Below are 144179 nucleotides of genomic sequence, written 5' to 3' on the forward strand. Positions count from 1 at the left end.
AGAGTTAATGAAAGCATGTATCGATGCAAAGCTCGTATGTATCGATACATAGAGCATTTCAACTAAGCTTGTATCGATACAAGCCACGTATGGATCGATCCATAGAGCATTTTGCCTGTCCATGTATCGATATATGACTCGTATGGATCGATGCATACTGAAGCAAAAGCATTTTGTGGTTTACAACACATTTTATGGATCGATGCATAAGATCATGTATTGATACATACTGACACAAAATAGTTTTTATGAGTTCTTTTAAGAGATGTATCAATGTGGATCTTTATGTATAGACATGAGACAATAGTATGAGATAAAAACACAAATGAATCATGCAAAATAATGCACATGCCAACAATTGGTCAATGATCACACAATTTGCTATCATTCAAAACTTATTCAAGGTAAGGACTTTGCTCACACCTTTGTAAGTCGATTTCTTTTAGCATCGTCATTAACATCTCATAGCTTACTCTTGGACTTTCTTACAATGAGACTTGTGATACACGTATACCTACTTGTTTGCATTTGTTCGATCGATCTTAGCTTTATATATTTCGTTATCTCATACCTCTATTAGACGGTTAATTCACCAAACATACCTTTAATTCATTCTCAAACGCAAATTCAAACCTCGATTCAACATCGAGTATTTTATTAAATAAAAGTAAACACGCTTTAATTATACTTGAATACCATTTAGAAATGAAAAAGGGGATGATTTTGAGCCTTCAACTCCTCTCCTCGATGTTTGAGTAAAAGTTCCCTTACCCAGTTAGTCAAACGATTGTCATTTCTCTTAAAAAACTTCTAACTCGATTAAATCAAATCATTTTCATAATAAACTAAACAAAAAGGGAGATGGTTTAGATCCTTCGATTCCTCTCCTCAAATGCTTGGATATGAGCTCCCTTACTCAGTCATTCAAGCATTTGCAATTTATCTAAAATACATCAATCATACACAAACTTATTTTCATAATCATTTAGATGAAAAAGAAAGCGGTCTAGAGCCTTCTATTCCCTTTCCTAAATACTTGGATACGAGTTTCCTTACTCGATCATTTGAGTATTCATCATCCATTTAAAACACCTTTACATTATTAAATCCTTTTTTAGTTAAAGATGAAAAGGGAGATGGCTTAGAGACTTTGTTTCCTCTCCTCAATTGTTTGGATACGAGTTCCCTTACTTGACCGTTCGAGCAATCGTCATTCAACAAAACATCTTAATACATCAAACCTATATTTTTCTCTCCCTCGTGCGGTCGAAAACCTTTTCAAAAAGAACATTTTTAAATCCCTTCTAACGCGCATAAAAAACTAGTGCTTAAGCATTCTCCGAGAGTAGGCAAGCCAATGTTTAGCCTTTAGAACATGGTCTAAACAGTTGTTCATTAAAAGACACTAACAAACTAGAGTTCTCAAAACTATATATGCTCTGATTTCCTTATTGCACTATAATGATATGTAGGCACGAGATTGTGAGATCTTGGCGAGCACACTAATAAAAAAAACTCGATTTCCCCTTTTGAGGTTTCCTTTCATTTCTCTTTTCAATCTTTTTATCTCTCAAGGAAAATAATTAATATTAGCTAACATTCAAATCGCAAATTAAACTAAAAGGTTCACGTTGACTACAACGGACGTGAGATGTGCTAATACCTCCCCCTTGCGTAATCGACTCCCGAACCTAAATATGGTTGCGACGACCACTATTCTATTATCTAAAGGTTTTATCGATATTTTCCTATTCCTTCATTAGAATAAATAAAGTTCGGTGGCGACTTTGTTCAAACACATTTTTTCGGGACCATTGCGAATGATCGTATTTTTCAAGATGCGACACCTTTTCAAAACAATTTCTTAATAAAATGGAATGCAAAAGTGGGGTGTAAGCACTTGTGCATTATAGTCAATTACTTGGGTTATCGGTCATACCTAGCTTGTGGATCGATTGCTTGACTTCCTCCTCAAAACACTTAACACTAAAATGTGTTTAATCTGGTGCTCTAAGAGAGAAACAAAATGGTTAGGATGCCACTGGCCTCTCAACTCCCAAGTATTATGATTGTTGGTCGTACTTAGCCAAGTGTTAGATATCTGTCTCCCTCTAAGTACCAATGATTAAACTCGTCAAACCATTTCATAATCAAAAACTCTTTGGATGAAAAAGAGGGGTTAGAATGCAATTGTCCTCTCAACTCCCAAGTATTCAGATTCTCGGTCGTACCTAGCTTGTGGTATGATACTTGTCTTCGTACTAAAATCAACCACAACCAATCAAATCCAATTTTCCGCCTCAGGGATTTCAAAACCTTCTCACGAAGGACATGTTACTTCCGTTTCAGATAACAACATCCATATGCACGAAGAACAAGCATAATGGTTCTGGTTGAGTACAACGGATGTGAGGGGTGCTAATACTTTCCCAATGCATGAATGACTTCCAATCCACTTTTGGTTGCGAAGACCATTGTTTTGGAGTTTTATCGTTATTTTCCCTTTCCTTTGGAATAAATAAAATTTGGTGCGACTTTGTATTTTTCACAGTGCGATACACATGTGTCATACCCTAATTTTCAACCCTAATATTCCATCATAATTTGTATCATTTGCATGACATCTAGAATCTTTGCATTACTAACCTATTGAAAATACAAAAAGATTTTCTACTTAAGCTAGGTTTTTGCACCAAGAGCTTTCAAATATTGATCAATCAAGACTTGGCATGAGTTTCAATATTTTAAACTTCTAATCCTTACCAAGTTATCAAGTGACTTCCATCAACAAGAATCAAGTTCAAGATCATTCCATCTCAAATTCATCAAGGCCAAAATTCATCTGATACCCTCAACTAAGATTTTGACCCAAAGTTAACTAGTTGACTTTTTAGCCAAGGCATGATCCCAAAGCTTGAAGTATGGTCCAAATACTTCAAATACATCATAAGTGATCCATTCATATCATCTAATGTTCCCAAGAGACCATGTTCATTAAAGATTGCAAGAATTGGATTCATCTGATACAAAGTCAACTGAGGCAAAGTCAATGTTTGACTTTTGACATTTTTGGTCAACCATGGACTTATCAACTCAAGGATCATGAAAATATGGTTGATGGATGCATTTGATCAAGATAAAACAAGAAATTGGAGGTTACTTGCAAAAAGGACAACATTTGGTTTTGTAATTTTTTCTAAGTTATGAAAAAAATACATGTTCAAGTACCCAACTTTCCAAAGCCATAACTTGTGATCTAAGCCACGATTTTATTTGATCCAATGATCATATTAAAGGTCTTACTTCATACTTCAACTTTTTCCTTGATGATTGATTCCTAAAAATGCAAGAATTTCAAGTTATGAAGCCATGAAGTTGGTACCATAAAATTGAAACACTTAGAGAAAAAAATTCAACCAAATTTGTCTTCAAAAAGTAACTTACTTGATCATCATTTTTCATCATGATCCAAATTGACTCAAGGAAAACTCCCAACATGAAAGTTGTATAGTATGGTCTTATCTTTTCAAGAAGTCCAAGAGCATGGAATTATCATATTTGAGCTAGGAGTTTCGAAGATATGAAGTTGGCTCTCTAAATCTGGATTTTGGGTCATTTTCATGGCAAGTTCATCATGCAACCTTGAGCCAAAGCTACATAATCTTACTTTGCAGGCTATCTTACTTCTAAATCTCACTCTAATCATAAGATCACACACACTTTTGAGCCACTATCCAAGCAACCAAGCCATTACACAATGAATCATTCCATTTTTGGCATAAAGGTTAAACTTCCATTTGTGTAAAGTGGCTTTAACCCAACATTAAGTACCATTGAGCTCCCAAATGTCTTTGTTTCTCAGACATACCAACTCTAAACCTCAAGTTAACTTCTACACTTAAGACAAAGCTCAACAAAACACTTCATGCACCCCATGCTTTTTCCATGCTTCCCACTTAGTGTTTTGTGCAAGAACCAACCAAGCAAGCAAACCAATACAAGCCACAATTATTTTATGATATCTGAAGCTTCTTGAACCCTTAAGGATCACTATAAATAGTGGACAAATCCTCAGTTATCCACACACACCAAGCTCACCAAGCAAAACTTCATTTTTGCAAGCTTTTGACCTTAACATCCATTTCTCTCATCTTGCTCGTGCATTCTACCAACCAAGGGTTCCAATCACCTTTTGGGAGTTCATAAGAATTAGGAGAAGCATCAAACAGTAAATGGAAGTGGTATTGAAGAGGAATTAGACCTTGCTCCAATAGGTATATTCTTGCAGTTCAAAACCCACTATACTTGCATCATTTACATGTGATTTCTGAAGCAAATATGTAGCATTTATTGTATTAAGGTTGATCATTAACTCACATGCCATTTATCTTCCTGTTTATGTGAATTTAAGTTGCATGAAACTTAAAGTTTCAGTTTTGGTTTTGGCCTTCATGCATCTTCATCTTTGAGTCTTAGCTAAAACCTATTGTACCATTGTGTTTCTTACATTTTTCTAATCAATTTTGATCTTTATTTCATGAAAAATGGTTCAGAAATGAGAGAGATGTGATTGATGGAAGATTTGAAAAATAATGAAAGAAAAAAAATGAAAATAAGAAGCTAGAGGTTGAGGAAGATACTGACATGGCATGGAAAAGTCAAACCAAACACGTTTTTATAATATATACAATTTCTTGTGTTATAACGAATGGATGTATAGCCACCCCAGTGGTAGAAGCGTGCGCCCTAAGTCACTTACAACCAAATGTCTGGGGTTCAAATCCCCTCGCCCCAGACTTTGGTGTTTTTAATTTTCCAAACAGTGTATGAAACCCCAAGGACGTGGGTTGAACCTGTAATTTTCCAAATAGTGTATCAAACCCAAAGGACGTGGATTCGAACCTGGCCAATGTAATGTTTATTTTTTCTCACTTGTTAAATGTTCATTTTTCTCCATAACTTCAAATATCAATAACTTCATGATCCCTTAATATTTTTGACCAATTATTTTTGCCATGTGTTCATGAGAATGTCTATTTTATGAATCAACACAAAAATCCCAAAAAATAATATTTATTGTGACCATTTTTATTAAGTAGAAAACTAGTGCATTTTATGTTGCTTTTAGGCCTTTTAATGGATTTTCTTTTATTGTTTCTTTGTTCTAAGTGATCATAGATGTCTGTGTGGCCAATGTATATTTGTTTAGGTCTTGTTTGATGTTGTTAGCATTTTGTTTTCTTAAACATGATCATATTTTAGGCATTATACCATGATTAAATATGGCCTTATTTTAAAATATTAGTGATTGATTATTTAGATGAAACTTAGGGTTTTGTTTAGATGAATCTTTTAAAGCATCTTGATGCATGATTAGGGTTTCCACTTAAGCTTTGTCTTATCATGAACTTTGATTCAAGTTTAATGTTTATTTTGTGAAGACTTATGATGTGATACATGTTTGACCTAAATTGGTTCATGTTGTGTTTACCATGTACAAAGGAATGCCTTTACCATGTCAAATATGAGTCCGTCTTCACCATCAATGCGTTGTATCTTGTGATGTTATGTGAAACTTCGTCATGTCTTGTTTATGTTTATCTCAATGCCTAAAAAACATGATCAATATTGTCATCCATACCTCACTCACCTTGTGATTATCATTGTATTTAGCCATATTTTGTGCCTTAATGTTAATGCATGTTCAACCTTGTTATTGTTTATATCCAAGGGAAAGGAATTATGGAATTCTTGTCATTTTGCATGTGTGTGTTCATCTGCATCCTATACAACTTTGCTTCCCCTTAATCCAAAACTTTTTAGATACAATCTTAGGTTCCCCTCAATGTAAACCTTAGGATTATATATATCTCTCTCTCTCCTTCTTATAACCACTTTCATAATAAACTTTGACTTAGGTCATTGGTTCCCCTTTTATTTCTTAATCAAATGCTTCAAAACACTTAAGCATATTCAAAGATCTTTTATAAGACCTAAAAAACATAAACTTAATTCAAACCCTTTTGCCCCTTTGGCTTTTCCATGTTTAAAACTTTTTCATAAAAGGATTAGACATGAGTCATCCCTAGTTGATATTTAAATCTCCTACCCCATAACATTGCTGAGATTGATATTGATTCTTTTCCATTTGGAAGAGGTATGTGGCATACTTGTTGATTCTATATCCAAGTGAGAGCCCTTCTTTTAATTTGATGCAAAGATCTATCTTCCACATGTTTGTGGTGGTTTAAAAATGAGTTTTCTCCTTAAGATGAATATTTATCTCTTTCTCATAAAATCAACCCCAACAAATCCCTTCTTACTTTTGAACCCGAACTACGAGGTTTTGATCCTTCACGGGTACGTAGGCATAAGACTCAGTGTCTTTTCAAATCATCAAACAATAAAAAGATGTTCTTTTTCTCATCTCCCCAATAAAATAACAAACAATTTTAAACCAAACACATATACTTAAAAGGTTCATGTAGAGTACTACAGATGATTGGGGTGCTAATACCTTCCCTTTTCATAACACACCCCCGTGCCTTAGAATCTCCCCCCCCCTTTTGCTTAGCTTAAGTTTAATCTTCTAGCTTTGCATATACATATTGGGTTATTTTTGAACCCTTTCCCCTTCCCTTGGATAAATTGAAGTTCGGTAGTGATATTTTGATTCATGAGTCAAGTCTAATCAATAGCTTGGTCTCCGATTCTTCACCGCAACAAAAATGGCGACTTCATTGAGGAAAGAATATTAAGTGGGTGATATCTAACTTGTTTATATGTTTTTTATTATTATTATTATTATTATTATTATTATTATTATTATTATTATTATTTGTTGATATGTTTTCTTGAGTTTCATTATAGAGGTCTATAAGTTGTGAGGAAATCCTAACCCGGATTAGAGAATACAAATAAGATAGGATGGTGATATAATCAAAGTTACATGTCTGGAGTAATCCTAAGCATGATTAACATATGATATAACCCCGCTCAGTGGAGACCCCTTTGATGGTAATATTTTTTGTTGAGAGTAAATTATAGTGGCATGAAAAGTAATTTGCTCAGCATATGGCAGTTGGTCGAAAAGAACTACAAAGTGTTGATCAAAGTCAAGATGATGAGAGTTCTCAACTCAGATGGAAGGTTAATCTTGAAGGCACCTATGTCTCAGAATAAAACCTTTAGGATTGAACTTAATATGATGAAGCACAAGTGCCTTGTACATGAAGCTAGTAAGGATGAATGGATATGGCACTATATACTTAACCATCTCAATTTCAAAGACATCAGAGATCCGAAGAGAATGAATATGGTTTTAGGGTTACCAGAAATCGGCATTCTAAATGAAGTGTGTGAAGAATGTGTGCAGGAAAAGCATCACAAGAACAACTTTAGCAAGGATGCAGGAAGTAAGTTGAAGGCAATTCTTGAAATCATATACTCTGATGTGTGTGTTCTTATCCAGGTGGATTCGGCTGGAGGTAACAAATACTTTGTCACATTCATAGATGATTTCAGTCGAAAATTATGGACTTACCTGATCAAGAATAAAAGTGAAGTAACCGAGGTATTTTCCAAGTTTAAATATATGGTCGAAAGATAAAGTAGTTAAAATCTCAAGATTTGGAGGACTGATGGTGGTGGAGAGTATGTGTCGAAAGACTTCGACAAGTTATGTGATAAATAAGAGATTATGCATGAGGTGGTGCCACCTTACACTCCACAATAGAATGGAATGACATAAAGGAACAATAGAACCATCATGAATATGGTGAGAAGTATGTTTAAAGGCAAGCATCTACCCAAATAATTATGGGGAGAAGTTGTGTCGACAACAACATATATTTTGAACAAATGCCCGATGAAGAAGCTAAAAGGAATTACGCTAGAAGAATGTTGGTTTGGTGTCAAGCCTAACTTAAGTCTTATGAAGGTATTTGGATCTATAACACACATACATGTGCTAGATCAGTTGAAAAGAAAACTTGATGACAAATCGAGTCAGATGATCCTAATAGGATATCATTCAACTGAAGGTTATAAGTTGCTCGACCGAGTAAACAAGCAAGTAGTGATCAACAGGGACGTGATCATAGATGAGCTTAAAGAATGAGATTGTGCTGAAAATGTCAAGAAGGATTCAATGAGAATTTTATGTGAATAACTACCAATTGAAGTCAAAGGAGAAGTTCGATAGGAAGAAGTCAGAGGTTAAGTAAGCACAAGCATACCTCAAAGAACAAGACACATGCCTGCAAAGTTGCAAGGATGTGTGATTACATTAGATGATGTAGTTGATGATGAAGGTGAGCTGGTATATTATGCTTTATATGCAAATTTCAAATCGGTCAATGCAACTGCGTCATTGAAGGATTCGAAGTGGGTGAAAGCAATGAATGAGGAACTGAAGCCCATCGAAGACAACAACACCTGGTCACTTGTCGAATTTCCTCAAGACAAGGAGGAAATCGATGTGAAGTGGGTATACAAGGTGAATTTGAATCCCAAAGGAGAAGTAACTCGACACAAGGCGATACTTGTGGCGAAAGGATTTCTTCAGAAGGAAGGAATCGATGAAGTTTTTGCACCTGTCGCTAGGATCTAAACAATCAGGTTGGTTATTGGTCTAGCAAACATGAACAATTGGCACATATGTCAGATAGATGTGAAATGTGCATTCCTGAATGACCCCTTAGATAAAGAAGTTTATGTTGCCCAACGAGTTGAGTTTGTGAAACATGGCGAAGAAAGCAAGGTATACATGTTGCATAAAGCCTTGTATGGACTTAAGCAAGCTTCAAAAGCTTGGAATAAGAAGATAGACAGTTTCCTAAGGGAGAAGGAATTTGTGAAGTGCACAACTGAGTATGAAGTATATGTAAGAATAAGCAATAGTGAATTGCTTATACTATGTTTTTATGTCGATGACTTGTTAATAACAGGAAGTTGCGAGAAGGAGAACGAAGATTTCAAAAATGACCTAAGTGAGGAGTTTGAAATTTAAGACTTGGGAAATCTCTCATATATCCTTGGCATTGAATTCTACAAGAGTGGTAGAGGCTTGATGATATGCATGTGAAATACTTAAAATATTTGATATGCAAGATTGTAACCCAACTTTGAATTCAACTAAGTCCAGATTACAATAGTCGAAAGACACAAATGAAGATGATGTCAATCCAACATAGTATATAAGACTCATTGGATCACTTCGATACCTTTATTTACAAGGCCTGATCTAGCATACAATGTAGGTACAATGAGTAGATTCATGCAGAAGTCAAAAGTATCACACCTAGTAGCGACAAAGAGGATACTAAGGTATCTGAAAGGAACTCTCGATTATGGAATTTTATTTCCTGCAGCTGATGAAGGAAAATAATGCAAGTTAGCGGGATACACTGACTCAAGTTAGTATAGTGATGCTGAGGATAGAAAATCCTCAACTGGTTATGTGTTTATGCTAAATGGTGCACCGGTTGCTTGGAGTTCGAGAAAGGAACCATTAGTAGAATTGTCGTCGTGTGAATCAGAGTACATAATTGATTCTTTTTGTGCATATCAAGCAACATGGATGGTGAATCTGGTCGAAGATATTATATGGAAGAATCATGGAGCGATTACCATGAAGATCGACAACATGTCTACTATCAATCTGGAGAAGAATCCGATAGCGCGTGAATGAAGCAAGCACATCAAAATGAGGTTCCATTATCTTCGAGATCAGGTAGCAAAAGCGAAGCTGAACTTGGAACACTGCAAAACTGAGAATCAGATTACAGACATCATTACGAAGGGGGTGCATGTTGAAGTGTTTAAGAAGTTAAGGTCTATGGTGAATGTTGATATCTTAAACACAATGAATTAGGTGGTGTGTTGAATTGTAATTTGTGGTGTCGAAGAATGTTATTGTAAACCACCTAGTTGTCGAAGTGTCGAAGAGTTAGCCTCGACATGGATTTCTACTAAAGATCCAAATTTGTAGTGTTAGAAGAATTAGGTATTTTGGGCTATAATTGAGGAGCAAGCAAGCCTACAATCTATAAATAGGGAGTAACCCTTATTGATTGTAATATAACACAACAGAAGTGCAGTTGCAAAAGTTGAATAAATCTCAGTTTAAGAGCAGAGAGTTACTCTGCATGAATCTTCTTCTTCTTCCCCTAGTTCAATAAAACCCTAATTCCCTTTCTTCCCCAATTTTCTTTTCTTGTTTTCATCATCATTGTACTAATCTTGCAACCAAGGTTGGTTGATTCACTCGAGTGAAGAGCAATAGAGAATTTGATCGGTTGATTGAATCTTGTTCATCAAGATTTTCTCGAAATGACTCAAAGTTTTGAGTTTAATTCCAATAAAGGGAGGGGGGTCATTGATTTCTTGCAAATTAAGTTAATAAGTGCTCACATATTTTTGACACTTATCAACTTTCTCCAACTTATCTTTTTGTTTGTCTTAAAATAATTATAATACAAATGAGTCAGAAAAAATCAATATGCATAGTTCATACGAGGTTTCAAAACTTGATTAAGAACTAAAAGAGCTTTGAAGTATGATAGGATTTTCTTAAAATGAAAATTCACAATCAACACTATAATCATCCATAAACTATAACACAAAGATGAAAAACATGCTTTTATCTAAATTATGATTTTAAAATATGTTTATATCAACAATTAATTATTGGTTAGAATCATTATCTCACTAAGTATTACTCAAATGATTAGTGTTTCCCTCAATATCAGACAATGCATCAACTATAAAAATCTTTTGCACTTCATTTAAGCAATATCACAAGTTACATAATCAGTTATGAATCACTAATATCTTTATTTTGGTTGTAACATGGTTGAACTATAAAAAATCTTGATTTTTCTGAGATTCAAAAATGCCTAGCAGATAAGAGAGCGAAATTCATATATCACTTTTTTTTCAAAAGGTCTTTTTATATTCTACTTTACAACTTCTTCTTTTGGTGACTTTTCTTTGTTTTGTAAAATATTGACAATCTTGATTTTTTTTATTGTCAAAGCACATTTTTTTTCTTTTCTTTTCACCATTTTGTTCATGATTTAACCACTTGATTTTTCATTTTTCCCTTCAAAATACTTCATTCTCTTCAAATTTATCATTTGTAATATCCTTGAATTTTAATGCTCTCCTATTTTGGGGAAAAGATATGGACATTATTTTTCTTTTAAAACTTGCTAAGGGTTGTATCTTTTTTTTATGTTTAGACTTAAAGGGGTTTACAGAGGATCACACCCTCACAAAATAGATTTTATGGTCAATTAATTTTTCACTAATAAGTAAACAATGCATGGATCATATCCATGACATCATATATATACAAATTTATAGTAAAAATGATGCAAAATCATCATAGTTAGAATGCGTATCTACTTTTATTTATATATGTAAAATATGAGGTTACACACATCTCACAAGTTATTGATATGTGTGATTTTTTACTTACATTAACATGTTTTCACCAAATAAGTAGTAAAGTCAAACTTTAAACAAGCAATCATTTTATAATTTGAACATAATCACAATATTAATAATAAATGTTTGAATGAACCTTTTATCATGTCATTTTTGATGACTTTGAATTTTTGATAACTTTGATGATACACATGTACCACGTCATATTTCATGTCTTGTAACACAAACGTCATTTGTGACAATTAGACGGAAAAAACTTAAATGATATTATTTGAAGATATAAGAGACTAAATTGATCCTTTAAAAATTTAAGGATAAAAATAAGAGACTAAAAAAAAGTATTTTAAAAAAATAAAATATTAAAATTAGGTAGTTTTATATATACCGGTTCTACCGTCCCGACCCGATTTCATGAAAACCGAAGGTTAAAAAAACTATAAAATAAAACCCTAAAACAACATTTGTTCGTTTGGAAGTTGCCTGCACTGAACTACATCGGAGAAACCCGCTGCCGGAATTGGTCGTTCACCGCCGCGGAACAGTGAGAAAGTTCAGCTTTTCCTTTCACTTTTAATACACGATTACAGCTCAGTAGGTATGCAAAAGTATATCACTCCATTGTTCAATTGTTTTTGGTGCTTTCTTTACTTTTCCCACATATAAGTCATTTGTTAAATTTAAGTTGAAATTTATTCATTCATAGGTTAGAAACTGAGAATGGAGGAAGAGAATAAAGAAATTAAATCATTTAAGGATTTGGGCTTAAATGAGTCATTGGTGGAAGCTTGTGAAAAGCTAGGTTGGAAGAATCCGCTTAAGATTCAAATAGAAGCAATTCCTCAAGCTCTACAAGGTTAGATGTAATCTTTGCTTCTATATTGGTCTTTAACTGTTTGTGGCATTGACACCATAGTTTCTAGTTGTATTAAATTTATAGTAACATTCTAGAATTGATCTTTAGTTAGTCATTTTAGTTCTCTGATTCGTCTATCGAGTTAGTTAATTTGGCCCTTGTTCTGTGCTGGAACTAGAGTCTAGAGTTGATCAGAAATTATGAATTTAGAGTTTGTTAGAGTAGTTATGAGCTTCCGATGCGGTGAAAAGTGGGTTGACCTGCAAGGTTAGCACTCCAACGCTCAACTCAGTATGAGATTGAAAAAGTGGTGTTTGAATGAAAAAGAATTTTGGAATACATGTGAAGTGGCGCACTTTCCTCTTTAAATAGGAAAAATGATTGGGAATTGTACGCTTGTGGAGCAGCGTGGGATGCGGTCAATTGTTGGATTGATCTGGGCGGTTAGCATGATATCAGTGTGAGGGATTGCCTGCTCCGTGGAGAGAAAGGCTCTACCTGTTCTGTGTTCAATAACTCGCTGCTTCATTATTGGGCATTTGTCTTCTGGGTCTTGCGAACGGTCCAGAACAGTCTTCAAATATATTATCAGTTTATACATTAGTATTATAGTTTTTTATATTTTCAATTTTATTGCATTACTGTGAGTCTGTGTTCAAAAGTGTTCTATTTCAACCTTTATATTTTCCCCATTTTAGTTCTAGAGGTCTGGCATTTTTAATGATAGTTAAACTATATTAACTTTCTGGCTATTCTTTATATTTTGTGTTTCTCAGGGAAAGATGTGATTGGAATTTCCCAAACAGGTTCCGGTAAGACTGGAGCTTTTGTTCTTCCTATATTGCATGCCCTATTAGAAACACCATTTTCTCTCCAGAACAATTTCTTTGCTTGTGTAATGTCTCCCACAAGGTTTGATGATTAGATACCTGATCATGGATTTAATATTCATATAATTCAGATTTATTTGATGTAATTATTCTTACTGATATTTAACTAGTATATTTCTTCTGTTCTAACCTTTTTCTTAATCTAGGGAGCTTGCTTTTCAAATTGCTGAACAATTTCAAGCTCTAGGTTCTGAAATAGGTGTCAAGTGTGCTGTGGTGAGATTCTAATGCTTTTTTCTTACATCATTTGTTATGCATGAATTTCATGTCATCTAGTTCATTACATGTTTGTTTTGTTTTGTTTTGCCCAATCATGTGGTGGTTATTGACATGCATTACTAAATAATCTCATTTGATTGGTATTTTTTTCTTTTTCTATAGCTTGTTGGACAGATTGACATGGTAAGACAGGCCATCGAGATTGCAAAGCGGCCTCATATTATTGTAAGTGTTACTGTTTCTGTAGGCATGCCTGATTTCATTTGTTTCTTCTCTACGTCAAGAGCATTAGGGTAATGTGAGTGATATCCAAAATACACTAGGGCATATGTACCAATGGTACACAGGGATGACGCAAAATATAATTGATACGGTTGAAAGAGATAACTAAACTTATGCAGGTTCTAGATGTACAAGATTAAGATTGTATTTTTTATTTATCAGCCCTGTAGTTTTATTTATTTATTTATTTATGATGATGTTTTATTCTTGAAGGTTGGGACACCTGGACGAGTCTTGGATCACCTAAAAAACACCAGAGGATTTTCTCTTGATAAATTGAAATACCTGGTATGATTTCAACGATATTTTGATTTAAGCTTGAACTTTATTTTGGATATTGAATGCTTGAGTATCAGTAAGTACATGTCTAGAGTTTCAGTAAGTATATGTCTAGTGTGAAGTGAACCAAATTTAATGTTCATATATGTTGACATTATTTTCTGCATCATAAGCAGATGTTAATTAATATGTGTTTCCTCTGAACAATGCTTGACACAATGTTTTTTTCCTTGATGCATTTTGATGAATCTTTTTGGTGGTCATTGAAAAACCCAAAACAATACTGGCCGCAATCTCGGCCGATACGGCATGTTTAGATAAAATTTGCAGCTGATTTGCAAACGTGCCATATATATAGATATAGGGTGTTTTGTGTTTACATAGTTGCATCTTGGACCTATTTGCGACTTTACAAAATGAAATATTTAAGTAATATGTTTTCTTTTCTACCATATCATATTCTAGTCCACCTTTCTATATATCCAGTGTTAGGTGGCCTAGTTTGATTGTTCTGCATTTTGAGCAGATCTTAGATGAGGCAGACAGGCTGTTGGATGAGGACTTTGAGAAAACAATTACTGAGTTTTTAGAATTTATCCCTCGTGAGCGGAGAACGTTTCTTTTTTCAGCCACGATGACAAAGAAGGTAAATATGTAGGTTTATTAGTTATGGGGCACTTAATATATTATTTATTGTTAACCCTTTTTTCCCTTAGCATTAACCAGATATGATATCTAAATATTCAAATGAAACCATTTCCTTTAAATATTCTGAGATATGGAACCCATTAAATATGAGCCCTTTCGAAAAGCTTTTGCGTTTCTAACATTATTCAAGTTAACAACTTTTGTATAACAGTAATGTAGTTTATGTGTATGCGTAGCTGCATAGTTGGTTATAACAATTGTTGTTTGTTACAATTGCTGACTCAGTAGATTCTGTTATAACAGAATCTGACAAAGCCTCTGAAGCTCTTTTTCTTTCATATTCACCAACACTAACAGACAAGATTATCATTTTTCTCCCTGATTCGATATTTTCCTTTACTTTCTCTTTGATTTTTTACAACTATCTAATCATATTACTCTAGATCAGATCTCTTATACTCCCTCCGTTATTTTATTATAAGTCGTTTTGACATGTTCACATGTATTAAGAAATGTAATTATTGTTGTATGAAAAAGAGAAATTATGAAGGATTTAACAAAGTTGTCCTTTATTAATGGTATGAAAAAGATAAATTTGAAGAATTGAAAGAAGAGAGAATAATAAACATTTAAGGGCATAATAGGAAAAACAACATTAATCATTTATTTGTAATGCAAAACGACTTATAATTTGATACAATTTTTTCCCCAAAACAATTTATAATAAAAATGGATGGAGTATCATTTTATAATGACACATTTTCTCTTATAAGGATGTTATGGTGCATATGATATTGAATTTATGCACCGCTTATACACTACAGATGCTTATAATAGAAACTCAGAGCACTGCATTGTTGAATGAGAAGATGAGAGAAAGTAAAAAAAATCTATGTTGAATCTTTCTGTAATGTGTATTCAGTTTACAATAGAATTAGTAACAAGTATTTATACCTGTTTTCAACTGATTCTAATTTAATTAGGGATTGTGCTGACTCAGCATAATTAGTTACAAGGCTAAGACCTTGTTTGGCTACTTACACCTCTAGGTAGTTACAAGATTAGAGCTTTACTCCCTCCATCTCTTTCATAAGCAAATTTTACTTTTTAGTTAGGTTCATTGAATAAATAATGTATTTGGACTATATATAGATTAGATACATCAATTATTTAATGAATCTAAAAGGTAAAAGTTGCTTATAAAAAAGAGTGGAGGGGGTATTTGGCTATCTATCTATCTATCTATTGTTTACTCTGTTAGCGATTGTGTAATTTATTCATTTGTAAACTTATAGTTGTAATAATAGAGAAATTGCACTCTTGCTATTTCAGGTCCAGAAGCTCCAAAAGGCTTGCTTAAGGAAGCCCGTGAAGGTACAACCATAAGATTTACAAATATCTTTATACATGGCAGTTTCGGGTGAAATTCCGTAACTAATAATTGAAAATTCATTTCATCTTTCAAAGTCTTAAAATTAATGAGTGTTCAAAGTGAGTTCTTGATGACAATGAAAATTTGAAAGAAAGGAAAAATTCCCTTAGGTCATTTGCTCACCAGGACTACCGTTAATATGGACGGTAGTGTATCGTATTATTTCATCTGGAGGGAAATGTAATTGTTAAATTTGGGCATTGTAATTTAAAGCGTCTTTCGAGGGAAGGAGCTGTGTTTTACTATTATGTACACAGGTGTTATTCACAAGTTTTTATTCTATTCAGATTGAAGTATCATCCAAATATTCTACTGTGGACACACTGAAGCAGCAGTATCTCCTTGTGCCAGCAAAACATAAGGTTTTTCTTCTTCCTTGTCCAAAAATGTTGTATCTCAAATATTCGGACTATCAATTGCACTTTGAATTTCTTTCCAAAAAATGTATCTCAAATTCTTACTATGGTATCTCAAATATCTCATACTTCTAGCAAATTGGCTATTTGGAGTGAAGCTATTATCTTCTATGATTGTTTTTATTCATAGGATTGCTACCTTGTATACATTCTCACTGAAATGGCTGGAAGTACATCAATGGTGTTCGCCGAGAAATGTGAGACAACATGGCTTCTGGCTTTGATTCTTAAAAATCTTGGTTTGAAAGCCATCTCAATTAACGGTCATATGAGTCAGGTATATATACTACAATTCATTTATTATAAATTGTAATTTGCTCGAAACTGCTGAGGAATATGCCTAATTTTTATCATAATATTTTTTATACAGCCGAAAAGACTTGAAGCCTTGGAGAAGTTCAAGTCTAGGGAGTGCAATATTCTTGTTTGTTCTGATGTAGCCAGTAGGGGACTTGATATTCCAGCAGTAGATATGGTGATTAACTATACCATTCCCAAAAGCAAAGTTTATGTACATCGTGTGGGAAGAACTGCTCGTGCAGGTCGATCTGGTTTTGCCATTTCCCTCGTGAACCAATACGAAGTGGCATCGTACATGAAGATAGAGAAGTTTATAGGTGAGAGGAGCATATGCTCTTTGCCTTTGCTTTCGCATTTTAAGGAGTGAACCTTATACAAGTTTGTTTTTCAGGCAAAAAGCTACCTGAGTATCCTGCAGAGGAAGCGGAAGTTTTGTTTTTGAAAGAGCGCGTTAGTGAGGCCAAAAGATCAGCAGACAAGGTGAACTTTTGCATTGACCTTATGTTTTAAGCTAACTTTTATTCTTTGTCCATTTCTTTTTTTCATTATAAAAGTTAAGTTAGGAATGCATGAAAAGATGTATGAACTGTGGTTATTATTGGATACTATTCTATTCTCATGTGATTTAATAATTGATTTTCTACATACGTGATTGGTTGTATTTTGATTTGTGTAGGAAATGAAGGAATCTGCGGAGAAGAAGAAAAGGAGGAGTGAAGGAGATTTTAGTGAAGAGGAGGAGGATGACATTGACAAATACTTGGGTGTCAAAAATAAAAAATCGTCCAAGAAGTTCAGAAGATAATAAATTAATAGTTAAATATATTTTTGTACCACATTTTAAGTTTTGTCCCTGTTATCTTTAATAGGTAATTTAGTCCCTCAAAAATTGGCAGTTAACAAAACTGGTCCCTAGTGTTAAAATTGTACTTAAAAAAAAAACAAGAGAAAAATCCTCTCCACGTGAAGACACTTTTAAATGACCAGTGGTTAATCAAATTTATTATTTTTAACGTATTAAACAAAATATCTCCAATTATTTAAATTTATAAGCAATCAATAAAAAAAATACAACCCTTACAGGAAGCTCAATCCCATTCTCTTTGGAAGACACCTTATAGAAAATCCAAAATGCTCGTCAGATTTTGGAGATGAATTTTCCAACCTACATTGTCTTAAATTAAAATGTTATAATTGGTTTGGAGATATATCTTCAAAATATTTTAAAACACACTTTATGGATCATTATCTGAAAGACTCATTTTAAATATTTATTGATTCGGGGATGTATCTTCATTTAGGATTTACATAAATGCTTCTCTTCAACTAATCAAAACAATACAAGTTAAGTTAGTTTTATAAATGTTTGGACCCTTGTTATGTGATGAGTATTAAGCCATATAATTGATATGCAAAAAATAACATATATAAATCTAGATGGTCAAAGTAAGTCATCAACTGATACATAATGAAGTCGAAATACAAAACAAAGTCAAAATAAAATACAATCAATGATAAATCCAAAGTACAAATACTATTAAGTACTATGTATGCCGAACTAGAGCTCCTCGGCCTCCCCTGCCCCCGTTCTTCGATGTTGTTTCCGATACATCAGTGTCTCCGTCATAATGACATCTAGAGCATCCCTCGCCTTAGAACCATCAAGAAAGATACTTTTGTCAATGATCTAACTGTGTCTGCTCCTCCTCTAATAACTTCTGATGAGCTGACATTAGTGGATCTCCTAGAGCAGCCTGCACCATATATGGATGGGACACCCTAAAGAACCATTTGAGATACACGTCTATATAGCTCCAATCACTTTCAACTATGGCACTCAGTACCTCATCCATTATTAGATGACTAAGATAATCATCAAACATGAGATTCATATCTCTATATGTCATAGCAGGAGGAGCAGAGACAACAAGGTGTCTGGAAATAGTTTGAGTGTAGTTGAACTGCCGCATGACGCGCTCAGGCAGATGAAGAAATGTCAAACGTGAACCGCAGGCCAACCATACAGAGTATAATATTATGTTGTTAAATGGTCGTGTCTCACGGTGATCAACATAGTTGTTAAAGTGCATATCCTCGGCTACAAAGTAGTCAATATACACTTGAAATAACTCTATCATCTGGTTCCCTATGAGCGGGGAAAATGCATAAGCACGTGGCATGTCCTCAATATAGGTCGGTACACACGACCATCCGAAGATGCGTGGAAAGTGCTGGAAAATCCAAGTCTGAAAAGTGCTGGAAAATCCAAGTCTGAAAAGTGTTGGAACACACGAATCATTAGTAAGGATGTTGCAAAAATGTAATGAAAATGACACACGAACACTAAAAGACTAATAAATATTACCGTAAAAAATGTGATGCTGTTTGTCATTTGATTTGTCTTCCACCTACAACCCTTAGATAACTTAGAGTACAAGTAGAACAAACAAGCGGTCCCCAGTTGTACACATGAATTCGCTTAAAGTCCTCAAAATATCGTAGGTAGAAGACATCCACATAAGTGACACTCTTGTCCACAAATATGGTAGTGTCAACCAAATATAATAGGTATACTCTTATAGCATACACTCTATGCAACCCCATCTGTTCGTCATCACCTATAGCCTAATGTGCTATAAGCACCTCTCTTGTATATACCTTTTTCAAGAATTCAAACCTAGCATGAGCCGCTCTGATTTTTCCATCTCCCTCAAGGCAGCCTATGGGTCAAATCCCAGATAGTCTACCATTAACTCAAGTGTCTCATCTTTGTTAATCCTCTCATGATTAAAAAGTTTTCCCTAATCGAAAGATACAGCAAGCACGGCACATCACCGAGTGTGATAGACATCTCACCAAGTGGTAGATGAAATGATGAAGTCTTAATATGTCATCTCTCCATAAATGCATTAAGCATCCCGTGGTTCACCGTAACATAACCGATCTTGCATAAGTCCTTCATCCCAGATAGGGACAAAGCAGCCTGAAACCACTGATCATTAGGTTGATACAAGCCATTAATCTTTTGCTAATGGTTAATAAATTTTAGCGGATCACGGTACTGCAGAAAAAAAAATCATCGTCAGAAACTTGTAATATAATAATAAACATAATTCAAAAAGAATGAATACAACTAATCTTACCTCTTCGTCCCAGATATGTCTGGCAGTATGGTTAGGATAAAGACGTAACAGTGACAACTCTAACAGGTCTCCTCCAAATACCTAAGGTAGCATTGGCTCATCAGCCTGAGGTCCCTCCGATGCCTGGGGTGACATTGGTGCCTCAGGTACCTCAGGTGACCTGGGTACCTATGGTGCATGAATAAGTGAAACCTGTCACCTACAGGAAGATGTAGGCAGTGATATGTCACTATGTGACACCTGTCTCCTACGAGAAGAAGAAGATGGAGACATATGATCCGCAGAAGTCGACGCCTCCGCATGAACCGGGCTAGAGAGAACAAGAGCCTCAGAAACCTGAATCTTTTCGCTCTTGACAAATGCATGTTGTGCAATCCTCCCGTGTCTCAGTCTGTAGTCTCTATCAACCATAATTCCTGTAAGTAAATCAGACAAGCATCACATAATTACTACAAGCAAGAAAAAACAAGCAGACGTATAAATTAAGGAGATGCATCTCCGGTTCCCGGGAATCCAAACGTTAAAAAATTACGGAGATGTGTCTCCGAAATTTCCTGCAACTTTCAGCTTCGTCAATGGCGCTAATGCAGACCACCAAACCCACAAAAATAATGCATTGATATTTACTTTTAACTATCAAACACATTTCTCATATGTACAACTATCAAACATACATAGACTATGTATTTCAATACCTAATCATCAATTTATACAAATTTATACAAAAACTCAAAAGTTTACAAAAATAAAAAACTTACAAATTGTGAGTTTACTTCAGTCTTGAATGAGATCTTTGATGTATTTGATGTGGATGAATGAAGTTTTGAACTTGGTTGATTGATTTTGAGAGAATGTGAGTTGAGAGAGTTTGAGAAAGATTTACAATTCTTTTTTTAGAAGTGAGGAAGGAGAATGGGTTCTAGCGCATTTTAAAACAAATACCGCCTGAAGATGAATCTCCGCAATGTACACGAAGATGCATCTCTGTAGTTTTTCACATTAAGTTAGAGTTCTATTGACTCGGGATGCATTCGGAGATGCATCTCCGAAATCTGGAAACATTTTTGTATTTTCATGTGGTGTCATAGTAATACATAGGGTGCATTAAGAAATTCTCTTCTATTTATAAATTATGTTTGTGTTTATGATGACTATAAATGAAATCCCATTCTCTTTATAATGAGTCTTTCACAATATTTTCTTCATTGTATCAACTTCCTTTTATGTTTGGCAAAATCACGGCTAAAGGTCACATTTAGAGTGAAAATACTACTTCTAACATCTCAACTTCATGTCAAAAAAGTCTTTAGATGCGTGAGGAAATATATCTTTGAAGGATTTATAATTAATTTTGAATGTGTAGAATTGATTATGATATTGCTTACTTTTTAGGATTGATTCTACTTAAAGTTAAGATTTGTAGTTTTTGATTGCAAATCTGATTTTTACATTGAAATTTACTGTTCAACTCACTTTTATAAGAATTTACTCAAACATAAATTATTTTACCTCCAACTTATTTTTAATAAAAATTAATTTTATAAAATTAATTAATTAATAATCAATTTTTTAACGCGAAACTAAACACACACAAAAATAAACACAAAAAATTGCAGTTTAGAAGTTGATTGCACGCTTTTGAATTTTCCATTGTGCAATCTAATTAAACTTCAGAGTTTAAACAACTCATTTTCATAAGGTGAAATCGATTTATTTTTAAATAATCACTTTTTAAAATAAAATAAAAACCTTAAATAACCAACCAAATAAAAAAATTAAATAAAGTAACCACCTTTCAAACAAAAAAAAATCACCCACAAGAGGATGTGTCACTGTCTGTGGTACATACACTCATTTTTTAGTCTAAGGTGCCAATACATGTGGTGCATGCCTTTGTGTGTAGCCAATGTCTGTGGCGCATGCATGCAACCTTTAAGAGCTATTACCATTGCATGTGGCTCATGTGTTGTTTTGGATTTTTTTAAAAATTATTTTAACAACAAAAAATTATAAATAAAATGTTTAATACAAAATAAATTATAATATTATTCCATCAAATATAATTACACAACGATTAGAGATAAATTTAATGACCCGTTCGATCGTAACGTCCACCGGTTCCACACCCCAACGCATTCACTTGCCTTCGAGGTCTCCCACATTTTCCTGAGGTGTTTGGGGTCTCATAGTATTCACCTGAGCCAAAGGTGGTTGGTGCGAAGTTCCTGGGATATAAGTGTTATCTAACAGATCTTAGATCATATCTCCCTAGTAGTCGGTGTTACCGTAATTAAGTTTGGTGTCCATGTTGTCGTAGTTGGGTCGTGTTGGTTAGGTTACATGTGGACGAACTGATTGGTTGAATTGGGACATTGAATCATTTTGGAAATAAAGCAATGGTTCTTATGGTGTTTGAAAGACATGCGTTGGTTGAGTGCTTTGGCAATGTGATGTTTGGGTGCTTTGATGGTGTGATGTTTGGATGTACATTGATTGGGTGTTATGGTATGATGAAGTGGAATCATATGACTCATCAGGCTATAGTAAGAAGTGTTAGCAACATATGGTTGTTGGTGATATGAGTCTTGCTCTTGGTTTTGTGTTTGTGTGTATGATATGAATTGGTTGTGGGGTTGGGTGTTTGTGGGTTCGTAATCATGTTCGATTGGTTGTTGGGTGTATCTGGTATGATGATGTTGTGGGGTTGGTTTTTAGGGTTGGTGGGTTGACAATGTTCTTGTGTTTAGTAATATTATGGGGTTGGTTGTTGGGCGTATGATAATGAAGCTCATTGTCGTGGGTCGATCAAATACCCCGGGTCAGACACAAACTATGTCGTTGTAACCGATATATACCAATTCATATAATTTCGAGTTGGTCTAGTATCTTGAATGATAGGTTCATTTATGATCCGTTGATGTCGGTGCTTCCATTGACAACACGTCTATCTAGAGAACTCTTTCCAATAGGAATAATTCCATTGGGCATTGACTCTTAGTTGATGCCATTGTCCCAAACTCATCAAGGGGTATGAGATTTGTTGTTGCATGCCAAACTGCAGTTTGACACAATCACTCTAGTGCATCTCCACACTAGCGAATCTGATAATTTCTGTTTTTGTAGTCCAAATTGTAGCATCCTCGGGGTTAATCTCATGGTCGAGACCCAAATACGGCCTCAAGATAAACTGTAGAGGAAAAATACATGAATGGAAGATTTGTAAATTGGTAATATTAAAACTAAATTAACAAGATGGTGAGTTGTTTAGTTGTAATACATTGTTTGGTTCAAGGTGATCTATAAGATTTTGATAGACCGTTGTAACGTGTTTGAGACATTTGTTGTAGTTCATGCCTAGAACATACCACATAATTTGAAAAGAGTGAAAATAAATTATTTACAATTAGTTGTAGTATAAATTAAGAAAGTGGATATAATGAGATAAACTTACTTTGTTACATAGGGGAATGTGAAGTTGTTCTCGTTGACGAGGGCGAGTGACTGCATTCTCAACCAACCCCACACTTGGAGCAAAAAGGCGCAAGAATAAAACAAACAAGTACCTTTTGTGAATTTTTACACAAAGAACTATATAGATGAGACAAAATAGCTGAACCCCAACTATATGTTCTTATTTTATTTATGTTTCTTAACAAAGGTAAATACATAATATTTACAAAATTACTTTACAGTATTTATCATTTCGTTGTGTTTGTCTTGGAATAACAGCTGTATTTTAGTGCAAATGTGATGGAGGATGAAGTAATGGTCCGAGTTTTAAGGAGGGGAATACAACCATATATTTTGGGCGCAAATATTCTTCCCCTTCCGGGTTTACAGGTGAATTATGACTCTTTTCGTGACCCTTCTTATGACCGTCGCAATTATCCATTTGACGATGGCTGGGCATTTTTTTTTTGCCTTTACAGGAAGTTATTACGAGAAGAGTTGTATGCTTTGGCCCGTTCTGCTAAGTGGGCCTCTGTCACTTTGTACCTAACTGAATCCGACTTCTGGGAAGCTCTTTGGTCTGAGCGAGTGCGCAGGGAGAAATTCTGGTTGGAGAGGAGTGTGGCCAGTTTGGAATCCTAACAGGATACTTATTTGAAGGAGTTGCAGAAAACTCATGTTCCGCTACAGGAGGTACGTAAAGCTTTGTCTCCTTTCAATCTTCCCGGGTCTATTGGTAGTCATACAGTCAATTTGTCAAGGGAGTTAGAGGAAATGATCATGACTCTTGAATATTCTTAGGGAGAGTTAGACCTCTTACGCGGACAAAATGCTTCTTTGCCTTGACAATTGAAAGAATTCATCTCTGTTAACCTTTGGGAGGTTGTGGAGTATTTTGTAAATGTATTGCAACAAGTGGAGCATTTTCATCATCCATTGGCTGTCTCGAAGTAGTGAATTCTCCCCGATCAAGTTGTTCAAGATGGTGTAATTGTTTCTATTCTTGAGAAGGGATCATGTGCCCCCCTCCTTTTTTACATGTATTGTGACTTCGTTGTTAATGGAGTTCTACATTGTCCTTGTTTAAAGTGCCTTTATTCTGCTTAAGATATAGTTCACTTTATACTATTGCGGTGTGATCATGTGGCTGCAATTTGTAAAAACTAATTTGCTATAAAAATTGTCATAGGAAGAATCAAATTGTACCTAAACTCGCACATTGTCAAATATTTTGTCTTTGGGTGATCAGCATTAGGCGTTGATCTATCTGCTGGAGTGTATACTTCAGATTTTGTATTTCTGTATTTAGATGCGTATGTTGTCTCGATAGGACGCAAATGTAGTAGCGCAAGGTTGTGCTTGGAATGTGCTTGCACAGAGGAAGCTTTATCAATGGTACATGTAAGTATTTTATGCCTAACCAGCTAGATGCAGATATACCTTAATCATGTTTACATGGATAAGGTTTAGTTTGGTTAGTCGTGGTGGTGTTTCGAATTAAACTTACAGGTGAAGGGCATGAAGTCGGATAGATTCAACCATGCTTTGAATTGTGCTCCATGTCATAGATGATCTTACCCTACCAAAGGTAGAGGATCCATGTCCCTACCCCCGGGGCTATGGCTTAGATTGAGGTGGACGTCTCCAGGCTTCACCCTGATCGCCCTTAAATTGGCTAGATCCGAAGGGACGGGGGGAGAAGGGGGGGGGGGGGGTAGCTACAGGTGAATGTGTGTATTTTTTTACAAGGGTTATTTGAATGATGTATTTGTACTTATAAAGCGTCTCCGATAACACCCCTATGGGAGTTGGTTGCTTTAGTCGGACGTGTAAAGCGTCTCCGACAATTCCCCTGGATTATGAAGGTGCACAAGATGCTGTAGGGAATTTATTGTTGTGTTCAGACGCTTACGCGTATCCGACGACACTCCTGACTTCTGAAGGCGCAAAATGAGCTATAGGGAATTGATTATTGTAGTCGGCTGCTCGAAGTGTATCTGATAACACCATTGACTTCTAAAGGCACACAAGGTACTGCGGGGAATTGATTGTTGAGTCGGGCACTTGAAGCATATCTGACAACACCCCTGATTTCGTGTATGGAAGGTGATGAATTGTTGTGAGGTGAATTATTTGAGGTTATAGTTATTGTTTGATGTTATGAAATTTCAAGGGGATAGTCTTTTGTGTTCTATGTCAAAGTTGGCTTTTTGGTAAGCTATTTCATGCTCTATGTCTAAACTTTACACTAATGCAATGCCTAATTCAATGTTATGCTAAACTATGTTAGAAATTATACTATGTTGATTCTAATGCAACTTTTTAGCTACTTGAAGTTGAATTTTTCGGTTTATTTAGGATATGAATAATTATGGGGCTGTTTTGGATCATGAACTATTTGTTGGTACCGAAATTCACTAATTCTCTCTATGACGCATGATTAAATTAAAGAAGGGAGAAGAAGAAAAGAACCATAATTAACACATTCATCACAAGCAAAACAAAGAAATTTGAAGAATGGTAAATATGTAACGAATTGGAAAGGGGTTTAAGGCTTACCAACATAGGGGAGGATTCCTCCGGTTATTGTTGCAAAGAATCGTCGACGAATTTATCAAAGAGAAACCCAAAAAACTTCAAAGTAAGTTCCTTTAATTCAATTCCTTTGCTTGATAATTATGGTTGAATATAAATGATGAATGTAGAAGATGAATCTTGAACAAAATATTAATGAACATTCTTGAATCTTGATGAACATTGAATGATGATTGTTGATTATAATGCTTGAATTGTTAAAACTTGATTGATGATTTGTTGAAATTGGGTTATGGCTAAGTTCCACCAAACTTAGAACATTAATGTGAAGTTCTTGACGGTGATGAATATGAACTTTGGTGATGGTGAAAGAGTGAAGAAAAGAGAGAATTATGAGAGAACTTGAGATAAAAATGGTGGAAAATGGTTAAAGGAGTTAAGTTAGTTAGTATGAGTTTTGGTGTTTTTTTGTTAGGTTAATTAACTCCAAAATTATGAGAAATGACATGTTTATATAGCTTTGTAAATGAATAAACACCTTTGGATTTTGATCAAAGTAAGGGATTTATTAATGGTTGGAAATTAATTTAGGCTTTGGTTGCGGATCACTAATCTCAACCCTTGAATTGATTGTTAAGAATGGCTATGATTGAATGGAAAAAATGGAGATTGGGATCTGTGTTAGTTTGGTAGTTAGGGTAGTAAAGATTTATTGTATAATTGAATGATTGTGGATGCATAGGTAGTTAGAGACACATGATGCTTGATTTTTGCAAAAGTACCAAGTTGGAAAGTAAGGCAAAAGGTCACTAGTGATAAACTTGAATTTAAATGCGTTTGCCTTTGATTCTTCACCATTTTTGTCTTGAATTTTTGGTGAATTACCCCATAACTTTAAATGCTTTTGAGAAGTGATTTTGTGTTGAAAATAATCACTTTTGAATGGTGTAACCATGTATCAAATTCTGAATTTTTGGGCATGACTTAATGTTGGAAAGTGTTGAAAAAACAAGTATCAAATTCACTACATAATGCATAATTTTTGTGTAGTGCATAATTTTTGTCATGACTTTTCCATAGTATTTTGATGATTTTAATCAATGATATGAATGTATAACTTGGTGTACCTTCTTCCTTGTAGAAAAGTGAACAATGTAGTGGAAGAATGAACTTGAAGCAACATTGGAAAGTGAAGAACAAGTCATGGAAGTGAAGCTTTATGGAAGATAGAATTTGTTGAAAATTAACATTTAACATAATCATGACATAAGTCACTTTTTAATGAATAATGATGAATATTTTGATCAAATGCTTGTAGAATATGTCTAGGAAAATTCAGGAGACAAAATCGAGTAAATGGTCAACAATTGATCAAAAAGTCAACTATTTGACCAAAGAGTCAACTGTAGCCAAAATATGTAGTTATTTTACCCTATTTTCTTGTACTCTATTCCTTTGATTTGTATCTCAAGCAATATGCATTGTACCATGAATTTCCAATAAATGAATGAAATCTTCTTTTTATTTCAACTTTGCCATTTTCTTTGAATTCAAGCAATCTTCTGAATTAAGTAACAATCATTCCAATCCCTCTGCTAACCATGAATCTCGGATAAAGAGATGATCCACACCATAAGTAATATGGGAAATAAATCCAAATAATCACCAAATTATATCCGCCTCAAAAACCCACTTAAATTGATTAAATCCATTATTACTGAACATTTGACTCATTGACGAGTTATGCGAAATGCGGTGAATGAAATGCTAAAACGAATGATCCATTTGGATAACTCGATAATCATGCATGCAAATGATTTAAGCATGAGTCAAATGGAAAATTGAAAAAGTGTGGGGCAAAATTGGGGTATGACTTTTGGCTGGGAATCAATGGATCAAATCCAAGACGAGGCGCATATCCAAGGGCTATGAAGGCACCATCCCGTCAAGCAAAATGAAGAACCAGAGATACTCAAGTATCCTAAGTAAGTGAATCATTTCCTGGTCACCAACATACCTAGAATGACGCGCTCGAAGTAAGAGTATTCATTGGTTCGGGTAAATCCAAATCAAACCATGGTGTTTGGGTTGGGCATTATTTTAGTTTGGACAAAAATCAAATCAAACCATTGAAATCCGATGTTAATTGGTTTGGGAAACAGATTTTCAAAACTTCTATCCACGAGCCCATCTACCCGAACCAACCATATTAATTTATATAATTTGTATCATCATTATCATGAAAACTAGTATACGATATTTGACTTCAAGAAGAAAAAAATGAAACGCCATTTGTGACATTCATAACCTATATGGAGAAACGAAAAAATTAGGAATTTTATATTATTATGAAAAATTAATCGATGTAAATTAGATATTTTAAAAAAATATTTTTGCACATTTGTTTTTAATATATCCGATCAATCCAACCCAAACCAACCCGTTGTTTTCAATTTGTTTCGGTTTGGACTTTATAACAAAAATGTACAAATCTAATCAAAACCAATCCATGTACTTTTGATCAGTTTGGACATCAGATTCTCTCGAAATCGAGCTAAACCGACCCATGAACACCCATAGCTGGAAGTAGATAAGGAACATTTCGGTGATAAGAAATCATTTAATATTTCTATCCCCCACCACTTTTTGAATTGGCCCAAAGCGTTTTAATTCTAGCTCACATTAGACAACATCTTGGAGGCCGACCAAAATCACTTAATGCTTCTCTGGCTCACTCAGCATCCGACAAAGCCTTGGGGGCAGCTGGTTTTGACAGGAGAGTTCTTAAAGAGCTGACGTCCAATTCATCTCAAATTCACTCCACTAAATCCAAAGTATAAAAGTTAGTTCACACAGAAAGCAAGATACTTCCTCTGATCTCCGTTTTTCACTATACTTATCTTAAATCTTGAACTGATTTGAACGTTGAAGTGTTAACTTTGCAGATCCACCCTACACCACCGTATCAGAGATAAACACCATCGATGACAGGAAAATTCTCAAAGAGCTGACGTCCAATTCATCTCAAATTCACTCCACTAAATCCAAAGTATAAAAGTTAGTTCACACAGAAAGCAAGATACTTCCTCTGATCTCCGTTTTTCACTATACTCATCTTGAATCTTGAACTGATTTGAATGTTGAAGTGTTAACTTTGCAGATCTACACTGCATCACCATGTCAAAGATCAACACCATCGATTCAAGAATGTAGGCTCACATCATCAATTATGTCTGTCTCGCCCTATTTTTTTTGAAGACTCTTACGGAACATACTTAAACGGGACAGACATGCCCATTTGTCACATTTAAACTGCATCTAATTTTGATTCTTGAACCGAAAATACTAAAATTTTTCAATAAATTTAAAAAGTTTTAGTTTTCACTTTCAAAATTAATAAGAGAAAAACAAAAAAAACAATACAATAATATAATTTAAAAATAAATAAATAAATAAAAATATATAAATGAATCATCTTACGGAATGAATTCAAATCACAAATATATAATATTTCCGATACATATTTTTGTTATATTTATATTTTTATTCTTTTTGATAAAGAAAAAAATCCTTAAAGTTTTATTCTTTCTTTTTATTAGTTATATTTATTTCTATTCATATTTTGTTATCTTTATATTTTTATTCGTTTTGATAAAGAAAAAAATCCTTAAAATCTTTCTTTTTATTAGTTATATTTATTTCATGTATTATTCAACTTGAATATTTTATGTTTACAATTTCTGACTTAAAATATTAAGAAAAATGTTATTTGAATTAATATAGTAAATTTACATTAGTCAACCGTTTTTTTTCACCCGGTGTTGTTTACTCTAGACTTGAAAACAAAATATCAGCGCTCAATTTCAACGCTTAAATTAAAAATTACCGCTTAAAAACGTTTTTCCACATGGAAAACGACACTGGCATAACACCACAGCATCGTAGCCACACACACTTTTTCAATTTTCTCTACACAATAAACTAACTTTACTTTCAGCTTAGTTTAGATTAATAGTAGTTAGTACTTAATAACTTAGCGTTGATTTCAATTCCACTTTCGTTGGACGAAAGGTAAAAGAAAAATGTGGAAATTCGGCGTCGTTTCAGTCTCCAAACTCGCCAGATCGCGGCGTTTCTCCACCGCGATTCCCGGTCCTTGCATTGTTCACAAACGTGGTGCCGACATTCTTCACGATCCATGGTTCAACAAGGTCTTCCTCTCTCTATCTGCAAATTTTGAATTTGGTTTTATTTGATTTGATGAGTGAGAACATAAGCGATGTTGAATCAGCTTAATTATTACTCTAGTTTACTTTTTTGTTGTGTTATTGATGGTTTCTATGGGCATGTGTTTAGAGTTTGGTTGAGTGCGTTGAGTATGTGTGACAGTGTAAGTAGCGGAATGATGCTTTTCATGGCTGTTTGTTTTGCATAATCTTGTGGAGGATGTCAATTGCTCATGAATCTTTCTTTAGTTTTCTTGAAATTAATATTTGTTTCAATTTCAAAGTTTTTTGGTTTTTAAATTCTTGGAATGCAGGATACTGGGTTTCCTTTAACTGAAAGGGATAGATTGGGGCTTCGCGGGCTTCTTCCTCCTCGCGTTATATCGTTCGAGCAGCAATATGATCGCTTTAGTAAGTTTGAGGCCAATGCTTTTGATATTGTAGTTTGTTTGGTTTTCATGTTTTTTTTATCCGTTTTGTTGAGTGTTTCGCATTGGATAGTGATATGGTTTGAAATTTTGAATAGTGGTTGTAAGTGGAGGGTAATCCTCACCCTAAGAGCTAGCTTTTTTGGGTTGAGTTAGGTCAAACCAAAATTTTAAGATAGTATTAAAGTCTATTTTAAATTTGTTGGGCCACCCACGTATGTCAAATCCTGCAAACTTTAAGTTCCATATGTTCAGTTTGGGATACAAAAAAGGCATGCTGAGAATGCCATATAGATAATGAGATGACCTTATTAGTAGCTATAAGTGAAGGACAACTCTCATCTTAAAGATAGCTTTTTGGGGTTTAATTAAGTCCAACTCGAACTTTAAGGCATTTGTAATTTTATTATTCTTCACTAATATTTGATATTATGTATTATTATTATTATTATTATTTTATTATTTTCAGTGAATTCATACCGATCTTTGGAGAAGAATACTCAGGGACAGCCAGAGAAAGTTGTTTCCCTGGCAAAATGGAGAATCTTAAATAGACTGCATGACAGGAATGAAATTTTGTACTACAGAGTGAGTTTGTTGTTGAAGTTTGCTTTTTGTTGTCGTTGATGTTGTTGTTCTTTTGAACCTAACATGGTTGGTGATTAAGAGTATAACCGATTTTTTTGTTTGATTCTTATGTTGCTATTCTTCAGGTTCTTATTGACAATATTAAAGAGTTTGCTCCAATAATATATACCCCCACAGTCGGATTAGTGTGCCAAAATTATTCAGGGTTATTTAGACGGCCACGTGGAATGTATTTTAGTGCCAAAGACAAAGGGGAGATGATGTCAATGATCTACAACTGGCCAGCGCATGAGGTATTGCATTCATTTCAGTAATACAAGATCATTTTCTTTTTGGTTTCATTGTTGAAATTGGAAATAATTCTTTAGCTTTCATTCTTCCCATCTAATCCCTGTAACAAACTGTTCAAGATTATGAACAATTGAATCATTTGAGTTTTCTAATCCTTATGCTAAATATAGTAAATTTCCACTCCCTTGAGTAATAAACATAAAATCAATTGACCTGGTATTGCAATAGTTTCTTATAAAGTAGTTCAATAAAATAAATCCTTTTGTAAACACTGTCAAATTTTTTAATCCTTTATACAATCATTTTAGTTGCAGAACAAATATGGTTTTTGTTGATATCACATATTTTGACCCAGATAAATTTATCCAATTGCTTTTTGTAATTGTTGATTTTGATTTTTACAACATAAATTGTTTCGTAGAGTTAATTTTTCACAAACAATTCTTCTCAAGGAAGGTTTTCGTAAAATTTTAAAAGGGAGATTTGTTACAAATCAGGAAAACTCAGGGGAGAGGGAGGGGGTTGGATCCTTTTACTATTTCTTTGTGTCAAAATACGTACCATGAATAAAGTTGATATTTTCAGTTTGTATAGATTTTTTTGATGACTTAGATCTCGTACTCCAATTATGGTTACTTTTTCATCACTGAGTTCATTAAGCGAAAACAGACTGTCTTACATTTATTCATATATTATGTTTCGTGTATGGCTCTTTTACAGGTAGACATGATTGTCTTGACAGATGGAAGTCGAATTCTTGGATTAGGTGATCTTGGAGTTCAAGGAATTGGAATACCCATTGGAAAACTTGACGTGTATGTTGCTGCTGCTGGTATCAACCCTCAAAGAGTATGCTTCTTATTATGTCTATCTTTTAGCAGTCTTAGTCTGTCTGTTATTGTTTTTGTGTTTTCTAAAATACATCTGGCAAGCATCAACTTAAGCATTTTTGCCAATTATTAGATGCGCTAGGATACTGGCCATATTAGTTGATGCTTTTAATTTTGTGATGTGTAGGTACGTGTCTTTTATATATGAGTTGACAACTTTTTGTGACATTTTGTCTCATGATCAGTCACGTGGAATAATATGTCAATTATGTTCCTTTTGTTTAACCACCACTATGTAAAGGCAGTAATAAATCCTGTTAGCTCAACCTATGTTGTATTTTCAATTATGGCAGATACTTCCAGTAATGCTAGATGTTGGTACCAACAACCAAAAGCTACTTGAAGACCGCCTATGTGAGTAAAACTATTCTTAGATCTTTTGTTTGCTTATTTATAGCCGTTATATGTTTCATAGTTTAATTTATTGGGGAGCATGGATGAAACCAAAAGATTCATGCCGGGCAAGTCAATTAGATCATTTAATTAATCCGTCTCTACCTTCAGCTTAAAAACTGAACCAATTAACTAAACCATCAGTAAGCTCAAGGCTTACATATTTTCCTTGTATAATTCTTTAGCTTTGATCTTTGGGAGGCCATAGCCCCTACTAGCCTTCATTGGCTCAGTCAGTCCTTGCGGTGAAGCATTTATGTTTGTAAAAGAGGAATATGTCATGCTTGTCAGTTGTTTGCCTTTGACTACTAGACTGTGTTAACAAATGATTATTGCACGTTGAGTATATCTGACTACCTTACAAACGGTATTTTAGGAGTTTTAGACTGATTATTGACATTCTTGATTTTTTGAGAAACCATTCCTAATTATTTATAGCAAGTCTTTATTTATACTAGTACTTTTTTCTCATGCAAATAAAAGTAAACCTTTAGCGAAAACAAAATAACATGAATGAATTCAAATAAGAGATTCACCATATTTAGAATTCTGACATGTTACTTTAGATATTAATTACTGCTGTATATTGTATCTTGCTTGATTTCATACAAATTCATGACTAGTTTATCATTGACATCTAATTACATTATGAAAATGCAAAGACTACCATGAAATATAGCATGCTAATTTATCTATATTTTGAAAGACATTGGATTTTTTGGTGTTGTTTTCATGTGATAGATTTAGGACTTCGGCAACCAAGACTGGAAGGTGAAGAGTATCTGTCAATTGTTGATGAATTCATGGAAGCAGTTCATGCTCGATGGCCCAAGGCCATTGTGCAGGTTTGTTTCTCTGTTTTATTTTTTCTTTTCTTTTTTCCCTGGTGACATGAAGGTTTGCATTTATTCTATCATTTTAGATTATATCAATAATTTAGTTTTGTAGCTAAGTTACTGTGCCAAATTTATCAGTTTGAAGATTTCCAAATGAAGTGGGCTTTTGAAACTCTAGAACGATATAAGAAAAGGTTTTGCATGTTTAATGATGATATACAGGTGAGAAAGTGACATTCAATATTGTTGATGTAGCATATCTTTAAGGTGTTTCCAATACTCTGTTATTGATGTTGCGGCTGAAACATAATATTATTGTGTGATATAGGGCACTGCCGGTGTTGCACTTGCTGGATTATTGGGAACAGTAAGATCTCAAGGTCGACCATTGTCTGATTTTGTGAACCAAAAGATAGTTGTGGTTGGAGCTGGGAGGTACTTTCAAAGCTGATCATAATGAGCATAATATTGAATGTCCATTTTCTTTTGTTTTATCACATCACATGCCTCATTTATGCTACTTTTGTCTCAACTTTTTTTTTTTGGCCTGGATTCAGTGCAGGGCTAGGGGTTCTAAAAATGGCCATCGAGGCAGTTGCAAGAATTTCTGGGTGCAGTGAAATAGCTGCCAAAAGTCAATTCTTTCTGATTGATAAAAATGTACGCTTTCACATTCTTTACTAGCATTTTCAGTCCATTAAGCAAGCTGCAATGCTTGAAAATCATAATTGTCTTGATTTAAGTCTGATAACAACGCCATAATTGTGTGCAATCAATTTTTGAATGCTGCTATTTCATGTTCAACTGTTGTTGATTTAAGTCTGATAACAACGCCATCTTCATATGCAGGGTCTAGTCACAACAGAAAGGAAAAATCTAGATCCAGCTGCAGCCGCATTTGCTAAAAATCCAAGAGACATAGATGGGCTTACCGAGGGTGCTAGTATAATTGAAGTGGTAAATGTTATAAGATTCATCGAGAAAACCTTTACTTTTATGATATTGAAAAGAATGATTTTGATATGAAAGGACTAAACTTCTTTTATATAGTAATGTCAGTTTTAATATTTATGCATACCATGTTTATCGTTTACTTGTTGAACCTACTGATCTTTAGGTTAAAAAGGTTAAGCCACATGTGCTCCTAGGTTTGTCCGGTGTTGGTGGTATTTTCAATGAGGAGGTAATTACTTTCTACAGTTGCACTTCAATCATGTCATTTTCCCCAGTGAAATGTATTAAATAGATAAATGTAATACATATCTTTGACATGAACTTTTTTTTAGTTGAGTTCTTAAAATTTAATGGTTGAGATTCAGCTCAGGTGCTTAAGGCAATGAAAGAATCCGTTTCAACAAAACCTGCTATCTTTGCCATGTCTAATCCCACCTTGAATGGTTTGTTTGTACCAAGCTTATTAAGCATTCACATTTCCATGATAACAATGTTTATGTTTTTTTTTTGTCTTGACATTTTTCGTGTATTACGGGGACAGCTGAGTGCACTGCTGTTGATGCTTTTAATCATGTCGGGCAACATATAGTGTTTGCAAGTGGAAGCCCTTTCGAAAATGTAGATTTTGGTAATTACCACTTTCATGGTTTTGAATTTTTGATATATTTCATAGTTCAGATTTTCGTTAGCTATTGTTTTTATGCAATTAAAATCTTGTGCAGGTGATGGGAAAGTAGGGCATGTAAATCAAGCAAACAATATGTACCTTTTCCCAGGGTAGAGCAATGTTTTTTGGATTTTATATACTTACAATTGAGTTATTGGTGTAACTTTTATTTTGAACTTTACATTTCAGAATTGGTTTGGGAACACTTCTGTCAGGTGCTCATCTTATTACAGACGGAATGTTGCAGGCAGCTTCTGAACGGTATGATGTTAATTTAAACAATTGGTCATTTCTATTTATTAAAACTTAAAAGCTATTAGAACTTAGATTCATAGAGATTTGGCAAAATATCTTTTACATTTATCAAGTCTTATCATAATAGAATTCAATAGGCTGCCATGACGTCTGAGTCAATGCGTCATTGTGAACATGATAACTCTACATGGCAGGCCCATGCATTCGTTATATGTTTTACATCTTATCATTCAATGCATTTGTTAAACAAGGCATATGATCAAAATTTCATTAATAGTTTCATTGGATTAAATTGCAAAACCTATTTTATTTTTCCATTTCTGATAAGATGTCATTGGATGCATCTTGTCATATAAATTACTAACATTACACACTGTCATTCTAACAGCCTTGCTTCGTACATGGCTGAGGAAGATGTCTTAAAAGGAATTCTATATCCATCCGTTAATAGGTACTATTCCTTTTTCCCTGTGTTATGTTTTGTTTTTTTATATGTTTGACTCTGCTTTTCCTGTCTCTATGAACAGAACAATTGAAGTTGCAATTTTTTTATGAAATTAAGATGTGGTGTTTGTTTTGAATGTTATCTAGGATTTAGAAGCTAAGTTTGATATCATAAATATAGTAGTAATAGTATAGGCATTGATTCACTCTCTTGTCAACAACTTTCTTATATGAATAAAATCAGTCTTGTTGATTTGGTTGTTTGTTGAGAAGATAAATACTACAGTAGTTGAAATTATGGCCAGTTGTGAGTAGTTGAAATTATGGTATTCTCTTATTAACACTGCTTGACCCACTGCAGCATACGAGATGTTACAGCAGAGGTTGGAGCTGCTGTGCTTCGAGCAGCCGTTGAAGAGGATCTGGCAGAGGGACATGGTGAAGTAGGAGCTAGAGAACTCTCACACATGTCAAAAGTATGCAACTTTTCCCGTTTACTTGAAATTTTGATATATATTTTTTTGGCAGGAATGGATTGTAATGACTTTTCATGCTATCAGTGTAGAATGTATTAACACGTGAATGTTGTACAAAGAAAGAGCCCCACCATTCTTCATATGATAATATTTTGCCATTGCTTACTGTTGCAGGAGGAGACTGTGGAATACGTCCGACACAATATGTGGTACCCTGTGTATGCTCCACTTGTTCATGAAAGATAGAATCACATGGTAAGGTACAACTAAAGACCTGGTGTAATCTACATTTCAAAATTTTGTGGCCAAGCTTTTTGTATTCAAGTTTTTAATCTGATGTTCTAATCAAAGTTGAGCGCTGAAGGACACTTAGAAAAAATGGAAGCTATATGTCTCCATTTGGTTTGGCCGTGAATTTTGCTTATTATCATTTGGTTCCATATTATAGTGACTATAATGGACATTTGTAAATGACTCGACGTAATGCTGATGATTGCGATCCTGGATATTTTCATTGTTAACATTATTTATATGTTACACTGTCAGCAATTGTTTTTGTAAAATGATAGCAAGGCAAGGCTATCTATGGCCATGACTCCCGCTTTTCCATCACTTGTATTGTTTTTTGTCTTTCAATTTTGCCAAATCAACAAAATATTCAAGAGTAATGCCCCTCACCGTCCATGCGGGAGGAATGGTGTTCGTGGGCCCGATAGATTGTTTTTTTTAATCTGAGGCACATATGAAATTTGATGAATTAAGATTTTTTTTATGGGGTTATTTTCACTATACTCCATGCAATGATTACACATTCAACGGAAATTCAAAAATGTCATTTGCATGGTTAGGAGATTGAACTTTAGGCACATTTATTTCATAACAAAATCAATAATAGAGATATTCTGTTTTTCTTAAAATAAATGTCTGGATTTTAATATTCGAATATACTCTATTAAAATTTGAATTTGAATTTTTGGATAAATTTCACGGTTTTGAGTTGGGTCTGTTTCATCACAATGAGGTGAATTTCATCATTACCTGAATGTTTACTTTGTGACAATCGGGTGAATTCAGAACTCAAAATCAGAACAAATCTTAAGATAATATTTGCACACCATAATAATAACTTTGAAGAAAATTTTCTTATAAGTCATTTATAAATTATATCCACAATAGATCATACATATATAATTGGTGAAATCCAATGGATCCACATTGGATCCAAAATACGATTCGACAACGAATCCAAAACATGACTCATTAACAGAATCTAAAACATGACTCATTAACAAGATGATATGTAGACCGAAACAATCAAATTAAATAGTCGTGAATCATCTGAATCAAATTTGATGTCCAAGAACCATCTACCACTGGGACCCAATCCCCATGCCACATGTAGCCAAGGCTTTATTTTTGTATAATCTCAAATACAATTTCTTTCTCTTGGTAGAAATTGAAACCAAGTATCCTTTATATACAATTGTAGAGACTAATTCTTCGAGCTAGATAGGATCATAATGGATGACAAAATTCTCAAGAGAATTTAATACCGATGCGTGCCAAAACTAAATTCGAATTCAGAACCTCTAACTAAAAGAAAAGAGATCATTTACTACCTCATCGAAATTCTCTTAGATAATTTCTCTCATTTTAACATTCTACAAAATTATTTAACCTATACTTTTACAATCCAATAGTTATAATAAGTTAGATTTAAAGAAATTTTCCATTACAAAGAGTTTGGTTTAATTCAATTTTAAACCAAAGGATGAAGAGTCCTATCTTCGACACTCATTTTAATACATTTTTTTCAAGAATTCTTTTTAATATTTATACTATTTAGGTCCTTTTATTTTAAAAATAAATTCAATACATATATAAAAGTTGTTAAGTTATTTAACAATTTTTGACTTCAAGTCAAAGGTTATATTTATAATTTTCTATTATATATATTTATTTGTTTGTTTTATTATCTTATTTTATCTTATATATAAAAATTATTAAGTCATTTAACAATTTTTGACGCCAAAACAACAAATATCTTTATAGCTTTGTATTCTACATTTATTTATTATTTACCTTATTATCTTATTTAATTATTAAATTATTATTTCTTTGATATTTATCCTACTAACTAATAGTTTTACATCTAAAAAATAATTTTTAATCATTGTCTCCAATTTTATATTCTTCTTCTTCTTCTTCTTCTTATTATTATTATTCCACTCTCATTTAATTATTAAATTATTAACTCTTTGATAATTATTCCACTAACTAATAATTTTGCATATAAAAATAATTTTTAGTTATTATCTCCAATATAATAATTATTTTATTATTATTAAATAATTTAACTCTATATTTTATGTAACCACTACTAACCACTTCTTTTTTTATTAAACATTATTTCTTTTATTCTTTTTTTATAAAATTTCCTAACTCACACTTTAAAATTAATTAATTAATTGATTAAAAAATGACTTTAAAAAGTTACATATATCTCCCTAATTTCATAGAACATGTATTGGTAATTAAAAATCAATAATAATTAATAATTAATTAAAAATAGTTAAAAAAAATACCCCTACATGTATTGCAAACCTTCCGCCACTTATTAAACGGTTGATGTTAACAACCCCACTAATTCCATTACTTAATACATAATTTTTATTTTTATTAAAGAATTTAATTGATATACACGGTCAGTGTAAATATTTTTTTAGTTAATCACAACCATTGATATATTTGAAAAATTTGACTTTTATTTTAAACATTTAAAAAGTAATACAAACGGATGATTGTGATGCATTGACAGTGTACAACTTTTTACACTGACAGTGCATAATAATTAATCTCTTTATTAAATATAAAAATAAATTAATTCCATTACTTAATACATATAACACATATTGGTATTTTTTTTCAATTTTATTAAATATACAAATGAATTATCTCCATCACTTAATACGTAGAACATGCTCAGTTTCATTTTTATTAAATATAAAAAGAAAGTTATATAGAACATGTATTGCAAACCTTCCACTATTATTGATTAAAAAGATTGCATTCTTAATTAATTCAATGAAATTATATTTTTCAATTTTAACAATTAGATTCTTTAACACAGGCTAACTACATCCTCCGCGTTTTAGTGGTTACATAAACCTTGACTTCTTTTTTAATTTATCATTGATTAATAGGTGAATTAGTATAGTTTAACTATTTATCACATGTACTTCATAAATAAACTCAAAAGTTCAAAAAATGAGAGCTAATATAATTGGCATAATTACCATCTTGAATAGTTACAAATTACTATTTCGTTCATTGTGTCATCTTTTAAATTTATGGGTTAACTAATGCATTGGGACATGTCTCACATTCTATAATCTTTTAAATTATGTATTCTCTGGAATTTATTAGCTTTTCTATTTAAGTTTTTAATTTGTAACAAATTTCTTATGAACTCTTATGAATAGATAGTTAACATGTGAACTATTAAAATTTTCAAAAATTTTATATAAATTTTTTATTATATGTAACCCTATCAAATCCTAAATTTAATTGATTTTTTCCCCTATTTTAAGTTCACATTTTTACATCTTTTGTTTTTACAATATTTTCTCAAATATTTTGACATTAAATTATAATAATTATAAATAAAAAATTATAGAGTTTATTCGTACATCGGACGGGTGAGTGTCATATATATATATATATATATATATATATATATATATATATATATATATATATATATATATATATATATATATATATATATATATATATGATTTCTTAATACGTCCCGCAAAAATTCAAAAATACTTCTGTTTTCGTAGATATATATCTGGACGCACCCATTATACACTCAACTTATTCTTAGTGACGCCCTATAAGTTGCGTTGTTTTTATTTCAGAGATGCATCTTCGGAATATTTCATGAAACATATTCATAATTCTTCAGTTCAGGGAAAATTCCAGAGATACATAGTTGGAAGTTTGAAATATTCGGTCACCTTTGCATGTCAGATACTTCCGGAGATGCATCTCCAAAATAATCTGATAATAGAATCAGTTGCATGAACACACAACAATTGTTGCCATGGTTGTTTTTCAACTCAAACCCTCATAAAAAATCCTTTCATTCTCAATCCATTTTTCACTCCAAATCTCCAATCTTTTGGTTCATCACATCAGAGGAAGCAATAGAAGATATAATTTCAGGTAAATATCATTTATTTCCCACTACATTGCTCACATTAATCATGTATTTTTTCTGAAAAAATGAGCGTTGTATCCGTATGGACGCTGCTAAACTTGGATTTGGTGTGGTTATCGAAAGGTTCAATAATGGTTCAGATAGAAGATGCGTTTTGTGACAATTCTCGTTTGCGAGATCGATTCCTTATCCCTTTTTGTATTTCCCATTCACATCTCTTTTTGAGGGTTTTATCGACTATTTTCCCTCACCTCTCCGATAGAGGCAAACCAAATAAAATTCGATGGCGACTCTTCTGATATTTCCTCTTCTCTCTTCGATTGAGAAGGTGATTCTTTTGTTCAGTCGTCCGGTTCCCTCGTTATGGGAACCCCGGTAGCGACAAATCCGAATCAAATTTGTAACATGATTTGAATCACATGACATTTGATTCGAATCATGCTTTGCCTGATCCAAATCGATTGGCATCTTTTTTAAAAAACCGTTATTTCTTTTATTCCACCTCATTTTGCTCATTTGATTCAAATCATAATTTTCTTGATTCTTTTTCAACCATTGTGTGCTTAATCTCAGGCACATATAAAAGCTTTTTGTCATCATTCTTCAAAATAGATCTATCATTTTAAACATATTTTTTAGTGTGATTTTTAGTGAAAATCAATTTTCTCTATTTTGAATGTTCAAAGTCTTGCTACAAATTTCTCACATCTTCAACTTCAATTGAGTTCAGATCTTGATAACGAGCGTTTTGATATTGATTGAAGGAGGCACATACTTGAAACTAACCGTTCTTGGAGATACTGTTGAGTTTTCAGGTTGGTAGCAAAATTGAGGGACTGTCATTGGTGGTGCCAAATTCCGTTGAAAAGAAGTAGGTTCTTTTCTTCAACATTGTCTTAGTAGTAACTGTGTGGAAGGTTACAAATAAGACGGAGTTCTTCTTGGATCTTCAGACAATTTCACCGCTCAAGAAATCGGTAGCATCAAGGGGTTGATAGCTACACACGAAGGCTTGGCGTAGAACCGGTGTTATTGGAAAATTCAAGAAAAGTATTCTAGTAAAGATTACGTAGAAGAGTTTGACAAATTTGTTATATACAAGTCAAGATTCAAATTAGGAGATTTATTTTCTCACTTGTATTGTGGATTTGTGATTGTATGAACTCTTGAAAATATTTGTCAAATAACAAGGAACTATGCAGGTTCCAATGGGAAACCATTAAAGAGTGTACGTAGGCTAAACGAGGATGAACGTCGAAACACTATAAATCCATGTGTCATCTCTCTAACTCTTACTCTTACATTTAAATTCGTAGTGATTGTATGTTTAGATTTTTCAATTCCTTTTTATTATATCGTTTATTCTTAGTAGCGATTTATAACATAAAATTTTAGATTTTTGTTGGAATTGGATAACTAGTCAAGCTAATGTTGTGATTGATAAATCGGATAAAGAATTGAATTTAGAATTCCACTAATTGAATCATTTTGTATACTTTTCTTATGACTACACAAATTTAATCAATTCATACCTATCATTTCATTATTATAATCTTGGATATTTGTGAAACGAACTGCGTTGACTTGATCATATTCAACTATATAATTTTAATTTTCGCATCAAACTTCCGCTCGCAACTCATTTTAAAAACACTCTTATTTTAGAAAACGCTAATTACATTTTTTAATTTGGATCTATTCACCCACTTAGACCGTTTTTTTACTTCCATGTTCACACAAAACAAACAAAATATTTTTAAAAATAATACACAAATAAACTCAACATATATAAAAAAATACATACGGTAATTAAACATTAAACTTTTTTATTTAATAAAAAATTTATATCAAATAAAAATATTCTTTTGAGAAAAAGTTAATTTTTATTTTATTTATATATTTTTCTTTAAAGTTACCAATTATATATATATATATATATATATATATATATATATATATATATATATATATATATATATATATATATATATATATATATATATATATAAACTTTAAAAAATAATTTTAGATCTATTTTACTCCTGAAACGAATCATGAATCTAAGATGAGACGAACTTAAATTTAAAAAATAATTTGAATCAACTTAAATGGAATTTAGAATTAAACTTATTTCCAATCATACTTTCCATATTATTTTATTTTATTAATTAAAAAAAATGATATGTCAGTAAACACGTGAGAACATTGGAGGATTGCACGTTGAATTAAGTGTGTTTCGCTTTTAAACTTTTCGTAAGAAACAGCGGTGCTGTTAAATTAACAATCCTTAATAAAGTTTCTTAAGTGCCCAGATCCATTTTCTTCTCTATAAAGAATAGATCAATATCAGAAAAAGAAAAATCCAATTTCTTCTTTTTCTGAGTTTCTATTTTTCTTTTTGAAAAGGCAAATGCCTTTCTATTGATTCTGTCGCTAAATATCTTTTCTCATCTCCTTAACAACCATATATTAATTCAAACAAACACATAACTCCAAATATCACACACCCAACTTATCCTACAAACTACTATAGCGTAAAATTTCCATTCCCCTTACTATTTATCTCCACACTCCCACCAATCTCCTCTCCCATCTCCCAAAATGCTGAAGCTCAAAATCCCGGATCACCAAGTTGCCGGTCACCAAGCCAAAACCGGAATCATCGGCCCTCTCATAGATGATTCCGGAAAATTCTACAAACCACTCCAAGACGACGGAAGAGGCTCCCACGAACTCGCTTTCTACACCTCCCTCTATTCCGATCCACGCATCCCCTCCAACATTCTCAACCTCTTCCCTAATTTCCACGGTACTCAAGTCGTCGAAGCCTCCGATGGCTCCGGTCTTCACCCCCACCTCGTCATGGAAGATATCGCCGGAAACTTCACCAACCCCGCCGTGGTAGACTTCAAGATCGGTTCTCGAACCTGGCATCCACAATCCTCCGAAGATTACATCCGCAAATGTCTCAAAAAAGATCGTGAATCTTCCTCTATCAAATTAGGGTTCAGAATCTCCGGTTTGAGATCTGTATCTCCGAGTAATCAATGCTGGCAGCCTCAGAGAAAGTTTCTCATGGATCTATCTGCTGAGGATGTGATATTGATGATGAAGAAATTTGTTTCTTCCGACGGTAATGCTGATGAGCCTGACTGTGTTTTTGCTTCTAGGGTTTATGTTCCGGTTTTGGAGGAACTGTTGGTGCTTAAGAAATGGTTTGAAGTTCAAACTATTTTTCATTTTTATTCATGCTCTGTTCTTGTGGTTTATGAGAAAGATGAAAAAGATGAGAAGAGAACTGCACGTGCTGTTGTTAAGCTGGTTGATTTTGCTCATGTGGTTGATGCTAAAGGTGCTATTGATCATAATTTCTTAGGGGGTCTTTGTTCTTTGATTAAGTTTGTTAAAGATGTTTTGGCTGGGTTAGGTGATTTTGAAATCTCAAACTCTAAACCTTAAACAGAAGTGTAAAATTCCGTTGATTTGGATCATGTTGTAATCGACTCTAATTTGATGTGGATGACTTAATCAGAGGTTTGGTCATGCTCTTTGATTAATATGATGACTGATTCTATATTCAAATGACGCGTTAGTTTCAATTTGGATTACTTTTGAGTATTTTAATTTGAATGTGGTTGCTTTTGAACTGTATTTGTTTATTGTTACTTTGGAATTATGCTTGTTAATTGTTACTTTGGAACATTCTATGTGGATAACTTGTTTTTAGCTTGTTTTCATTAGCTCTCTAGAGTAAAGAAATAGAATACAAACAAGATAGGTTGTTTTTAGCTTATAATTTTCGTGTAGGTTATAATTATAAGCTCTTTCTTCTCAATACTTGTGAAACTGATTGTGAGAGTTTATAGAAATAAAATATGACAGGTTCACCCGTCCATACTATGCATACATTATACACCAACATGTTAGAATAAGCAACTTAATTAAGTGTTTATAGTATGGATAAGTTATTTCTGTATAACCAAAGAAAAGATAAAGTCAAATTACTTTCATTTAAGGTATAAACTGTTTCTTTCCATCAGTTTATGAAGGGGGATAAGTCCTTTTATGGAAAAACTAAACTGACAGCAGAGAAGTTCATTTTGGAAAATTTCCTAAACTTGGCAATTTTGAGATAGCAGTATCATCTATGTGCAGGTTTGTTTCTTTGTTTTATTTTTTCTTTTCTTTTTTCCCTGGTGACATAAAGGTTTGCATTTATTCTATCATTTTAGATGATATCAATAATTTAGTTTTGTAGCTAAGTTACTGTGCCAAATTTATCAGTTTGAAGATTTCCAAATGAAGTGGGCTTTTGAAACTCTAGAACGATATAAGAAAAGGTTTTGCATGTTTAATGATGATATACAGGTGAGAAAGTGACATTCAATATTGTTGATGTAGCATATCTTTAAGGTGTTTCCAATACTCTGTTATTGATGTTGCTGCTGAAACATCAATATTATTGTGTGATATAGGGCACTGCCGGTGTTGCACTTGCTGGATTATTGGGAACAGTAAAATCTCAAGGTCGACCATTGTCTGATTTTGTGAACCAAAAGATAGTTGTGGTTGGAGCTGGGAGGTACTTGCAAAGCTGATCATAATGAGCATAATATTGAATGTCCATTTTCTTTTGTTTTATCACATCACATGCCTCATTTATGCTACTTTTGTCTCAACTTTTTTGTTTTTTATTTTGGCCTGGATTCAGTGCAGGGCTAGGGGTTCTAAAAATGGCCATCGAGGCAGTTGCAAGAACATATTGGTATATTGGTATTTTTAACCCAGTGAAATTTAACGAGTACAAGAAGTTATCATCAAATAAATTACCACTTTCAAATCCACATGCAGATCACATAGCTGATCAAAGATGGGAGAATCTGGACCACAGAGGTGAAGTATAGTACAAGAAGTTATCATCAAATTAATTACAGGTCGGGTATATAGTCAGAAACAATTAATAATGTGTCGGAAATGGTGAAAAACCCTCTAGTTAAATACTAGCACAACATTCAAATCAACATGCACATCACCTAACTTATCAAAGATGGGAGAATCTGCACCACAAAGGTAGTATAGCATAATAGAGTAGAAACAAACTTTCTCTGCTAAATCATAAGCTTCAATGTTGCATTCAATTTTAACCACTGCAAAATATTTTTATTTGATTTGATGTATAGGTATGCAGTGGTGACTGGATCAAACAAAGGAATTGGATTTGAGATAGTGAAGCAGTTAGCTTCATCTGGAATCAAAGTGGTGCTTACAGCAAGAGATGAACAAAGAGGTCTTCAAGCTTTGGAAACACTCAAAGCTTCTGGTTTATCTCATTCTGTTGTTTTTCATCAACTAGATGTTGCTGATGCTGCAAGTGTAGCTGCTCTTGCAGATTTTCTCAAATCACAATTTGGCAAACTTGATATTCTGGTAACTTCCAAAAATTAGCACCCTTTCTAAAATATAGTGTTTTGGCTCTTCACTCCTAATTTTTTTATTTTTGTTGGGGAGAATCCGGGGTGCGTCACGATCCAAGAGACCTTACATATCCACCCAAAGACTTTGGGTAAGTAGTGCCAAAGTCTCTTGGATCACGGACTGTTTAGTCCATTCTCCATTCCTAACACTCCCTGGACTCTTTCCAACAAGTGGTATCAAAACTCAGATTTTTGTTGTTATGAGATCGGAACTGAGATCCTAGTGTGAATCAAGACAAATGATATGAGTGAATCACACTTGTGGATAAGTCTCATGTCAATTATTATGGATGGAATGTCTGATATATTATATTGACTCATATATCAGGTACCTTAGAGTTTTGGGTGGATATGTGGTTATGGTGTCGGTCTCTTTAGTATTGAATGTGCATGAGACGGAAAAACTATACTTCCAATGTTCATTTGCAGAAAATGATAACTTGAGGTTGAGGAAGTGGTTTCAGGAGTACTCGTACTCGTCACCCCCATAGTTTTCCCTAGTCATATATACATTAACATGTTGCATTTCTAAACCTTCATATTTTAGCATATAAGCAGCCTCAGTTGCCATTTAATCAGAGCCAGATAACTTTTTTTTTTAAAGTCATTATAAATTCTTATTATAGTTGATAAATGTTGCTTGTTTTGTTTGTATATATTTCATCAACAATGTTTGTATTGTGTAGGTTAACAATGCTGGGATTGGCGGAGTTGATATTAAAGACCGTGATTTATTCACTTCAACAATCATTACGAACGGGGTTAGTTAGTATATATCAACACATCTTATGTATTAAGAATTTCTATAATGGTTTTGACTTTTGAGTATTGTGTTGTTCTTACCTTGCAGAAGGCACTATCTGATGATGAATTGAGAAGGACAATGACACAATCGTATCAGTCAGCTAAAGAATGCTTAGAGATAAATTATCTCGGTGCTAAGAAAACATTTGAATGCCTTCTTCCATTACTCCAGTTATCAATTTCTTATGGACTGATCCAACCTTCTTTGAACATATTTAAATTGTTTAGAAATTCTTTTTCAAAGCAGAATATGCAAGTTTTAAAATATATTGAGATCAACATAGACAAGGATAAGAACTTGAAGCACAAAGTACGGGTGAAAAAAGATTTTAAAAGAAAGAATGAGAATGTCAAATATTCTAATTTATCTGTATTAGAACCCATTTCTACTATGAAAGATCTGCTAAACCATGTTTAAATAAAATCAAGTAAATTTAAAATCTTGCAAAAGAAGAATACCATTTTACTTGAAAAGGAAATTGCTTTGAACAAATAAATTAAAAGTTCAAAAATCAAAAACACCATTTTATAAAGAAAAACTCAATCATCCATACAAGAAGCTCTAACTCTGAAGAGTGTGAAAATCTTTTTTAAGAGTTCTTAGCTAATTCAATAAGGAGAAACAAGAAGATTTTAATGATCTATTGTGTTAAGTAGGAACAAATAAGAGGAATTGGTTTTACAAAAGATGAACATGTTATAAATTTCATACTCTAGATGCGCTAACCTTTGCGGTTGGTTAAATAGGGGGCATGATAACACATCTTACTCAATGTTGAAAGCTTCAAAGTTTTAAAAAATTAAGAACAACAAAAATATTATAGGATGTAAATAGATATTCATTGACATAAATACTATGATGTCCTTATCTGTCTTGTTGGATAAAAATGATATCTGTATTCTCTTTATATCCGTGCGGATACCTGCTAATCGGTTATTCAACGGGTTTTAAGATATCCATAAATATTTATAGATATCCATGGATAATATTTTTTTTATAATTATTTAAAAAGAAATATTTTTAGCTTTTTTTAAAGATACAAAAAAGTTATTATCACATAACATCCATACAATTCGCTCTCAATTTAACAACAAAAATTTGTCACATTAATTATTTCTTTTTCACCAAAACATAAAAATATTCAAACATAATATCCACACATTTCAGTTTTAACAAAAACAAATAAAAGATATTGTGATTGTAAGTTATGGTGGAAGAACATACGACAAAGGAGTAGAAAGGGAGATAGTGGTTGGATAGAGGAAAGACGATATTAGTTGATTGAACGGTAGAATTGTTGAAATGATGCATGGTGTATTGAAGAAGCTTAAATATTAAATAGACACGTAAAATTTGTATGGAATGTAAAAAGTTTTCTTCAAAGAAAAAAAAAGAAATATAAGAAGATTACTTTTTAAAAAAAAAATATGAAAAGACATTGTATAATAAAGTAATAATATTTAAATAATTTTTAGAATTTATTAACGGATACGAGTATCTGTAGGCACGCGTAAAATTAAACCCGTATCAGTATCCATTAAAAAACAGTATTTAAATATCCATTTAATTTATCAGTGGATATTTATTAAGCTATCTGTTCCGTATCCGTGACAGATATTTTCTACGGATACGAGTGTTTTTGCCATCCTAGGACTAACCTTAATAGACTCAAAAATATCAATGTGCCTAAAAACAAAATTATATATTTCGTAGATTTGTTATGCAATAGATAAAAACAAAAGTCTGGTACTTGGACGATGGATACTCCAAACACATGACATGAGAAAGGTATATATTTCAAATCTTGATAGTGAAACAAGAATTAATTATAGTACAATAGTTAATTTCTCTTTCCCTTCTATTTATAATGTCTTATTTGTTCAAGAAATGAAACATAATCGATTATCAATAAATCAATTGAGCGACAACGGTTATGACTTATTCTTTAATAAAAAATCTTATAAAGTTATCACTAAAAAAGATAGCCCAATCATATTCAGAAAATTTTACCTCTTACTCCTACAATTGTATCCATACCCCTACAAATATTTTTTTGACCAAAATACCCTCATATAAATAGGGTATATTTTTAAAAAATGGAAGTTATTTTCATTTGCGCTTAAAGACTTCCAGAAGAGAAATTTTGGCATTTTTTGGCATTGTAAACCGGAACAGTAAGAGTAAGCTTCCGGTTCACAAATTGTATACCGGAACACTTATCCAAAGTCTTCCGATTCGCTGCATTTTTGGGGCATTGAACCGGAAATCTTTTAGAAAGTCTTCCGGTTTGGTTGGCTGTGTACCAGAACTCTTTATTAAAGACTTCCGGTTTGGATGAACTAAATCGGAACTCTTTTAAGAAGTGTTACGGTAGTCAACCTTGTTTTTCTACACACCGGAACTCTTCTTTGAAGTGTTCCGGTGCGTTTTTTTTAATTTTTAATTTTTTAAAATTTTAAAATTTTTAATTATTTTGTTATAATATTTTTTTGTAGTGGTTCGAAGACGAGGTGCAGATGGTAAGTACTCGATTAATCCATGCTCCAACAAATCTATGTCTATGTGGAGTCAACCATGTGTCTTTCACATAATTAATAAATCCACTATAATCAACACATGCTTGCTCAAGTTGATGCAATCGTTGACCATACTCAACCTCATCACTAGCCCAAACAACTTTGATCCATAATGTGTCTATCGTCTTTTGCAGGTCATTCACCACATGTTGTTTGTATTTGGCACTAACGTTTTTGTTAATGTGAAATCTACATAGCAAATTAATCGACCTGGAAAACACAATTTCAATTGCTTTCATCAAAGCAAGATCTCTATCTGTCAAAATCACTTGTGGACACAAATATTTCTTCACAAACAACTCTTTTAGTTTCTCCAATACCCAGCAAAAATTCTCTATCTACTCAGACTCCATATACGCAAATGCAACAACAAAAGTCAACTCAGTTGATGTCATGCCAACAATTTCAAACAAAGATTGTCTATATTTGTTTGTCTTGTAGGTGTTATCCATAACTAACACAATCGGAAAAATATTCAACAACTTAACTGAATCAGAATGGGCCTAAAATATCTCTCTCACAACTTTCCAGGCATCCTTTTTTCTACTCCAATACACATAGCCTGCATCCTCAATAAGCTTAAACAAATGTTGTATCTCACTTCTAGGACCTCTTATCTCTTTTTGTATCACACTCTTATGTTTGTATACTTGCGTAATCCGCGTGACATTCTCAGGATCTCGGTCTTGCAAGGAAAGCAATATGTGTCTAGGTGGTACATGTCTCTTTGTCAAATTAGCGACATGTTGCTTCTCAGCTGTGGTCAACCTACCAATAAAGGAATGACCTTCTAATCTATCAGGTAAACCATGATTATGTAACCTACATTTTACATGAATCTTCCAACCAGACCCATCTTTCGTCGGAGTCGACCTGATTTTAAATGGGCATCCACATTTCTTGGACACACTTTGGGTTCCACTATCAATACTCTTGTGTTTCCCACCTTTATCACAATCAAATATTAATTTGTTACTTCTCTCTCTCTCTCTCTCTCTCTCTCTCTCTCTCTCTCTCTTCCCTGTTTCAGTATCTGAACGATTGATAATAACAGTTACTTTATTATCGATTCCAATCTCTTTAATCCATCTGATCACCTATTCTCGTGCACCAAATCTTTCAGTCGTTATAAACGCATAAGAAGTATCTACACATATTTGGGGAAGATTTTTCATTCCTGCACAATAATTTTTTTAAAAAAAAAAATCAAAAAAAAAATTGCATACCGGAAGTCTTCAAAAAAGAGTTCCGGAATACATAAAACACAAACCAGAAGACTTCTTCAAAGAGTTTCGGTACATGTCACTTTGTTTACTGGAACTCTTTCAATAAGTGTTCTGGAACGTGTCTTTTTTATTAAAGAACCGGAACTCCTTCTTGAAGTCTTTCACTTTACTATTTGGTGTGTTCCGGATGTCTTTTTGAAGTCTTTCGGTTTGGAAAAAATACATATCGGAAGTCTTTTTCCAGGAGTTCCGGTGCGAGGGTGGAATGTGTAATTTTTAGAAATTTCAACTGAATGGTAAAAATAAAATGATAAATTGGTTAAAACCAGTTAAGAATAAAATTGATATTTTTAAAAAATTATAGGGATATGAAGCTTAACGTAGGGGAATGAAGTAAGTTTTTCTCATATTCGATGGGAAATGGAAAAACAATACTCCCTCCGTTCCTTTTTAAGTGTCACATTTTGATTTTTTACACATATCAAGAAAGCTAATTATTATTGTTACTTTTTAAACAATAATTCTCATTTTACCTATAATACCCTTAATTATATTCTACATTCATTTTACTTTTTCTCTCTCTATAATAATTACATAGGGGTAATTTTGACAAAAGTTCATTTAATACTACCTTGAATTCTACAAGTGACAATTAAAAAGAAACACAAATTTATCAAAAAAAGTGACACTTAAAAAGGAACGGAGGGAGTATATATAAAATAAACTTTTGTATTTTACAAGCGCATAAGGTAAAATTTTATTTGTTTTGGAATGAAAATAAATGCATCTAGCATAAAACGTTATAACATGTTAGTTGTAAATTAATCTCTAAACTTTACTAGCTGAAACTTTTCAGGGGCCTACCTAATATAAAATAAAAATCAGATTCTCTTGAGAAAATGATTATTAATTATTCTAAATCCAAAATCATTATTTCGACCTTAAGACCACTAGAATTTCTCCGTATGAACTTGTTTGGACTAGATGATACTGCATTAGCCAATTGTAAGAAATAAGGATCAGTCATAGTTGATGAATTTAATAGATTTACATGGATAAAATTACTCATAAGGAAGGACGGATCATGTTTTGTATTATGTGTTTTCTTAAAAAAAAAAATTTAAAAAGAAAAAGAAACAAAGATTTTGAAATTCAGAATTGATCACGCCGAAGAGTTTAAAAAGGAACTCTTTGTATTTTTGTGGGAATAAAGTGGTATTCTCCGTGATTTTTCTTGTCAAAGAATTCCACAACAAAATAGGATTGTAGAAATGAAAATAGATCTCTTCAAAAGATGGCTATAATCATGTTTAATGAATCAAAAGTTGCAAACCATTGTTGGGAAGCAGTAGTGACTACAACATGCTATACTCAAAATATAATCTATATTTCACTTATTTTAAACAAGAATCCTTATGAATCAAACTCAGTGGATGAAGCTCTGGGAGATGATTGCTAGATAATTGCAATGCAAGAAGAACTCATTCAATTTCAAAAGAATGAAGTTTGGGATTTCTGCCATGACCAAAAGGAAAATATGTGACTAAAACCAAACGGATTTTCAAAAATAAGTTTAATTAACAAGGGGATATTGTAAGAAACAAAGCTATATTAGTAAATTAAAGATATATTTTGCAAAATGATATAGAATGACTCAAACTTTTTCCACTTGTAGTTAGATTAGAAGCCATTGGATTGTTATTGTCATTTGTTGTTAATCATGATTTCACTATTTATCAAATGGTTATCAAAAGTGAATTTGTCAATGATTACATTAGTGATGAATTTTACATAAAAAAATATCCCGGGCATGAAGATTTCAAACAATCAGAATATATTTATAAATTTAAAACGTCCCTTTATGGTCTCAAATAAGCTCCGAGAGTTTGGTACGATATATTAGGTAACTTTCTAATTAAAAATGATTTCTCAGGAGGACAAATTCACAATAAATTATTTAGTAAGATAACAAAGAATGAAGTTTTGATTATTCAAATGTATGTTGATGATATCATTTTTGGTTCTACTAATGCTACTCTTTGTCAAGATTTTTTCAAGATAATGCAGATTAAATTTGAAATTAGCATGATGAAAAATTGAAGTTCTTTCTAAGAATTCAAATCAACTAACTTATTGATGAATTATACATTCACCAAAAACAAAATTCACAATTAAGGCTCTAAAGAAGTTTGACCTGGTGGAATGTAAGCTTATGGAAAATCATATGCATCATACGTGAACCCGAGGCAAAAATGAAAGCAACACTAAGATATACCAAATGATTTACAGAGGTATGATATGTTCGTTCCTTTATCTCATTACTTCTAGACATAATATTTATTTAGTGTATGTATGTATGCTCGTTTCCAATCAAATCTTAGAGAATATCATTTAACCATTGTTAAAAGAATCTTTAGATATTTTATAGGACTAATAACTTTGGTTTGTCTTATAAGAAAATACATGATTACAAGCTAGTTGGGTTCTGCGATGTTGACTATGGTGTGAGTGCAATATTCTCTTAGGTAGATTTTGTATGATGTCAAAACTCGACATCTTAGATCTTTGTCTATTTGGACCTTTCAATTTTTTGTCTAAAATGTCATCATCATCATAGAACATATAAGGCTAGATTACATAAGCCATCATCACATGCCAAAATATGAGTTTTTCACAAAAAGTCATGCATGGGTCGATACACCCCTCAGTATGGGTCGATGCATGTTGAGTGGATTTTCATAGAATTTTGATCTGTCTCAAATGGGTTGATACAAAGGAGCAATGAGTTGATACATCCTGCGATTCATACGTCCCAGTCGACGATATGATCCGTCCATATTTGGTAGAAGCGAGATTTGGACACATTATCAACATAACCTCATATAACATTGATCGAAAATTTATTCTCGTCTTATGCGAAAGATGGAGACCGAAAACACACACACATTTCATCTTCCAACCGGTGAATGCACAATCACACTAGAGGATGTACACATGTTGTTGGATTCATGTGTAAATAGTTTTGCGGTTAACGGAAAAATAAATGTGGCATATTCTAAAGCTCAAGATTTGTTGGGTATAGAACTAACAGACACAACTAGAAAATGCCAATTCATTGAGATGAAATGACTCATGGAGTACTACGACGCTATTATCTTAAACGAGAATTTCCCCCTCGAAACAATACTTAGGAAAACTAGAATTTATATTTTATTACTTTTCGCTAATTTATTATTTTTTGATACTAATGGTAACACAATACATATTCAGTATTTACCATTATTAAAGGACTTTACTAAAATAGGTAAATATATTTGGGGAGCTACAACCTTAACGCACCTATACATAAACCAGTGTAGATGCGCTAAAAAAAGTGCTTAAGTTTGCTGGTTGTGCAGTACTACTTCAGGCTTGAGGATGGTCCAAAATGCCTGAACTGACGCCAACGAATCCTAATCTATTCCAATTTCCATATGCGACCAAGTACGTTTAAAACATTTTTTTAATATATGTTTATTCTGCGTATTAATTAATAACTATTTCTTTTTAGGTGGTCCACATATCTGATGAATTACGATCAAACTCCTCGTCTTCATGTTCCTGCATATCAAGGTTTCATCGATAATTTCAAGGCTAATGATGTAATTTCTTAAACACTTAACTGTTACTACTTACGTTACTACTTACTGTTTATATAATTTTGTAACTAATCATCTTAATTTATATAATGGTTTGTATGAAGACCCTATCTTAACCTTCAAGATGATGATCCAACTAAAGGTGACATGTGGAGTTCAAAAACATTTTTAATTTGTTTCACTCTAGTTGAAATGCATCATTCAAATAGGGATAAACTCCAATTTGACATTCAATAGGACATATCGGGTCCTCCAAATTCCATGGAGGAGTGTCATGCAAGTCAAGTGTCTGAATAATGGAAATTCAATAATTGAAAAGATCATTACAAACAAGAGCGTCGTCAATGGCAAATCACCATCATATTGTCTTACAAGACGATATCATGCTAGACGAATCTAAACTGAGTAGGGAATACATGGATTGATATGCATCTGTATCAAATTTGTATCTGTCACCGAATTCATTCTTATTTCACCCTCGTAACCGACCCACATCTTCAAACTTCCAACGCACCAGACCGTCAGCAAGCACTTACACCCAACAACTTAGTTTTAACACCTAACAACCTAACTTAAACACCCAACAACCTTTCATCCAAACATAACCCCCTATACCCCAAGCCAACAACATCATCAACAAAATCCTTCACTTAACCTAACCCCCTACACCACCCAACAACAAAATCCAAAATTTACCCACTCAACATCATACTCCCAACCACAAACACCATTCACCACCCATAACTACCGAACACCCCAAACACAAATCTTTTTTTCCCAGTCACAATAATTTACCCCGAATACATCACAAGACTGTTACGTCCCCTTTCGACATAGCTCAATGCCTATCACTACCCAGAAAAATTAGGAGGAAACCAGATTAAGTTATGCCAGTGTGACAACGTCAGACTTTCAAAATGCAGAAATGATTGAAGAATTGATGGATCAAACAGATTACGCAGGACCTTCTACTCAACCATTAAATGATGATTTGCCTCGTAGAGTGTCTACGCGATTTGGACAATGTCCTGATTGTGGAACCGACCATCGGTTACCACGGGTCAAAACCAACATCATCACTAAATGTTATTTATTGTAATTTTATTTTTATTTATGATAATTATATAAATTATTTATATATTTTATCATCTAGACAAACAATTAATTATAAATAGTTATAATAATTTTAAACTAATTAAAATCTATATATTATTCCTTTATTTTTAGACAATTTCGCTCATTGAATGGCAGAGCCTTTGTTCTAATAACAAATTTTTTTTTTTAAATAGAACATATTGGTACTAGTATATTGGTATTTTTAACCCAATCAAATTTAACGAGTACAAGAAGTTATCATCAAATAAATTACCACTTTCAAATCCACATGCAGATCACATAGCTGATCAAAGATGGGAGAATCTGGACCACAAAGGTGAAGTATACTACAAGAAGTTATCATTAAATTAATTACAGGTCGGGTATAGAGTCAGAAACAATTAATAATGTGTTGGAAATGGCGAAACGCCTCTAGTTAAATACTAGCACAATTTTCAAATCAACATGCAAATCACATAACTTATCAAAGATGGGAGAATCTGCACCACAAAGGTAGTATAGTACTAGTAGAAACAAACTTTCTCTGCTAAATCATAAGCTTCAATGTTGCATTCAATTTTAACCACTGCAAAATATTTTTATTTGATTTCATGTATAGGTATGCAGTGGTGACTGGATCAAATAAAGGAATTGGATTTGAGATAGTGAGGCAGTTAGCTTCATCTGGAATCAAAGTGGTGCTTACAGCAAGAGATGAACAAAGAGGTCTTCAAGCTTTGGAAACACTCAAAGCTTCTGGTTTATCTCATTCTGTTGTTTTTCATCAACTAGATGTTGCTGATGCTGCTAGTGTAGCTACTCTCGCAGATTTTCTCAAATCACAATTCGGCAAACTTGATATTCTGGTAACTTCCTAAAAATAACTCTCCAAATATTTCTTATAATTACCAATTTTATTTTGTCTTAGTATAGTTTTAGTCCTCGATAAAATAAATTAGCGCCTTGTTAAAAAAAGTCAACTTCCTCTTTATTTTTTATTATCCCCATTTCTTTCATTTCTATAGTTTGGAAAACATAAATACAATAGTGTAACTTTAGATGGTTTTAATGATTTATTATACACTTTAAAATATTTAAAAACTGTAATAATGGAGAAAGGATCCTATCTCATTAAAAAATCTAGTGTCTTGGTCCTTCACTTATATATATATATATATATATATATATATATATATATATATATATATATATATATATATATATATATATATATATATATATATATATATATATATATATATATATATTGTTGGGGATAATCTATTTTCCGAATCCAAGAAACCTTATCTATCCATCCAAGACTTCGGGTATTAAGTGTCAAAATCTTTTGGATTTTTAGTTGTTTAGTGCATTAACACTTAAACTCTCCTCAATAAGTGGTATTAGAATTCAGATTTTTTTTGGTAGAAGAGCGATAGTGAAATTCTAGTATGAATCAAGGTTAATGATACGAGGAAGTCATACTTATGGGTGAAAATGTTGGATATAAGTAAGAGTCGTTAATTCTGACATCTAACTAGTTAGGGTGAAAATGTTTAATATACAAAAGAGGTGACTCATATATCAGATATTTTAAAATTTTGGTAGATATGTCCTATCTTGGATCCATAACACTTTTTTTTTTGATGTTTGGAGGAGAGGGAAAATAAGACTTTCAAAAATAATATTTTAAAAAAAAATCTTTAATATTTTTTGAATATTTGTGTGTATATATAATAATAAAAAAGTGTTTATCATTAATATATTTTTAATTTTTAAAATACCTATAGCAATATAAATTATATTTTGACAATCAGTCTGAACTTTCCGTAACACTATAAACCCCTCATTTAGAACAATTTTTTTAATTCTCCCAAATTAAGGGATATTGATCTGTGAAGAAAAATAAATCTTATAAAACTCTCTTCACTTAAATCCTTATATTATTTTTATTCAATTCTTCCTTTTTTTTCTTCTTATAAGTCTTCCACTTTCCTCTCTTCCAAACTCTCAAGCCTAAGAGTGCATTTGGATGAAGTAATTGTAATTTTTTAATAAATTTAAAATTCTAAGCAATTCAAATGATTCAATTGAAAACCACTTATTTTAAAGTTTTTGTTTGTTTTTATAGAGTATTAAAATGATTCATTGTTAAATTTTTAGGGTCATTTTCATAAATTTTAGAACTTTTTGGGATAAATTTAAAATATGAAAATTATTCATTGTTAAATGTGTCTTCATCCCCAAAACTCTCGAGGGACACCTATTTATCAGGTAAACTGTAGTCATGACCGCCTCAGCCAAAAACCTTTTTTTAATCCAGCACTAACAAACATGCATCCAACCCTTTCCAAAATGGCTCGAGTAAACCTTTAAGTCAAACCATTTTGTTTGGGAGTACCTGTAGTATTTCTGTGACTTGTAGTACTAGACGTATCACAATAGTTGTCAAAAGCCTCATTGCAAAACTCAAGACCATTATTTGTCTTCAACCTCTTGACCTTTCTGCCAGTTTAGTTTTCGACCAGGGTCTTCCAACTCCTGAAATTTTAAAAAGTTTCATCCTTAACTTTCTAGATGAATACCCATAAATTTCAGGAATAATCATCAACTATGGATAGAAAATACTTTGCATCTGAGTGTGAAGGATTTATTACAGGTCCCCAAAGATCAGCAAGAATGTAATCAATGGATCAATGTGTTATTTATTTACCTTTGTTAAACATCATTCGATAGGATTTACCAAATACACAAGGTTCACAAAACTCCAGTTTTTCGACCTTTTCACCACGCAAAAGATTTTGTTTTGACAATTCGACCAAGCCTCTTTCACTGACATGGCCAAGTCACTTGTGTCGTAGCTCAGTCTTCGACACATGTTTTGTAGATGTCACATCTGCACGACCACTTACAACCTCAGCCTCAAGGGTATACACACATTGTTTCTTCAGGCCTCTCAAGACATCCTTCGAACACATATCCTTGCTTGTCGAATTCTTCAAGAGAAATCAAATTCCTCTTAAGATCAGGTACATACCTAACCTAAGTCAATAGTTATATTTACTCATCATGGATCTTGAATCTGACAGATCCAATACCTACAATTTTGCATGTTTTGTTGTTTCCCAGCAGCATTCATCCACCATCTTGGTCACATAATTTCTAAAACACGCCCTTATTTGGAGTCATATTCCAAGTACAACTTGAATTCATATTCCACTCCTTGTTAGAGTCGCTGCTTGAAACCACCAGGACATCAGATGATTCATAACCATCTTACACAGTGGTTGCATTACCATTATCCTTTCCACCATGATTATTCAGTCGATCATGACATATTTTTCTTGTATGACCCTCTTTCTTACAATGATAACACATAATAACAAGAGCATTGCCACCATGAGAATTTTGTAGAACTTTACCCTTCTTCTCAAACCTACCATATTTCTTCAAAATTTTCCTTTAACGAAAAATCCTTAGCCAACTGTCAATGACTTATGCTCCTTTTGTTCATTCAAGTCCTTAGAGTACAAGGAAGATTGAACATCTTCAAAGTTCAACGGATCTCTTCCATACCAGAGAGTTTCTTTGAAGTGAGCATGAGACTTGGGTAAAGAACACAATAGAAGAAATGTTTAATCTTCATCATCATTCTTGACCTTAATATTTTTAAGATCAAGAATCAACTTGTTGAACGTATCCAGTTGCTCAGCCAATACTTCGTCTTCACTCATCTTGAATGAATACAAAGCTTGCTTCAAGTAGAGACGATTTACCAACGATTTCGTCATGTACAACCCCTCGAGTTTTCCCCACACAACAACTATAATTTTCTCCTTCGATACTTATCGGAGAACCTTATCACCAAGATTCAATACAATGGCGTTGTGGACTTTCTTAGTCATCGTTGTCTTCTGCTTCTCCGATAGGGCAACATCTATTTTGTCTGCTCCTTTCAACGCTTCTAACAAACCCTGTTGAACAAGAAGGGCTTGCATCTTCAAGCGCCACAAATCGAATCATTCATACCGGTGAATTTCTCAACCTCATACTCTATTGACGGCATCTTTCTTCTCCACGCTCACCGTACCAGTTTGTTGTGAAATGATATCCCCAATAACATAACAAAATTATGAAATAAAGATTGAGTTTCCTGAATAAACACAAGAAACCCTATTAGGTTTATGAAAGGGAGATAAGAGGGAAGAAGAAGAAGAATTGGTTAAAACTGTTCTATTATTCATTTACTCAATAAGGGCTAAATATTACAAGTGAATACCAACAATTAACCTCTCTCAACAACCTAAGAGAATTAGTCTATTTATAGACTACTAAACCAACTCGGGCAACAAGAAAACTTAAACAATTGGGCTTAAATTCGACATACTAACTTCAATTACAAGTTAACATAATTCGACAGTATGTTAGAATAGGCTTTGACTACAACACGCTTAACTTCGACTTCTGCATGCTTGAACATACTTCAACTACAACATACAGGACCAACATGTGAACCGACTTCGACTGCATACTAAACCTCTATCAAACCAAGAAGCTACCGTTATTGAGACTAGAATTAGATCTAAAATCTCACAAGAGTTGATAAAATTTTCTTGTTTAGTTTGTATATATTTTGTGAATAATGATTGTATTGTGCAGGTTAACAATGCTGGAATTGGCGGAGTTGAAATTAAAGACCGTGATTTATTCACTTCAACAATCATTACAAAAGGGGTTAGTTAGTATATATCAACATATCTTATGAATGAATCTAGTCAAATATATAGACACAAAAAATGTTTGAGACTTGATTCAACCTGCACTGATATGCTACTTTTCTTAATCAATTTGAACATCCATATGAACTTCTATAATGATTTTGACTTTTGAATATTGAGTTTCTCTTACCTCGCAGAAGGCACTATCTGATGATGAATTGAGAAGGACAATGACACAATCATATGAGTCAACTAAAGAATGCTTAGAGATAAATTATCATGGTGCTAAGAGAACATTTGAATGTCTTCTTCCCCTACTCCAGTTATCAGATTCACCGAGAGTAGTCAATGTTTCAGGAACACTGGGCAAGATAGAGGTAATCCAACTTTTCTTTTATGTTCTTTTCCCCTTAATTAAATTAGCATTGTCACTTATTTTGATTTATTGATATAAAATTAGTGTGTATCAAATGAATGGGCTAAAGGAGTGTTCAATGATGTTGATAACCTTACAGAAGAGAAAATAGATGAAGTGTTAAAGGAATTTATCAAGGATTTCGAACAAGGGTCTTTAGAAAGAAAAGGTTGGCCTAGGTATTTCGCTTCCTATATTGTTGCTAAAGCTTCAATGAATGCTTATACAAGAATTATTGCAAAGAAGTATCCAAATTTCTGCATCAATTGTGTTTGTCCTGGTTATGTGAAGACAGATATAACTGCTAATACTGGTTTCTTCACTACAAAAGAAGGTGCTGCTCATCCTGTTAGGCTAGCATTGCTTCCCAACGGTAGTCCATCTGGCCTCTACTATATTCGAAATGAACTATCTTCATTTTGACTGATATGCATTAATAGTGTAAGGATTTTACATCGTCAATAAATTGTAATGGTTAGAATTGTGATTGTTGGATTATAAAAAGATATTTGACTTCAAATATAATTATTTCTTAACCTATTTTTCATATTTTCTCTATCACAATTGTTTACCACACAAGTCTTTTATTTTCCTGTAAGCAATTTCTCGGGGGTTTGAGAGTTGAACTCACATACTCTCGTGTTGGATTCAATTTCTTACGAACTAATCCAACCTTCTTTGAACATATTTAAATTGTTTAGAAATTATTTCTTAAAGTAGAATATGCAAGTTTGGAAACCTTTGTGAAAATGTATTGAGATCAACAAGCACAAGGATAAGAACTTGAAGCACAAAGTACGGGTGAAAAAAGATTTCAAAAGAAAGAATGAGAATGTCAAATATTCTTTGCTATCTTTTTTTTTTGGATTTGTTGTCTTCCAAAAACTTAACAATTTATGCAATAAGGTGAGTGTAATATTTATAGTACTTTTAGAATAGCACTTTTAGAATATTTATTCCAATTTTATATATTTTGAATTATAATTTGTTTAGAAAATCAACACAAAGAATAACATGTCGATTTTAAGATAAAGGAGGACGAAGACATTAAAATCATGTTTTCAATGTTCCAAACTACAGTTTTAAAACTTCAAGTCTTAAATAAGAGTTATACTATTGCAAATCATGTATTCTAAAAAACCTGCCTTTTCCCCCAAAACTAATAAGCTCTTTCAAGAGTCATGAGTTTGAGTTAGACACATATTAACCTTAAATAAGAGTACTATAGATATTTAGGATGCTAATACCTTCCCTTTGCATAACTAACCCCCGATCCTTATCTCTTTTTATTAGTTTTGTTTTAAAACTTCTTTGGGTTTTGTTCGTACTTTTTTCCCTTTCCTTTGAAAATAATAAAAGCGCGGTGACGACTCTTGCTTTATGAGTTAAGTTAATCAATAGTTTAATCTCAAATTTTTTACCGCCACACTAGAGAAATGATGTTTGGACCAAATGATATTAATTTGATTGTTGTAATCAGTTAGAAATGTTGTGTTTAAATGTTGTGGTTAAGTATTTTTATCTGTTTTGATATTTGTTATATACGTTATTTATTTAGACTTGTTGTTCTTTGTTTTGTGATATCTGGTTTCTTACTATTTATATTTGTTACTTAATTAGTAATGGTTCAAATAATTGAGAAGCTTGATGGCAATCTGAAAATGATACTTGATAACAAAATAAAAAGTTAATTGTTACTAGTTCCAACATTGGGATACCAAGTTTAGTTGTGACCAGAAAGACAACACATGGAACATTTTATCTCCAACTTATCACCCGTGTCCATTTTCGTTCTAATACGTGTGCTCACTGGGCGACCTTTCTTGTTCCTCCGCATTCTTGGATTATGAAATTTTTTTATCTCCTTCATAAATGGGTCAATATTCATCGTATGGTAGCACTGAGAAGCTTGTGTTGTAAACCCCAAATAGGTTTGCAACCTTGTAAACGTTGGACAAAAGAGCATAAGCATTGTGGCGCACCATAGAACATGCGAATAAGGGACATAATATGCCTGAAACTTTCCATAATCACACCAACCATTTATTAGATTGACCTTGTAATGTCCCATATGCTTCCTCTCACTATGGTCCATTGTCTCCTTCACACTGAAAGTGTTTTGATTATAGTAAAAAATTCTTACCTAATGCATGCTGGATTTTTCTGTTTCTTTTTTCATCACCTTAACACAATTGTCTGTAAATATTTGTCCAGGATTCAAAACTGCGCTCCACTTTGCACCCCTTTCAACAAATAGTGATCCCAGTCTATAGTATGTTGCATTTTCCAATGATGTAATGGGCAGATTACGGGTGCATTTAAAGACTGAATTCAATTACTCAACGAGGTTCCTTGTCACGTGATCCCAGCATTGACCCCATTCAAATTCCCTTGTCCATTTTTCTAATGGAATATTATCTACCCACCTTAAAGTATCACCATTAGCCATGCCAATTTCATTCCGGTAATATTGAAATGTTGGTTGGTTTAAAGCATACCATATATGTTAAAAAAATGGGTTAATGTTGTAATATATAATTGACTAAGATATAATGTTAGAAAATAAATAGATACTTACCCATGTTAATAACTTTTTTCGGAGGTTTCTGTCCTTGATTTCTCTCATGAAATTTTGTGCAATGTGTTTGATACAGTAGACATGCACAAATAACGGATTATGCCAACCATTATTTGGATTATTGTATGCACTTTCAATCGATGCATGCCTGTCTGAAATCAAACATAGGTCAGGTTGAGGAGCAAAATGCCTTCTCAAGTTGTGTAGAAAGAACCCCCAACCTTCAGTCATCTCATATTCCACAAGGAAAAATCAAATGGGAAAATATTATTGTTGGCATCCTATGCTACCGCCTATGCAGCGTCCCTCTGTACTTACCATATAACCAGGTTCCATCAATTTGAAGTATATTGTTGAAATATATAAAGCCTCTAATGCATGGTTAGAATGCCAATAGTAGTCGGTGGAAGATGTGTTTCCCTTCAACAATAGTACTGTCATATGTATATATAAGTAGTGTTTCCATTTCCACCACTGTACCATGAACAAATTTTTTAAGTGCTAACAAGTAATGTGGAAGTTCTTTGTATGAATTCTCCTATTTATCGTATAACTGTTCAATTTCTTTATTCCTTGAAATCCATGTTTTCCTGTATGACAGGGTGAATTTGTATCCAGAAACAATTTTACTGATACAAACGCTCACCTTGATTGAAAGATCCTTGTCTACAAAAGGCATTAAATGTTAACACATCAGATGACAACTAAGTTTCCCATGGTCCTAATTTAAGATAGTTGTTGAACAACTATGTGGGGGTTCATAATGCTTATCTCCCATAAGTCACTTCTTTTGCTATAGGATGCTAATATTAAGAAACTTATACATAGTGTTTTTACAAAATATTAGATATCTTTTCTTGTCGGAATATTTTACCTTAAAATCCACACAGTGTTTCATGTGATATTTCTTTATGGCATGCACATTGTCAACTTTATTTTTAATTGGTTATCGACATCTATGTCACCCTCCACCGAAAGACGAGGAATGTGTGGTTATTCAAAGGATGGCTGATATGCACTTAAGCACATGTTTGTCATGTGGGGAGGCAGACATAATAAATTCCCAATTGGAATATGTTGTTCATCATCGTCAACTGCTTCTGGTTTAAGATGGTCACCTTCTTTAAATAAAGTTGAATAATAATGATCAGCTTGTGCCTCATTTTATTCATCATCTTCTTCTTCAACATCTTCATTTGGAATTATTGTTGGTGATGCTTCTTTTGGTGCATTGATTATCTCTGACATCTGAGATTGTTGATGAGGTTGAAATTTTATGTATAAATCAATGTAATCAAATCCAAAAAATTCATGATTCATAAACATTGTTTCAACATTATCGTCGTCTCGAACCTTCAATGGAACATATTTCACATGGTTATTCCCAAAATGAACAACATTTAGATAAATAAATTTTGAAACAAATCTAGATTGAATCTTTGTTTGTATCATATTTCTCAAGTATTCGAAATTAGAATTTCAACATAACTTGAAATGACAAATTTTGGTATTTTCGGATATCATACTCATATTATCAGATGTGAGAATCTCTCCTTTGTCATGAGTATTCACTACATATTGTTGAGGATGAGACATGATATATTTTTTTGTGAAAAAGTGTTTTTTATGAACAAATGTAATGAAAAAATTCTGAGATGTTGAAAAAAATTGGTGCAAGGGTTTCATTTAAATGGATACATTTTTTTGTCTTTTGTGACCAATTATATGGTGTAATTTTGCATGCAGATTGAACCTGAATGATCAAAGCCATTAATTACACTTTTCCGCCCATTGCAGGTGCGTATGGTAGGAAAATTTAATACATCTTCCCATTGTAGGTGTGGAAGCCCTGCATGTGTCATGTAATCTGTAACACTTGTCCGCCCATAGCAGGTGCGAATGGCAGACAAAAAAGTAACTCTTCCACCCATTTCAGGTGCGGAAGTCAGACAAAAAAGTAAAGGCTCCGTCCATTGGGGGACCGGACCTACATCACCTCGGCATGCATGTGTTCCATGTACACAATAATTTTTTACTAACATTAATTTTATCTACCAACATTAAATTCTACCAACATTAATTTTTCTTCTTCTTAAAATCTTATATAAATACCTTAACACATAACAATTTTTACTACTTACGTAAAATACCTTCCTCTAAAATCTCTTGTTTTTAATTGTAAAGTTGTTAGAATGTCTTTGTTAACTTATGGGGAAGATCATCGAGGGACACTATCAAACATTGTCGCATATGTAAGTATCCGATTACTCATAATTTTTTTTTAAAATTTAGTTATTATGTGCATTAAATTTAGTGAATCATGATATTATTTTTGATAAATTTAATTGAATCATGATATTATTTTAGGTAAATAATGACATTATTTTAAGTGAATCATGATATTATTTTAGTCTAATTTATGTGTATCATGATATTATTTTAATTTTACTTATATAAATACCTTTATTTTTTTATTAGGATAAAAGAAGCTTTAGACCTCATGCACATTCATATGTCCCAATCGGCGACATGATCCGTCCATATTTGATAGAAGCGAGATTTGGGCACATTATCAACATAACCTCATACAACATTGACAAAAAATTTATTCTCACCTTATGCGAAAGATGGAGACCGGAAACACACATGTTTCATCTTCCAACCGGTGAATGCACAATCATACTAGAGGATGTACACATGTTGTTGGGATGATGTGTACACAGTTTTGCAGTTAATTAAAAAACAAATGTGGCATATTCTAAAGCTCGAGATTTGTTGGGTATAGAACTAACCGACACAACTAGAAAAGGCCATTTCATTGAGATTAAATGGCTCAGGGAGTACTACGATGCTATTCGCCTAGACGAGAATTCCCCCGTCGAAACAATGCTTAGGAAAACTAGAATTTGTATTTTATTATTTTTCTCTAGTTTATTATTTTTTGATACTAATGGTAACACTATACATATTCAATATTTACCATTATTAAAGGACATTATTAAAATAGGTAAATATAGTTAGGGAACTACAACTTTAGCGCACCTATACAGAAACCTATGTAGATGCGTTAAAAAATGTGCATCACTTTGCTAGTTGTGCGATATTACTTCAGGCTTGAGGATGGTCCAGAATGCCAGGACTGGCGCCAACGAATCCTAATCCATTCCAATTTCCATATGCGACCAAGTACGTTTAAAACATTTCATTTTTTAATATATGTTTATTCAACGTATTTTCTAATTAATAACTATTTCTTTTTAGGTTGTCCACATATGAGATGAATTACGATCAAACTCCTCATCATTGTGGTTCTGCATACCGAGCTTCCATCGATCATTTCAAGGCAAATAATGTAATATCTTAAACACTTAATTGTTACTACTTACCGTTTATATATTTTTTTAACTAATCATCTTAATCTATGTAACAGTTTTCATGGATGATGGGAAAATAGCAAGTGTACTATTTTTCTCACTGTAGTAATAAAAGGGAAATTCCCCGTTTGTCGATCTCAAGGACTGCTTGACGATACAGAGTTTATCGATTGTTTCAATTAGACAAAAGCCTTTGGTTTTTGTGTTGTGAGTAATTATACTACCAATTGCAAATAAATAAAACAAGTAAAAAGGTTGAACGAGATACAAATGAGAGAAGATTGCTAGGGTTCGGTGAATGAAACTTCCTGTAACAAATATAATTTATGAAAGTTTAGACAATATTCCTGTCCAATTAATTCCGGTCCTCAAGGGTATCTATTCCTAATTCCTTAGTGAAAAGACCTTTGATTATGTAACCTAATTACTATGTCCATAAATAATTAAGTTCATACTCAAGCATTCAAATATCAAGAATTACCGGTCAGATAGAAAATCCCTAGTCCTAGGTTATTTTTACTATCCAAGGTTCTTATCCAGATCAATGAATAATCGCTGTCCAGCTTAAACTATTCATATTAATCATCATTTGTTGGTCCGACGAATAAAGCATAAAGAACGGTAATAAGAACAAATTAATGGAAAAGAAGAAATAGTCAATGCACTCATAAACATAAGGTCTGTCACATTCAGAATCAGGGTCACCCCCCTAGCAATGGGGGGTTTAGCTACTCATAATCGAAATAAAAACAAAGATTAACATTGTTGTCATTACAGAATTTCGTGAGGAATCAATCTTCAATCGTCGGAAAACTCTTGAACATATGAATCCTCTGATAATCGTAGAGTCTCCAGCTCTCAAAACGCGTCTTTTTTCTCTCCAAAATCGTCCAACCCTTGAAAAATCGTTTTCTCCCCTCTAAATAGCTGTTCAGTTGGGCTTTTCCTGATTCTGGGCTTGATACGCGTATTGCCCAGTCTGGTACGCGTATCGCACGTAAGACAGCCTCTGATACGCGTATTGCCCAGTCTGGTACGCGTATTGCCCAGTCTGGTACGCGTATCACCAGTTTGGTACGCGTATCAGCAGAAGCTTGTCTTTTTGCTTGATTTTCAACCCCTCTGGTCATTTGCGTATGCTACGCGTACTGGGAAGGTCCATACGCGTATCATGTAAGGCCATACGCGTATGGACAGCAAGTTCTTCAAGAATTGATTTTTTCTTCCGTTTTCTTGCTCGGGCTTAATTTCGTATCTGACGTTTGATTCCCTGAGCTTCCAGACTAGTTTTTTACCTGCTAACATACCCAAAAGTGTAAAATATCCTCCAGAAATTCATAAGTAACAACACACTTCATATTATAGAATTGAGCTTATATCTAACTAAAATGCTTCAGTTTACGCAGTTTACCTGACTTATTTACGGTTAAATAGTGAAATACCTAGCATAAATGGTGACTGATCAATGGAGATCCAATCTTAACATTCGAGATGATGATCCAACTGAAGGTGACATGTGGAGTTCAAAAACATTTTAAATTTATTTCACTACAGTTGAAATGCATCATTCAAATAGGGTAAAATTCCAATTTGGCATTTAATAGGACATACCGGGTCCTCCAAATTCCATGGAGGAGTATCATACAATTCAAGTGTCCGATCAATGGAAATTCAATAATTTGAAAGATCATTACAAACAATAGTGTCGTCAATGCCAAAACCGCCATCATACTGTCTTACACGATGATATCATGCCAGACGAATCTAAACCGAGTAGGGAATACATGGACTGCTATGCATCTGTATCAAATTTGTATTTCTCACCGAATTCATTCTTATTTGACCCTGGTAACCAACCCACATCTTCAAACTTCCAACACACCAGACCGTCAAGAACACTTACACCCAACAACCTAGCTTTAATACCCAACAACCTAACTTTAACACCGAACAACCTTTCATCCCAACACAACCTCCCTCATCCCCCTTATACCCAAATCCAACAATATCATCAACAAAACCATTCATTTAACCTAACCCCCTACAACACCCAACAACAAAATCTAAAATTTACCCACTCAACATCATACTCTCAACCACAAACACCATTCACCACCCACAATTATCAAACACCCCAAACACAAATCATTTTTCCCAGTCACAATAATTTACCCCGAATACATCACAAGACTTTACGTCCCCTTCCAACATAGATCAATGTCTACCACTATCCAACAAAATTGGGAGGTAACCAGATTAAGTTATGGCAGTGCGACAACATCAGACTTTCTAAATGCATAAATGATCGAATAATTGATGGATCAAACAGATTGCACGGGGTATTCTACTCAACCATTAAATGATGATTTTCCCCATAGAGTGTCTACACGATTTGAATAATGTCCTGATTTGGAACCGGCCATGGGTTACTGATCCGCTGTCGCGCGCGGATCAAAACGAGTAATTTTGTAAAAACGTAATACAGCGACAATTAAACTCGGATATCGTCTCAAGGATTCTTGTTTGTAATAATTAAACGTAATCAAATGGGGGGGGGGGGTGATTTGGTGTTCAATTACAAAAATGCAGAAAATAAGTGATTATGAAAAGTGATTATTTGAATAAGCTGAAACGAATCAACCCACTATATCATCTTCCGACTTATCATTGATCCCTATAAAATTCCAATTCCCTAAACGAGTCTGATCCTATTCGATTACAAAAGCTACTGACAAGCGCAATAACAATTATACGAGGTATGCCCCTGAATTCCGAGTAAAGCAAACAGATTAAAACTATTGCGAATTAAGCAAACGCAATATGATCGAACGCGATAATGCAAAAGCTACACTAATCACGAAATTGATTCAAAAGCAGACAACAATCAAATTAAAGAATTCTTTCATGTAAAAACAATTAAATTAAGCAAGTAATTGTGATTATAGATATAATTCAAAGGAACAAATTAATGGAAAATTATAAAAGAACCTCAAAGTGGCATCCGATTACAGTGAATTGATTCTTGGGAAATTAGTTCTCCATAGTCATTCCTTGCAAGCTCTCAAATTCGTGCCTCCATAGTGATTTTTCCGTTCCATTCTCAATGGTGTACGGCTGCTAGACCTAGGGGAAAACAAAGACCCGTTTTACAACTCAACTGGGTCGACCCAGCCCACTACAAATGACCCAACACTAAAATAAAATTCTAATGCTGTAACTTGAAACGAAATTCTGGAATTTTGAGCTCCGAATCTGACTTCGACTCCAACACGAAAGTCGTAGCTCTCTCTCTTAGCTTTCCGACGATTTTTAGAACGCCTCAAACGGATTCCCGGAACTCCAGTTATGATTGTTTGCGCGCAGACTGCTAAAGCTGAAAAATAAGTGCGAAAATTAAATTAAACTAAAAATAAAATAAAATATGAAAACATAATAAAATATAAAAATAAACAAAATAAAATAAATAAATGCCTAAGTAAAAAGTAGGAGAATTGTGCATAAATATGCACTTATCAAATTCCCCCGGACTTGAACTTTTGCACTCCGAGCAAAATTGAAATAAAACAAAGAAAGCACACACACATCAATAGCTACTCATTCCAGGCTACAAGTATTCTTCGGTTAAGTTTGCATTGATAGGTACTAATCTTGCACACTAAGGATATTGTAAGAACACTAATCCACAGTTATGCAGACATAAACCTCCTGAATACACAAATCAACTCGAATCATATTATTATACTAAAGCCTAACTTACTCATCCTTCTTTTGCTCTTTTTCATTCATGCGCAATCACATTAAGCCCGTTATCTCCACACACTCATAGCAAGGCGACCGGTTAGTGACTCTGATCCTTTTCTGCACGGGGTTCTGGTACTTAAGTGGCATAACCCTTTGCTTACTCACTTGTAGTTGCGGGGGATCGGACCGTAATTCGCCCTACCAAGTTCAGCACCAGAAACCGCTGAACCAACTAACAACGAGTCAAAAACTTTTTTTTTGAAGGTTCTACAACCGTTGGGTTAAGTGACCGGGTGAGGGTCACCAAACTTAGAAGGTGCATTCCTTTATTTTTTTCTCTTTTTTTTTTCTTTTTCAGAACACTCACTTATATTCATCGGCTTCCCTGCGTAGAGTGTGTGTGAGATGGTGCTGACTGCTGAAATAAACTACTCAAGAGCTGTCAGAGAATGAGAATTTAAGGCTAAAACATAATAAAAATTCAACTCAATTTCCATATGCAGGAGACTTACGGTGTTAAAACAATACCGATCTTGTGAATTTTTCTCAAGTCTCCGCAAACTCGACTCAAAGTAATCTATAGCCTAAAACTTTCAAGAAGATGCAATTTTTTTAGAAAGAAAACAAAAACAAAACAAAACAAAGAACAAAAACAAAGAAACTAAAGTATTCCCTCCCCCACACTTAAAATATGCATTGTCCTCAATGAAAGAAACAAACATAAAATAAGAGAGAGAAGAGAGAGGAAAGAACACACCCGAGTAGTCAAGGAGGATAGGTGATCACATAAGCAGCCTTTCCCAAAGAGATATATTCTACATTTTCTTCTTCCAAAGTGGGGTTGTCATGGAATAGCTTTGGGTAATGTCCATTGAACTTGAAATTTTTATTAGTATCTTCGCCTTTTATTCCAGGATCAAAGAACCTTCTAAAAGTAAAAATGTCAAATAGACACATGAAGGTGATATGACTTGGAATGTTAGCCAATGTCCAACCAAATGCCTTTTTATGCTTCCTTAAAATCTGCAAAAGCTTATTTTCTTGATCGAAATCAAGGTTAGAAGAGATAATAACAGGGAGTTTCTCATTACTCTCCAAGTAAGCATATTTCAGGTTCTCAGGGAGCTCTTTTAGCTCTAAGGACGGGGGCTGCTTGGTGGATGGAGTGCTTGGGGAAGCCGGGAATGCAAGAGCATCAACTGCAAAAACAAGTTTATTGGTAACAACTTCATCTGTCGGAAATGTATCAGCCTGTAAGGCAGCATCAATCTCAGCATAGACAACACAAACGTAAGTGTCAGTACAATCAGAACATGAATAAATATCATCAAAACCAGAGAGAGATGGAAAATCAAGCGCAAATAGTTCAGAACTAGAGTCATCAACTAATTCAGAAATCAGCTCAATATGAAAAACGGAATGCTCCTCCACATGGTGTTTCATGGCATCAAAAATGTTAAATTTTGCGACAATGTCACCAAATTCCATGGACATGGTTCCATCGTCAACATCAATTTTTGTCTTCGCCGTTTTCATGAACGGTCTGCCTAAAATGATGGGAGCTCCGCTTGCCTTGGTTTCTCCTTCCATGTCTAGAATATAGAAATCTACAGGAAAAATCAAATCGTTAACTTGAACAAGAACATCTTCGACTACCCCGGCGGGTCGAGCGTTGCTCCTGTTTGCCAATTGAATGATTAAACCTGTATGCTGCAAAGGACCAAGACAAAGGTTATTATAAACAGAAGTAGGCATAACATTAATGCCCGCTCCCAAATCAAGCATCCAATTCTCAAATTTACTATCCCCGATAGTACAAGGAATAACAAATGTTCCCGGATCCTTCTGCTTTTGTGGCAGAACCTGAGTAGTGAGGGCTGAAACATTTTGCTCGCCTACAATCTGTTTGGATGATTGTTTGGGCTGAATAAAGGCAGAAATATTTCGTCTTAAGTTTACTTTTTCGCTTCCCTTAATCCTCCTCTTGTTGGTACACAAATCTTTTAGAAACTTTGCATACTTAGGAATCTGCTTAATAACATCAAGTAGCGGAATGTTTACCGCAACCTTTCGAAAAACATCCAATATCTCTCTTTCTTTGTCTCCCTCCTCAATTCTTTTATTTTTCAGAACTCTATGTGGAAAAGGGACTGGTGGCACATACTCCTTTTCTTTAATTTTTTCAGTTTCGACCACAATAGAAGAAGGAGAAGAAAGTTCAGCTGAGTGAGGTTCAGAAGGAGAAAGTTCAGAAGTTACCTCAATGATTTTTTTATTTTTTTCAGGGGCTGGTTCTGTAAGTTTTCCGGATCTCAAAGAAATTGCGCTCACATTAGCATTAGGACCATTCGGATTGAAAACTGTTTGGGCTGGAAGTTGGTTCGAACCTTGAGCTTGCATGTTATTTATTTGAGTAACAAGTTGTCCCATCTGTGTGTTCAAGGTCTGAATGCTAGCATCGGTCCTTTGTTGGAATTGGAGGTTGTTCACGGCCATTTGCTTAACAAGATCCTCCAAGGATGGTCCGGAAGGTGCTGGGGCAGCCACTTGAGGTGAGTTCTGTTGTTGGCTGGTTTGCGGGTTTCCATATCGAAGGTTGGGATGGTTCCTCCAATTGGGATGGTATTTGTTGGTGGATAGGTCAGGAGTTTTGTTGTACCTGTTTTGATCGTAAAGGTTGGCTGCATAAGCTTGTGGCAACTCAGTAATGGACTCGTCTCTCAGAATAGGACAAGTATCGGTTGGATGCTCAGGAGAAGTACAAATGCCACACACAGTTGCTGTTTGAGGTTTTGCTACTGCCAGTTGTTTGACTAAGGTGGTGAGTTCGTCAATTCTGGTCTCTAAAGCCTTGTTGAAAGAAACTTGAATTTGACTCACGCCTTTGCTGTGAACAGAATTATCTCTAGTAGTGAACTGTTGAGAATTAAGAGACATATTTTCAATAAGTGCTTTGGCAGAAGCTGGAGTTTTATCGACTAGTGCTCCACCACTAGCAGCATCAAGAATATTCCTGTCCATCGGTAACAACCCCTCATAAAAGTACTGGATGGGTAGTTGCTCTGTGATCTGGTGTTGCGGGCAGCTAGATACCAAGTGCTTGAATCTCTCCCAATACTCGGTCAACGACTCATTACCTTGTCTAATACCACAAATCTCCTTTCTTATTGAGGCAGCCCTGGAGGCAGGAAAGTATCTCTCTAGGAACACTTTTTTCAGGGCAGTCCAACTTGCAATTGAGTTTGGCTCGAGATAATAAATCCAATCCTTTGCTGCACCCTGCAATGAAAAAGGAAAAGCTCGAAGTTTGATATGGTCTTCAGTTATTCCTTCAGGCCTCAACGGTGTAGAGCACACAACCTGAAATTCTTTGAGATGTCTGTGGATCTTCACCTGCAAGACCACTAAACTTTGGCAACAAGTGTATTAAACCCGATTTTAATTCAAAAGGAACAACATCAACATCATATTCAATACACAAACCATTGTAATTCACATCAGGAGCAGCTAACTGCCTTAAGGTTCTATTATCAGCCATTGTCAAAAACAAACACAATGAAGGAAAACGATTAAAATAAATTTAGAAAAATAAACTAACACCGAAATTAATCTAATAACGTCATTTAAAATTTTTGAGAATTTTTTCGGAATTTTCTAAAACTATCAAAACAGAAAAAAAATCATAAAAAATAGAAAAATAAGGAATTTCGATTTTTTAGGGTGTCGTCCACTATTTATTCCATAACTAGAGGCTTTTGATTACTGATTTTTTCCTAATGAATCGATAAAAAATCGGAATAATCTGAGACAATTTGTTTAAAAACAGATTTTTTTATCCCAAACCGCAAAAAGACCAATACGCAAGTTGGACGAAACTGCGAGGAAACTAGGACCTATACGCTTAGACACTAAACCTATGACTCTAAAAACGATTAAAAGAAACAAGAATCCCCGGCAACGGCGCCAATTTGATCCGCTGTCGCGCGCGGATCAAAACGAGTAATTTTGTAAAAACGTAATACAACGACAATGAAACTCGGATATCGTCTCAAGGATTCTTGTTTGTAATAATTAAACGTAATCGAATGGGGGGGGGGGGTTGATTTGGTGTTCAATTACAAAAATGCAGAAAATAAGTGATTATGAAAAGTGATGATTTGAATAAGCTGAAACGAATCAACCCACTATATCATCTTCCCCGCTGTCGCGCGCGGATCAAAACGAGTAATTTTGTAAAAACGTAATACAACGACAATTAAACTCGGATATCGTCTCAAGGATTCTTGTTTGTAATAATTAAACGTAATCGAATGGGGGGGGTTGATTTGGTGTTCAATTACAAAAATGCAGAAAATAAGTGATTATGAAAAGTGATTATTTGAATAAGCTGAAACGAATCAACCCACTATATCATCTTCCGACTTATCATTGCTCCCTATAAAGTTCCAATTCCCTAAACGAGTCTGATCCTATTCGATTACAAAAGCTACTGACAAGCGCAATAACAATTATACGAAGTATGCCCCTGAATTCCGAGTAAAGCAAACGGATTAAAACTATTGCGAATTAAGCAAACGCAATATGATCGAACGCGATAATGCAAAAGCTACACTAATCACGAAATTGATTCAAAAGCAGACAACAATCAAATTAAAGAATTCTATCATGTAAAAACAATTAAATTAAGCAAGTAATTGTGATTATAGATATAATTCAAAGGAACAGATTAATGGAAAATTATAAAAGAACCTCAAAGTGGCATCCGATTAGAGTGAATTGATTCTTGGGAAATTAGTTCTCCATAGTCATTCCTTGCAAGCTCTCAAATTCGTGCCTCCATAGTGATTTTTCCGTTCCATTCTCAATGGTTTACGACTGCTAGACCTAGGGGAAAACAAAGACCCGTTTTACAACTCAACTGGGTCGACCCAGCCCACTACAAATGACCCAACACTAAAATAAAATTCTAATGCTGTAACTTGAAACGAAATTCTGGAATTTTGAGCTCCGAATCTGACTTCGACTCCAACACGAAAGTCGTAACTCTCTCTCTTAGCTTTCCGGCGATTTTTAGAACGCCTCAAACGGATTCCCGGAACTCCAGTTATGATCGTTTCCGCGCAGACTGCTAAAGTTGAAAAATAAGTGCGAAAATTAAATTAAACTAAAAATAAAATAAAATATGAAAACATAATAAAATATAAAAATAAACAAAATAAAATAAAGAAATGCCTAAGTAAAAAGTAGGAGAATTGTGCATAAATATGCACTTATCAGTTACCATGACTGGATCAAAATCAACATCATTACTAAATATCGTTTATTGTAATTTTATTTTTATTTATGCTAATTATATAAAATATTTATATATTTTATTATCTAGACAAACAATTAATTATAAATAATTATAATAAGTTTAAACTAATTAAAATCTATAAATTATTTCTTTTATTTTTACACACTTTCTTTAATTGAATGACCGAGCCTTTGTTCTAATAACAATTATTTTTGTAAATAGAACATATTAGTATATAAGATGAAAAGGATGGTATATTGGTATTTTTAACCCAATGAAATATAACGAGTACAAGAAGTTATCATCAAATAAATTACCACTTTCAAATCCACACGCACATCACATAGCTAATCAAAGATGGGAGAATCTGGACCACAAAGGTGAAGTATACTACAAGAAGTTATCATCAAATTAATTACAGGTCGGGTATAGAGTCACAAACAATTAATAATGTGTTACAAGAAGTTATCATCAAATTAATTACAGGTCGGGTATAGAGTCACAAACAATTAATAATGTGTTGGAAATGGCGAAACGCCTCTAGTTAAATACTAGCACAATTTTCAAATCAACATGCAAATCACATAACTTATCAAAGATGGGAGAATCTGCACCACAAAGGTAGTATAGTACTAGTAGAAACAAACTTTCTCTGCTAAATCATAAGCTTCAATGTTGCATTCAATTTTAACCACTACAGAATATTTTTATTTGATTTGATGTATAGGTATGCAGTGGTGACTGGATCAAATAAAGGAATTGGATTTGAGATAGTGAAGCAGTTAGCTTCATCTGGAATCAAAGTGGTGCTTACAGCAAGAGATGAACAAAGAGGTCTTCAAGCTTTGGAAACACTCAAAGCTTCTGGTTTATCTCATTCTGTTGTTTTTCATCAACTAGATGTTGCTGATGCTACAAGTGTAGCTACGCTTGCAGATTTTGTCAAATCTCAATTTGGCAAACTTGATATTCTGGTAACATCCAAAAAATAACTCTCCAAATATTTTCTTATAATTATGAGTTTTATTTTGTCTTAGTATATTTTCTTATATATCCACCCAAGATTTTGGGTATTAAGTGTCAAAGTCTTTTAGATTTTGAATTGTTTAGTGCATTAACACTCGAACTTTCTTTAATAAGTAGTATTAGAGCTTAGGTTTTTTTTCTTCCGTAGAGGAGCGGAAGTGAGATTCTAGTGTGAATCAAGGTTAGTAATGTGAGCGAGTCACATTTATGGATGAGAATGTTGGAATTAAGTGTTAAAGAACACAACAATTAGTAACCCAGTTCGATGTAAACAACACCTACGTCTGGAGGGTTGGTTTCCAACCCAATAAAGGAAATTTACTATTAATAGCTTTGTACAATTAGTCTTACATGTAACAACAAACCATATGTTGTTCAATGCGTATTTCTAACAGTACCCAATGAGTTTTTATTTAGAACTCCGCCTAAATATCAAAAATCCTTTCACTTTTTCTCAATCACTAAACCCTAGTTATTGGTGTTTAACCCAATTATCAATGTCGAATATTACAACTCAACTATAGACAAATATTCTATGTCAAGTTACTGAAACATAGAGGTGTACATAAAGATGTTGAATTTACAACTCAACTAGACAACACTACAACTATGCGAATTTACTAAAACATAGCATGGTGAAAATAAAATAACAAGGACATTTGTAACCCCTGAAACTCTAAAATCTTCAATGTGAATGCTTGCTTTCCAATGTAGGTTTGAGATCCTTATATAGTATAATAATTCTGGACTTTTCTCCTTGGATATTAGCTTTAATTTCGTCCAGAATTAATGTAGAATTTGTTGGATATTATTTGTTCCATAAATCTCTCCGAAAAAGATATGATTTGTTTCAATTTAAATTCAAATTTAAATCTTTATTTAAATCTGAATCAATCTTCATTCAGGTGTCAAACAAATCACTTAATCATATTGCTAAACCAATTAGCAATAAAATATGATCAAATCTCTGATTAGAAAGTCTTCTAAAACACAACAACAATAACTTGTTGCGCAAGACCTAGATATCGTCCCAACATGTTATGACATCACGTCTAACATATGTCTCTTTTGCATATCCATACAACTTAAGTAAGCTATATTAATCTTTAACACTTTGGACATTCCTCCATTTTATTGTTTTTTAAAATGCAGCAAATCCGAAAGGAACAACAATCTCCTCCTTTGGGATATTGTAGGAAAAAAAAATCTTCAAGATATAACACTTATTCATACTAGAACAAGTGCTAGACTTTAGAGCATACAATCATCAACAGTCTTCCAAATATCAGAGATAAGCTCACTAGCATAAAATTAATAACATTCATCACAAATGTCACACAAAACAATGCTCTAAAATCAATCAGACATGCAGTCATTCACAACTTAGTCATGCATGGAACTCAATTAACTCATAGTTAATAGCATACAATCCTATTAACTAACAATTATCAACATGCAATCATTCATATACTTATGCATGCATAAGACAAATAATTAGTAGCTAATAATAGGATATGAAAAATCCTACTAACTCAAAAGTTCACATCACAGAGGACCAGATGTATTGCCCGATGCTGCAACATATGAGCACCACATTAGCACTTACCCAGATGGTTAGTACTAAACAAGTACTCGTGTTACCTTAGCAACACCAATACTATACTACTCCCTTTTTTTCCATAATTTGGCAAAGGGTTGGTACTTCAAATAACACCTAGATGTTATCCATGCATATCTTATTATGTTAGCACATACACAACCAAAATATGAGAAGAACAACTAGATTAGCATCCAGAGATGTACATCATTAGATTTTGTTGATTGTACACAAGTTCAAAGAGTCTATAAAGTCTTTGTAAATAAAAAATGTCCAAATACAAAGGCCATAATAGAAAAATTCAAACATCCTTCAAACTACATCACTTGACCAACCACCCGGCTCCAGAAAGGTAACATAGTCTTCATCAACCACTGAGTCAGAATCATGAGTTTGAACAAGTCGCTTCTTCAAGACCTTCATCTTGGTGACAAACTTCTTACTAGCTGTAGATGCTCCAACATATGATGCACCTTGAGCATTCCCTTCATTTGCAGAGGAGGTGGAACTAAAACCCATGTTCTTCCTTTCTTTAACCTTAATTCCATTGTGTGAGTATTTCTTCTTTGAAGCTTTAGGCCTTTGACTCTTGATGATCAACACACACACTTTGAAGATGCAAGATAAGGATGTGATACTTTTTCTCTTTCTTGTATCGACAAACCATCTAAAGGGAGACTGATACCAATTTTGAAAAGAGTGAATCACCCTGAATATATGTGCATTATAGAGAATAAGAGAGAAATGCTGATTTGGTCTCGTTACACATTTCCCAATCTTTGACCATTTTAACTTCTATAAGATCCCTGATGAAATGATGACAAATGTCAATGTGCTTGGTTTTACTGTATTGAACATGATTATTTGAAATATTGATAGCAATGAAGTTGTCACAGAATAATGCCATGACATCTTGTTTGATATTTTCCTTCATCATTTGTTTCATCTAGAGTAATTATGTGCAACTACTTCTAGCAACAATGTACTCAGCTTTAACAGTAGATAATGAAACATAATTTTAGTTCTTGTTGAACCAAGGAAACAGATTATTTCCAAGAAAGAAACATCCCTCTGATGTACTTTTTCTGTCATCATCATTTTCAGCCCAATCTACATCACAATATCCTACAAGTATAGGATCTGTATCAGAAGAGTATAATATTCCCTAGTCATAGATCTCATTTGTGTACTTCAAGATTCTTTTCACTTAAGTAAGATGACTAGCCTCGGGATTGACTTGGTACCTAGCACATACACCTACAACAAATGTGATATCAGGCCTGCTAGCATTGAGATTTAGAAATCTTCATATCATACTTTTGTAGTGACTTTGATCAACATTAAATCCATTTTCATCCCTAGAAAGCTTCAAGTGAGTTGTAGCAAGAGCTCTCTTATGGCTTAAAATGTCAAGACCAAACTTCTTCACAATGCTCTTAGCATACTTGCTTTGAGACATAAAAATATTGTCTTCCATTTGCTTTACTTGAAGACCAAGAAAGTAAGTGAGTTCCCCTACAAGGCTCATCTCAAACTCAGATTGTATTTGTTGAACGAAATATTGCACCATCGTGTCAAACATCCCACCAAAAACTATGTCACCCACATGGATTTGCGCTATCATAAGCTTCCCTCCTTCATTCTTCATAAAGAGAGTTTTGTCTTTTCCTCCTATATTACATCCATTGTTGATCAGGAACTTATTTAATCATTCATACCATGCCCTTGGAGCTTGTTTCAAACCATAACGAGCTTTCTTTAATTTGAAAACACGGTTTGGAGAGTTTAGATCAGCGATCACCTTAGGTTGCTCCACATAGACCTCTTCATTGAGATACCCGTTTAGAAAGGCAATTTTAACATCCATTTGACACCGTTTGAATTTCCAGCATGCATGAAATTCCTAACAATAGTTTAATGATTCCAGTCTGGCTATTGGGGCAAATGTCTCATCAAAGTCCACTCCTTCTATTTGAGTATACCCTTGAGTAACTAACCTTGTCTTATTCCTTGTCACATTACCACTTCCATCAGATTTGTTCTTGTAAATCCATTTGGTACCAATGACATTCACATTTTCAGGTCTAGGAACTAGCTCTCAAACCTTGTTTCTTTCAAACAGACAATGTTCTTCTTGTATAACATTGATCTAGAATTCACCAGGAAATGCTTCCTTGACATTCTTGTGCTAAATCTTAGAGATAAAGCATGAGTTGGCAATACTTTCTCTGGATCTAGTCATAACTCATTCGTTGAGATTTTCTATGATATTCTCTATAAGATGATCCTTATGAACCCTGATTTTGTGATCCCATGCACAATGTCAGACTCCTTGGGTGGGATATTGTCTAAGACATCGGTTTGATAAGGAGGAACCTCATCTTCTTATTCTTCTTCCTTATCTTCAAGAGTGTCATCAATGACCATATTTATGGACTCCATCATATTCTTGGTGTGTTTTTTATACACTTTATCAGCTCCGTTGTTTCTAGAGTATCCAAGGAAGATTTTCCTTTATCACTCTTAGGATCCATCTTTATTCTTTGATCCCGATCTTCCTAGATGTAACACCTACTCCCAAAGACATGAAAGTACTTGACATTTGGATTTCTCCCTTTCCACAACTCATACTGAGTTTCTTTAGTCCCTGATATGATGGTCACTCTGTTATGTATGTGGCAGGCTGTGTTCGTTGCTTCAGCTCAGAAATAGTAAGGAAGTTTCTTGGCATGTAACATAACTCTGGTTGACTCTTGAAGAGTTATATTATCCTTTCACACTACTCCATTTTTCCGAGGAATGATAGGAGCTAAGAATTCAGGACCAATACCTTCTGAAGCACAATACTCAAAGAACTTAGATTTTTCAAACTTTATCTCCTGGGAACTTATGATTTTTACTATCCCAATCCCTTTTTCTCTTTGAAGATGTTGACATAGCTCTTTGAACATCTCAAATGTGTCAGATTTTTCTCTAATGAACTTTTTCCAAGTGAACCTTGAGTAGTCATCAACACACACAAAGACATATCATTTCCATCCAAGAATTTCTAGTTGCATAGGACCCATTAAATCCATATTCAATAGTTCAAGAACCTTTATGGTGGCAAGATGTTGGAGCTTCTTGTGGGGCATCTTAGTCTGCTTGCCTATTTGTCTCTCTCTACATACTTTACCTTCTTCAATCTTGAGTTTAGGCAATCCCTTTAAAATTTCTTCAGAAATAATCTATTTCATGCTCTTGAGATTAAGGTGACAAAGTTTTTGATGCCACAACTTGGTCTCATCAACTTTTGTCATCAGAAAAGTTGAGGGATCTTCTCTGCTCTAAGATATCCATAAATAACAGTTATTCTTATACCTTGAGCCTTTCATAACCACTTCTTTCTCTTGGATGGAGATAACACATTTTGACTTGTTGAAGCTTACGTTAAGACCTTGGTCATAAAGATTAATTATACTGATCAAGATGGCAGTTAGGACTTCTACCAGCAACACATTCTCAAGGCTAGGAAGACCAAGATATACTAGTTTTACTATGACTTTGATTCTACCTTTTACAACATCACTAAAAGTAACATAGTCGTCTGAGTAAGGTTTTAGCTCCTCAAGATAAAATGTTCCCTTGCCATATGTTTGGATCATCCACTATTAAAGTACAAATCTTCTCTAGAAGACACTTTAAGAGAATTATAAGCTATGAGACTTGTGACTTTCATTTTGGGTTTTTGTACCTTCTTTGTTTTAAGTATCTTTTCTTTCCTTTTGAGCCATGGTTGAATATGGGGTTGAGGATAACCATACAGTTTAAAACAATTAGGCTTTATGTGCCCATATTTACCACAATGATGATATTTTCTATTAGAGTTCTTGTAACTTTTATGATGAGGATGCATATGTCGAGCACAATGCTAGAACATGTGGCCCTTCTTGTTTATAAGGTTGTAGTTAAACCCTATTGCTACTGGAATTCTTGACTTTTTTCTTCTATCTGAATTTTCTTTAGTATTGGAGACAAAGGATATACCTTTGTTTTTCTTCTATGATCTGTCATTGATGGACATCTCAAAGGTTTGTAAGGAACCAATGAGTTCATCGAACTTAATACTGCTTAAGTATTGAGCTTCTTCAATAGCAATTACTTTCATATCAAACATCTTAGGAAATGATCTGAGAATTTTTCTGGCAAGCTTTTCTTTAGACATATTTTTACCTAAGGAAAAAGAAGTGTTTGCAATATCACACAATCTGATGTAGAAATCACAAATTAATTCTTCTTCATTCATCTTCCGATTCTCAAACTTAGTGGTAAGAAGCTAGAGCCTTGACATAGAAACTTTGGACGTGCCTTCATGCACAATTTTGAGAATCTCCCAAGTTTATTTAGCTTTTGAACATGTATCGATCAACCTAAACATGTTCTTGTCCACCCCATTGAAGATAGAATTCAAAGCCTTGAAATTTCCAAATGCTTCCTCATCTTCAACAACAGTCAAATTAGCTTCTGGTTTCAAGTTAGTAGTTCCATCGTCATAAGTAACCAACGTATATTTCCACCCTTTTATCACAGATTTCCATGCTTTGTTACCCATGGATTTTTTAGAAAGGAAACCATCACGGACTTCCAATAATCATAGTTGGTGCCATCCAAAATAGGTAGGTTGTTGACTGATCCTCCATCTTTCATTGTGTCCATTTGAGTATAATTTATCTTCCCTGGAGCTCTCCCAACAGGCTAGGGTGCCTGCTCTGATGCCAATTAAAATTAAGTTCCTTAGGAGATAAATGTCGAGCACGATGTACTAGACAATTGGTTCAACAAGTTAAATCATAATCACCAAAAATAATACATAGTATGTTGTACAAGCTGATGGAGCAGAAAAGAAACAAAGAACACAAAAATTGGTAACCCAGTTCGATGTAAACAACACCTACGTCTTAAGGGTTAACTTCCAACCCAAGAAAGGAAATTCACTATTAGTATCTTAGTACAATTAGCATTACAAGCAACAAAAAACTCTATGTTATTCAATGCCCTCTTCCTAACACTACCAAATGACTTTCTATTTATGACTTTGCCTAAATATGAGAAACCCTCTCACTTTCTCTCAATCACTAAACCCTAGTGATTGGTGTTTAACCCAATTATCAATGTCGAATATTACAAATCAACTAGACAAACCTTTTATGACATGTTTCTGAAACATAGAGGTGTACATAAAGGTGTTGAACTTACAACTCAACTAGACAAACCTACAACTATGCCAAGCTACTGGAACATAATGTGGTGTACATAAAATAAAAAGGACTCATGTAAACCCTAGCGCTCTAAAATATTAATTGTGAATGCTTGCTTTCCAATTTAAGTTTGATCTTCATATATAGCATAATAACTTTGGATTTTTCTCGTTAGATATTAGCTTTAATTTCATTTAGAATTAATGCAGAATCTGTTGGATGTTATCTGTTCCATAAATCTCTCAAAATATATATGATTTTTTTCAATTTAAATTTAAATTTGAATCTTCATTTAAATATGAATCAACCTTCGTCCAACTGTCAAACAAATCACTTAATCATATTGCTAAACCAATTTGCAATAAAATCTGATTCAATCTTTGACCAGAAAGTTTTCCAAAACGCATCAGCAATAACTTGTTGCGCGAGGCGCATATGTCGTACCAACATGTTGTGACATCACGTTTAACATGTATTCCTTCTGCACCTCCATATAACTTAATCAAGCTAGATTGATCTTGAACACTTCTACATGTGTTTTTTTAAATGCAGTCAATTCAAAAGGAACAATAGTTACTTTGAATTTTTTATTTATTTTAAATATAGATAAATCTTTAACATTTTTTGAAATTCTTTTTTTATATAACGATAAAAGAGTTTTTATATTTAATAAATTTTTAATTTTTGGAATACTATAACAACATAAATTATATTTTAACAATATGTCTAAACATTCCATAACACTCCAAACCCCTCCTCCAATACAATTTTTCAATTCCTCCAAATAAGGGGATATAAATTTGTGAATAAAAACAAATCCTCTAAAACTCTCCTCAACTAAATCCTTCTATTATTTTCATTCAATTCTTCCTTTTTAAAAAGTCTTTCACTCCATTCTCCTCCAAACTTTCAAACAAAGCCTGAGTCCACAGAAAATAATAACTTGAGGATGAGAAAGTAGAGTCGGAAGTATTTGTAGTGCTCACCCCATTGTCTTCCCTGGTCATATATAAATTGACATGTTGCATTTATAGTCTTTAGACCTTCATGTTTTAGAATCTAAGCATGCCTTAGTTGCCATTTAATCAGCTTGATATATATATATATATATATATATATATATATATATATATATATATATATATATATATATATATATATATATATATATATATATATATATATATATATATATATATATATATATATATATATATATATATATATATATATATATATATATATATATATATATATATATATATATATATATATATATATATATATATATATATATATATATATATATATATATATATATATATATAATTCATTAAAAATTTCATGTTACGAGTGATAAATCTAATGTAATTTAGATTAAAGTTAGTTTGCGTTTCATTTGAATTTGCATTTATATTTTGTTTGAGTTTGAGTTTCATTTGGGTCATTATATAAAACCCAAATGTTAGTTGCATTTGTAACAAATTTTGTAATTTGAGTTTTGAGATTGAAAGTTAGTCACAATTCTCTCTCTCTCTCTCTCTCTCTCTCTCTCTCTCTCTCTCTCTCTTCTCTATAATATTTCATCTTCATCTTCTTCTCTTGTGCACCAGTCGATGTTTATTGTAAACTCCAATAATTGGTATCCATAGCTCCGTTCTAATTCACGAGAAACATGAGTGAAATGAGGTTTGTGATTGATTTCCTTCCTAAAATTCTCATTGAATTGAAGTTCGAAATCGAGGAGAGTCACAAATCTTGAATGGTTTGGGAAACATAGGTGTTGGTAAGAAATGAGTGATTTGCACAAGAACGAAGATGAACGGAGAAAGCGGTAGTTTGAACACAAAACTTCCAATATTCTACATAAAGAATTAGAATCATTGGTCGATTCTGATGTGTGTGTTGTTTAGAGTTCAATATGTTCTTGATCTCGTCAATGACGATTAAATGTCGGTTGGAAAAAATGCAACAGAAGCGCAAAGAAATTCACAACATGAAACGATGGAGAAGGATCAGAAGGAGTTTTTCTATATCCATCAGTGTATGGATACGAAGTTGTTTGAGAAGATTGTTGATTCGATGAGGTGAAGGTGGCGTGGGACACACTTGTGTCATGCTATGGTGGTGACGCATCAATGAAGAAAGTAAAGTTGCAGTCCCTGCGCAAAAAATATGAGAATCTCATCATAAATAATAATGAGAAGGTGCTTGATTACATCTCTAGAGTAATTATGTTCATGAATGGGATGAAGTCTTGTGGAGAAATGCTCTCTGAACAGTTAATCATTGAAAAGGTACTAAGATCGCTTACTCCTCAATTTGGTTACATAGGTCTAGCTATAGAACACTCTGAAGACACATGCACCATGAGAATTAAAGATCTTCAGAGTAGTTTATAGGCACAAGAGTTATGTTTGACTGAAAGAAACTCTAAAAGGGAGTCAGAACAGGCTCTGAAAGCTCAGACTCCGAAAGCTTCTTTTGTCAAGAAGTACCAGAAGCAAGCATGGCTAGAGAATAAGAAAAGGTATGGTGGTGGTTTTCAAAAGTTAGAACTCTCCAACTCTGAAGAGAAGAAACATAAGAATGTTGAGAAGTGAAAAGAGAAGTTTGATTAGAGAAAGGTTCAGTGCTGTAGTTGCAACAAGTTTGACCATTTTGTTGCTGATTGCTGATCAAACAAGGTTAGCAAGGGTGAAGAAGCCAACAGAGTTAGAGGAGATTCTGATGATGAATCTATGCTATTGATGGCATCTAAGAATGTAGGTGGAACAATGGTATACTGGTGGTATATGTACACTGGCAACTCAAATCACCTAACTGGAAATAAGAAATGGCTTGTTGATTTTTGCTATGGTAGAAAAACCAAGATCAGATGTGCTAATATTGAGTATCTGAATGCTGAAGGAACGGGAAATGTCAAAGTGGAATTGAACAATGTAAAAATTGATATATGGTATGTTCCTGGCATGAATAGAAATTTGATGAGTGTAGGTCAACTGATAGAAAAAGGTTTTTCAGTAACCATGAAGGACAATCTCTTGAAGTTGTATAAATGTAATCAGAAGTTGATTATGTAGTATGAATTGGGAAGAAACAGGACATTCAAAGTGAATGTTTCAACATCAAACACTCAATGTCGTAGTTAAAGAAGTGATGAAGGGGAAAGTGAGTTGTGGCACAAGAGATTTGGGCATCTTAACTATAGAAGCTTAAGACATCTGAGTTTAAAGAATCTGGTACATGGAATTCCAAATATTGTAACACCACATAAATCATGTGATATATGCATGAGAGGAAAGAAACCAATATTTCCATTCATATAAAAAATGCCTCCAAGAGAAACTCATGCTTTGGGTGTGGTGCATTCTAATGTATGTGGGCCATTTGAGGTACCTTCACTTGGAGGAAACAGGTATTTTGTGTCATTTGTGAATGAGTTCACAAGAATGACATGGGTAACACTTATAAAGTTCAAACATGAGGTGTTTGCCGAGTTCAAGAAGTTCAAAGTGAATGCTGAAAAACAAAGTGGATAAAGATTGAAGATCCTCATAACGGATGCTAGAGGTGAGTTCAATTCAATAGAGTTTGTGAAGTTCCGTGAGGAACTGGGGCATTGAGCATAAGGCGACTGCTCCATACACTCTATAGCATAATGGTCTTGTTGAAGGAGAAATAGAACTCTGCTTGATATGACAAGGAGCACATTGAAGGAGAAGAATCTACCTCACACATTATGGGGTGAAGCAATTGCCACATCAACATATGCGCTCAATAGATTTACAACAAAGAAGTTAAAGGAAGTAGTTCATATTGATAACTGGATTGGAAGAAGGAAAAGTCTCCGCCATTTCAAGGTGTTTGGTTCTGAATGTTACAAACATATACTAGATGCTACTAGAAGGTAATTGAATGACATAAGCAAAGTCATGTTGCTTATAGGTTACCACTATATAGTTGCATATAAGTTTTATTTCCTAGTCACCAATAAAGTTGAAGTCAACAAATATGTCATAGTGAAAGAATCATAAACATGGGATTCAAACAAGTATAAATCCAACTCTAGTGTAGTGTCAACACTAGAGTTTGATTATGCCTCTAAAGGTGATTCTGACTTTGAAGGAGATTCTGAATCTAAAGGTGAGTTTGACTTTGAAGCTGACTCTAACTCTGAAGGTGATCCAGCCTCTGAAGGTGCTTCTGCTTCTGAAGGTGGAGCTTTTGAAGGTGTTCCTGCTTCTGAAGATGAACATACACAGTTCTAGGGACCATAGAGAATTAGACAAATACGAATGAGACTTTCAGACTTTGAGTTGCTGCAAGTTACTGAGATTGACTCTGTAGGGGAAGTCATACAGATTTCCATGACGGTGGACTTTGAACATGAAAGCATTAATTAGGCTCTCAAGAAGAAGTTGTGGGTGAAAAGCATGAAGGAAGAACTTGAGGCCATTGAAAGAAACAAGACATGAAAATGATTGTTTCACCTCATAACAAGAAAGCCATCAGTGTGTGATGGATTTTCAAGATAAAGCTGAAGTCATATGGTTCAGTTGCCAAGCATAAAACAAGGTTAGTAGCTAAAGGATTCTTACAAAAGTCAAGTTTAGACTAACTTGAAGTGTTTGCACCTGTAGCTACACATGAAACCACAAGGTTGGTTATTACTATAGATGCAAATAGGAATTGGCCCCTGATACATTAGATGTAAAGTCAGCTTTTCTGGATGGTCCATTGCAAGAGGAAGTTTATATGTTACAACCTCCCGATTTGTGAAAGAGAATAAAGAAGGGATGTTGTACAGGCTGAAACAAGCTCCAAGGGCTTGGAATCTCAAAATTGATTTTTTTTTTCAAGCATATGGGATTCAAAAAATGTGAAATGGAGTATGATTTCTATGTGCATCATACTTCTAATGGAAATGTGATTCTTGTGTGTCTTTATGTAGATAACATACTTTTGACATAGAGATGTACTTCTGAGATAAAAAAGTTCAAAAAGGTGTTGATGAATGCATTTGATATGACTGACCTTGGAAACATGGTATACTTTCTAAAGATGAAGATTCTCCACTCTGAAAAGGGAACTATTATGCACCAACTGGAGTATGAACTTGAATTACTAAAGAAACTTGAGTTGATGAATTGTAAGTCAGGAGTCACACCTGTTGAGACAAATCATAAGTTGGATTCTGATGTTGATGGTGAGGATGTAAATTCTATATGCTTCAAACAATTGGTTGGATGTCTGAGATATTTGTGTAACACTAGACCTAATATATGTTATGTGGTTAGAATGGTAAGTAGTTTATGAATAAACCAAAGTGATCACATTACCAAGCTGCAGTCAGGATTCTGAGGTATGTAAAAGGGACTATGAGGAATATAATTTTATTTCCATATGGAGTGTCAGATGCGAGGTATATATGCTATTCAGGCTCTGACTAGTGTGGTGATAGAGTGGAGAGAAGAAGTACTACAGGGTACCTGTTCATGTATATAGGAGCTCCTATTTTTTGGTTCTCTAAGAAGCAACCAGTGGTTGTATTGTCAACATCTGAAGTTGAATACATAACTGGTTCTTTGTCAGTTTGTCAAGTTGTTTGACTGATGAATTTGATGCATGAATTGAAGTTCAAGGTGAGCAAACCAGTCAGGTTGATGATAAACAACAAATCAACCATAAGTCTTGCCAAGAATCCAATTCTGCATGGAAGACGTAAGCACATTGATACTAAGTAACATTTTCTTCGCAATCAAGGTAATAATGAAGTACTTGAGGTTGTTCATGTCAGCATTCAGAAGCAACTTGCAGATGTGCTGACCAAGACAATCAAAACTGAACATTTCATCAATCTGAGGGATGTAATTGGTGTTGTTGATTTTTAAACTTGAATTAAGGGATGATGTTAAATGTAATGTAATTCATATTCAAGTTAGTTTGCATTTCATTTGAATTTGCATTTATATTTTGTTTGAGTTTGAGTTTCATTTTGGTCATTGTATAAAACTCAAATATTAATTGCATTTGTAACATATTTTATAATTTGAGTTTTGAGATTGAAAGTTAGTTACAATTCTCTCTCTATTCTCTGCATTATTTTATCATCTTCTTCTTCTCTTGTGCATTAATGGAGGTTTAATGTAAACTCCATCAAAGAGTTAATAAATGTTGCTTGTTTAATTTGTATATAATTCATGATCAATGATTGTATTATGTAGGTTAACAATGCTGGTATTGGCGGAGTTGAAATTAAAGACCGTGATTTATTCACTTCAACAATCATTACAAAAGGGGTTAGTTAGTTAGTATATATCAACACATCTTATGAATAAATCAAATCTAGTCAAATATATATGCATAAAAAGTCTGAAACTCATTTTACCTGCACTGAATGGATTCCAATCGATATGCTACTTTTCTTAATCAATTTGAACATCCATATGAATTTCTATAACGATTTTGACTTTTGAATATTGAGTTTTTCTTACCTTGCAGAAGGCATTATCTGATGATGAATTGAGAAGGACAATGACACAATCGTATGAGTCAGCTAAAGAATGCTTAGAGATAAATTATCACGGGGCTAAGAGAACATTTGAATGTCTTCTTCCCCTACTCCAGTTATCAGATTCACCGAGAGTAGTCAATGTTTCATCAGCACTGGGCAAGATAGAGGTACTCCAACATTTTTTTTATGTTCTTTTCCCCTTAAATTAAATTAGTATTGTCACTTATTTTCATTTATTGACGTCAAATCAGAATGTATCAAATGAATGGGCTAAAGGAGTTTTTAGTGATGTTGATAACCTTACAGAAGAGAGAATAGATGAAGTGTTAAAGGAGTTTCTCAAAGATTTTGAACAAGGATCTATAGAAAGAAATGGTTGGCCTAAGTATACATCTGCCTATATTGTTGCTAAAGCTTCCATGAATGCCTATACAAGAATTATTGCAAAGAAATATCCACATTTCTGCATCAATTGTGTTTGCCCTGGTTATGTGAAGACAGATATAACTGCTAATACTGGTTTCTTCACTGCAGAAGAAGGTGCTTCTCATCCTGTTAGGTTAGCATTGCTTCCCAATGGTAGTCCATCTGGTCTCTATTATATCCGAAATATACAGTCATCACTTTGACTGATACCCACCATAGGTGTAACGCTTTTCTACAACTAATAATTATAATTTGTAATCGTTGGGATATAAAGATATATTTGATTTCAACTATAGCTTGTTTCTTTAAATGTTGGAACATGTATTTGTTTCTATCAATAATGGTAATATTCATTCTCTCTTCAATTCCATTAATTTGAGGGATCTCTAGAATAGTCTTCCCAAGTATGAGTTCACGAACTTTGCTATGATCTTCAAATACACCTCTATATTCACCATCATTATCTTCTATGACGCATTTCAAAATTTTTTCTCTTTTCTTTTCTTTCCTTCAACATTTGCATGAAGTGGTTGAAGACATCAAATACCTAATCTTTTGATAAGTGCACACTTCTTTTTTTAATGTGATCATCAATAAAAGTAACAAAATATGATGCACCACCTAAAGACATATCATTGATCACAAAAATATCAGTATGAACTATATCTATATATTTGTGATTTCTTTATTGTATTATTATTTTAGTTTTTTTTCTAAAAATAATAATTGTTTTAGCCGTATTGGCCATTTTGATAATTTCCTTAAATACATGAAAATGAAAAAAATAGTTGTTTTTGTTTTATTTTATTGCATTATTTATTTTTCCTTGATATAAAAAATTTCACAAAAAATGGTTTAATTTAATTTGTTTTAATTTTTAATTTTTATTTATTTATTTGGTATTTCAACAATTAAGAAAAATCAAGTTGATTTCTTTTTATCCTAATTTGTCATGTATCAACTTCTTCATCCGCCAACTTTAACCTTCACATTCATCGTCATTCACCTTCACAAACCACGAATACTCACACCTTCAAACTTTCATTCACAAACCATAGTAGATCCAAATAATAACAATTCATAACCAAAATCAAAACCAACTAAAAAAAATAAATCAAAACTGAAATAATAAAAAAGGAAAGGGAAGAAGAAATTTTAGATCCGGCGAATCCTCATGAGATTCGACATCACCGTCGGAGTTTCATGCGATTCTGGCGAAGCACCACAAATCTTCGACATCCTTTCAACGCATGCGCAAGCGCCACCTTAACGTTACCATCACCCGATCCATTCGCGCGTGTGATTCTAGCCATCGTCTGCGAATCTGCCACCTCCTCCTCTCACCGTCGTCAGACGCTGTTAGCTCTTTTTCCTTTACTCTTTTCTTTTTTCTTTGTTGTTGTTGTTTCCATTTGTGTTATATGTGTGGTTGGATCATCGATGTTGGTTTTGACAAAGAGTGTTTGGATTTTGAGTTAAATATTTTGAAAGAAGATAGGTGAGAAAAAGGAACATAAAAGAGAGAGAGAGAGTTTTGAACTTCTGAGTTTTGTTTTTTCTTTCTCTCTTTTAATTAACTTTTTATTATTATTTTTAATAATAAAATGTCACGTGTCAAATCCCAATTGTATTTGGGTTCAAATTAGGGAGGGATCCTATACAGAATCCTCCTGGGGTGCACCGTGGGTCTTAATTTTAGATCAGGCGATGCTAATCATGACACCTAGATTATTGAATAGTGAAAACAAATAAAAACTATCTGATTGATCAAACGGTTAACTCAAGCCCCTTGTCTTTTTAATCTTTTTTTAATTGGTTTGTGAATGTTAGGTTGGGCTTGTTCCTTTTACTAATGTCTCACCCCATATTTCATTTTGCACCTGTTTCCTTTATTTTAAATTTTCTTGTTTATTATTTAATTAATTAATAGATTAAATTTTTTATCACCATACATATAAAAATCAAAACCCTATTTTATTTTAAATAAAAATATATTATTTTATTTAATTAAATAATGTTGATTAATTGGCTAATAAAAACTAAAATAATTTAATCTCTGATTTAAAAAAGTCAAATCTTTTTCACAATAAAAATAAAGTTGTTTCTCAAATAAAATGGATGAAAAAGGAATGAATTAGGCGTAGGCATCTTTCTTCCCTTATATTTGGATACAAGTTATAGAGTTTGCCTTTTGGGTACTCGTGTTCCGTCCCAAAATACAACAATTAACCGAATTTAGTTCATTCTTTCATGGATGAAAAATGATTAATTGGGTGTAGGCCTCTTTTTTCCTGAGTGTTTGGGTACAAATTGTAGAGTTTGTCTTTCTAATACTCGTCTTTCGTTCAGGAACCGTGACTTAATTTGCCTCATAATCAGAAAAATAACGAGTGTATTATTTTGTCTCTATAGTAATAATGAGGAAAGTTTCTCGAATGTTGGTCTAAAGGACTGCTTGTAAATATTGAGTTCTAATTGTTGTTCAATTAAACAAAAATTAATGTTTTGGAATTCCTTTCTAAATTATGAAAATAATTGTGAAAAGCGTAAATGGTGCACTGAACGGTTGATAAATATGAGTAATATGCGAGGGAATATGTGTGATTTCTTTCTGTAACAACTCCGAATCAATATTGCAACAACAAATATCAATTCATTAATACCAGTTCTTAAGGCTGTTTTCTCCTAATGTCTTAGTGAGAAAACCTTTAATCATTCATCCCTAATCTCTATGTCCATATAAATTTACCTATGAAATTAAGCCTTTTTATATCAAGAACAATTTGGTTTCTATAGGGTATCCATAATCCTAGGTGATATCTACTATAAAATCTTCTCATGAAAGCATTACTAACAGCGGTCCAACCTAATTGATAATCATATATCAATCTCAATTATTCCGAAAGAGAAATCATTAAGAACATCAAGAGAATAGATTAATTATGAAAAACAACACTATTATTGCAAATATCAAATCAAAGTCATTACAGATTCAAATCAGGGACACCCCATAACATTGGGGGGTTTAGCTACTCATAGTATTCAATAAAATCAAAATATAAAGTTTAGACATTACAAGTACTTAGATGAAATTTGATCTTCAATCGCTTCTGCTCATGAAAATCTCTTCTCCCCCAAGCTCTTCTTTTCTCTAATTCTGAATTGTGTAATTTTCTCTTGCCAAGAAGTTCCCAATTCTTGTCTGAAAAACTCCCTTGAATAGAAAAGTCCTCCTTTTTCCTTTCTCCCCATTCAAACAGATCCAAAATAGTTAATAAAATCAGGTTTTGAATGGACCAAAACACCATGAGCACTTAAAATTAACAAAAAATGAAATATTTGGTTTTAGCATGCATGCCTGCTACGACCTGTAGTCGGTGCTACAGGTGGCCGTAGCAGGCCCATGTCTCTGATGCTCTTGTTTTAGGCCCCTATGCTACGGCTCATAGTAGGGGCTACGGGTGGCCGCAACACACCCATGTTTCATGTAAAATTTAGGTTTTGTTTCAGACCTTCCACTACGGCTCGTAGCAGGTGCTATGGGTGGCCATAATGCGTCCCTGTTTTGTATGGATTTTGGCTTTGGTTTAGACCTCTCTGCTACAACCCGTAGTAGGTGCTACGGGTGGCTGTAGCAGGCCTACTGAAGCATGGGAAAACTTCTTCGATTCTACGCGATTCTCCTTGGTTTATGCATTCGATCGTACCTGAATATCTATTTGAACCTAAAAAATAGTAAAGGCACACAACCAAAGCATAACATGCAAAAAATAGAAATGAGACTTAAAAAAATGATGAAACGATTAAATCAACTAGCGGTACAAGAAACTGACTCAAAAGACCACTAAATAAGAACAAAGTCCTACAGTTTACCTGTATTTTTGCCGAACAAGTGAAAGAATATATATCATAAATGGTGACTGATCACAACCCCAAACTTAGCTTGTTGTTTGTCCTAAAGAAATGTCCAGGACAAAATAAACACCATGTCATCCCCAAAAATAGTTGAAGATTCAACTCTTACCACAATACTGCTGAGACCATTCGCAACGTGCTCTTGCTTCTTCCTTCAGGGTCCCCTGCTTTTCGCATTTGATTGTTCCACCACACTTCTACATAGAAGTACTACTTCACCTATCAGCTTGTTTCACACTCTCACCAAGAGTCTCGGGGTTAAAGTGTTTTCACTCAAAATTTCACAATAAGTAATACCGGCTCATAAGATTTAACAAATTCTCCTTTCATCTCACCTGCACAACACACACACACTTTTTGAGGTCTTCCAGGTTGTAATGGGGCTTGGGTTAAGGTGGGATATGGAAAGGAAGAAAAATGATTTTTGGGTTTAGAGTCGATGTTATCATTCTTTTCACTGCGATTATTCTAAAGTACCATTGTCGGAAATCTTTAGAAACATCGTTTTGCTGGTCAGATCAACTACTCAGTTTTTCTTCTCTTCTTTTCCTTTTCTTTTTGAGTTTGTATCCAACTGAGTCTTTTCCTTTGGTGAGTGCTTTTCTTTGTTCCATCAGATTCTCTTATTTTTCTATTTTTCAATCATCATTTTTTTTTCGCACTCACCTTATTCAGCTTATATGGGGCTACCTCAAGCTTAAAATGAAACACAACTTAAAGAACAACAATAATCACTCTGAACAGGGTATGAAAGTGTTTGGGCCAAGGGTTATACTTATGTGGTAATATATACAAACAAAGGGATACAAGCTCAAATTGGTTTAACAAGGGATAATGATTTATATGGACGGCTCGAAAGGTTCAAGGGTAAAAGAAACAACTTGCCTCAGTGTATGTAATAATGCAGTGATATTCGAAAAGAACTTATGCAAACTCTGAGTGATAAAAACATACCTGAATTATCTCTCATGATGAATATTGTGTTTGGACTTTTCTAATCTCACCATGTTGGGAAAAGCTAACAAAGTCCATAATACCTCTAGTGTGATGCAGCTTCCCTCTTAATTTGGGATGCACAGGGTTCCTCTTTTAGTCGAGCTCAAGAAAGTTGCGTCCAATCATCTTCAGAAGTATCAATATTTTTGGGGGTAATTCCACTGAAAGCAACCGAGCATTTCGTCTTAGTGACTCTTTTCATCTATTATTACTAATATTCATAACTTATTCAAACAATGAAACCAAGAAACTGTACTACTTGAAACACTTAAATAAAACACACAAACAAAAGATAAGGAACAAAAATAACAAAAATAGTAAAAATAGTTAACCCCCCCCCCCCACCACAAAACTGAACTAAACATTAGCCTTAATATTTTAGAACAAGAGAGAAAGAGAGAGAGAAGGGTGACTCACAATTCCCTTATTGAGGAGGCGGAGGGAAATGCAACATCAACTGTTGTATATCCTCCAAAATTCCCCCTTGCAGAATTTTCTCTACCCCTGGCCTTTTCTACCCCTTGCATCAGCTTGTATCCATATCCACCGGTCCTGATCCATAGTGAATGACCTGGTACCTTGTTGGGTAGGATCCTGACTTAGAGGTACAAACTGCTACTGGAAAGTGGCATCTTCATCCATGGTTTCACCTACACAAAAATCATCAACACTGTGGTCGTCCTCTTCTTCGGGGATGGCACTTGCATACAACCAGTTAGTGAGATCAGTAATAGTTACTCTGCTTCGGTTAGGTAGTTCAAGAATAAACTGCCTACTGATCATCACTCAGTAACTGTTATGGGTAACATCAATCATACCTTGGTGAATGAGGGACTTCATATCAATTTTAGCTTTACCTGCAACAGGAGTTTTAGAGGACAAATCGAGGCCAAATTTGAGATGCTCTGCAATTTGGGTAATCATACCCCCACGGAAATGCCCCCGGTGGATGCATGAGCAACTCTTCCCAAATAATTATCTGCAAATGCAGAGACATTAACTATCTCATTATTTGCCATAACATGTAGGAAAAATAATTCCCTCTGAGTGGCCACCCCGATACTATTGCCTCAGCCAAAAAGAGTGTATGTAAGTCCTTTTTAGGCGTACCAGAAACATAGATTTTGAGTCACCTAAGCTTTGGAGGTTACGGATCCGTACCTCGGACTACCTGTAATGTCAGTCCAAAATTGTTTCACTGGAAAGTCATTCAGAACATCTCTGGGCCCGTAAATGGGCTGTTTGAGGATGCTTCTGAATTCCTCAATGAATAACTCATGGTTTTAGTTAAATAGGAGGAATTTGAGGGTACCAAAGTAGTACCTCACATTTCCTAGACATTTCCTCTGCAACTGAAAATCAAGAGTGCTTAGAAATTCAAGATTAATGCGCTAAAAAGTTGGCACTTTGGTAACACCGAATCACACCGCGTATTTGACTCGGATTGCACATGTTTTTTAGGTCTTTATTATCATTTTGCTTGTGTTATGCTTTCTTTTGTGTTGTTTTCAAGTATTTAGCTCTTTCAGGACCTTTTTAGAAGAAACAAAACAAAAAGACCAAAAAATTAGGGGTTTCGGCAAATATTGTACTCGTGGCGTTCTGCATGGCGGCCGCTATAGGAGAAGCCATGACACATCAGCTCTCAACCAGGAGGAAACTGCCACGATTCCACAAACTTCCTCATTTACTCACACGGTGGGCGCCATGGAGGGGTGGCGGGCGCCACCTTTGAATTCCACATTCCCACTAAAGAGCAGTTGAAGGGCATCCTAGTCTTTGCATGCTGTTGAGTTCCTCTATAAATAGGTCATTCTAGTTCACTTCCAAATCATCCAACTTAGTTTACAACACTAAGACTATAATATCATCTGTAAAAGCGGTAATCCATCACATCGAGGGGTTATCGCACCTTAGTGTAATTGAGTTCGAGCACTTTGATTTTGCCGTCATCTTTATTTTCAAAGTCAAAGGTTTATTTACTTCCTTGTACCAGATTTAAAGCCTCCGTTTGGAGCAGGTTCTAATTTAATTGCCTTTTTATTTTACTTGCCATGCCTTACTTTATTTAATTCCTTGTCGTGCTTTACTTTATTTAATTACTTGCCATGCCTTACTTTATTTAATTCCCTGTCATGATTTACTTTGTTTAATTTCCTGCCATTGTCTTTACTTTATTTAATTTTCTCGCCATTACTCTTCATTGCTCGTTTTAATTGTTTTATACGCTTTAATTGTTCTTCACACATTACATTCTAAACTTCTTTTCATCATGTTCAATATCGTTGTATTTGTTTGTATTACCATGTCTGGCTAAATCTTTCAAAGGTTAGAATGTAAGGATCGCGGTTAATGAGATGTTTCACATATTGCATCTGTAGAAATGCTTTAGGGGCTGTTTTAATTTTTAATTCGAGTTTTCTGAAACAAACTTGGTTAGTTTTAACTACTCAAGGAGTGCGAAAACACCCTGGCTTAGTTAAATAGGAATTTTTATCACTTTAAGGAAAAATGACTTTTGAAACTGTTTTCGGACACGTTGATAGATTTAAAATCAGGAAACTCCTTGGGTGAACTTTCTAAATCAAAATCACTTTTCAACTAAGCTTACGAGTCTTATTTCTTAAAAATAGGTTTACTACTTTAGCGTTCTGCGCACCTTTTATAAGTGACAATAAAAGGCCTTAATTTAAGGGTAAACTCGGTTCTGAATACGCGAAAGCGACAGTTCTTGTTAAATGGATTCTTTTCAAGAGTAGAAAATATTGCCCCATAAGTAGTTCTATTTAGACAATCGAAGCATCGTTTAACTGACGTGAAATACATTCAAGCCTATCTTTATCTGCACTGTATTTATCGTTTTCCTTATTTACTGTTATTTTGCGACATCAATATCTCATTTGTACCGCCTTAGATAAACATCGTAACAATAGTAATCGATAGATTGACGATTTGGTCTCTGTGGGATCGATAGTCTTTTATACTACTCTGACGCGATTCGTGCACTTGCGAATACATCGATCAAGTTTTTGCCGATTCGTGCACTTGCGAATACATCGATCAAGTTCTAACAAACCTATCACATGAAACAACCGATAAATTTCATATTTCAAGCCTAAATCAGTTAAGGTTCATTCACACGTATACCTGGTTGGCGTGATTTTTCGCCGAGCGAGTACTGAGTACCTTTTCGCTTGACCCTCATCTTCAAAGACAATGTTGTGAGGGTTAGATGTATGGGTACTGTGCTTATATGCTTTTGAGGATTCTACTACTTGTTTTCCTGTGGTTGTTCTCTTTGGAGGCATATTGTCACTTTTGAAAATTGATGATTTTTAACATGAGCTTTGGAGAATTTAGTACTCGGAATAATAATGAGAAGGGAATATTATGAAAGTTTTATGAAGGGTGCTTGAGGTTTGGAGTGGGTATGAGGGTAAAGGTAGAAGCTTTAGGTTATTGTGTTAATGGAGTTTTTTTTGTATTTTTTGAGAGAAAAAGGGAAGGTAAGAGATGAATATGAAGAGATTTGATAGAGAGAGAGAGAGAGAGAGAGAGAGAGAGAGAGAGAGAGAGAGAGAGAGAGAGAGAGAGAGAGAGAGAGAGAGAGAGAGAGAATGGTAAAGATTTGTGATTTTATTAGTATTTATTAGATATGATGGGATTTTATTGGGTAGTAAGTGATTAGTGGGGCCAAAGTAAGAGAAGTTGGAGAAATAAAACAAATTCAAAAAAAATTATTTTTTTTATTGAAGTTCCCCCAATGGACCTGCTACGGGTCGTAACAAAACTGATACGGGCGCCCGTAGTAGATTTTTGTGTAGCACAATTTTTTTAGGAACTGAGGTCCTGCCTGCTACGGCCCGTAGTAAGTGCGACGGGTGACCGTAGCAGGACTCTGTCTTGCTTGCCTTTGAGTGGTTTTAGAGGGGTCTGGGTCTATCCTGCTACGGGTCATGGCAGCTGCTACGGGCACCTGTAATAGGTATCTGATTCCTCCTTTAACTCTTGTTTTTCTTGACTGTGTGGTTGCTTTATTCCGGGTACCATTCTCTGTATCGACGTATCTTCAATTTTTGAATGTATCACCTTATGTCTCCTCGTGTAAGAACCTTTTTATCACCTGACCAAGAAAGAAAACAAACAACAAAAATAAAATATCTCAGTAAGTAAAAGCGTGGGTTGCCTCCCATATAGCGCTTAGTTTAACATCACATGGCTCGACGGTTCACCACACTATCTATTTAGATGAACATCCTCTACCAGGCCAATTCCTTGTCCTTGGTGATAATGCTTCACTCTCTTTCTCATGGATTTTGGAATGTAAATAGGAGTTTTTCATTCCGGGTTGCTATTGGCAGTGATATCGGTTGAGAAGGCCTTCTTGAGACTTTTTCTGATATTGGCATGTTACTTTGGTCTTTCACATCTGTCCTGATCATGCCTACTTGATAGTGATTTTCTTTTTCTACCTCTAGCTTCCTGTTTTCAATAACATTCAAGGTTACTTCATTATCATAAACTTTTAAAGTTAGTGTACCCTGGTCTATGTCGAAATTGAATCGACTTGTCTGCATGAATGGTCGACCAAGAATGGTAGGTGTCTCTTCATCCTCAGGTATGTCTATGACCACAAAATCAACAGGAAAACTAAATTTCTCTATTGTCACCAGTACGTCTTCTACTATCCCATATGCATTCTTTATAGAGTGATCTGCAAATTTTAGAATTGTCCTTGTATCACTGACATTTCCAATACCAAGCCTTTGATAGATTGACAATGGCATCAGACTCACACTAGCTCCTGAATCAATTAGTACCTTCTTGAAAGTTTTGTCTTTTATAGTGCATGTGACTATGACAACTCCAAGATCCGTCTGTTTGTTTGGGATTCTCCTACCTGGTGATATTGCACTACACTTTTCATTAAATATTACCGACCCATCTCCTATTGGTCTCTTTTTAACGATTACCTCTTTCATAAATTTTTGGTACATGGGAATTTGCTCGAGGGCTTCAAAGAAAGGCATATTAATCTATATTTTTTTGAACATCATGATGAATTTCTCCAATTCTGTCTCTTTTGGATCCTTCTCTGTCACTCTCCTAGGGTAGGGTAACTTAATCATTGGTTTAGCCTCTTTTTTATTTTTCTCTTCAGTTGGCTTTACTGGTGGTATAACTTCTTCTTCTTCTTTCTTATTTTCCCTCACTTCCAAATCTACCTCTATGACATAGTCATCCTTTGATGCCTTATCTTCTTCATCTTTAGCAACTTTCTGACTTCTTGTCGTGACAACATTAACATTCTCATGATTTCTCGGATTTTGTACTATTGCACTTGGTAGTGAACCTTGTGCTCGAGAACCTACTATTTGTTGTGCTATCTGACCCATCTGAACTTCAAGACTTTTGATAGAAGAAGTAGTGTCCCTCTGATTATTTCTTATTTCTTCTTGGAACTGGAAATTTTGAGCTACCATTTTTCAATGGCTATTTCCCAATCTGCTTTCTTAGGCGCTTGTTATTGGTATTGTTGTGGTTGGTTCTGATGTTGAATGGGACCCTGCTTTTGAATATTCCCTTGCTGATCTTTCTAGGAGAAATTTGGATGATTCTTCCAGCCTAGATTATAAGTGTTAGATACGGGTTGTTCTGCTTCACAAATTTTATCTCTTCAATTTGTTGCACGGTTGCAACACAGTATACAATCAAATGAGGTCCGCCACAGATTTCACAACTAACATTATGGACCGGCTGAATTTGAGCTACTTGTTATGTACTAATATTCACTGCTTTAAGTTTATTTTTAACTTCTGCAACAATTGTGTCTTCTATCCTAATCTTATTTGTTTCAAGCCTCAGATCAATAACCCCTTCAGATTTGCTTGAACACCTATCATACAACTCTAAATGCTCATTTGCGGCCATTGCCTCAATGATCTTTTTAATACATGTGGTTATTGAGAAGTTTGATGAGCCACCAGTTGTTGTATCAATAAATTGTTTTGTCTTCAATCGGAGACCATTGACAAACATCTGTATTTGCTCAGTCTGATCAAAGTTGTGTGTAGGACAAACAACAAGTAACCTCTTGAATCTCTTGTATGAATCACCAAGTGATTCACCCTCTTTTTGTTTGAAGTTCATAATGTGGTATCTTTTCTTGAGGAAGACTGAAGTTGGAAAATACTCATGACAGAAAAGTTATTTCCATTTGTTCATAAGTGGTAATACTCCCAGCAAGTAATGAGTAAAATCATTATTCTGCATCTTAAGATGGGGTAAAAGGAAACATTCTCAACTTCTTTGCTTCTTCAGTGTGCCCATCCATCTTTAGAGTTCTCATAGTCAGAAACCTTTGTAAATGTTTATTTGCATATTCATTTATTTTTCCCGAAAAAGTTCTCCTCTCAAGTTGATCAATAGTGCTGGAATGCAGCTGGAAGTTAGGCACATTCATCGGTTGGTTCACGATTGTTAGCCTACTACCCGGTGCATTTTCCATCCCATAGTCAACTAATAGTCTTTCTGGTGGTGGTGGATTTTCACCTATTATTTCGACCTCTCTCTCTGACTCTGAATCTAAGTGAATGGAGGGATCCTCTTCGTCTGATTCCCTTCTAGCTAATTTAGCTTGTCTGAGTCTTGCATGCAAAGTTCTTTCGATTTCTGCGTCAAAAGGAAAGTTAGCTGAGGCCTTACCTCACATAAAAATACCAAAAACAGATTAGTTGATAATGATAAAAATAACAAAAACTAAATTTTAGTTGCAGAGAAATAAAATTTCAACTAAACTAAATTGAAACTCTATATTTTTGAAGTCCCTAGCAACAGTGCCAAAAACTTGATCAAAAAAATAGCAAGGATACTATTTTTCCTCTTTAGTAATAATGAGGAAAGTTCCTCGAATGTCGATCTCAGGGACTTCTTGTAAATATTGAGTTCTAATTTTTGTTCAATTAAACAAAAACTAATGTTTTGGAATTGTTTTACTAAATCATGAAAATAATTGCAAAAAGCGTAAATGGTCCAGTGAACGGTTGATAGATATGAGTAATATGCTAGGGAATGTGTGTGATTTCTTCTTGTAACAACTTTGAATCAATATTGCAACAAAAAATATCAAATCATTAATACCAATCCTTAAGGTTGTTTTCTCCTAATATCTTAGTGAGAAAACCTTTAATCATTTTGTTTACCTTGAAAATTGGTAAACAACCGCTGAACTTCCAATTTTCTAAATTTGGTTACTCACAGGATCGATCAGATTGATCCTAGGACATGTGCTAATTGTTTTTGAAAATGAGTTTTAGTAATCGTGAACACTTCGACAGTACTCGTGGGACTAGCGATTAAAACTTTACAGTAAAAGGCTAATATGGATTAAAGAGAGAAATTGTAAAAGACTATGATAATAACTAACTGGCAAAAGTAAGTGTTTAAAACAAAGAAATCTTAAGACTGTAAAATGACGAAGTAAAAGGAGAGTGTTCGGAATAAAGAAGTAAGTAAATGTATTTCTGGAAGAAAAATAAAGATAAATTTGTATTGCTTTGAAATAACTAACAATGGTGTAAGCAAACGTACATTATGTGATTTACGATTCTTCTTCACACGAATACTTGGTAAATTTACAGACTATGTACATACTTTGATCATAGTCTTTTCAAATTTCCCCCAAATTTGTCACACAATTTTGGTAATTCTTTGGTGGGAGTCAAAATTATGAGCTAACAAATTTCCCCCATTTTTATTTTTATTTTTGACATATGAGAGAAAAAGACATTTTTGAGACTTTGTTTCGACGCCTTGACAACTCTGACATTGTGCCAAGTGTTCCAATGTTGCAAAACTTTTCCTAGACTTTGTCTGGTGACGTCAGGGTCATCATTATCTTTTTGCTAACCACGTCTTTTCAGACCACAACCGAATATTTTCACTCATCACATTTCCTAGACTCTAGGAAATCATGGGTTCAGACATTAATTAACATCTCCATCACACTGCCGAAGGAAGACACGTGTCCCACTAACTTGTCAATCATTAATGCTGATTTGAAGCATTTTCTCTTCCAAGCACGCCTATAAAACCCACAAACTTACCCATTTCACACTTTACGCTTTCTGAATTCCCAAACGCTCTAGTCTTTCCTCTTCAAACAATCTTTAACAAAAACCCATATTTCTTTCAATCTCCAAAAATGGCAACTTCAAGCAAAACCCTTAAAGAAGAAAGCATATCCATCAAGACCACAACCACCAAAATAAAAGCTCTGGAGAAGATCTCAGAGCTTCCTCCTTTCACTACATTGTCTGCTCCACTCGCGGTTGGTAACCAACAATACATACCAGAGCCCAAAACGGAGGAACAACGCCGAATTTGTGCTTCTCAGGTACTCATTCCCGTCTCTATTTCTAGAAAGAATAATGCACTATCTGGACCTCTAGCTGATTTAGATATTGATTCTAGTAAGCTTAGAGAGTTTTTTTCCTTCTTATCACAAATGCAAGCCTATAGGGAAACAAAAAACCCTAGGACTAGAATAACCACCATTGAAAACCCTAAGGCTAGTGATGTTATAAATTTAAGGTTTATGAATAATGGATTAAGAGCTTTCCGCACTACCCCCACATTCAAAGATCCCACTGATTATCTAGATTGGTTGAAGAAGGTAGAGAAAGCTAATTCTCAGGACTGGAAAGACACGGGCATTTATGACCTAATTATGCTGTCGAAGCTAGATTTAGAGTATATCACCTCTATGTTGATTTCTTCATTATAATTTTGGGACAATACACATTATACCTTTCACCTTCCTTATGGTATGGCTATGCTAACCCTCTTCGACCTAGCCGATATCACAGGGCTAAAACCTACTGGACATACCTATGATCCTGACATTGATGTTGCGAACACCATAGACTTTTCAACCACCCGAGAAGCATATTCGACGCACATTGCCCATTATCACGATAAATATACTGACACCGTCTCCGACGTGGAGCATATAGCTTTCTTGGCCTTGTGGCTGTCTCATTCTGTCTTCTGTTCAAAATCCTTGCAAGTTGCCAATAAATATCTCACTTTGAAGAATCAACTACATGTTGAGCATGATATTTGTCTAAGTGAGATGATCCTGGCAAGTCTATATGAGTCATTTAGCGATGGAATCGCTCAATTGAAAAATTTGGGCGACAAAGGGAATCTTCTCCTTTCTAGCCCTTTTTGGCTATTGCAACTCTGGGTCAATGCCACTTTCGAGGCTAGTCTGCCGAACAAAGGCCTCGTTGACAAAGAAGCTAAGGAGATAAAAAAAGAGAAGGTTCGGAGGCATGAGACTGGCTCAGCTGACTCCTAACGATGAAGGACAAGCCATTCATCCGACTTTCATGAGCTACATAATGATGTTCGCCAAGGGCCATGTTTTCACTTCGAGCATGGCCCCATTTTCCTTCAGAAAGTACAGTCCCAAATGGTTTACTAGGACTTTCCCATCTCCGTCTAAGAAACAAGAAACAATATCTTTATTGATTTGGGAAGCCTTTTTGACCCCCAGGATTCTAACCCTTCGACTTAATCCTTCAAAGGTTCAGGTTACTTTGATAACCTATCAACCCAACCTTGTCGCTCGACAATTTGGGTTAATTCAGGTTCTTCCAAAGTGCTTGTATGACAAAAAGGGTAGTCTCCTTCTCCACAATGCAGTCCATAATGAAGCTACTGCCCTTAAGCAAATAGCCAGATACACTGGCAAAACCCAACTTACTCCGTTTAACTTCGAGCCTAACTTCCTATGCACTTGAGAGTTTGAGAGATGGTGGACTAAATACTACATTGAGGAATTATGTGATGTCTCTTCCTTCATTCAACTTTTTGATAAAGCTTTTTTTTGTTGTGCAGGAAAAGACCAGAAAAGGTACTTACACGCTTATAAAAGAAATCCAAGCTTTTCAAAACTACTTTGAAATTGCCTATATGCCTGATGATCTTAGACGAACCATCCGCGAAGCAGCTGTCACCCTCAAAGAATTTTTTTCAAAGAAAATGGAAAATCTAAAGATTCTTTCATACGTTCCTCATGAGAAACGCTATGAAGTGGCTCTTGAATTGTTTCCCCCAAAATTTCCTCCACTGCCTAATGCTGACTTTGGAATGGCCCTTGCCCCTCCATTTCCAGATTGGTTTATTTGTGGAGACTCCATTAAAATACTTCGACAACGCTCTCAGAAAAAAGATCAGCGGGTAGTTGCGACTAAGCATACTCTGGACAGTTTCAAAGGGCATATGCATATAGAGATCGAAGATGTCCGAATCGAATCAAACATATATGAAGGTGTGACACATGAGGTTTCCCTCGAAGCACATTCCTGTTTTAGGCTATTTAGTCTTAGCTAACACTAACTGCTTTATGTTATTTTCTTATTTAGCCATCAGAGTTCCACCTAAGAAACCCACCAATAAGAGGCCAGTCGAATCGAAGACCGAGGGAGGTAGCAAGCCTATAAAGGTATACTTTTGCTTTCTCATTTTTTTAAAATTTTTTTTGTTATGTTTAATGATGTTGACATTCCCATTCTTAACTCAGGCTACTCGAAAACCTCCTGTAAGCCCCATCAAAATCCAAAAATCTGCTGAAATCCCTGTCATAATAGAGTTTGACGAAGAGGATCTGTCGCCAGTTCTCGACCTAACTTCCAAGAAGAGGAAGCAGTAGCCGAAGGCCACCGATTCTTCGAGCCATCCTCCAGCAAAACTTCTGAGGAAGAGGCCTTTTGCACTTACTATCTAAGAGCCCACTCTTGAAGAAATGGAGAAGATAACAACGACCCAAAGTGAGAGTGGCAACTCCAGCCCTGGGGTCGAAGGTGACAAGGTAAAATAAACTTCACTCTACTTTACATATTTTATTTACCGTCTTTCACCATTCATGGTTTCGATTGTGTTGATTTCAGGGTGGCGCAAGCACCATCGTTCGAACCAAAACTACAACTTCCTCCGTGCCAGCCTCTATAACAGATGTCTTAAACAGTGCTGGAGAACCCACTTATCGACCATCATCTGAAAAAGGCTCTATGAGTGATATTAACCAACCTCCTTCTGGTGGCCTTGATGCTTCACCACCGAAGACTGCTACTCAACATTCTCACACTAGCGACTAAGATCATGGAATTTCTTCAATCGAAGAAGGTGAGGCTGGAGGGAACCTAGAATCCATGGTTGTGGATGAATTGGTTGAAGAGGAAGATATTCCTGAAGACGATTTATACAACGTCGAAGGAACAATCAATCCTAGGGGGAAGGTGGCAACGTCGAGGATACAATTATGGAGTAGGAGAACAAAGGCAACCAAATCCCAGTCCCTGGAAATGACGAAGGCTTTGAAGGAAGGGAGGCTGATACAGGCGAAGGGCAGGCTCAACATCAAACTCTTGTCACTCTAACTATTGCAGTTGTTCTAACGGACGGAGTTTCAACAAGTAGTATTGGGGGCCTCTTTGCAGAAAGACTGTCTATTCTGAAACGAAGCTAACCCCTTGAGTATTTAAAGGCCATGTTAAGCTGTAGGGAAAGTTCCTCTGACAAAAGCCTTAACACTGCTTTGGTGTCTGAATATCAATGTTCGAGCACTCTTGCAGATTAAGTACTTTCCAAGATTAAGGACAAAGTCTTCAAAGGTGACTTGTTCCTGCTGCTGTTGGCTGATCCTTCTGCCCCTTTGACACTAAAGGCTCTTCTGAACCAAGTTGACCTGTTGGAAACTTCTCCTGAAGTTGCCAATGTTATATTGGAGATATGTACTATGATCAACCAAGTTGTCGCAGATCATAAGTTGCTACCTCAACTTACAGGAGAAATTTAGAAGAAGTCTGGTTCTGAGACTACTTCCTGGGATGCTGCCACCGAGTCTACCAACAAGGTGATGGAATTAGAGCAGACTAAACAAAAGAACAAAGAAAAGATCGAAGGCCATGATCGTGACATTGCTTCTTGGAGGAAGAAAATAAAAGAACTTTAGGCAAAGATTTATGATGCAGAAAAAAGCAAAAGTCAACTCTTAGAGTTTGATGATGCTTTAATGGCTAAAGAGCTAGAATTTGGCATGGAGTTCGTTGAACAGACTCGACAACTTGAGTCTGACCTCAAACTCCTCCGATCGAAGAGATCTTTATGTGAGAAACGTCTGAAGCTTCTTAAATCCAAGTACCTTCAGATCAAGGCCAATCTTCCTTTCTAGTTTTTTCTCCTTTCCATTTTGTCTATTTTTAATGTAATGAGAAATTTTAATTGTAATAAATATTGGCCCTTTGGACCTTTGAATCTAATGTAACCATTTTGGCATTTTTACCATATTGGCTTTGATCCACTTATATATAACTATTCGTCTCTTATTTTTATCTCTTGGAGTACTGGTCTATATTTTTTTAAATATTTCCCATTTACTCTTAGAATCCTTCTATCTTCATTAAGCTCTTCGATTTCATAGGCACCATTAGAAAATACCGGCAAAATCTGAAAAGGGCCTCCCCACTTTGGGGACCACTTTCCTAGGGCTCTATCCTTTCGATCCATTGGAAGGATCACTTTCCAGAACAAGTCTTGAAGCGATTTTTTTTTGACTTTCACCCTCTTGTTATAAGAGATTTCTATTCTCTTCTTCTATCGTTTTAATAACTCCAATGCATTTAACCTTTCTTCGTCTAAGTCAACCAATTCATCCAGCATCATGCTCCAATATGACACTGTTGGAAGTTCATGGTGCCTTTGAATCCTTATAGATTGTAAGTGAATCTCTACTGGTAGAACAACATCATGGCCAAAAGTTAGCCGAAAAGGGGTTGACTTAGTGGCTTCTTTGGGAGAGGTACGACATGCCCACAAAACTGATCTAGAGTTTTGTGCCAATTTCTAGGCTTCTTTCCCACATGCTTTTTAATCAAACCAATGATCACTTTATTGGCAGCTTCAACTTGTCCATTAGCCTGAGCATAATAAGGCGTCGAAGTTAGTAGTTTGAAACCTATTTCTTTAGCAAATTCTTGCATTTTTTGACAAGTGAATACTGACCCTTGATCTGTTGTGACAGTCTCTGGGATTCCAAATCTATAAATAATATGCTTTTAGATAAACTCGATCAGATCCTTCTGATTCATGTTTGGTAAGGGTATAACTTCAATCCATTTCGTAAAATAATCAATGCCCACCAATATATATCTTTGACTTTTAGATGATGGTGGTCAAATTTCCCCAATTAAATCTAAAGCCCAACCTCTGAATGGCCAAGGCTTGATGATAAAGTGCATTTTGCTTGCAGGAACATGTTGTATGCTTGCATGTATCTGACATTCTTGGCACCCCTTTGCAAATTCAATGCAATCTTTCAACATGGTAGGCCAATACATCCCTTGGCAAAACAAAAGCCATTTCATCTTATGACCAACTTGGTGTGCCCCAAACGCCCTATTATGGACAGTCGAAAGGGCTAAATATGCCTCTGACTCACTGAGACACTTAAGCAAAACTCCATCAGGAGACTTTTTAAACAACTCTATACCCAAAAGAACATAACTTAATGCTTAATACCTGTTTTTTCGATCAGCAGATGTCGTTGGATTCTGTAGATATACTACTATTGGTTTCCTCAAATCTTCATCTGTCAAATTGTTACTGCCAATATTTCAAAGTTCCCCTCATCAGCGTATCCCAACTTCGTCCTTTCTAAGTCTGAAGGGGTTAATCTGGTTGCCACGACCTTTCCTCTGACTTTGATGACTTGTTGCGATTTTTCTTTTGAAATTTTATACCCAGATGCAATCTGAGCCAAATCATTAGCCACTTGATTTTCTAGTCGAGGTATGTGTCGAATAGTAGTCATTTTAAATCTTTTTATCAATCGACAGGCTATTATGAAGTACATGATTACATTCTCCTAATACATCTGCATTCCTTTGTGATCTATTTTATGACTAACTCTAAGTCACCCATTATTTCGACTTGAGTTGCCCCCAATTCCAACAATATTTCAAGTCCGGCTATCTGGGCTTCATATTCGACCTCATTGTTTGAGAAAAGACACTCCACTTTGTACTGGAATCTTGTTAGAATTTTATTAGGAGAAATAATTAGAACTCCTATGTTTGTCCCATCCTTGTGACTAGGCCCATCGAAGTACAACTTTCAAGGTTCTAATTCGAGATAGTCTAGTGCATTCGCATCTACGGAGTGGTCGACTACAAAATCTGCTACCACTTGTCCTTTAACAGCCCTTAATGGCATGTACGTTAAAGAAAATTCAGTTAATGCTAATGCCCATTTCCGAATTCGACTGCGCAAAATCGGTTTTGATAACATATGTTTAATAACGCCGAAATGAGATGAAACATACACATCAACATGTTTTATATAATGCTTCAATTTTGTACAAGCTAAATATAAGCATAAACACAATTTTTCAACTATGTTATACCTAGTTTCTGCATCATTTAAGACCCTACTGAGGTAACAAATGGCTCTTTCGATACCATTATCATCCTCTTGAGCAAACATGCTCCCTAAAGTCTTGTTAGATCCAGATATATACAATCTCATACTTTTATTTCTACAAGGGGGCTTCAGGATTGGTGGATGACTCAAGTATGCTTTAATATTATCAAATGCTTCTTGTTGAGCCTTCCCCCATTTGAACCCGTCCTTGTTGAGTCGAAGCAATGGTGAAAAAGCTCATGTCTTCCCACTTAGGTTTGAGATAAATCTCCTCAGGAAATTGATCTTGCCTAGTAGTGACTGCAATCCTTTCTTTGTTGACGGCGCTTTCGTTTCCATTATGGCCTTGGTCTTATTTTGGTTTATTTCAATCCCCTTCTTGTGGACCACAAAGCCTAAGAAATCCCCAACTTGCACATAAAAAGCACATTTTAGAGGATTCATTTTCAGACCATGCTTTCTCATCCTTTCAAAGGATATTCGAAGATGGTCAATGTGACTCTTCCCTGAAATAGACTTAATGAAAATATCATCTATATAGATTTACATAAAAGTCTCTATAAAATCATGGAAGATCGAATTCATCGCTCTTTGGTAGGTTGCCCCATCATTTTTCGAAAAAAAAGGCATCACCATCCATTCGTAGGTGCCTAAGGCTCCAGGGCATCGAAATGCTATTTTTGGGACATCCGCTTCTGCAATAAATATTTCATTATACCCAGAATATCTGTCAAGCATGCTTAAGTATTCATAGCCTGTAGCAGAATCGACTAGCATTTCTGCCACTGGCACAATATTATTTTTTAAAATCTATGCAAACCCTCAAAGTACCATTCTTTTTTACAACAGGCACAATATTAGCTAGCCATTCGACATACCTGGCTGTGCGAATGAAATTGCAGCGAAGGAATCGTTCGACTTCTCCTTTAATCTTCGAAAGTATTGTTGGTGCAAACCGCCTTGGGTTCTACTTCACATGCTTCTTTCCAAGCTTGATTGGCAACTTCAATTCGATCAGCTCTCTGCTCAAACCAGGCATTTCATCATAGTCCCATGTGAAACAGTTCTTGAACTCTCTCAACAACTGGACTACTTCGACCTTTAGTTGAGGGTGGATATTGGCACTAATGTAAGTTGGCCTTTTTATGAATCCCTCTCCCAAGTCTACTTCTTCAAGTGGATCCTGAGCCAATATTTTAATGTTTGTTTCTAGTGGATCCTTCTCGAAACCCAAAGGCGCATCATCGTAGATAGCATCGAGCCTCTGGTCTTGCTTTTCGTTTTGACCCATGTCAGGTGGCATTAGGTCAAAGTCCTTCCCAGGACCTATTGGATGAGAAACTTCATTGGCTTCGACAACCATGTTTTTTACTTCGGCCTCTAAGGCCAATTGTTGCTTGTTTTTGGCTATGTAAGCCGAAATCCTTTTTAGCATCGCAAACTCAGTCATCATTACTGAATTCACTTCCCCAACCTGTGGGTTCAATTCCATACGCTCATGAATATCCAAAGTCGTCTTCTCCTACTACTTTTCTGTCCCAGCAAAAACCAGCGTAAGGGTGTTGTGACAGGGAATAATAAGTGCTGTCATCAGGGATGAATGCAAAATCGGCCGAATCACGGGGAGCTATGTTGGCCAAATGCTTGTTGAATTGGAGTCTGTTGGTATGATTGATAGGGGTTTTGAAGTACCCCTGATCCGCCTCTATGTTTTCCATGATACCATCTGGCCGCCAAATTATTATCCTCTAGTGCATTGAGGATGGGACAACTTTGACCCCATGTATCCACTCCCTTCCAAGCAATAGATTGTAGTTAGCCTTCGTTTCCACAATCATAAACATTGTGGATCTTGTGACCATCCTTATTGTTAACTCGACTTGGATGACTCAAAGAGTGGAACCCATTTTACCTTCATAGTTGGTAAGCACCATATTATGAGGTTTGGCATCAGTATCATACTTGCCAATTTTCCTCAGCATGCGATGAGGCATTAAATTCACAGTCGCTCCATAGTCCACCAATATTTTATTAATGGGGACATCTTCGACTTTTCTAGTAATTAAGAGGGGTTTGAGATGGCTCCTCATGGCCTCATTAGGTCTCTCGAAGAAGGCATTTTTCTCTTTAGCGCAATCATTATTCATCACGTAGTAACATATTGGCTTATGGGAAACCATTTCTCTCTCCGTTATGCTATTTGTATCTTCGACTTCAGTAATCCGATCGAATTCCCTGGGCATCACAGACATCACCCCGACTAGAATATCTAGTGAAGCTTCCGACCCTGAGTCGAAGTTGTTAGTAGCCACTTGATTATATCTTTCTCTAGCCGCTTCTGTTGGATCAGTGAGATTTCTTTTGATGAAACTTGAGTCTTCCCTTTGCTTCACAGGTACGTTGGTGCTTGACTCAACTTTGTCTTTCTCACCAGCTTCTCTCTGGGCTTTCCTTCTTCTTTTCTCCCTCCGCCATTGATACCTTGTCATAGGGTTTTCCCTTTATAGTTCTCAGATACATGGGAGGTTCTTTTATCAATTCGAAATTCTTTAGGGTAAGCTAATGACGAACCCCTTTCGACTTTGAAGCTCTGCAATTTCCCTTGACCGTGTTTCCTGCCATCAGTTGGCTTGACCCACTTTCTATTCGACCCTTCGACACTAGGTTTGAAGGAAATGGGTTTAGTGGTCAACCCTATTCGCTTGGCTTCACCAAGTTTCACCATTGGACTCCTTGGATCATGATACCTCCTTGGGTCGAAAGCCCTTCAAGGATGAACAACCTGATGATTTTGAACATCTTTGCGACCATCTTGGTGATTCACTCTCCTTACCCCTTCGAGATTTTGAGCTGCCTTCTTGTCGAACACAACACTGCACCGAGGGCATAACATGACTTCTGATTTCTTCTTCTGACACCTTCGAAGGAAATCAGACAGTGTTTCATCCTCTTTAGGGAAGGATATTTTGTTATATTCTTCCTGTCGACATTCATCGTCAACTTCCATGGAGGTGTCCTAGGATATTTCGACCATATTGACCTCCATGTTGACATCTTCAGTGATGTCCAACTTTTGGAATTGTAATTGAAGGCCCTCAGTAGCCTTGTCCATCTGTACAAAACCATCAGTGGTTTCCTTGGTGATCATCATCATCTTGGAACCTTCAGCGTCCTTAGTGTTAGATACATCAACATTTTTTTTGGTGATATCTCCCACGGCTTTTGAATGAAATCATTAAGAGATTCCTGCTTGAAGTATTCATAAACCTTTGCCATAACAGGTTCATTGACAAAGTCCTCAGTGACTTCAGTCATGTCGAAATCCTCAGTGACTTCAGCAAGGTTCACTTCTTCTGGCTCCGTGTAATGGGCCTCAGCTACTTGCAAAGGGTCGGAGTCGATCTTCACTTGACTATGTGTTTTGTCTCCGAATTTGAGTTTCCCTTCCTGGATGATATTTTGCACAAGATCCCTGAAAAGAAAACATTGAGACGTTTTATAACCCAGAAAACCATGGTATTTGCAAAACCCTCTTTTATTTCTTTGTTTTAAAGGAGGTACTTTAGCACCCGGAGGTACTATCATTTGACCATCCTTAACTAACAAGTCAAAATTTTCGTCGCATTTTGTAACGTCAAAAGTATAAGTTTTCTTGGGAAATTTGTCACTCTTTTCTGGTTCGACAGGGGTTTTTCCATTCGAAGGCGCCAAAACTTTACACGCATACGGTAGCCTTGCGTCAATTTAGCAAGGTCGATCTCGTTATCGTCGAAGTCTAAAAGTCCATGACAGGAATCTTCATCATCATTTCTGAAATCGACATAGGCTACCCTTTTACCTTTATTCTCCCTAGCCTTTTCTTCATTCAAACGTTCTAACTGTCGAACCCTATCATCCAGTTGGGCCATATCTCTTAGATATTGGGTATCCAATTTCTTCCTAATCGAATAGTCAAGGCCCCCATCGACCATTTCGTCCAGTTCATGCTCTGGTATTTGTGTAAAACACCTAGCTTTGAGCAATCGAAACCTATTCAGATAGTCATCAATTGGCTCACTAAACTTTCGTTTGATACTAGCCAATTCCTTCAGACTTATCTTTGTTTGTCCCATGTAAAACTGCTCATGGAACATTCTCTCCAGTTGGTCCCAAGTGTGGATCGAACTTTGGGGCAAGGTGGTGAACCATGTAAAGGCATTCTTTGTGAGCGAACTTGGAAAAAACTTTATCCTAAGGCTCTCATTGTTTGACATGTCTCATTCCTCAATTAAATATCTAGCCACGTGCTCGACAGTGGATTCACTAGTATCCCCAGTAAACTTAGTGAATTTGGGGATTTTGGTTCTAGGGGGGCTTCTGCCTGTAAGATATACTCTGACATAGGTGATGTATAATTTGGCCTTCGAAGGCCGAAATTTACCCCATTTCGAACCATAATCCTCTCGACCATGGCTGCTAGATTATTATCTACTGCCAATCATCATGTCGAACTTGTCGTATGATATCATCGACATTTTGGTTTCTATTTACCATTACTACCCTGGGTTCCCTGGGTATTTGTGGTTCGATCCTAAGGGGTATTGCTCCTCCCCCCTGATTTTATGGGATCTTGTTGGTAGTAAGGTCTTCTTCAAATATGGCTTCCTGATTCTCTCTTACCCAATCCGTAGGAGGGTGTTGCTGGGGTTGCAGTACACCAAGGAATTCAGACATTCGCGCCACCTGCGCTGTCATCTATTGGTTCGACTGAGCCGTATTTTGAATCAGAGGATTTAATACGGTGGTCAAGGTTTGGGTTAACATTTGGACAATCTCATGGTTACTTTCGTCCATTTGTTGCCTCCACGCTGCTGCAAAGTTAATAGTAAGACTAGGTAGTTATTTCTGGTGCCTCAAACCTGAAGATTGGTTAGTTCGACCCATGTTAACCCCATGCCCTTGTATTGGAGAATTTATGTTAACCACTGGTTTTGAGAAAGTAGAACCAGCATTGTATAAATTGGCCATCACTGAAGTCGACATTCCATATGGCTGCTCTCGACTACCAAATGGTATTAAGAAACTAGGGTGCACCAAAGGCCTATTTGGAATATCTCTAACTGGTGCTGGAGTATGAGGAGGTCCCCTAGGCCCAATGTAGGTTAAAATTGGTTCAGTATGGGAAATCGAATGCGTAGGCACCGAACTCACCATAGATGGAACTATTTCAGACACGTACACTATGGCCGTGGTATCCCCTATCGAAGAAGAAATGGGCGTTATGTTACTGGTTGATGGATTTTGAGAGTTTTGGTTATCTGGCATATTTACATTTCCCATCCTCGTATGGGATTCTCTCTTTGGTCGTTGTTCGTTGTTTATGGCTACTTTACCACTTCTTAATAACATACAACGAATCCTTTTCCAACAAAAAAGGAAACAATGACTTAACAACCAGAACTAAAAATAATTCAAAATGCTAGCACTGACTCACTGGGCGTGCCAATTTGTTTACCTTGAAAATTGGTAAACAACTGTTGATCTTCCAAATTTCTAAATTTGGTTACTCACAGGACCGATCAGATTGATCCTAGGACATGTGCTAATTGTTTTTGAAAATGAGTTTTAGTAATCGTGAACACTTCAACAATACTCGTGGGACTAGTGATTAAAACTTTATAGTAAAATGATAATATGGATTAAAGAGAGAAATTATAAAAGACTATGATAATAACTAACTGGCAAAAGTAAGTGTTTAAAATAAAGATATCTTAAGACTGTAAAATGACAAAGTAAAAGGAGAGTGTTTGGAATAAAGAAGTAGAGAAATGTATTTCTGGAAGAAAAATAAAGATAAATTTGTATTGCTTTGAAATAACTAACAATGGTGTAAGCAAACATACATTCTGTGATTTACGATTCTTCTTCACACGAATACTTGGTAAATTTACAGACTCTGTACATACTTTGATACCCCCTATCCTAACACTAAGACCCTTTATTTATATTGGATCGAAATAACCGTTTTTGACGGCCCTTCAATCACGTCGAGATACATGGCGCCTTGCATGGATGTAACTCTCCATTATGCTCTATGTGTACTTTCAACAGTTTTAGATAAGAGCAAAATTCCCTCCTTTATTTGAATTTTGAATCTCCAATCGAAAACCGTCTTCAACCACTTTAAGAGATATTTTTAAAGTCTCAACTGCATGCTGACTCTTATTACCCTTATCCAGTCGAAACACCTCTATCTGGTCGAACATCACCTCCTGGTCGAAAACATCTATACATAGGATTTCCTTTTTGGTAATTCTTTGATGGGCGTCAAAATTATGAGCTAACACATTCATCCCTAATCTCTATGTCCATAGATATTTACTGATGAAATTCAGCCTTTTTATATCAAGAACAATTTGGTTTCTATAGGGTATCCCTAGTCCTAGGTGATATCTACTATAGAATATTCTCATAAAAGCATTACCAACGCCTGTCCAACCTAATTGATAATTATATATCAATCTCAATTATTCCAAAAGAGAAAGCATTAAGAACATCAAGAGAATATATTAATTATGAAAAACAACACTGTTATTGCAAATATCAAATCAAAGTAATTACAGATTCAAATTAGGGACACCCCTATCATACCCTCAAATTTGCCTTACCCCATGTCATCTTCTTGAGTCTTAAACCTTAAGCATACATCCCATATATACATCTCATATGTATTTATACTCAATGGTCGCAATGATCCACAAGCATAAGGCATTGGATTCATCTACAAAGCCCTAAGATCCTATGGTAATGTTGAGGTGTTCCCAAGCCACCTTAACCTTAATCTCATCCTCAAGCATCCCAAGAAGCTTGGAGGATCACTCAAGACATCTAACTCACTCCCCAAGTCCAATTTGGGTGGTGAGTCCCCTTTGAAGAAGCTTCAAGATTCATCTGGTCACCCAAGGACCAAACCCTAACCATTAACCCTCCTCTTGGCTTGAACAAGTCGTTATTCACCACGGATCTTGACCATGCCATTAAGGACCCCTCAAATTCAATTTTTTTTCATGCCCTGTGACTTTTAAACATCTCAATTGGATCCCTACAACTAAAACCCTAATTCATCAGACCATGGTTCTTAATGAAACTTATGGCTCAAGAAACCATAATTTGGGGGATTCTTGACCATTGAGTTTGATCATTTTTTGCCATCCAATCACCCTAACATTCATTCAACATCATTTCATGTCCATTACAATCCAAATTAATTATTTAAGCATCCATTCAATCCATGCTACAAATAGTTGGTTCACACTTGATTTTTCAACTTTCCATGACTTGATCCACCCTCAAATTTGACCCAAAATCATTCCACAAAGGCCCAAAATTCATTTCACATCATGATATGATCATTTGAGGTTAAAGCATCCATCATTGTGGCTTGAAAAGAAAGAAATCATAAAAACCCTAAAACTAGGTCATGTTGGTTGGTCACATTTTGGCAAGAATGGCTTATGGGAAGTTCCAAAGACCATAGCTTCTTCATTTTTCAAGATTTTTAAACTCCAATTCGAGCCAAATTTCCTAAATAACTTCCTCTCCAACTTTATTTCAAGGTCCAAGACCTAATTCATTGAGGAAGGGGTTCAATTTTGCTATTGGCCAAGCTGGTCCAACATGCCTACCAAGCCCTAAAATCATGTCATGACCACTACTTTGACATGTTTCCATTTCCAAACCACAAGCCCTTTTGACCTAATTCTTTTTGCATTCAATCAATTTCATGGCAAGGAAAAAATGGACCAAAATCGAAGCAAAGTGCACGAGCCAATTTCATTTGGCTTTGGTTCAAACATTGGTGACCACCCTGATGCACAAACCAGACATGTCTCAGCCAAAAGTTGCATAATCATGCACCAAGCCCTTAAACTTGTGTATTCTGATCCCTTTTGGCCTAAGACACATTACAAAACACATCAGGACAAAAATGGAAGTCAACTTGGTTGAAAAAACTTCTCACAATTGAAAACCCGATCCCATGTGAAAAGTGCAATTTTTCCCAAAATGGAAAAAAGGGAAAACCAACACAGCTCTGATTCAATTTGTAGCGGTAAATTCATGACCATCAAGCTATGGATAAGCTTAACTTCAATAAAACCAGAGTCGTCACCGCGCTTTTATTGTTTCCAAAGGAAAAGGGAAAGTACGAACAAAACCCAAAGGTAAGAAGTTTTCAAATCAAAACTAATACAATGCCAGAGATTACAAGTAAGGGGGTTGGTTACACAGAGGGAAGGTGTTAGCACCCAAAGTATCCTAGGTACTCCTAGTGAGCCCTTTTTTATGTGTGCATGTGTTTTTGGTATAAAAGATGTTTGGTTAAATAGAGTGTGAGGAGGAGAAAAGAATTTATTGATTATATTTTTGTGTTTGACAAGACCTTCAGACTTGTGCCTACGTACCAACATGGAATATGAGGGATCAAAACCTCGTAGTTCGTGGTATCAATTTCAAAATGAGTGGATTGCTTCTAATTGAAATTTAAGTTAAAAGAGGCACAAGGGCCTCACAAATTTGAATGGGTGTTAGTTCTTTTTTTGTCTTTTGAAATTTTAAGTCAATATGATTAAATTTATTTACAAGTTTGATTTAAGAAAAGAGTTTGAAAATTCAATGGCATAAGGCCAAGGTTTCTAATTTGAAATAAGGTCAAAGTTTGAAATCACAAACAAATAAGGTTTTTTGGAAAAAGGGGGAGAGATTTGAAATTTAAGAAGTGGGAGGAGATAAAGAGACTAATCCTAAGCATAAAATTAAAAGTTAAGAGTTGAAAAGATCTGACCAATGGGATGCAATCCAACAGACAAGAATGCCGTATAGAAAACCCACTTTCCCTTTAGACTTTGAATCAAGCAATAATCAACAAGCAATTAGCAATTTTAGACATCATGAATATCAAGGCATCAAATAAAGATGGCCACATCCAAGCAAGCAAATCCCATAGCTAGCAGTCTCTTTGTCTTCTCATGTATCAGATGAAATACTCCTTGATTAACTCAGAATAAAGCATTAGACACCAGATCAAAATAAAGTTTTATCAAGACCATGTTGCAGATGAATTCAAGTGGATCCCAATACTTGCATCAGATGAAAGCTCAAATCACAATACTTGGTCTCAGAAATGTTGGCATTGGCTAAGTCCTTTTGCATATGGAATGTTGCCTAATCCTAAGTCTAAAAGTTCAGATCAAACCCAACAGTCCACACAAACATTTTTTAGGGTTTTATTTATTTATTAGGTATTTTAAGGTCCTAAGACCCCAAACACAAACAAAGTGCACAAAAATATATATACAATCACAATAAATGGCTCAAATGAGCAAAGTGAAAATGGCATAAATATAAACAAGTTAAATGATATGTAAATGGTAAATGAATGGTAAATGACTTGAAATTAAATTGCATAAAAATAAATGACTTGAAAGATAAAGCAATATTAATAAGAATAGTCAAATGTTAGTCAAGGTTAATTAAATGTTAGTAGTGTTTTGGTTTTCAATTGATTAAGTCATTCTTTGGAGAACACTCAACAATCTATTCACAAGCATGGCTCCTTGAACCAAGACATCTTCCAAAGAAAGGGAAAAAGGCCAAGTTTCCATACAATACCATGAAAGATGGGAGACTTACAATCTCACTTACTAGAATGATATGCCTTTAGGGGTCCAATTTAGCTCTATGTTAAGCAATCGTAATTAGACCTATGTAGAAGTCACAATTATCTGAGGCCAGGCAATAAAAATTTAGGTGCTAATGTATGTTAGAGATTTCGTATAATGAATCAAACTCCTAAAACATACCACACACTAAAAGGAAAGATCAAAATGGATGAACCTATCTCATCCATACTTGTTTTGGTTCATCTGACACAAAGTCATGGATGAACCAATTAGCCTTAGGATATTGAGATTTCATTGATCAATGAAAGGGATGTGAAAGAATGGGAATGAAGATGAAGAGATAGGGGAGGAATTTCATCAAATTAAAATCATTCATTCATTTTGGGAGATGAAATGTACATTTCATTAATCCCCTAAATCCAATGATTTTAATCCAACAAAAGTCAAACCAACCTTAACCAAGACCCAAATAAATAGTCAAACATCACAAGACCATAAAAATGGCTCAACATGATTTTTACACAATTAATCAATTAAAAATCAAATTAAAAATGCATTTAAATTCAAATTAATTTGGTCAAAACCTAAAATCTCTTCAAAAAACCAAATAAATGGCCAAGAGATTTATCCTAGGTCAAACAAGGTCAAAGGACCTTAGACAAAAAATTTCATGATTTTTGAAAAGTCAGAAGTATTTTTAAACAATTAAGAATATGAACAAAAACATTTAGTTCATCAAAAATATCAAAGTTAATCCAAAAAATAATTTTAATTCAGAAAATGAAAGATAAAAATATTTAATTTTTTTTGGATTAAAAATGAAACTATTATGAATTAAACAAAATAAAGCAATTAAATGAAAAATCAGAAAATACAAAAAAAAAACAAGGGCCATCAGATCTCCCTCATTAATTTAGGTGGGAGATCTGATGGCCACACGCACGCGTTCCACCATGGATTAAATAACAGGAGCACGAATCTGACCTCCATTTCTTCCAATTCCAAGTATATTAAAAGATACATGGATTTGAAATTTGAGGTTCATGACCTGAGTTGCTTCGATATGACCTCAAAGCAACTCAATCTTGTTGCCTACATTGGTAGGACTTTAGCAAACCAAAAATCACAAAGAATGGTGAAGAATTAAGAGAGAATCGAAGAGATGAAGTTTCTGAAATTTCACCTTAGAGTTTCTTCAAATTCACTTGATCTTGATCTGGATTAGCTTGATTCCTCTTCCTCTTGCTTGTAGTGATCAATTGAGATGAAAAGGGAAATGAATTCTTGGAGTTTGAATTTCAAAACAGAAGGTGAAATTCAAACTCGCTTTCAATTGAAACCTTCAAGAATTCTATGGAATGGAGGGTTTGGATTCTTCTGGAAAAGCTTGGGCAAGGTGTTGATGAAGTTCTGAGCTCAATGCACTTGTATTTACAGCCAATCCATGTGCTTTTCATACACTTCCATTTGAAAATCCAAAAATAGTAATTTCCTTCATGAGCTAGCATGGGCGTGTACAAAGCCCTAAGAATGATTGGAAAAGGTCCAAAATCATTCATAGGTCATGCTGAAGGCAATGCATTAAGTCATGCAATGTTGAAATGAATTTGATCATGAAAATCCTCCAAATGGTACCATGCATTCCACCCATGCGCGAGTCCTTCAATATTTATCCAAATGATATGATTTTGGACTTTTTGGAAATTTAAGATCAAGAGGAAGAACTTTCATGTTGAACACTTTTCCATTTAAATCTTGTATCATGATGAGTTTTGAGGTGGAAGTTTGGAAAATCAAACATGTTTGAAAGTTTTCTAAGTACCAAGTCAAATGTTCACTTCTTCCACCTTGAATATATTTTTCTATGGACTTCAAATTGAAAACGTTCCTTCATCAAAGTTGTAGATCTTTCAAATGTACTCAATTTGGTCACAAATTTGACCTCATTTGGATTTGACATGAAGGAGTTATGCATTTCAGAAGTTGAGGAAAATCACTTGTTCAATGGTAATGGCCCAAAATTACCTATAATGTTTCCTCTTGGAAGATGCATTTGCAAGTTGAATTTGAACTCCTACAAACATAAAAGTTGGATTAGACATATTGAATTTGATCATAGAACTTTAATGGCTTTCATATCATAACAAATGAGCAAGTTATGGTCTTGGGAAGTTGACCTCCTAACTTGGGTTCAGACAAAATGACCTATAATCTTTCATCATAAAAAATGACTTTACAAGCAAAACTAGCTCTATAATTAAACATTAAAGTTGTTTGGAATGTAATTTGAGTAACCTTTCTCTTGGAATCATTTTCATATGACAACTATTGTAGGAGATGTGGTTTAGGGAACCCCAGTTTTGACCAGTTAACTTTCTCTGGTCAACCACCATGAACCATCTTTCTAGCTTGACATTATCTTGACTTTTGGGACTCATGGAGGATCATATATGTTTAATATGATGTAATATGAAGTATCCCTTTAAATATTTTATCAAATGTTGAAGAAACTTGTTGAAGAAGTCACACAAGATACCAGATGAATTAGGGCTTCCAAGGCAAACAAGCTTCAAACTCTTGATTATTTCTTGATCAAAATGACATGTGAAGACCATGGGGATCCACATATGATGCCTCAAGTCAATGTGAACCATCTCTTGATTGATCTTCTAGCATTGAGGGTCTTAAACCCTAGATATGAGCTTGATGGAGCATGGGTGGACACACACACTACCTACAAAAGTAACAAACTATACATTGAAATATTTTTTTGTATTTTGGTTATTAAAATAATGAAAAACAAAGTATGATACAATAAAATATGCTTGGTGATCTCTCCCAATGCAAACCCAATGAATGAAGGGTAAGGAGGATGCCAAGGTGTGATCCCAAAGCTAATGCATATGATGAGATAGCATGAGAGATCTTAGGGTCAAAATTGGGGTCTTACACAATCCCTTTGTTATTCCAAATTGATGCTAAGGAGGAAAACCAATTGGTCTGGAGTGCAATCAAGGTCAGAACACAGCCACCCTTGTCAGAACACGATCGTCGGAATCCTTTCCTGAGTTGTTTCTGGCCAGGTAGTTCCCTTCACCCCCATCTCTGAAACAAGTTACCACTCGACTCGAAATTTATCCCTGATCATTAAACCTAAACTTTTGCCTTTGATTAATCCTTTTCCATCATTTCATTTTTAATTTAGGTTAACTTTATTCATCTGGTTCGTGGTGAAATACTCCACACTCAGAGCCAATCAATGGCTCATGAGTGTGGAGGTTAGTTTGTTTTTGATTGAGGAAGAAGATTCCATGGAAAATATGATTGAAAACACATGTTTTTGAGGTTTTATTTTAGGATGATTCAAGGTTGAAGATGACCGTTGACGCGTATTTTAAATTTGAAAACAATGGTTGTCACACGCTGATTGGTTGGCTGGCGCGCAAATCTCATTTACTTTTCATTTTTATTATTTATTATGTTAGCATTTTTAATATCACAATTGGGCCATTGGCCTAGTGGGAGAGGGGTTTGATCCCCCCATGGTCATGGGTTCAACCCCAAGTGTGTGTAAATCTCCATGTTTTATTTTACTTATGTTATTTTTATTCATTTTATTTTCTCATTTTCTTTCCATTTTGATTTATTTTTTAACCCTTTTAGTTTTAATATTTTAAAAAAAAATTGAACACCAACCCCCTTATTTTTTCCTATAGAATTTAATGATGATTTTATTTATTTTATTTGGATTATTTTTAATTGACTTTTGAAGTCTTGAAGTTAAGGGCCAATGAAATTTATCCTTTGCTATGATGTTGGTTTGGTGTGGGTTGATTGAACCTTCCTTGTTTCAAACCTACCAATGGATGATCAAATGTTCATCCATGGTACTTTGAATCATGGATATATTGTCCCCACACCAACTAACTTGGATAATTTGACTTATAGATGAAGCCTATTTGCACATATGTTAATTTATGGATTCATCTGATACATTGCCTTTTCATTTGGTTTATACTAACTCAATAACCCTTTTATACTTTGTTTATCTATCATTTTGAATTGTTAATAATATCCATCTAACTTGTTAACTTTGCCTTATTCATATAACTTGTTAATACCTCATATGATTCAATATAATTTTCTAACCAAAATAACTAAAATCAATCATTCAATTTTGGGTTGAATAGTCTTCTCTTTGTCAATCTATTGATAGATGGACTTGAGGTTCAACAACTTTCATTGTTAAAAATCTAGGGTTAGTTGATCCATTGATCATCTTCCTTACTTTGCATTAGTGATAAATTATCCCTCGATGCGCCAAATTTTGAATTTATTGACCTAAAGATAGATAATCCTCAAAAGTTGTTCATAACCCTAACTTTGACTTTGTTAACTTTGATTATTACTAATCTTTTGTTATTATTATTATTATCATTGTTATTATTGTTCTTTTCTTATTATGTCATTTACGTTTAAGTATTCATCATCATTATCATTGTACAAATTCATCATACACACTTTACTATTGCTCTTTATTATTGTCATCATCTAAAAACAATCAAAACATGATAAAATTAAAAGACCAAAAAACACTTAATCACTTGGACTTAGATGATTCCATTTAGGATCTTTGCTTAGAGGTCTTTCATTAGTCTTTTATGATACTTTGTAAACACTTGGGTTTTATCTGTAACTTACATACCTGTTGTAAGAATGTCATCATGACACCACCTTAGAGGGACATGTTTGTAAGACGATTATCCTTTGTTTAGCATAGGTCACACTTTTGCACACATAAGGTTTTCTCTTTGGCTACCTTACAATGAGACCCTTTTATTTCCTTGTTGATTACTTTGCATTCATATTGCATGACCATATTTCTTAATCAAATAAATAAACCCTTGATCCAACGTCAAGTGGCTTATTCTTAATCAAACTCAAAATAATTAATAACTACGATTAGTATTGTACGCCACGAGCCTTAAGTGGTGGAGAATGAGTTAGAATGGATAATTCCTACCCTCACTTTGATTATTTTGGACGCAAGATGCTTGGCTTGTTGTCTAGAATACTCACCTTCGCCCCTAGACTTTAGTGCAATATAATCACAAAAATTCTTTTCATAAACCCTTGTTTAAGTTAAAATCAACACAACCCATCAAACCTTATTTTTTATGCCTTAGGGCACCCCTCCGAAAATCCTTTTCTCAAAGGTAAAATCAACACACAAACATTTTATACTCTGAACTATGGAGCTCTGATTCCTCATCCCCAAATGAGTGATACGTAGGCACAAGGGCCCCAATGCTTGGCGAACACTATAGTAATAAAAAAAACCTCTTTCACACATTCTTTTGAAAAATAAAACAATGACAGATAAATCCCCACGTATGTAAAACAACCCAAATAGTTCCCATGGAATACCATGGATGTGAGGGGTGCTAATACCTTTCCCTTGCATAACCGACTCCCGAACCCTAATCTCAGTTGTGAGACCGATCCCTTATCCTTCCTATAGTGCTTCCCATGCACTTATCTTTCTGAGGGTTTTATCGACTATTTCCCCTCGCATCTCTGATGAAGGCGCATAAATAAAATTCAGTGGCGACTCTTCTGATCCGACTTCAGTTTGAAATTTCGTCTGGTTTTTCGTTACCCCCGGTAGCGACAAACCCCCTAGCATTGAAATTTGATCTTCAATCGCTTCCACTCATGAAAATATCTTCTTCCCCCAAGCCCTTATTTTCTCCAATTCTGAATCGTGTAATTTTCTATTTCCAAGAAGTTCCCAATTCTTGTCTGAGAAACTCCCATAAATAGCAAAGTCCTCCTTTTTCCTTTCTCCCCACTTAAACAGATCCAAAATAGTCAATAAAATCAGGTTTTGAATGGACCAAAACACCCTGAGCACTTAAAATGAACAAAAAAGGAAATATTTGGTTTTAGCATGCATGCCTACTATGGCCCGTAGCCGGTGCTACAGGTGGCCGTAGCAGGCCCCTGTCTCTTATGCTCTTGTTCTAGGCCCCTCTGCTACGACCCGTAACAGGTGCTACGGATGGCCATAGTGCACCTCTGTTTTGTGTGGATTTTGGCTTTGGTTCAGTCCTCTATGCTACGACCCGTAGTAGGTGTTACAGGTGGCCGTTGAAGGGCTACTATAGTATGGTAAAACTTCTTCGATTCTTCGCGATTCTCATTGGTTTTTGCATCCGATCGTACTCGAATATCTATTTGAAACTGAAAAACAGTAAAGGCACACAACCAAAGCATAACATGCGAAAAATAGAAATGATACTTTAAAAATGGTTAAACGATTAAATCAAATAATGCTACAAGAAACTGACTCAAAAGACCACTAAATAAAAGCAAAGTCCTACAGTTTACCTGGATTTTTTCCGAACAAGTGACATAACATATAACATAAATGGTGATTGATCACCTCACATATTTTACAATAAAATCAATTGAAAAGAATTAATTGGGCGTAGGCCTCTTTTTTCCGAGTAGTTAGATACTAGCTATAGAGCTTTCCTTTCAAATACTCGTCTTCCACCTAAAAAAACTCAAACTCATCAAACCTATTTTTTGCGCCCAAGCGCGACCAAAAACACTTTTTCATAAAATGAATGATGTTTTGTCCATTCTACCACGATAAAAGCACATGTCTAATCCTCCCATGTGTGAGCAACAAGCAATGTTTAACCACTAGAATGCGACCCAAACATCATTCAATAAAACAAACAAACAAACAAATAAACAAATATTTTCTACCCAAAACTATGTAGCTTTGAGTTCCCCATCACCCATGGGGATACGTTGGAGCGAGATTCAATGTCTCGTCTAGAACCCTAATAAAAAAACCTTTTTTTAGTCTTTCTTTAATTTCTTGTAAATACTTTTAATAAAAATAAGAAACTCAAACATTATTAAGCTAACACTCTTATTCGCAAAACTAACTAAATATTTCTCGTTGGTTACAACGGATGCTACGGGGTGCTAATATCTTCCTCGTGCATAACCGACTCACATACTTGAATTTGGTTGCGATGATCATATTTTTGTTCTTAAATGGTTTTATCTATATTTCCCTTAAAAATAAACTCCGGTGGCGACTCTATTATTGATTTCGAGCGTTCTCATATGCTCGAGCATTTTTTGCGCCGCGACAATAATATATTTTTCTATCATTTTATTAGTATTTTAATTATATTTTTAGTTAATATTACATGAAACATAATAAAAACATGACAAAATTCTAAGTATTGTGAAAAATACCGATTCAAGTCAAAATCACTCTAATCAAATAAATTCTAAAATGTCTTTATGGGAGAAATTATATCGACAAGAAGTGGAGCGAGTCAGGTACACAAAATTGTTGAGAAAATATCTCAAATTGGAAAAAGGTTACCAAACGCGACACATATGATACAAGGTGTAGTACATTTTCATGAGGAAATTAAAGTTGGTTGGGATTTAGTCTAAGACATATGGGGATTGTAATCAGACGAGGCGGGTTATGTGACAATACATTGTGTGCAATTGTTTTTGTAAAATAGTCATGATATAAGATGAATCCTTATAAGTTCAGGCAAGGATTGGCCATACAGAAAGGGTCTCAAAATGTTCAATAAAACTTAGTAAAGAGTTGAATTAAAAAAGAAAAATAAAATAATTAAAGTAGATGAATGAGAGATGGTAGTGCCTAACCTAATGATTTTGCATATGTAGCTTGAATTTACCCTACCCTAACCTTAGCCACATTACATTCTTAAAACCTCAAAAATTGTGTGTGTTATAATAATTTGATAGATTGTTTAGATGTACTTCAAGCTATGTTAAAATGATCTTACATATTGACTGAGTGAACATATTTTATTTGAACTAGTGAGAAGAGAGAAATTATGAAAGATAAGATTAAGGAATGAAGTATTTTGAGTTATACATCCAAAGTATGAAAATAGAAGTGAAAATTAAACAAGAGCATGAAAGTATTATGATAATTAATGCCAACTTATAAATTATCATTAAAATAGGTCAACTTTAACTTTTCATAAATCTCATTTTTCAAACATTTTCCTTGAGGACAAGGGAAAGTTAAAGTTTAGGGTTATGATGACAGTTTGTCACACTGTTTTTAGCACTTATTTTATACTTTTCAGATTTTTTAAGATTAATGTGTTTCTGTTTTGTAGGATTTAATAAACAAGTCAAATATTCGTACAAGAAATTGTTCCATTTTAGAACCAGAGTTAGATGTAATTGGTTGGTGCAAAATACTAAATCGATGGGGTTGATCTCTAATAGGGTGGCACAGGGGTGGACGTGTAAGCTTAGGACTCTGACATTCAAGTTAATTCAACATAAAAGATGAGTGTAGTGAAAAGTGGAGATCAAAAAATGTACCTTGCATTTTGTGTGAAATGACTTTTATACCTTGGGTCGCATGGAGTGGATTTGTGTTGGTTTGGGCCTTAGCCATCTGGGCTTTTGGTCAGCCCATAATAGTTTCTCCCAATGATTTATGAGTGCTTAGGGAGCTAGGGAAGTCTTTACTGGTCGTGGTCGGCCTTCAGGGAAGTCCTCTGATTCAAATTTGAAATGAAACACATGGAGTTTGTTGTAAAAGTAGTTGGTGACAAATGCATTAAATGCTCTCTTATTACTGAAATGTTTAACTTGTTTTTTTCCCAGCACATAACTCTAGGTGTGCAGGCCAATAAATGATTCCCCTACTTAGGATACTTGAGTGTTTTTTACTCTTTTGTCTGCTTGATGGGACAATTAATTTACTATCCTTGGATCTTTCCATTGTCTTTGATCTCGACCATTGATTTTTAACTTACTTATTTATAAAATGTGGGATTTCCCCCCAAAGCTTCTTTTTTCCTTCCCGATGTTCTCCTATAACCTCTCATTTCTCGGTTTAGCTATCGACTATCTTGCTTCAACCTTTGGACCTTATGTTGCTCCTAGATGATACATTCTCTCTCTCTCTCTCTCTCTCTCTCTATATATATATATATATATATATATATATATATATATATATATATATACACACACACACACACACACCTTTCACTCCCACTCTCTACCAGTACGTCATTGTAGCCATTCAACATATAATCATGGTTGACTTGGGGAATATGCATGTGGGAGGTGCTTCCGAGCTCACCAATGGATAGCCTTCATCGTCTGAAGGAAGCAGTTTGCTCCATCTATTATCTTGGAGAAACCCATTTTTACCAAAGACCTAGTGTTGCTAATCTATATGATTTTTTTTAACAAAGGCACATAATTCAATCATTTGGAGGACCTGATGGCGGTGAAAAACATAGAAGATTACTCTTGGGTGGACCAAAAGTATCTATAAACACTTTCCACCTATACCCAGAAATATAAAGTGGTAGCATCATCCTTTTAGGTGGGGTCTCCCTATGACTAGAAAATCTTAGTAATCTCAGCTAACAAGTGGTTGTGCAGCGAGTTCGAAGGGTGTTATATTCCCTTCTACCATTGCATCTTCCAAATATTAGGTGTCTGACTTCCATTGAATCTCGTTGAAAAAGAATTATTGGATCATCTTCGCATCCTTCCCTCGCAGTTTCATTTGTGTTCTTGGGGCTTCGTGAGGGTTTTCCAATAGAAGTATGAGTATCAGGGAGACATGGGTTCGACCTCCTAGAACCATTTCCTTTACCCCTTTGAGGTTAACCTTGTCTCAAAGGGGGTGAAGTTTATGTACTCGTTTCTCTTTGTCGCGCCAACACACGCCTATGATGATGTAAAACATTTTGAAAAATAGATTTTCCCATTTTGTCTAAAAATTCTCCACGTTCCTTTTTTCGACCATATCATTAACTTCCTCCGACCTACAAAATACGTTAACCTTCCCACCAAGATCAAAAGTACCAGGAATGATTAAAACATAGATAAATACGAAATTAAAGAAACTGACATATAAACCACTCAAACTATATGAAAAATGCAAATAACTCTCCTACTTTTAGCTGTTAAAATGATGATAACTATAGCACAAATGGTGACTGATCTGTACCGGCGGTGGAAGGGCAGTGTGATGGTGGTTTTGATGGTGCTCGTCGGAGTTAGTTTGCTGGTCGTGTATGTAGAGAGTTTGTGGTGGTTTATGAAGGAGGGTGGAGGTTAACGTGAGTTGAAGAGGGGAGGAAGACAATTTGGCTTATGGTGAACAATGGAAGGTGACAAATTTGTGCTAAGAGATAGTGTGTGATGAAGGAGTTAGATGGTAGTTATGGAATGGAGAGGGTGTACGTTGAAGTTGCAGAGGATATGGTTTGTAGAGGTTGGACGTGTATAGTGGTTATGAAGGAGGGAGTTCAGTTATATGGTGAAAGAGTTGGCCGGTGCGGTAGCCATTTGGCAGTAAATGTGAGGTAGATGGTGGGGTTGTTATGGAGAAGGGAGAGTGAAGAGTGAGCAATGGAGAGTATATGTTGGTGGAGTCTAAACCATAAGAAGAAAATAGTCTTCTTTCGATTTAAATTTTTGCAGAGTGAGAGAGATGATGAGTATATGGGCGCCGATGTTAGCTTCATCAATTGGCCTCACTAGTTTCTATATATAGTAAATTATTAGGGCTTCCAATTTTAACATAATTCCCACAATGCCTTTTAGATTTCTTTTGAACGATAAAAATGAGTCTTAATTAGTGAAACAAAATGCACAAATATTTTTAATAAAACAAAGTAAAATCAAAATGAATATTTATTTATCTCTATTTATTTTTTCTTGATATTTTAAAAAAAGGAATTAAAATGATTAAAATCGACAACAAAAATGTGCAAAAATATAAAATGAATGCATTAAAATAGCCTACACGAAATATATTTACGTAAAATTGGTGTACGAAAAAATAAAATGAGCACACCGAATTAAACTACGCATAATATAGATTAATAAAACAGACAGTTGCAGGCCCAAACTTGAAAAAAAACTATTCACTAATTTCACACGCAGTTAAGAAATCGATTCAACCGGTCTATCTGTAAAACCAAAATTTTATTATAGAGAAAAAAATAAAGTTGGTTGCATGAAAATTTAAAATTCCCGGACGAAATTGGGGTATGACATAATCTACCGTGTGAAGAGAAGACCAACCTCTTCAATCTACTATTTGGAAGAGAAGACTAAAATTGCCATATTCTAAGTCTTGTATTGTTTGGTTTGAAGATAACCAGTTTCCTTTTATAAGGGAGTTCGTGAGTATTTCCTACTAAAAGTTTTCAATGTTTATTGGATACTCTCAAGATTAATTCTTGGTTAGAGGAGTAGGTATTTTTATTTGTTTGACCAAACCTCTATATTTCTCTGTGTTCTCTCTTTCCCTCAACTCTTTACTTTTATGCAAGTTATACTCTGCATTTTATTTTTTCGCTACTTAATATTTAAAATGTTTTTAAACTTTGATTTTAATTCCCAAAGTTTTTCAAAATCACTTTTCTCTGAACCACACAACTCACCCTCTTCTTTTGTGTGAAGTCATATATCCAACAAGTGGCATTATAGCCTAACTTCTGTTTATGGACTCAAGATGACTTCCGACAAGAGATCTTTTCTAAACACACTACCAATTTTAAATGATAGTAAATTTAATATTTGACAAGCTAGGTTTAGAATTTTTCTTCAAAGTATAAATCATGAGTTGTGGGAAACAATAGTCAATGGTCCGATTATCCCTCAACAAGTAAATGATGAAGTAGTAAATAAACTTTATTCCCTTTGGACCAAATAGGAAAAGAGAAATATATAGATAGATCTTAAAACAAATAACTCAATAATAATGTCTCTATATGATAGTAAATTTTATGATGTTCATCGTTGTAAAAATGACAAGGACATGTGGGGTGCTCTTGAAAAGATATACAAAATTTCTCCAAGTATCGAACAAGAGAATAAGAATACGCGCTGTGAAGAAAATGAAGATACCAATCATGGATGATTTTTCAAAATTTATAAATATTGGTAATTTTTTCAAAAATTGTATCACTAACAAATATCTAAGAATTAAGAATTGGAAGTTTAATCCAACTCTTAAATCAAAAGATGAGAGCCTTCATGAATTTCAAGAAAAATCAAGAAATAATGAAATTATAGAGATATTGAACAAACTACTTTAATTACTTAAAGATGAAGAGATCAAGAAAGAAGGAAATTATAGAGAAATTGAACAAACTAGTTCATTTATTTAAAGATGAACAAACTAGTTCAATTACTTAAAGATTGAGAAATCCAACTTTTCAGCATTCTCCTATCATACAAATCCAGTGAAATCCTTAGAAAGAACATACTCAATAGTTGAACGATCCTCGAAAGATTCAACATCAAATGAAGGACACTTTTGTTCAAGAAATGACAAATAATAATAATAATAAGAAGAAGAAAAAGAAGAAGAAGAAAGAAGAAGAAGAAGAAGAAGAAAAAGAAAAAGAAGAAGTTTCTGAAATACTTGAGAGAAGAATAGAAGGAGAGACATCAACCTCAGGAAGAAATATAAAGGAATCCTCTTCTAACCGAAGAAGATGAAATATGCTTAAAGGCATCCTACGAGGCAGATAATATTTCAGGTATCAAACTATCTTATGCATAACTGTTTAGAATGGATGGTCAGTTAGTGGAAGAAAATGAAAAACTAAGAGAACATATCTTAGGTCTTAAATAATCATTAGGACATCTTACAAAAATACATAATTGTTTCAAGATAGAAATAAAAAAGATTATAAATTCGAGAGAAGAATGTTAGCGATGTATAAAAGAAGTAACTGATTTATGTGAAACCCTAGGAAAGTTCACCCAAGGTAAAGAGAAGTTTGATTTGATCATATCAAGTCAAAGATTCTTCATAAACAAAAATGGTTTAGGATTTTAAGAAAGATAGAAAACCTAGGAAATATATATATCATAAAGAAAAGAAACTTCAAATTTATAAGTGTACACACTATGAGAGAATAGGATACTTAGAACCTTTCTATTTTGATAAATTTAAAAGATCTAAAGGAAACAACCTTAGATATTGTGGAACTAATTCCCTAGGCTTAAGAAGATATGGGCACCAAAAGTGAAACCTTAGTGTTTTACAGGTATGCTTTGTAGCTCGGAGATTTGATGATTATTAATCAAGTTGTTCAAAACAATAGTATACTTTTAAAGTATACAATACTTATGAAGTCTCTGATCCGAGGATGAACGATGATGGAAAATATCAATCGTTCTGATAAAAGTAATATTTTGAGAATATCTCAAGGTTTATGATCCTTAGTGGTCAGTTAAATGGACATGTCTGTAATAGACTTATTCATCTTGTTGTTTTTACCAACTCTCACATACAAAGATGTATAGAGAAGGATACACCATAGTAGTTTTGGTGTTTCCCTTTTTAGGAAAATATTTATCAAGAATTCTTGATAAAAGAGGTATATGTTATTTTAAGGTTTAAATAATCAAGAAACTCTGACTAAACCCTTAAAATAATGAACTTTAATTATGCTCATCTCAATAAAAAAAAGTTCTAACCCATAAGATGAGAATTTTAGTATTGGTGTAAATAAAGCCAAACAAGGGTGCAACACATAAAGCCCAAAACAATATATGCTGAATTGGGAAAAAATAATAGATTGGCACTAGTATCCAATAAATTAGATCAAGTAACAATTCAGAAATTCAAACATTGGAGCTCACCGCAACGACTAGTTAGGTGAGACATAAATTCAATGGCTATTTACAAACGACTAGCTCTCAAATTTTATTGTTGTTAATGATTAACACTAATGTCAAATCGATTAGACAAAAGCTATAAATAGAGGCAACTTTTTCATTATTCTCATCTCATCATTTCTTACGTATGCATTGCATTCGAAACATATTAGTTCTCTCACTCATCAATCATCGCCTCAAAATGGCCTCAAATAGAACACGTTCCTCCAAAGCCTCGTTCTCATACTTCTCCGAAGACTTCTCTTCTCAAGCTCAAGAGACCAACTTCAAACTCTACTATACTGATAGAGAACTATTTGTCTCTCGTTACCTGGATGAAGATCTCATAAAGAACTGCTCGTTCACAGAAGCGTTCAACTTTTCCAGGTTGAGGGCTTTGTTTTTTAAAACCCTCAAGAGAGGTACCCAGAACTAGTGAAAATTATCTACGCCAATCTTTCCTACAAAGATGGCATCATCAACTACGAGGTCAAGAAACACCCTATCACTCCGTCTCTTGAATATTTTGCTCAAGTATGCAACCTACCCTTCATGGAGCAAGATTATAATCAAATGGGTCTTGAAGGCAATGATTTTAATTTCGACATACATGCCCATTCTCTTCTTATTGATTCCACTTCTAGAATTCCAACTTCTTTCTAAGGTTGCCCTATTCCTACAAACATCAGATTTACTCACTACAAAATAAATCATGTGTTTTTTTCCAAGAAAAGGTAACTATATCACCATCCAAAAATCATACATACCTGTAGTTTGGTTCTTGGAAAATCAAATTGTGAAAAATTGGGCAGATGTCGTTCTTCACCATATGCTAGATAGAAAAATGAAAAATTATACCTTACCCTCTACTGAACTAATCACCAAAATATTAAGTTATTCCAAATATGAATTCTGAGAAGAAGAACCAATCTTTATGCACACAAAAATTGGGTAAGTGGTTAAAAGCAAAATGGGATTTCCTATTCAAGAAGGGTAATTTATTCCTCAAACACAGAAGATCTAGACAGCGAAGAAGCAACATTTCTACACCCTCCACAAACACCCTTATTGGCATATGATATGAGAAAAGGGAAATGAATTCAAAGATCAACAAGCTCATCCAAAAGATGGAGAGAGAAAATATCATCTCTTCAACAATTTCGAGCGAGGATGATGATGATCAGAATAATTAAGTGTTTCTTAGTTTTTTTCTCTTTCTACTTCCATTTCCGCAAATTTACCTTCTATAATTTAAATTCTTAGTAATAATATGAGTAATGTTTTTTTCTCATTCTCTAAATGTATAAATTGCCCATGTTTGCATATTTATTTTCCCCAATGCATCTTTACCCACCTTTTTGATTTTGACAAATGGGGATAAATATACTCTCATGGGGAGTAGAGTATACTCTCTATTTAACTAAGCGTGAATTTAATTACTCCAAACATACTTGTACTATTTTCTTTTACCACCTCCCATGAGAGATATGTTGTCATCATCAAAAAGAGGGAGAATTTTGGAACCTTGTTCTGCAAGTGATATGCTTTTACCAAGGACAACAAGTATTGATGATGATAATGAATGTCAACTAATCTTTTGACAAGCCAAGTATACGCGGTTAATTAGATAAAGATGTAAACCTAAGTATTAGGGTTTGATGTACTTAACTACCTTATTGGCTAATTGATTGGCTCAGTTCAAAATTGAGTTCCAAGCGATTAGGACAACACCTTAATGATATGCAACGACTAGATATATTTTCTTTCAAATTTTTAACTTATAATCGATTATATTTTGAGTATCTAATCGATTGGAATCATGTTCTAGTCGATTAGAATTTCATAAAAAGCATTAATTTCAAATTCCATTTTGGACCAACCTCTAACCTATAAATAAATGTCCCTTTCCTTATTTCAAATTACCCAGAACCGTATTTTGACACTCTCACTCTCTGTCTCTCTCTAAACGTTTTCTTTCACTTTATCTCACTATTTTTTCCTAAATTCCTTTGTGTGAAAAGTCCTTTTGTGAGTGAGAATTGAGTTATAATTTTGGAAGGGTAGAATTGTAAGTTCACTAAGGAACTTTTATTTATACATTCGTTGAACATTATATCAGTTTAGGGATTTTTTTTGTTTGGTTCAGAAGCTAAACTCATAAAAGCTATGGTTTGGGGATTGTGTGATTCTGTCTTCGTTAAGGTTCGAGATCAACCCGTATTAAAATCTCTTTCAAGGTTCTTGGTCGGCCTGTGGTGAAACCAATATTAGGTTAAATCTTAGCCCATGGTAAAAGCTTAGATAAGGTTCAAGATTAGTCCGGTATTAAAATCTCACATATTAATACCAAGGTTTAAGGCTCATGAGCTCAACCCATGATAAAAGCTTCCAAGGTTTTTTTAAAATTCTCGAAGACTGGCCGCTTCAAGATTATTGTTTGTGGAGAGAAGACTAACCTATTTAATCTATTGTGTGGATATAATACTAACCACTTCAATCTACCATTTGGAAGACAAGACTAAAACTGCCATGTTTCAAGTCTTGTATTGTTTGGTTAGAAGTCAACCAGTGTCCTTGTATAAGGGGGTTTGTGAGTACCTCCTACTAAATGATACCAATATTTATTGAATATTCTCAAGATAAATTCTCGGTTAGAGGAGTAAGTCTCTTTCTTTGTTTAAACGAACCTCTATAATTATCACTGTTCTCTCTTTCTCTCAACTCTTTACTTTTACACAACTTATATTTTGCAACTTATTTTTCTACTTCTTAATTTTTTTTAAACTCTGATTTAAATCCACAAAGTTTTTGTAAATCACTTTTTTCTAAACCACACAACTAACCTCCCTCTTATGTGTGAATTCATATGTTCAACAAGTGGCTAGTAGGAGTAGATCTCTTATGCTTCAACATTTTAACATGACTCCCCCAGATAACCACCCTAACCCAATCCCGTTGAGCCATAGCGGATGAGCTCTATTTTGATTCTTCTTGCTCCGACCCTATAAAGTTAGTTATAAGCGCAAAATAGGGGGCTCTAAGGTCCCTCGCAGGCATGGCCCCAACAATAGAGGTGTCCTTCCTTTGAGTGCATCCGAGAAAAGAAAAGAAAATGAATTTAACAAATAAGAGACAATGCAAACTCACAAAACATAAGTGAAATAAGAATAGAGAAGATATCAAAGATTTATTTTCTCTCTTCAGCAAAAATCTCCATAGCCATGTCCCAACAATGCATCTCAACATAAGAGAAATAAAGAAACATCGTCTACATGGACTTCTCCGCATCAGTGAGGGCTACGTACGAAATAGAGTAATGTTTAGCCTTTTCTGAGAAATGGTCTGGACACCAGAATCTTATCCTCCGGTCGACACACATGAACAACTTTGCAGAAGGGGTCGTGATGACACATAATCCAGCATGAACAATGAGGGAAATGGGAGTGGCCAAGAAATAATCAGTCTTGAAATTCTTCCAACTCTTTGTATAAACACGAAAGACTATTTGGATCATAACTAAAGCATCGTAACTCAGAATGACGTGGGACTGAAGGAAAATGAAAGCTAACATCCAAGGCTACAAATTGCATGAATAAATCAAAGGCTAATTCGTAATTGTCTTCCCATACGCTTATCAACTTGGTCATACGCGTATCAGATCTAGAAAAGTACATAGTTGCTGCCAATACGCGTAAAACCAAGCCATTACGTGTATTGCCTCATCCCCATACTCATATGATACGAGTTCTAATAGGAAGGAGGAAAAAATGAGCTTCTATCATTACATGTAAAAGGGAAGGCATTACGTGTAATGACATTCCTAGAACGCCTGCAAGGATGCTTATGCATAGAATACTGAGGCAATGAACAGGGCATTACGCGTAACAGGTAAGGCATTACGTGTAATGAGGCCAAAAAACTCAAGAAACCCAAAACGTGTCTATTTAACCCGAAAACGCTATTTTTCGAGGGCTGGACGATTTTACGGAGCAAAAACACATTCTAAAGGTTGGAAAACTCAGATTTTCAAGGTGGATTCAAATTTTCAAGAGCTTTCTGCGATTGAAGACCAATTCGTCTAAGATTTCTGTAATGAAAACAATCTTTATTATATTTTCTTTTCTTTTTATGAGTAGTTAAATTCCCCATTGCTAGAGGGTGTCCCTGATTCATATTTGTAATGACCTCGAATTTCTCTTTGCAATGACAATTTTATTTCATCATATTCGATTTATTCTCTTGATTGTTTTAATGTTCTCTGTCATAAAAATGGAGTTTGATTTATGAGTAACAATTAAGCTGGACCGCAATTGTTTTTGATCTGCTTGAGAATATTTTATTATAGATATTACCTGGGACTAGGAATACCCCATAAGAACGAGATTATTCTTGATAAATTAATGCTTAATTTTGTCCGTACTGCTCTATGGACATAAAAGTTAGGTTGAATCATTAAAGGTTTTCTTATTAAGGACTTAGGAGTAAACACTCGTAAGAACCGGTAATCAATCATCTGGAATCTATTGTTGCATTGTGAGTTCAGAGTCATCATAAAACTGAATCATACACTATCCCTATCATATTACTCATATTTGGCGTAACCATCAATTACTTTGTTTACTTTATTTGCAAATATTTTCTTAACTCAACCAATCAATCCAAAACCCTAAAGACTCTTGTTTAACTGAAATTAATCCAGAACTTTGTACCGTCAAGCAGTCCTTAGATAGATATTGGGGATTTCCCCTCTTATTACTAGATTGGCAGATTAGTACACTTGCAAATTTACTGATCAAGTTTTTGGCGCCGTTGCGGGGACTGCCAAAGAATGTAGAGTTCATAGATTTATTTCAGTTAAAATTCTGTTGCTCTACAACTAAAATTTTAAATTTCAGTTTTTATCTTTGTGGCTATTTTATGGTTATTACTAATCTTTGTATAATCTATGCATGCGAGGAAAACCCTCAGCTGATTTTACTTTTGACGCAGAACTAAAAAGAACTTTGCACGCTAAGCTCAGACAAGTTAGGAAAGTAAGGTTGGCCGCCTTTGAAGCAAAAATTTCTGATTCCAAACAAGAAATAGAGATTGAACTTTCTAAGCACTCAGATACAGAATCTGACAAAGAGATAGAAGATTCAATTATGGTTGAACCACAAGAAATACTTCTTGGGGATTATGGATGAGCAAATGCCCATTAGGATGTTTGACTATAGTGAATCAACAACTGAATGTTCCAAATCTTCAGTTGCACCCAACAAACATCTATCAGCTTGAAAAGAGGCATTTTACAGGAAAAATCAATCAAGATGAAAATAAACATCTGCAAAGGTTTCTTACTATGAGCACTACTTTGAAGATTGAGGGGAACACTGAAGAAGCAAAAAAACTTGAGAATGTTCCCGTTCACTCTAGCTGAAGATGTCGAAGAATGGTTTTACTCATTACCAGTGAGAAGTATTACTACTTGGGAACAAATGGAAACAACTTTTCTGAATGAGTATTTTTCTACTTCTGTTTATATTCAAAAAAGATATGATATTGTGAATTTTAAGCAGAAGGAAGGGGAATCACTGGGTGATGCTTACAAGAGATTCAAAAGGTTATTAGTGGTGTGTCCTGCTCATAATTTGGATCAGACTGAACAAATGAAGATGTTTGTAAATAGCCTCAGAATGAAAACCAAACAACTTATTGATACAGCTGTCAGTGGCTCATCCAATTTTACAACAACCACTGGTATCAAGAAGATCATAGAAGCCATTGTTGCAAATGAACATCTAGAGTTATATGACCAAAGTGTGAGTAAACCAGAAGGTGTGATTGATCAGAAACTTACAAATCGGGATGTGAAGATGGAAGACCAAGTTGTTGCTAAAGTTGAGAGAAGACTTAAGGCTATGAATATAGGTAGTCAACAAGTATCACAAGATCAACCTGTTCAAGTTGTTAATTATGAGATATGTGGGGGACCGCATTTTTCCATGCAGTGTGTTGCAACCACGCAACAAATTGAAGAGATAAAACTTCTGAAGCAAAATAACCCTTATTCTGACACTTATAATCCAGGCTGGAAGAACCATCCAAATTTCTCCTGGAAAGATCAACAAGGGAATGTTCAAAAACAAGGTTCTATTCAATATCAGAATCAGCAACATCATCAATAATACCCACTACAACAACAACAATATCAGCAACATGCACCCAAAAAGCCTGATTGGGAACTTGACATTGAAAAGATAGCAGCTCAAAATTCCCAGTTCCAAGAAGAAACAAGAAATAATCATAGGAGCACTACTTCTTCTATAAAAAATCTTGAAGTTCAGATATGTCAGATAGCACAACAACTCTCAAATCAAGCTCAAAGCACCCTTCCGAGTGCAACAGTACAAAATCCGAAACACCATGAAAATGTTAATATTGTCATAAAAAGAAGTCAAAAAGTTGCTAAAGATGAAGAAGAGAAGGAAACAAATCATGACCATGTCATAGAGGTAGATCTGGAAGTGAGGGAGAATAAAAAAGAACCAGAAGAAGTTCTACCACCCGTAAATCCAACTGAAGTGAAAAATAAAAATAAGGATAAACCGGTGATTAAGTTACCTTACCCTCAGAGAGTGAAAAAGCAGGATCCAAAAGAGGAAGACTTTGAGAAATTCATCACAATGTTAAAAAATTTAGAGATTAATATGCATATCGTTAAAGCACTCGAGCAAATGCCCATGTAACAAAAATTTATGAAAGAGGTAATCTCTAAAAAGAGACCAATAGGAGATGGGTCGGTAACCTTTAATGAAAAATGTAGTGCAATAGCACCAGGTAGGAGAATCCCAGTCTAGCAGAAGGATCATGGATCTGTCACAGTCCCATGCACTATAAAAGATAGAACTTTCAAGAAGGTACTAATTGATTCAGGAGCCAATGTGATTTTGATGCCATTTTCAAACTATCAAAGGCCAAAGTTGAAAATCACTATTAAGTAGGCATGATAAGAACAGATGTGAAAGGCCAAAGTTGAAGAAGAATAACGATCCAAAACGTAGCGGAATTTAAAATTTCTCCTTTAGTGATCCTTACGAATGGGCATGATCAGTGATAGAATCTTTACCTCTTCTGGCGATTGAAACCTTTGATGCAGATCTAAGGAGTGATCACGAACGTTGAATGGTGACAACGCCTCTACCCAGTCCACATGAACGGATTCCTTCAATCTCAGTACTAGCTGTAGCGGTAAATTCATGATCATCAAGCTATGGATAAGCTAGACATCAAGTAACAAGAGTCACCATTGCGCTTTTATTATTTCCAAGGAAAAAGGGAAAAAGTATGAATAAAACCCCAAAGTAAGAAGTTTTCAAATCAAAACTAATAAAATGTCAGAGATTACAGGTAAGGGGGTTGGTTACACAGAGGGAAGGTGTTAGCACCCAAAGTGTCCTAGGTACTCATAGGGAGCCCTTTTTGTGTGCATATGTATTTTGTACAAAATGATGTCTACAAACAAGTAGAATGGGGGGATGCAAAAAGAATTCATTAATTATATTTTTGTGTTTGACAAGACCTTCGGACTTGTGCCTACGTACCAACATAAAAATGAGGGATCAAAACCTCGTAGTTCGTGATACAAATTTCAAAGTGGATGTATTGCTTTTAACAAAGATTAAGTTTGAAAGGCACAAAGACCCACAAATTATTTGAATGAGTTAGTTCTTTTTTGGATTTTTGAAAGTTTAGGTCAAGTATATTTAAGTCTATTTACAAGTTTGATTAAGAAAAGGAAGTTTGAAAATTCAATGGAATAAGGCCAAAGTTTCTATCTTTTTGCAAAGTGGTCAAAGTTTAGAACAAAATGAGTTCAAACAAAGAATATTTTTTAAAATGAGGGAGAGATTTTGAAATTAAAGAAATGGGGATGAGATAAAGAGACTAATCCTATGCACAAAATTAAAAGTTAAGGGTTGAAAAGATCTGATCAATGGGTAGTAATCCAATTGACAAGAATGTCAATAGAAACCCAAAATCCCTTGGACATTTAGAATCAAGCAACACACAAATGCACAATTATATCAATCTTGAAGAGCAAGGCATCAAATAAAGATTGCCACATCCAAGCTTAACCACTCCATGATCTTCTTCAAGATATCCCAAGTAACAGATGAATTCACAAGTCACAGGATCAAAATAACAGCTTCACAATGATCATATTGCAGATGAACTCAAAGGGATCTCCAAAGATGTATCAAATGAAGTTTCAAATTGCAAGCACTTGGTTACATGAAAGTTGGCATTGGCCAAGTCCTTTAGCATAGGAATGTTGCCTAAGTTCTAAGTCCATTTGTCCAAGATCAAGTCAACAGTTCACACAATTGTTTTTAGGGTTTTTGTTCTTATTATGTACATTAATGGTCAAAGACCACACAAACAAACAAAAAATATACACAAATAAGGTATAGCACACAATATGGTCCAAATGGACAAAGTGAAAATTGCATTAACATAAATAATTAGAATGGTATGAATAATGACAAATGAATAAAGACTAAAATTAAATGGCATTAAAGTGTATGGCTTGAAATTAAATGTTAGTTGTTAATGAGTTAGAAATTAGTATTGTTTTGCTTTTGCTTTTTGTTTTTTAAGTCATTCTTTGGAGAACACTCAACCCACTTATCACAAGCATGGATCCTTGAACCAAGACATATTCCAAAGGAAGGAAAAAAGGCCAAGTTTCCACACAATACCATGAAAGAGGGGAAACTTACAATCTCACTTACTAGAATGCTATGCCTTTGTGTCAAAATTTAGCGCTATGTTAAGCAATCGTAATTGGACTTATGTAGAAGTCACAACTATTTGAGGTCGAGCAATAGAATTTTGGTGTTAATACATGTTAGAGACATAGTATAATTGACTATGCTCATGAAACATACCACACACAAAAAGAATATGCTAAATAGGTGGCCTAATCTCATCCATACTTATGTTGATTTTTCAATCAACTAGCCTTAGGACTTTGAGATATCATAGATCAAATGAGATGAAGAGGGAGGGGAATGGATCAAAACTCAAATTGGTCAAAGGAGGACTTTTACAAAATTAATATCATCCATTCATTTTGGGAGATGGAATGTATATTCCATCAATCCCCTAAATCCAATGATATTAACTTAACAAAGTCAAAGAAACCTTTACCAAGGCCCAACAACAAGAGTTAAACTCATACAAGTCCTCACAATTGGTCAACACAATTAATTGGCATTTATTGAAATTAAAAAAGACTAATAAAACATTTAAATTAAATATGGTTTGTCAAATTCCTAAAACCTCACCAAAACACCAAAGAAATGGTCATGAGATTTATCATAGGTCAAACAAGGTCAAAGGACCTTGGAGAAAAAATTTCAGAATTTTTAAAGACTTAAAAGTATTTTTAAACAATTAAAAATAAACACAAAATCAATTAAGTCATGAAAAATACTAATAATGATCCAAAAAATAATTTTAATTCAAAATATGAAAGAGGAAATTATTTTAAATTTTTTGGTGAAACTCTCATAATTTTTGGATCAATATTAAAATCAATATGAATTAATGAAAATAAAAGGAATAAAAAAAATCAGAAAATATCAAAAAAACGTGAGCCACTTGATCTCCCTCATTAATTGAGGTGACAAATCAAGTGGCCTGAAACGCGCGTTCCACCAAACACACGAGTCAGCACGCTGCAGGGATGGTAATCACAATGAGCGCTCAAGATTAAAACAAATCTGATGGATCATATGGCTGGGAGACGTGTCAACGCACCACCGGAGCTATAACTCCGATTGACCTCACTGGACTGGTCCACCCTCTACCATCACCAAAATAAAAAAGGAGGACATGATCTGAAAGAAAAAATGGCGTAGAGCATGAATCTGACCTCAATTTCAACTAACTCCAAATATATAAAAAGATATGAGGAGTTGAATTTTGAGGTGTGTCAATTGAGTTGCTTCGATTTGACCTCTAAGCAACTCAATCTTCTTGCTTACATTGGTAGGACTTCAGATAGCCAAAGATCCAAGAGAATTGAGTAGAATTGAGTGAGAATTGAAGAGATGAAGTTTTTTGAAAATTACCTTCAATGCTATGCAGAACTTGATGTTGCTTGCTTCAAACACAATCTGATCACACTTGAGAAACTAGCAGGAAGTGATTGGAGAGGTTACAAGGCTATGGATCCTGGATTTCTTGAATCTCCAATAGTTGAGATTCAAACTCAAATTTCAAATTGAAATTTCTCAGGTTTTCCTTTAGAATGAGAGGGTTTCAATGGGGGGTAAAGCTGGCGCGCAAGGTGTGATTCAAATGAGCTCATCCGCCTTCTATTTATAGCCAAAGGGAATGATATTTGCACACTTCAAAATCTGTCCAAAATTGGCAATGTGAATGGCACGAGTGCATGGGCATGTACAGGCCCATGATGCAATGCATTAAGGTCCAAAATGATTCATATTGAAGTCTGAATGAAGCTTGGATGGCAAGGCAATATGAACTAAAGTTTATACATTTGATTCTTTCCAATGATGCAACCCTGTTAAGGCCATGCGCATACCTAACAATCTTCATCCAAAATGCATGAACTTAGGTTCTTTGGAAAGCTTGGATCAAGGGGAACAAGTTTGATGTTAAACACTTTTTCATTTGGAGCTTGGAACATGGATTATTTTGAGGTGGAAGTTTAGAAATTTCAACATGTTAAAATTTTTTCTAAGTGTCAAGCCATATACTTCAATATTCCACCTTGCTTAACTTTTTATGTGAGCTTCAAATGAGAAAAGTGTCTTCATCAAAGTTGTATCTATTTCAAAGAACTTCAAAATGGTCATAAATTTCATGTCATTTGGATTTAGAATGATAGTGTTATGCATTTTTGAAGTTTGGAAAAATCACTTGTTCAATGGTATAGGTCAAAAATGACCTATAATGTATCCTCATATCACATGCTCATAAAAGTTGATTTAGCTCTCACTCCAAACATAAAAGTTGAAATACGCATCTTGAATTTGATTGTGCAACTTGGAAATATTTCATATCAT

The 144179-nt window shown here is 34.5% G+C and overlaps 7 protein-coding genes across 15 annotated transcripts; 5 read left to right on the forward strand and 2 right to left on the reverse strand.

The window, feature by feature from the left end:
- The first annotated feature begins 11863 nt into the window (after positions 1 to 11863).
- LOC127075909 (DEAD-box ATP-dependent RNA helicase 10) lies at positions 11864 to 17797 on the forward strand. The gene is made up of 13 exons (XM_051017420.1): positions 11864 to 12046; positions 12155 to 12304; positions 13081 to 13216; positions 13341 to 13410; positions 13576 to 13638; positions 13909 to 13983; positions 14501 to 14620; positions 15955 to 15996; positions 16342 to 16416; positions 16601 to 16747; positions 16841 to 17087; positions 17162 to 17250; positions 17447 to 17797. The coding sequence occupies exons 2-13, from the start codon at positions 12169 to 12171 to the stop codon at positions 17573 to 17575; spliced, it is 1329 nt and encodes a 442-aa protein (XP_050873377.1). The 5' UTR covers positions 11864 to 12046; positions 12155 to 12168; the 3' UTR covers positions 17576 to 17797.
- Positions 17798 to 18449: 652 nt separating this feature from the next.
- LOC127137843 (uncharacterized) lies at positions 18450 to 20324 on the reverse strand. Its single transcript, XM_051064265.1, has 2 exons — positions 20117 to 20324; positions 18450 to 18868 (listed from the first exon to the last, which is right to left on the reverse strand). The coding sequence occupies exons 1-2, from the start codon at positions 20322 to 20324 to the stop codon at positions 18450 to 18452; spliced, it is 627 nt and encodes a 208-aa protein (XP_050920222.1).
- A 9482-nt stretch (positions 20325 to 29806) lies between these two features.
- LOC127075910 (NAD-dependent malic enzyme 59 kDa isoform, mitochondrial) lies at positions 29807 to 36958 on the forward strand. Its single transcript, XM_051017421.1, has 19 exons — positions 29807 to 30109; positions 30439 to 30535; positions 31022 to 31140; positions 31266 to 31433; positions 32152 to 32280; positions 32615 to 32675; positions 33456 to 33559; positions 33689 to 33772; positions 33879 to 33985; positions 34108 to 34210; positions 34400 to 34507; positions 34668 to 34733; positions 34875 to 34947; positions 35046 to 35132; positions 35227 to 35281; positions 35361 to 35432; positions 35815 to 35877; positions 36232 to 36346; positions 36521 to 36958. Exons 1-19 carry the CDS (start codon positions 29981 to 29983, stop codon positions 36590 to 36592), a joined length of 1812 nt encoding a protein of 603 aa, XP_050873378.1. The 5' UTR covers positions 29807 to 29980; the 3' UTR covers positions 36593 to 36958.
- Positions 36959 to 42877: 5919 nt separating this feature from the next.
- On the forward strand, positions 42878 to 44170 carry LOC127075912 (inositol polyphosphate multikinase beta). Its single transcript, XM_051017431.1, has one exon. The coding sequence runs from the start codon at positions 43173 to 43175 to the stop codon at positions 44028 to 44030; it is 858 nt and encodes a 285-aa protein (XP_050873388.1). The 5' UTR covers positions 42878 to 43172; the 3' UTR covers positions 44031 to 44170.
- Positions 44171 to 44476: 306 nt separating this feature from the next.
- LOC127075913 (NAD-dependent malic enzyme 59 kDa isoform, mitochondrial-like) lies at positions 44477 to 45572 on the forward strand. Of its 2 annotated transcripts, none has more exons than XM_051017434.1 (5): positions 44477 to 44726; positions 44830 to 44939; positions 45047 to 45153; positions 45288 to 45336; positions 45423 to 45572. In XM_051017434.1, the coding sequence occupies exons 2-5, from the start codon at positions 44871 to 44873 to the stop codon at positions 45429 to 45431; spliced, it is 234 nt and encodes a 77-aa protein (XP_050873391.1). In that variant the 5' UTR covers positions 44477 to 44726; positions 44830 to 44870; the 3' UTR covers positions 45432 to 45572. The 2 variants fall into 2 exon arrangements, with proteins under 2 accessions (XP_050873391.1, XP_050873389.1); XM_051017432.1 differs by having other exon boundaries at positions 44595 to 44726; positions 44822 to 44939.
- Positions 45347 to 90680, forward strand: LOC127075911 ((+)-neomenthol dehydrogenase). Of its 8 annotated transcripts, XM_051017427.1 has the most exons (6): positions 45347 to 45641; positions 45752 to 45858; positions 56112 to 56251; positions 60045 to 60119; positions 60301 to 60480; positions 60564 to 61054. In XM_051017427.1, exons 1-6 carry the CDS (start codon positions 45619 to 45621, stop codon positions 60939 to 60941), a joined length of 903 nt encoding a protein of 300 aa, XP_050873384.1. In that variant the 5' UTR covers positions 45347 to 45618; the 3' UTR covers positions 60942 to 61054. The 8 variants fall into 8 exon arrangements, with proteins under 8 accessions (XP_050873384.1, XP_050873379.1, XP_050873382.1 ...); XM_051017422.1 differs by lacking the exons at positions 56112 to 56251; positions 60045 to 60119 and adding an exon at positions 46732 to 46806 and having other exon boundaries at positions 45752 to 45998; XM_051017425.1 differs by lacking the exon at positions 45752 to 45858 and having other exon boundaries at positions 56005 to 56251.
- An 8848-nt stretch (positions 90681 to 99528) lies between these two features.
- Positions 99529 to 100251, reverse strand: LOC127137844 (uncharacterized). Its single transcript, XM_051064266.1, has one exon. It carries the CDS (start codon positions 100249 to 100251, stop codon positions 99529 to 99531), a length of 723 nt encoding a protein of 240 aa, XP_050920223.1.
- Positions 100252 to 144179: the final 43928 nt, after the last annotated feature.

The sequence above is a fragment of the Lathyrus oleraceus genome, chromosome 4 (assembly GCF_024323335.1).
Source record: "Lathyrus oleraceus cultivar Zhongwan6 chromosome 4, CAAS_Psat_ZW6_1.0, whole genome shotgun sequence".
Taxonomy (NCBI): domain Eukaryota; kingdom Viridiplantae; phylum Streptophyta; class Magnoliopsida; order Fabales; family Fabaceae; genus Lathyrus; species Lathyrus oleraceus.

Bases quoted from the DNA above. Each gene is read 5' to 3' on its own strand.
- LOC127075911 (XM_051017422.1), top strand. From the start codon at position 45,619: ATGGGAGAATCTGCACCACAAAG. The intron at 45,642-45,751 runs GTAGTATAGCAT...TTTGATGTATAG, and splicing joins GGAGAATCTGCACCACAAAG to GTATGCAGTGGTGACTGGAT. The intron at 45,999-46,731 runs GTAACTTCCAAA...TGTATTGTGTAG, and splicing joins TTGGCAAACTTGATATTCTG to GTTAACAATGCTGGGATTGG.
- LOC127137844 (XM_051064266.1), bottom strand. From the start codon at position 100,251: ATGCCTTTCTTTGAAGCCCTCGAGCAAATTCCCATGTACCAAAAATTT.
- LOC127137843 (XM_051064265.1), bottom strand. From the start codon at position 20,324: ATGGTTGATAGAGACTACAGACTGAGACACGGGAGGATTGCACAACAT. The intron at 18,869-20,116 runs GTAGGTGACAGG...ACTACTTTGTAG, and splicing joins ATCACTGCCTACATCTTCCT to CCGAGGATATGCACTTTAAC.
- LOC127075910 (XM_051017421.1), top strand. From the start codon at position 29,981: ATGTGGAAATTCGGCGTCGTTTCAGTCTCCAAACTCGCCAGATCGCGG. The intron at 31,141-31,265 runs GTGAGTTTGTTG...GCTATTCTTCAG, and splicing joins ATGAAATTTTGTACTACAGA to GTTCTTATTGACAATATTAA. The intron at 33,560-33,688 runs GTTTGTTTCTCT...CAAATTTATCAG, and splicing joins GGCCCAAGGCCATTGTGCAG to TTTGAAGATTTCCAAATGAA.
- LOC127075909 (XM_051017420.1), top strand. From the start codon at position 12,169: ATGGAGGAAGAGAATAAAGAAATTAAATCATTTAAGGATTTGGGCTTA. The intron at 16,748-16,840 runs GTATATATACTA...TTTTTTATACAG, and splicing joins TTAACGGTCATATGAGTCAG to CCGAAAAGACTTGAAGCCTT. The intron at 17,088-17,161 runs GTGAGAGGAGCA...TTTGTTTTTCAG, and splicing joins GAAGATAGAGAAGTTTATAG to GCAAAAAGCTACCTGAGTAT.
- LOC127075913 (XM_051017432.1), top strand. The intron at 44,940-45,046 runs GTGAGAAAGTGA...TGTGTGATATAG, and splicing joins TGTTTAATGATGATATACAG to GGCACTGCCGGTGTTGCACT. The intron at 45,154-45,287 runs GTACTTGCAAAG...GATTCAGTGCAG, and splicing joins GTTGTGGTTGGAGCTGGGAG to GGCTAGGGGTTCTAAAAATG.
- LOC127075912 (XM_051017431.1), top strand. From the start codon at position 43,173: ATGCTGAAGCTCAAAATCCCGGATCACCAAGTTGCCGGTCACCAAGCC.